We start from the raw sequence: 144,179 nt of genomic DNA on the forward strand, positions 1-144,179 counted from the left end.
TTTTTTTTTTTTTGAGACAGAGTCTTGCTCTGTCACCAGGCTGGAGTGCAGTGGTGTAAACTTGGCTCACTGCAACCTCTGCCTCTTGGGTTCAAATGATTCTCTTGCCTCAGCTTCCAGGTAGCTGAGACTACAGGCATGCACCACCATGCCCAGCTAATTTTTGTATTTTTAGTAGAGACGGGGTTTCACCATGTGGGTCAGGATGGTCTTGATCTCTTGATCTCATGATCTGCCCACCTCAGCCTCCCAAAGTGCTGGAATTATAGGTGTGAGCCACTGCACCTGGCCATACTTGCCTAATTTTAAAGTTGTCTTCTGATTGTCTTTTGGTTTCAGCATTTCTTTTAACTTATGTTTTGTTCCTTCTCTCTGAATTTAAGATTTATTGTTTGTTTCTGATTTCCAGAAGTTTTGTTATACTATTTTCTCTGAATTTATATCACATAGAAATTACAGAACATTTGAATCTTTGAGATGCTAGTTAATTTCTAACATCGATCTTTGAAAATTCTCAACTACTATCTCCTCAGATATTATTTGTGTGAAATCCTTTAACCTCTGCTCTTGAGATTCCAGTTATATGTGTGATAGATAATTTTATAGTATCCAGGTATTTTATTCTCTTTTATTTAATTTTCTTTAAAGAAATCCCCATGTTTTTAGCTTCTGAGGGTTGCTGTAACATATTTCCACAAACTGGGTGGCTTAATAAAACAGAAGATATTCTCTCACAGTCTAAAGTCTAGAAGTCCAAAATCAGGATGTCTGAAGAATGGGTTCTCTCTGAGGGCTTTGTTACACGTATCTCTTTTAGCTTCTGGGGCCAGCTAGCAACTGGCTTGTTGATGCATCCTTCCAATCTTAGTTCTTATCTTCACATGGTATTCTCCTCATGTTTCTATCTTCACGTGACTGCCTTTCCTCTGGGGTTCTCTTCTCTTCATATAAAAATTCACTTGTATTCAATTAAGAGTTCATCCTAGTCCAGAATGACCCCATCTTAACCAACTATATCTGCCAATAATTTTGTGTCCAGACAAGGTGCCATTCTGTGGTACTGGTGGTTAGGGCTACAACACATACCTTTGGGGAATCACAATTTAACCCGTAGCATAGCAATTCATTTTGCATATTTTCTTTTGAGCTATCTTTAAGTTTAGTAACTTCATCATCTGTTCTTTAATTCTTTTATTACTCACCATTCTGGAAGTTAACCTTTAATGCTTTTTAAGCAATTATAATTTTGAAAATTATTTCATTCATTTATATTCCAGATTTATTCTATTTTTTATAAATAATTGCCTATAAGTTTCTGTGTATTAACTTTAATATCTGGATTATATCTATTTCATTTTTTTTCTCTTGGATTTGGCTTATATTGTACTAGGTCTTGAATGCTTGGAAATGTTTAAATGAATCCAGTACACTTTACAAATAATTTTGGAGTCTCTTAGAATAGGTGCTCTAGAAATAAATTCCAAGACAGAGTTCTTATCGAAAAATACATCTTGTGGCCGGGCGCGGTGGCTCAAGCCTGTAATCCCAGCACTTTGGGAGGCCGAGATGGGCGGATCACGAGGTCAGGAGATCGAGACCATCCTGGCTAACACAGTGAAACCCCGTCTCTACTAAAAAATACAAAAACTAGCCGGGCGAGGTGGCGGGCGCCTGTAGTTCCAGCTGCTCGGGAGGCTGAGGCAGGAGAATGGCGTAAACCCAGGAGGCGGAGCTTGCAGTGAGCTGAGATCCGGCCACTGCACTCCAGCCTGGGCAACAGAACGAAACTCTGTCTCAAAAAAAAAAAAAAAAGAAAAAAGAAAAATACATCTTGTATAGATAGCTATGAAGTGGGATAGGAAATGAAATCACAGAGCAAAAATGTGGCTTCACTAATGTCTAATCTTTTCTTGATCCATAGCAGAAGGTCTAAGAAGTATACCTTGTACAAAAGTGTTGAACCCTAACTCCAAAGCAACAGGATTGCCTTTTGTATTCTAAGATAATCATTAGCCTTGGCCATATTTGATCATCTGAGAAGGGGGCATAACTTTCCAGAAAAGGAATCACTGCGTCAAGGAAAATTATTTGGAAAAGTAGGATTTCTGTTAACCATATTAAGTTTAATTACATTGAGTCTAAAGCAGCCTCTATACATGGCAAACTGCAACATGACTTAGTATGTAAGCAAACTGCATCATAAGAGTGTATTCTTAGTCCTTCAATCCAAGGAGACTAGAACTCTTTCATCTGGATCTCCGGTCAATTTTACATATGAGAACTGTGGACCCAGAACCTATGTTTTCTGGGGAAATGGGTGAACCTTACCAAAGGTAAGTTAGAGTTACCAAGGATAATAGAGTTATAGTGGCCACAGTGAGAAAACTCTTTACAGAAAGGCAAATAGGCACAGGTCTTTATAGCTACAACAGCTACAGGCATCAAGGAGACTCCTTCCTATGTATTTTAAGCCCAAACAATGAATCTCAAATTTAAAAATTCTGCTTTCCTATATATCTCCTTTTATTGTTAACAGCCCAATCATTGGAAAAGAAACTATCCACTTTTGCACCAGCAGTTCTGATGGACTCATTCCCTTTGGCCTGGAATATTTCCCCCACTAGAGAGGCCCCACTTAACTGCCAGGACAATAATCAACCAGTCTCTCAGAGAGATAAAATAATATTTCTTTGGTTAGGGTTTTCAATAAAGTCTAAAATGTCTCCATTTCAGAATCTTTCCAATTGAGACTATTTTTCGGAAAACATTTATAAGAATCCTCTCTACTTTCTCTGTTTCATCCTACTTCTCTCATAAGCACCATTCAGTCAGCAGAAACCCATCTTCTCCAACCCCTTTTTGACTATGTGTTCTGCCAATTCTGTTCACCTTTCTTGTAATTATGTTTGCTATACCCTCAAACTCTTTCTTGAGGTGGGGGAGGGGAGACACATTATTCTGTCTTTCAGTCTTGAAAAAAAGAAAACAAAAAGGATAAACCAATCTCTGACAATAAGGCAATTTTAGCAGTGTCCACGCTGGATCTAGGCATAGAAATTGCTCTTCCTAGGGTTCAGTAGTTCCATTCATTCAGTATTCTAGTGAAAAGACACAGCTGAGTTAGGAAATTGTCAATCTAACCGAATTAGTCTCCAAAATATGACTTTCTGTCATAAGAGCTATTTATTTTCAGCTGGTTATTTTGAGACCCTTTTGTAAAAACAATATACATCTATAAAGGAAATCTTCATTTGTGAAGGGTGTCTCCTTCTTTACACCTAAATTACTAGAAACATTTACAATGGAGAAGGCATTTGTTTAAAAATGTGTAACAACTCTTGTCTTTGTTAAAGGCAGTCTTCCTCAGGATCTTGCCTTAAAAATGGGCCTTTATCAATATCCTTCTTTTTTTGGTTTAAGTGAATAATGGCATTTAGGTCTGAAGTCTCAGCTCTGTGCCTATGAGACATAAATTTCCTACCTGGTCTTACCTAAGAACCATCCCTTTGGATATGCAAATTTATGGGAGATGACATCAGAAGAAGAGAGAGCAAAAGAAAAACAACTGTTTAGAAACTGGCAAATAATTTTTTTTCTTCTCTTTTCTCTCTTCCTCTCTCTCAAAAATTAGCCAAAGGTTTTGGCCATTTGAGTAGGTAATCTTTTTTCCTTGGAGAAACAGAGTTTGACCAGATATTCTTTAGTAAATTAGTGAACTTGATAGTGTTGTGTCTGGTCCATGGCTAAAATTTTAGAATGAAAGCTATAAGATCTGTTTCGGCCTTAAGAAATAAAAAAAATTTGTGTATAGGATGTGTTTATGTATATCTGTGTGTGAAATAAATATGTTTGGTCTCTTTCTTATCTTACCACATTGCCAAAATTAAATTGTAAACAGCTGTATTTAATTGGCTTACAGAAAAATAATCACTTATAGAAATTAAGTGTCCCTTCAGAAATAGAAAAACTAACCTAAATGCTTTTCAAGTTAATGCCACTTGGGTAATGTTTGATAAATAAGAATATTGATGGTTTGGTTAAAGTGGACATATCTCCAGAGTTGTCAGCATTAAATATAATACATAATCATGGCCTTTCCTACCTTTGTTTACTGGTAAAATATGTTATTTCTATATCACAAAATTCATCAGCTAAACAAAAAAAGTTAAACATGATTGCTAGTTGTTTACTATCCCATTTTCATAAGCATTCCAAACATGATTGTTAAAAACAAGTGATTTAAGTATATGTAAGATGTAATTTCTACGCAAAAGATTTCCTTCTCAACCCAGAAGGTTTTAACATTCTCGAGTCTGAGAGAAATCTGTACAAATAACAATTTAATTCTCAAGCTCACCCAAACAAACAAACAAAACCAAAACCAAAAACCTAAGCTGATAGCGATACACTTTTTCCTTTTCTACAGTTTCTTAATACTGACAGATTAAGTATATATGAAATTGTTGGTAGACATGTTCTGCACCATACTGACAAATTATACTACAAGAAATGATATGCTTTTAGATATTATGATTCACAAATTTGCCAAAGTACAGACTACTGGTGTGACAGCTCACAATTGCTTGCTTCCTAGTGTTCATTGGAAATTAACATCACTATGAGCTATGTAAGACTTCTGATTAATATACGTAATTAAAATTACTAGAAATAGTAAGACAAAAGCTCCATATGAAACTATAAAAGGAAAGTAACATATATTTTTGGTAAGAAAAATACATAATGTATAAGGATGTTTTGTTAAGAAAAAAGTAATGCTTGTACTAAAGTAGAATAATTAGTTATTTCAAATAAAAAAGAAAATTGTAGGATGAAAAATGGAGTGGATAAGAAAATTGGAGAAGATTTGTGGAGCACAAATCTTATAAAATAAATTTTATGTATGATGAAGCTGGCTAAGATTAGAAGGGAATTATTTAAAGTTTTTCCAAAAATTGAGCATTAATATAAAAGGAACACTGATACACAACTAAAATTTGGTCCACTGTGTTAAAACAACACAATTTTCTTGGACTACTGGTCTATTCTTAACAGCATCCATGCCCACGATTTCAAGGGGGACAATTGTTAAATTTAATTAAATTGTGCCTAAAACCGACTCCATACATAGCAAACTGCAATACAATTTAGTAGATAAACAAAATGCAACCTATCTTAAAGCTATATTCTTATAATAGATAGCTGAGTCTCAGCCAATCAGAGCAACCAAGTTTCAGCCAATCATAGGTTACCAACTTATAACACCATGTCCATAAAAGGCAAATTCCTTATCATACCATACCCAAATAAGGCAATTGCCACACTGTAACCAATCAAGTGGCCTCTGTGTGTCACTTCTTTGTGTTTATAAATACTCTCTGTCTACATTGCTGGGAAGACCTCTATGAATCGCTACTGGTTCAGGGTGTTACCCAACTTACAAATTGTTCTTGGTTCAAATAAACTCATCTAAATTGAATTTGTCAAAGTTTTTCTTTTAATAACTATTGCCAAATAACCCTAACAGCAGTTAGAGATATGGACACTAGCTTGTTCAGGAGGCTTTGATACCAAAATAACATCTCTTACAGAGGCTGAAGTCTACATCATTGTTCTTCAAAAACAGCTCACTTTTTCTTCTGTATGATACCTAACATAGGTTCAATTCAGGATTTAGCTGAGTGGATGCTGAATTGTGGTTTTGACAAAAATCAGCATCCCACAATTTGACTTCTTCCAAGTACCTAGACCTTCAGAGATGTTGGTTGGGTGCAATGTGTATGTGCCCTTCAAGGCCACAGATTCTGGATGCAAATCTTTATCTCTTCAGTTTAATCTAATTTTAGAAAACTCTGCTCTCCTTTTAAAAGTTTTAAGTGAAATCTGACATCTCCCAGCTACATGGCTTTAGAATTGAGCAAATATGTTGAGGAAATAACTATGAATTTGAAGTCTCAAACTTGCTACTTCTCTCTTTAGCCCATGAGATCCACAAAAAGCCTTGAATATTTTGCTTTCCTACAGAGGTTCCTTTCCTATTTGCTCACATAAAACCATATTTTAAGCTTCTTGAAAGTGAACAAAATCAGCAAATACTCTTAGGAAAAAAAATATGTGGCTGCAAATTGTCAGGTAAGTAGTCCATGCTTTTACCTCTCTAAAAACGTACTTCCTCTCTCTCTCTTTTGTTTTCCCCTCTGATGTCTATATCTATTTTTCTAATTTTTCTATTTGCTCATGAAAAGAACATTGGTCTGCAACAAATTAGTCTATCCTGTCCAAAGAAATATGTAAACATGGCGGGGCACAGTGGCTCAGGCCTGTAATCCCAGCACCATGGGACGTCAGGGCAGGTGAATCACCTGAAGTCAGGAGTTGGAGACCAGCCTGGCCAACATGGTGAAACCCCGTCTCTACTGAAAATACAAAGATTGGCCAGGCATAGTGGCAGGCACCTCTAATCCCAGCTACTCAGGTGCCTGAGGCAAGAGAATCAGAATCGTTTGAATCTGGGGGGCAAAGATTGCAGTGAGCCAAGATTGCGCCACTGAACTCCAGCCTGGACGACAGAGTGAGACTTCGCTCAAACAAACAAAACAAAACAAAACAAACAAACAACAAAAAAAACTAAGCATTTTTTAAAATCTCTTAATTGGAAGTTACCATATGGTGATACATTTTGTTTAAATGATTTTATCATAATTTAGGGCAAATCAGTCCAATAACTATAACATACAAATATTACGGAGTTTTAGAAAACAGAGATAAATTATTATCTGGGGGAATAGAAATGTGAAAAACAAAAAGTGGTATGTGTTCTGGGCTTTATGGTTTTGAAAACATATTAGTACAAATAAAAGTAAACATCCTAAGCAAAGAGAACAATGGAACTGAAGTCATAATCTATAAGGTATGGATTTAAAGTTATGGATTGGCAGTAATAAAAGATAAAACTATGAAGTTTGGCTGATACCAGGATTGGAGAAGAATTGGATTGGCACCAAAAAACGTGATCATTTTAAATAGATAAAGGCTTGCTTAGCATTTTGTAATGATTCTTGAAATACTTATTATATATCAAAGTTATTCTGTAGAAAAATTAACCAGCTCTAAGTATTCAAGTAGGTTAGGAAATGTCTACAACATTCTTGAAGATCATTATGAAAATCTAGAAAATTAGAAAGAATAAGAAATATCAAATGGAACCTATACAGAAGTTAGTTAAATTATTTAATAGCTATATAAAGAAAGAATTAAAATTTGGCACTCGAAATTTGCTAATTTGATATAGCAGATTGGCAATGTGCCCTTAAAATGTTTTTTCCATTTACTTATGATAGTAGTGAATTGCCTGAGCATGTGGCCACTCTGCTAAAGACCAATTCCTGGCCTTTCTTGTACACAGCACTGTATGGTCATTTGGCTAAGCTCTAAAGAGTAGACTATGAGAGGAAGTGATTGTCCAGCTTTTTCTGTCCTCTTGCTTAAAAGAAAGTTGTCTGACCTGGAGTTTCACCCTTTCTCTTTTTAGAAAGCCAATGTGATGGTTACCTGTGCTCAACCATGGAAAGGAAGAACTCTGTCTAGCAAGAATGATCATGTGGAATACAGCTTCCCTGCTATCCTGGAGCACCCGCCTCCTGATTTCTAAATGAGAGTGAAATAAAATCATTTCTCATCTAAGTCAGGGACTTCTTATATAGCAGTTTATGCTATACTCTGAAATACACAAATGTAGCTGAAAGGGGAAAAAATATTCCTGTTGACAGAAACAGGTAACGTAGAGAGTGGTGAAGACTGATACATGTTGGAGAAGAGGGTAAAAAAAGGAACCTACATCTCAGATATAAAGACTGATTTTTATGTACCAGTAAGACATTCAAAAGAAAACAGTCACTAGAAAGTTGATGACAATATGAGGATTAGGGAGAAAATTGAAAAACATTGCAGAAAAACAATGAAGAAACCAAATTCCACAAGCAGTTATGTCATGTCTAGCTATACAATTTATTTTTAACTTTAATAATCCATCATATTAAGACTAAATCACTTAGCCTCAGCAGTAGGAAGTAGAAGGGTAGAAGGAAAACTTGTAATCTGTTTTCTTAACTAATTGAAAACACATTCATAATGTATCATTTCCATTTTTCTGTGTGTTGCTTTCTTTCTTTTCTTAAAACCAGAAGTGACTTTTGAAAGATATTTTACCTTGGCCTTTATAATGGTTCTATATATTTCAAAACAGATAAACATTTTATTGTAAATGAGAGGTGAAATATTTTCTCGTTGTTTGTAACTGATATATTTGGCATCTTAGCAATCTTTACCATTACAATATAAAAAGTCAATATAAATGCTATTAACTAATGAATCTAGCATCCATTTAGACATTGTTAATATTTATATTTATTCTACAATATATTTGAAACCTAAATCTGTTCTAAAAGATTATCTTATAAAACATATGTTCATTTTTATGCTATTATAAGAAGCATTTTATGCCAAAATAGGCAAAAAGTACATTTTCAAGGGGTATTATTTTAAAATCACTGAATTTGTTATTGAAAAGCCATCAAGAAATTATAGAGACCAGTGTCCTTTGATAGCATTTAAAAGCAGAATGAATGATCTCAGAATTATCCCATGGGCTAAGAAAGATTATTCCATGGGCTAAGAAAGATACAATTGTTTTACAAATGACCTGTGAAGTAAGAGCTTCATCATTGCCTACTTGAAATAGAACTGCAGTTTGTATCTTGAACAATGCTGAAGACATATACTTCAATATATATTTATAATTAAATATGTGGATTGCTTATATTAATGTAAATGGGTTAGAAAAATAAGAAAAAAATAGTAAATACCTGGAGGCAAAATTATCATTCGATTTATTATATATTCTGCATTGTGAAAAAAATTCACTCCTACTTTTTATCAACCCTAAAAATAATTCACTTATCAGAATGCTATCTTTGATAGTTCATCCAATTAATTATGCTTGGAGAGAATACTAGAAAAGTGATGCAATAAGGACAGCTTTTCCCAAAGCAGTTTCTTTGGGTGAGATCACTGTGAGTGACTTTTGCTTAAGGTATCGGACCCTCAATTCTCTAGGAAACAATTACGGAAATCCCAAGGGGAAAACATGTGACATGATTACAGAGGTCAGCAGTAGACTGGGGGTGGCTCCCATGATTGTTAAGTCTTATTTTAACTTAAAATATTCTAGCATTATTGAAGAATACACCAACCGATTTACTGAAAAATGAATAGAACATTTTTCTAAACTTCCTACATACTTTTATCAACCTTTACCAACACCTTAGTGTTTATGTTATAGAATTATAAAGCCTACAGCTAAAAGGAACCTAGCAGATAACATCATATTAATTTGCTTTTTAAATTATATTGCCTTGGCTTACAACAATGCCAATAATATTTTCCATATATTGCTTAAAAATACAGTTCCACAAGAAATTAATCAGCACATTGTATACAATGAAATATTATAGATGAATAAATTAGCTAGCAGTAATCTATAATAGTATCCTTTAGCAAGACAAGATCTTTGACACACCAATACGAATACAATTTTAAGAACAGATACTTGTCCAAATATAATTTTAGCATTTCCTGCTAAGGAGTGAGGATATGGTGGGAAACTGGGAAAATAGATAATTAATGTTATTTAATATTTTTAGTAAAAATTAGTATAAGCACATCTAAAATCATGACTAAAATTATATAATATAAAATAAAGCTTTAATAATTCAATAAAATTTATGTCTACAAAATACCAAATATAGTGTTACTTGCTAACAATTACTTGCCAAAGAGACAGATGTCTAGAAAGTATCTTTTTCTTTGAGGTGCTCAATTTTTCACAAATTATACAACTAAAAATAGTGATTTAGAAATTACATTTGAAATTGATGTAAATGCTTTTTTCTTCCCAGGCAAGATGGCCTAATAGGAACAGCTCCAGTCTGCAGCTCCTAGTGAGACCAAGGCAGAAGGCGTGTGACTTTTGCATTTCCAATTGAGATACCCGGTTCATCTCATTGGAACTGGTTAGACAGTGAGTGCAGCCCACAGAGGTCAAGCAGAAGCAGGGTGGGGCGTCACCTCACCCGAGAAGCGCAAGGGGTTGGGGAGCTCCCTCCACTAGCCAAGGGAAGCCATGAGGGACCTTGCTTTGAGGGATGGTGCATTCCAGTCCAGATACTATGCTTTTCCCACGGTCTTTGCAACTGCAGACCAGGGGATTCCCTTGGTGCCTATACCACAAGGGCCCTGGGTTTCAAGCACAAAACTGGGTGCCCATTTGGGCTGACACCAAGCTAGCTGCAGGAGGTTTTATTCATACACCAGTGGTGCCTGGAATGCCAGCAAGACAGATCCATTCACTTCCCTGGAAAGGGGGCTGAAGCCAGGAAGCTAAGTGGTCTTGTTCAGCAGATCCCACCCCAATGGAGCCCAGCAAGCTAAGATCCAATGGTTTGAAATTCTCGCCGGCAGCACAGCAGTCTGAAGTTGACCTAGGATGCTTGAGCTTGGTGGGGTGTAGGGTGTTCAACATTACTGATGTTAGAGTAGGAGGTTTTTCCCTCACAGTGTAAACAAAGCCTCTGGGAAGTTCAGACTGGGCAGAGCCCACTGCAGCACCTCAAACTGCTGTAGCCAGACTGCCTCTCGAGATTCCTCCTCTCTGGGAAGGCCATCTCTGAAAGAAAGGCAGCAGCCCCAGTCAGGGGCTTATAGATATAACTCCTATCTCCGTGGGAAAGAGCATCTGAAAGAAGGGGCAGCTGTGGGCACAGCCTCAGCAGACTTAAATATTCTTGCCTGCTGGCTCTGAAGAGAGCAGCAGATCTCCCAGCATAGTGCTAGGGCTCTGCTAAGGGACAGACTGCTTCCTCAGGTGGGTCCCTGACCCCCGTGCCTCCTGATGGGAAAATACCTCCCAATAGGGGTTGACAGACACCTCATGCAAGAGAGCTCTTGCTCTCAGACCACAATGCAATCAAATTAGAACAGTCTCTCAGATCACAATGCAATCAAATTAAAACTCAGGATTAAGAACCTCACTCAAAACTGCACAACTACATGGAAACTGAACAACCTGCTCCTGAATGACCACTGGATAAATAACAAAATTAAGGCAGAAATAAATATGTTCTTTGAAACCAATGAGAACAAGGATATAACATACCAGAATCTCTGGGACACAGCTAAAGCAGTGTTTAGATGGAAATTTACAGCACTAAATGCCCACAAGAGAAAGCAGGAAAGATCTAAAATCAACACGCTAACATCAAAATTATAAGTACTAGAGAAGCAAGAACAAACAAATTCAAAAGCTAGCAAAAGACAAGAAATAACTAAGATCAGAACAGAACTGAAGGAGATAGAGACATGAAAAAGTCTTCAAAAAATCAAATGAATCCAGGAGCTGGTTTTTTGAAACAATTAACAAAATAAATAGATCACTAGCCAGGCTAATAAAGAAGAAAAGAGAGAAGAATCAAATAGGCACAACGAAAAATGATAAAGGGGATATCACCACTGATCCCACAGAAATACAAACTACCGTCAGAGAATACTATAAACACCTCTATGCAAATAAACTAGAAAATCTAGAAGAAATGGATGAATTCCTGGACACATACACCCTCCCAAGACTAAACCAGGAAGAATTCAAATCCCTGAATAGACCAATAACAAGTTCTGAAATTGAGGCAGTAATTAATAGCCTACAAACCAAAAAAAGTCCAAGACTAGACATATTCACAGCCAAATTCTACCAGAGGTACAAAGAGAAGCTGGTACCATTCCTTCTAAAAATATTCCAAAAAGTAGAAAAAAAGACACTCCCCAACTCATTTTATGAGGCCAGCATCATCCTGATACCAAAGCCTGGCAGAGACACAAGAAAAAAGAAAATTTCAGGCCAATATCCCTGATGAACATTGATGTGAAAATACTCAGCAAAATACTGGCAAACTGAATCCAGCAGCACATTAAAAAGCTTATCCACCATGATTGAGTTGGCTTCATCCTTAGGATGCAAGTCTGCTTCAACATACGCAAATCAATAAACATAATCCATCACATAAATACAACCAATGACAAAAATCACATGATTATCTCAATAGATTCAGAAAGGTCTTTGATAAAATTCAATGCTCCTTCATGCTAAAAATATTCAATAAACTAGGTATTGAGGGAATGTATCTCAAAATAATGAGCTATTTATGATAAACTCACAGCCAATATCATACTGAATGGGAAAAAGCTGGAAGCATTCCCTTTGAAAACTGGCACAAGACAAGAATGCCCTCTCTCATTACTCCTATTCAACATAGTATTGGAAGTTCTGGCCAGGGCAATCAAGCAAGAGAAAGAAATAAAAGGTATTCAAATAGGAAGAGAGGAAGTCAAATCATCTCTGTTTGCAGATGACATGATTGTATATTTAGAAAACCCCATTGTGTCAGCCCCAAAACTCCTTAAGCTGATAAGCAACTTTGGCAAAGTCTCAGGATACAAAATCAACGTGAAAAAAAATCATACGCATTCCTATACACCAATAATAGACAAACAGAGAGCCAAATCATGAGCAAACCCTGTTCAAAATTGCTACAAAGAGAATAAAATACTTAGAAATACAACTTACAAGGGATGTGAAGGACCTCTTCAACTAAGAACTACAAACTACTGCTCAAGGAAATAAAAGAGGACACAAACAAATGGAAGAACATTCCATGCTCATGGATAGGAAGAATAAATATCTTGAAAATGGCCATACTGCCCAAAGTAATGTATAGATTCAATGCTATTCCCATCAAGCTAGCATTGACTTTCTTCACAGAATTAGAAAAACTACTTCAAATTTCATATGGATCCAAAAAAGAGCCTGTATAGCCAAGACAATCTTATGCAAAAATATCAAAGTTGGAGGCATCACACTACCTGACTTCAAACTATAATACAAGGCTACAGTAACTAAAACAGCATGGTACTGGTACCAAACCAGAGATACAGACCAATGGAACCAAACAGAGGGCTCAGAAATAACACCACACATCTACAACCATCTGATCTTTGAAAAACCTGACAAAAACAAGCAATAGGCAAAGGATTCCCTGTTTAACAAGTGGTGTTGTGAAAACTGGTTAGCCGTATGCAGAAAACTGAAACTGGATCCCTTCCTTACACCTTATACAAAAATTAACTCAAGATGGATTAAAGATTTAAACATAAAACGTAAAACCATAAAAACCCTAGAAGAAAACCTAGGCAATACCATTCAGGACATAGGCATGGGCAAAAGCTTCATGACTAAAACACCAAAAGCAATGGCAACAAAAGTCAAAATTGACTAATGGGATCTAATTTAACTAAAGAGCTTCTGCACAGCAACAGAAACTATCATCAGAATGAACAGGCAACTTACAGAATGGGAGAAAATTTCTGCAATCTGTCCAACTGCTAAAGGCTGATGTCCAGAATCTACAAGAAAATTAAGTAAATTTACAAGAAAAAAAAAAGCCCCATCAAAAGTGGGCAAAGGATATGAACAGATATTTTTCAGAAGAAGACATTTAGGTGGCCAATAAATACACAAAAAAATAGCTGGTCATCACTGGTCATTAGAGAAATGTAAATCAAAACCACAATGAGATACCATCTCATGCCAGTTAGAATGGTGATCATTAAAAAGTAAGAAAACAACAGATGCTAGAGAGGATGTGGAGAAATAGAAATGCCTTTACACTGTTGGGATTGTAAGTTAGTTCAACCAATGTAGAAGACAGTGTGGTAATTCTTCAAGGATCCAGAACCAGAAATACCATTTGACCCAGCAATCCCATTACTGGATATATACCCAAAGGATTAAAAATCATTCTACTCTAAAGGCACATGCACACATATGTTTATTGCAGCAGTGTTCACAAGAGCAAAGACTTGGAACCAACCCAAATGCCATCAATGTTAGACTTGATAAAGAAAATGTGGCACATATGCACCATGGAATACTATGCAGCCATGAAAAAGAATGAGTTCATGTCCTTTGCAGGGATATGGATGAAGCTGGAAACCATCATTGTCAGCAAACTATCACAAGGACAGGAAACCAAACACTTCATGTTCTCACTTATAAGTGGGAGTTGAACAATGGGAACATACGGGCACTGAGAGGGGAATATCACACACCAGGGCCTGTTGGGGGGTGGGGAAAAAGGGGAGGGATAACATTAGGAGAAATACCTAATGTAGATGACAGGTTGATGAGTGCAGGAAACCACCATGGCACATGTATACATATGTAACAAACCTGCACGTTCTGCACATGTATCTCAGGTCTTAAAGTATAATTTTAAAAGAAAGAAAAGAAAATTTATGTAAATATTTTCTCTTCATAACCCAACTTTTAAAGAGTCTGGTTGTCTGGCAAATTACACAACACTATTTCTGCATGTCCCGTGCATGTGTACGTCTTGGCATCACCAAGGCTTCAGTGGAGTATTGAGCAAGTCATTTGAAAAATGTTATTTTAAACAAATGATACATTCTAAAAAATAGCACTTATTGAAGTACAAGATTAATATTGCTATTTTAACTTAGTTTTACCTCCATACTCAGACTTTTCATAATTTTTTTTTCTTAGTAATTGTTGAATTATGCCCACAGTTCACAGGCCAAATGGACTCCCTATGGCTAAAATGTTAAGCAGAACCAAGAGGTTATGACATAGTGAGGGAGAGGTCACATTTTCTGTGTGTTCGGAAACGTGTTACAAAACCTGGTTTTCTACAACCAATGCAAATAATAGTTCCTGAAAACAATTACAGGTCGAAATTGCCCAACTGACCACCAAGAGACCAGCCGGTATCAACCTATTGACCATGTGGACCTAGACAATTGAGAGACTGGTGATTTGAGCTTAAAGGTCAGCCAGTCAAGACTCTGTTCTTCATTTCTCTGACCTGCCAACCCCTGCCCTTCGGTTTTTGTCTATAATCTCCTACTCCGTGACCTGTCCTCAGAGCACACTACTGTTGCAGGCCAAAGGCTATGTTTCTCCAATCTGGAGATTGCTTTTAGAAATGAAAATTCTCCTTTTGTCTCCAGAGATTTCATTGGTCTTTCGTTAACATTACTTATAGGAATTAACCGACTGGGCAAAATGAATTTTTATAGAATATAACACAATTTATGTAAAAATGCTTTTCTAAGCATTACACTACAAAAAGTAGCACATTAACACTTAAATATTGTAGAATCCTATTGTAAGGAATAATTGGACATGGAGTCAAAAGTAATCTTTAAGGATGAATCTTACTACTTTACCTTATTTAAAAAATGATATAAAAATGTCATTTTATTTCGATTTGTAACATGTACATAGTCATATAGCAAATATTGGTACCCGATTTTTGAAAAAGTAATAATTGATCACTATTATGGGTTTTCATTTTCAAATAGTAGTGTTTTATAGTTTTAGTAATCTGTTTTGAGAATTTAATTGTTGTAACTTTATATTTGATTAAATATAGTGAAATTGCTATCCATAAAGTTGTGAAAACTGGGCAATAATAAACAAAATATTTTTTACATAAGACCTTACCATAAACCTAAAATTTCAAAATTATAAGTAAAAATTCTTATAAATACTATATGTGTGGTGATTAATATTAAGTGTCAAGTCGATTGAATGGAAGGACACAAAGTATTGTTTCTGGTTGTATCTGGGTGTATCTGGGTGTTGCCAGAGGAGGTTAACAGTTGAGTCAGTGGACTGGGAGAGGAAGACCCACCCGAAATTGGCTGCCAGCACAATTTGATGCTAGAAAAAACAGACAGAAGAAGTTGGAAGAAGCTGATTTGTCCAGTCATCTGGTCTTCCTCTCTCTCCCATGATGGATGCTTCCTGCCCTCAAACATCAGACTTCAAGTGCTTCAGCTTTTGGACTCTTGAACTTACACCAGTGGTTTACTTGGGACTATAGGGCCTTTGGCCACAGACTGAAGGCTGCACTATCGGTTTCCCTACTTTTGAGATTTTGGGACTTGGACTGACCCGCTACTAGCTCCCTTGCTCCTCAACTTGCAGATGGCCTATCGTGGGACTTCACCTTGTGATACTGTGAGTCAATTCTCCTTAATAAATTCCCTTTCATATACACATACGTCATATTATCTGTCCCTCTCGAGAACCCTAATACAATATACATATACATGTCTATGTGAAGTTGATGATTATTTGCATTTTATATTTTATTGGGATTTCTTTGTTAAAAATATCTCATAAATAGAACTAGTGATACAAATACATTTATACAGTGTTTTGTTAATGTTATTTCAGTAAACAGCATAATTTATTCAACTAATCCTCTTTTCTATAATTAGATTATTTTTAGTTTTCAAAATTAATAAAAAGGGATATTGCCAAAGCTAAATCATGACTGTTTCTGTTCATTCTTTTTTTTTTTTTTGAGACGGAGTCTTGCTCTGTCGCCCAGGCTGGAGTGCAGTGCTCGGATCTCAGCTCACTGCAAGCTCCGCCTCCCAGGTTCACGCCATTCTCCTGCCTCAGCCTCCCGAGTAGCTGGGACTACAGGCGCCGCCACCTCGCCCGGCTAGTTTTTTTGTATTTTTTAGTAGAGACGGGGTTTCACCGTGTTAGCCAGGATGGTCTCGATCTCCTGACCTTGTGATCCACCTGTCTCGGCCTCCCAAACTGCTGGGATTACAGGCTTGAGCCACCGCGCCCAGCCTGTTTCTGTTAATTCTTAAGTATTTTCTTAGGACGTTAATCTTAAGCAAGGTTGTAGTATATTTGGATAAAGTTACACAATTTGTATGGGTTGTGTGTGTGTGTCAGAGAGAATGAGAGATTATTTGTGTACAAAATTATTAATCTGAAAATATTTTTGTCCTTTAAATTTTTATTGCATTAAAATGGGGCTAGAGTGGATGACTATTAAGTTTGAGAAAATATTTTTTAAGTGAAAACATTTTATGAGAAGGAAGGCAGGATATAGATTGTTTAAAATATATTTCAGGTGTTTGTGTTTGAGCAAGTTTGGGGGATGCTGCTCTACACTACTGCACATTAAAAGGAAAAGTGATATTTTACAACTCAATTATGTCTGCTGAAGAACTTGTAATGGATCGGGTGGTTAAGTAAGTGCTATCCTCACATACAATTTTTATTTAATAGTTAGGATTACTTTACTACTACATAGAATTTAACCACAATGAATTTCCATATATATAAAATGGAATCCTTCTATACTCTCTCTGTAGGTTGAACATTTGTGTAGCTTATTAGACATAACCAAATATTTCATTCAATTTTTCATTGTCAATTTGGGTGACTGTCAATGAAAATCTGTATAATACTTTCAAGTACTATAATGGAAACATTGATATTTCATTTCTTAGGAGTATGGAGCAGTAGAAAATTGAACTTGGTTTGTGTTTCTAGCTCAAGTGAATACAACATACACACTATACACAATCTGTTATAAATATTATGTTAACTCTCAGGCACACACTAACTTATCTACCCACTTCAAAGGATATTTCCTTGACTGGTAAGATTGTTCATAGTAACAATCATGGCTTTCAAAAATTGGTTTCCTATGCATTTAAAGACTATTTATTTACTTATAATTTAAATTTTAGTTTATTTTAGATTCAGGGAGTACATGAACATGTTTGTTACATGGGTATATTGAGCGCTAGTGGGAATTGAGCTTCTATTGTACCAACAACATAAATGGTGAACATTTTACCTAGTAGGTAATTTTTCAAAACTGATCCCCTTCCCACACTCCCTGCTTTTGGAGTCCCCAGTGTTCATTATTTCCATCTTTACGTCCATGTGGTACTCATTGTTTAGCTTCCACTTGTAAATAAGAACGAATGGTATTTCATTTTCTGTTTCTGAGTTAGTTCATATAGGATAATGGCTTTTAGCTTCATCCATGTCACTGCAAACAACAAGATTTTATTCCTTTTTATGGTTGGATAATATTCCATGGTGTGTGTGTGTGTGTATACATGTATATCTCCACATATATATACACACATACACACGCACACACATATATACACACACACACATACATATGACATTCTCTTTACCTAGTCAACCATTGATGAACCAACACTGAGGTTGATTTCATGATTTTTCTATTAAGAAGAGCGCTGTGATGAACATAGAAGCCCAGGTGTCTTTTTTGTATAATAATTTCTTTTCCTGTGGATAGATACCCAGTGGTGGGATTCCTAGGTCAAATGGTAGTTCTATTTTTAGTTCTTTGAGAAATTCCCATACTGTTTTCCATAGTGGTTGAACTAATTTACATTTCCACCAACAGTGTAGAAGTGTTCCCTTTTCTGCACATCAATGCTAACATCTGTTGTTTGTTGAATTCTTAGTAATAGCCATTCCGACTGGTGGAAGATGATATCTCACTGTGGTTTACATTTACATTTATCTGATGATTAATGGTGTAGAGCGTTTTTTCATGTATTTCTTGGCCACTTGTATCTCTTCTTCTGAGAAGTGTTCGTTCATGTCCTTTGTCCAGTTTTTAATGAGGGTATTTGTTCATTTCTTGTTAAGTTGTGTTCCACATAGATTCTAGATATTAGTTCTTTGTCAGAGCCATAATTTGCAAATGTTTTCTCCCATTCCATAGGTTGTCTGTTTACTCTATTGATTATTTCTTTTGTATGCAGAAGCTTTTTAGTTTGACTCCCATTTGTCTTTTTTGTTGTTTCTGTTGCATTTGCGTTTGGAATCTTCATCATGAATTTTTTGCCTAGGCCAATAACCAGAAGAGGTTTTCCTGAGTTATCTTCCAAGATTTTTATAATTTCAAGTGATATATTTAAGCCTCAGTTCATCTTGAGTTCATTTTTGTATATGGTGAGAGATAGAGCTCCAGTTTTTATTCTTCTGCACTTGGCAAGACAATTTTCCTAGCACTACTTATGCAATAGGATGTATGTCCTCCATTATTTATTTTTGCTAATGGTATCAAAGATCAGTTGGCTGTAGACGTGTAGCTTTATTTCTGGGTTCTTTGCTATGTTCCATTGATCTATGTGTCTATTTTTCTACCAATATCATGCTATTTTAGTTACTACAGTAGTTAATTTGTAGAATAATTTGAAGTCAAGAGATGTGATGACTTCGGATTTGCTATTTTTACTTAGTATTGCTTTGGCTACAGGATTGTACAACTCTTTTATGATTCCATGTGAATTTTAGGATTGTTTTCTCTAATTCTGTGAAAAAATGACATTGATAATTAGATAGGTATTGTGTTGAATCTGTAGATTGCTTTGGGCAGTCTGGTCACTTAGTGGTACTGATACTTCCAGTTCATCAGCATGGATTGTTTTTCCATTTGATTGTGTCATCTACGATTTCTTTGATCATTGTTGTGTGTAAATTTTTTACCTCTTCATATAAATGTATTTCTAGATTGTGTGTATGTATGTGTGTGTGTGTGTTTGCACCTATGGTAAATGGAATTGCATTATTGATTTAGCTCTCAACCTCAATGTTATTGCTATATAGAAATGCTAATAATTTATATACACTGATTTTGTATCATAAGACTTTACTGAAGTTGTTTATCAAGTCTAGGAGTCTTTTAGGGGAATATTTAAGGTTTTCTAGTAATATAATACTTTCCAGAGATAATTCGACTTCCTCTTTTCCAGTCTCAATATCTTTTATTTCTTTCCTTCTCTGATTGCTCTGTCTAGTACTTAGAGTGTTGAACAGAAGTGAGAATGGACATCTTTGTCTTGTTCCAATTCTTAGAGGGAGTGCTCTCAACTTTTTCCCTTTCAGTATGATGTTGGCTGTGGGTTTGTCACATATGGCTCTTATTATTTTGAGGTATGTTCTATCAATGCCTAGTTTGTTGAAGGTTTTTATCATGAAGGGCTATTGGACTTTATAAAATACCTATTATACATCTATTGAGATGATTGTATTGTATTTGATTTTAGTTCTCTTTATGTGGTGAATCACATTTATTGATTTGTGCACGTCAGCCATCCTTGGATCCCTGGAATAAAATCCACTTGATTGTGATGAATTCTCAGTTTAAATATGAATCCATAGCTATAGGCTGCAATCAAATAGATTGTTTCTGTTGATTTATTCATATTAAGTACTGTCATAAATTAGATTAAATATTCATTGTCTAACATGCCATTGTGAGATGGCAGAAATCACCAGTTAATTTTTAATGGATGTTTATGATTTATATCATATAAAGTAGGAAGTTCTATGTGTTTAATTATTCTTTAAACAACATCAATATGCATTAACATTTATATCATTTTTGCATCTGAGTTCTGTTCTGAACACTGCCAAAAAAAAAAAAATTTACCCAAGTAATTACCTGTCACATTGGCTGTACTGTCTTTAAATGAATTTAAGACACACTACTCCTTAAGTAATGCAATTGATAATTCTGCATAAGTATTACTACACATAAAGTTTGAATGAATTCTGTGTGTGCATTTATCCTATCTCTATAAATAGAGTACACACAAAATATATTTTTGAAACAAATCAGAAGTGTTCAAGTAGTAAATTGAGATCTGAGACACAAAGAAAATGTTGCAGAAATCCAGGTTACTAGTCTTGCAGCGATAGCAACAAAATTTAAATTGACTATATTTTTCTTTCTTTCATAGACTTTTAAATATCACAATCATAATTCTATGTTGTTATATTTTGGTAAGACTATTTCTTATATTTTAACTTATCTTAAAAAATCTAAATCCCACCTTTGATTATTTCCACAGAACATATCTTCCCTAAACCAAATTTATTTTCTAAATTAATTTTTAGGGATGCTGTATGCATCACAGCAATTTGTAGAATTCCAAATTCTAGAATGTATCTATTGTCATATTACAGAGGAAAATAAATAAAAAAGAAACCTTGCTTCTCCTATGTAAATGGTTTAACCTAATATTTTGTTTCCCTAAATGCCCTTCTGCTGGCTAAATGTTATCTAATACAAGCCAAATACTAAGTATTTTATAATAACTTTAATGTAAAAATATCAAAACACTTTTTATTGAATGGTTCCATAAATCAAGAGAATTTTCAACATTCATAAAAATTTTGCAATGTGAAAACTGATAACATGCCAAATTATTTTGACTCTTCTTAGCTCTTCAGTGGAAATAATATACATTCACAAGTCTAATTTTTATTATATGTACACAAACAAAAATATATATGTGCACATATGTGCACATATATATCCACAATATATGCAAAAAATTTTTTATAATTTTAATTATAAGACAAAATATTTGCTACTAGTCATTATCTTTCATTTTCAATAGCTAGTTTTTCTTTCCTTAAATCCCAAATGCTTGACTATTTCTACAAGTCTATCTAGCACAGCAGCAGTAAAGCTCTTAAATGCAATCTTCCTTCAAATTAATAAAGTGAATAACTGAAAACAGTTCAGAATGCTGAGTTGTACAGAAGTAGGAAACATTTCTTCTAATTCATAGTATTATTTATCTTTGTTAAATACCCAAATTTGAGGCAGATGTAAAAGCTTGAGCCATTCCTTTGGCTAAGCAAAATGGTACTGATTCCATAAAGGTTACTACTGTTCTTCACAATAATTTTTAACAATAGTATCCGTCTTTTGGATGGTAAGATATACAAATTTCTGAAAATTTTCATCTAAAATTATAATTTGTTCCCCTTTTAATACACACTTTCTAACAATTTAAGAAACTGTTGCAAACTCTTTGGCTAAAAATTGAATAAAAGATAACATCATATCATCATTCTTTCTGAAACCATGTAAATTCTCATGTCTTGAGTTCATTTTATTTTATTTTTTTATTTTATTTTATTTTTTTTTTTGAGACGGAGTCTCGCTCTGTCGCCCGGGCTGGAGTGCAGTGGCCGGATCTCAGCTCACTGCAAGCTCCGCCTCCCGGGTTCACGCCATTCTCCTGCCTCAGCCTCCCGAGTAGCTGGGACTACAGGCGCCCGCCACCTCGCCCGGCTAGGTTTCTGTATTTTTTTAGTAGAGACGGGGTTTCACCGTGTTAGCTAGAATGGTCTGGATCTCCTGACCTCGTGATCCGCCCGTCTCGGCCTCCCAAAGTGCTGGGATTACAGGCTTGAGCCACCGCGCCCGGCCCTTGAGTTCATTTTAACTTATATGTGGGCTTCTCAAAGAGAAATTCAGAATAGAGCGAATTAAATTCACCATTTAGCTGGGTGTGGTGGCTCATGACTATAATCACAGCACTTTGGGAAGCCAAGGCGGGCAGATTGCTTGAGCCCAGGAGTTGAAGACCAGCCTGGGCAACATAATAAGAACTCATCTCTACAAATATATAAAATAATTAGCCTCGCATGGTGCCCATGCCTGTAGTCTGAGCTACTCAGGAGACTAAGATGGGAGGCTAAGATGGAAGGATTGCCTGAGCCTGGGAGGTCACAGTTGCAGTGAGCTGTGATCAGGCCATTGCACTCCAGCCTGGGCAACACAATAAATAAATAAATAAATAAATTCTCAATAAATAAGTAAATAAATAAATTCACTCTTTAAAGAATCTAGTATTATAAGTTAAAATGTTGACATATTTTTCTTATTACATGTTTCTTTTTGTTTGGAGGCACATTTGTTTGTTTTCTGTCTTTGTCTGAAGAGTGGGAAAATACATAAGAATATTCCTTTGTTGTAAATGTGTCATTTTATATCATGTTTCAAAATCCTTACAGAATTTACTTAATAAACAAGAAACAGTTTATTACAGAGATAGCAGTTAGTTTTAAAATGGAAGAAAACATCCTTTTCTAAGTAATCTGAAATATTTATGAATAATATCATTCTTAACAATCATGATAGAGTATCAAACACTTATTAAAATTGGTATGACTCCTATTTTATTTTTATTTATTTATTTATTTTGAGACAGGAGTCTTGCTCTGTCGCCCAGCCTGCAGTGCAGTGGTGTGATCTCAGCTCAATGCAATCTCGGCCTCCCAGGTTCAAGCAATTCTCCTGTCTCAGCCTCCCAAGTGACTGTGACTACAGGTGCCTGCCGCCATGCTAGGCTAAGTTTTGTATTTTTAGTGAAGACAGGGTTTCACCATGCCAGTCAGGCTGGTCCTGAGCTCCTTACCTCAAGTGATCTACCCGTCTCAGCCCGCCAAAATGTTGGGAATATAGGCGTGAGCCACCGTGCCTGACTGACTCCTATTTTAAAATAAATTTAATCATTGGCCCTAGGCTCCCTTTGATGAAATTTATCTTGCTTGGACCAGAGGAGGAGCATCTTTTAAAAGATTTAATTTTGATATATAATTCCACAGCTTCGGAAAGATATGTACATGTTGTAACCTATATCATACAATATATAGGATTATTCAATCCCATGTTCTGTTGTACTGAAAAGGCCACATAATTAGTTCTCTTGAGAAATTTATTTATTCCATCGTGTATTGGTTAGATTATTACATACAGTTTATAGCTACTAATACCATTTATAAATTTATAAAGTCATTATTCCAAATCTATTTTCAAAACTTTTAGAAATTTTTTTCACCTTAAAATATTTACTTTTCAAATAATTTCAATTCCAATGACCAATAAGGTATAACTATTAAGATAATAATTATCTACACTAGTTATTTGAAAGATAGATGTTTTGACCATTTAAAGAGTAATAGAAAAGACGTTTAATTATCTGATTGTTTCTTTGTTGCTTAATCTTTAAGTACTGGTTTGTGAAATGATGAATATAAACACATTTTCATGTGTTTCATCTTTTCCTCAAATCAAGACATTAACAGAGCTACAATGCTATAACTTCATCAATGCTATGTATTGACACTGAAGTACATGTCATAGAATAATTACTAACATAATATTATGGCATCATCATAAATATAAATTCCTGAATTCCTTCAATTATTTTAAAATATGATTAAGTGAAATCTTTGTTTATTCGCTTGGTCCCTTGTAGAACTACAGTCATTTGTCACTTAATGATGGGGACACGTTCTGAGAAATGAATCATTAGGAAATTTCCTCATTGTGAAAACATCATACAGTATACTTATACAAATGTAGATGGCATAGCCTCCTACACACCAATGCCTGTAAGGTGTGACTTATTGCTCCTAGGCTACAACCCTGTATAGCACGTTTTTGTACTGAATAGGAAATTTTAACACAATAGGAAGTAGTTTTGTTTCTGAGCACACCTAAAGATACAAATGGTACAGTAGAAATTCACCGTAGGAGATTTAAAATGGCACACTTAACACGTGTAGTTTACTAACCATGAATGAAGCTTGCGGGACTGGAAGTTGCATTGGGTAAGTCAATGAGTGAGCTGTGAATGAATGTGAAGCCTAGGACATTTGTGTACACTACAGTAGATTTTATAAACGCTGTACACTTAGCCTAAACTAGATTTATAAAAAATATTTTTCTTTTTTCAATAATAAATGAATATCAGCTTGCTGTAACTTTTTCACTTACAAACTGTTTTTTTAACTTTTTGACACTTTCGTAATAACATTTAATTTAAAATAAACACATTATGCAGCTGCACAAAAATATTTTCTTTCTATATATTCTTATTCCATAAGCTTTTTTCTAATTAACTTAAAAAAATATTTTTTAAACTTTTCTGGTACAAACTAAGACACAAATACACACATTAGCCTAGCGCTGCATAGGGTCAAGATCATCAATATCACTGTCTTACACATCCACATCTTGTCCCACTGGAAAGTCTTCAAGGCTATTGAGCGCTGTCATCTCCTATGATAACAATGCTTTCTGCTGCAATACTTTCTCAGGGACGTGCTTGAGGCTGTTTGACAAATGACTATTTTCTATAAGTGGAAGTAACTATAAAATAACAATAAAAAGTATAGTATAGTAAATATATGCAACAGTAACAGAATCATTTATTATCATAATGTATTAAGTAATGTACATAATCGTGTGTTACACTTTTATACTTCTGGCAGTGCAGCAGGTTTGTTTACACTAGCATCACCACAAACATGTAAGTAATGTGTTGAACTGCAACATTAGGACAGCTAGGATATCCATAGATAATAGGAATTTTTCAGCTCCATTAGCATCTCTTGGACTACTTTCATATACGTGGTTCATCATTGACTAAAATGTTATTTTGCAGTACATGACCATATGTGAATGGTGGAGACGACGTGGGTTCTAAGAAAAACAGCCTTGTCTGGATAGGGGGGCTCATGCCTGTAATCCCAACACTTTGGGAGACTGAGGTGGGCAAATCATAAGGTCAGGAGTTTGAGACTAGCCTGGCCAACATGGTGAAATCCTGTCTCTACTAAAAATACGAAAATTAGCTGGGCATGGTGGCGGATGCCTATAATCCCAGCTAGTCAGGAGGTCGAGGTAGGAGAATCATTTGAACCCAGGAGGTGGAGGTTTCAGTGAGCTGAGATTGCACCATTGCACTCCAACTTGAGTGACAGGGTAAGACTCTGTCTTAAAAAAAAAAAAAAAAGACAGCCTTAATAGACCAAGACTTCTCATGAGTACAAAATCACTACATTTTATTCTATTGTCTGTGGTATAAAGTGCAACTGAGCACCAGAAAAAAGCCTGTCTTAGAATATCTTTGACAGGAAACAAGTGCTCTTATGTACAAATGCAGAGAGCACAACAGGTCTGAAACTCCCACAGCAGACATAATGTCTACATCCCGTGGTCTTTTCCTCTTTCTAAGTGCAGAATGGCATGTTTGAATCTTGAGTCAGCTCCTCCCAGTGTATCAATTTGGTAAGCATAAAAGCTTTGAGTAAAGAAATCCCATCGAAAAGGTCCTTGTACATATTTGCTAATAAAGAGAAAAACACGTATTAATGATTCATTAACCCACTGCATTATAGTTTTAGAAATACTCCTGTAATAACACTGGAATTTCTTAATTTATATTGTCAAATTAATTGTCTTTTGGTAGATAATTTAAATAGCTCTAAATATATTAAAATTATTCCTTAATATTTTGAAGTTATTAATGTTTTAAAATTATGTAGATGGATATCATGGTCATGTCTCTGCTATAAAAGTTGCTTGCATTTTCAAGCTATTCCAGGAAGACTATAAATAGAAAAAATTCAGGATGATTTAATCAAAATTGAAATAGTCACTGCTTAAAGATGTCTTAGAAACTTCTGTTTAAAAAATATGTATGCATATGCAAATAGTTAAATTTTGTTTAGCATTACATTAATATTTGTCTATATTTCTAGATAAATTACTGCATTAATGTTCAATAATTTGTAGTTTCCCTGATGAAAAACAATTTGTAATTATTCAGAAAAGAGAAAAAGTAGTTTTTTTGTTTTGTTTTATATGAAGTAAACCTACAGAAGAAATTCTGTATGGAATGCAGATTAAAAGGAATGTGATTCATTCTAAAATGCAGATTAAACAATTTCAAAATGGATTCCACTAAAATATTAAGGCAGCTTTTTATTTGGCAGTTGTAGAATTATCAGTATTATTTATTTACTCAGAGATTATAATCTCACACAGAAAGAAATAAGGCAGTATTGTCATGACTAAGCTACTGAAGAAATTCAGAAAAAGCAGAGATAAAGCATGAGAAGATCCTGGAATCCTGAATTGTATTCCTTCAATTCAGGTTCCGTTCATGGGACCTCCACTGTTGATATGGGTATGCAACTCCTTTTCGATGAATTCTCCTGTAGACAAATATAACTCTCGTCAAAGTACACATGCAAAAAATAAAATAAATAATAAAAGCCAGAAATTAAAAAAAAGAAAACAATTACTGGAAAACACAGGAAAGAAAGCAAAATTATATAGTTAATGGAGGGTAGTTAGCATTTCAAAGAAAAGAAAGGTCCTCAGATTAGGTTTTAATGCTTTTAGCTTGAGGACAGGCACTAACTAATTACACAGGTCTAGACTGTGGTATAAAAACCATAGTCTTTGTGTTCTGAAGAACCAGAGAACAATGTTTTGGGAAATAAAGAAGGAATACAAGAGAAGTAAAAGCTAGAAAAATGCCATTCTATTTATGTGTGTGTATAAACTGTACCCAAAACATCTTAATGACTCCCCACTCATGCAAGCACAGGACAGAATCCAAGCATCTCAGCTACATAGAAGAAACTAAACTTAGATCTAAGATGCTATAAAAAAAACAAAGGTTGTGCTATGAATCCTCAATAGTAATAGCTTTCAGAAATAATGAATAAAAACTGTTGATAATCTAAAACCTCTACAACATAACATTTATAATATTCAGAATATAATCCAAAATTACTCTTTATATAAAGATTTATAAAAATATGACAAAATTTCAGAAGAAAATATCATCAACAGAGACCAATTCCCAGATGATACAGATACTGGAATTAGCTGAGAAGAATTTTAAACATTTTATAATTAGGATCATTAGATAATGAAAAAAATGTGTTTATAATAAGGTAAAGATAGTAAGAATCAACAGGGAAATAGAAACTGTAGAAAAGAAGTAAATAGATATCCGGGAACTAAAAAAACACAATATCAGAAACAAAGCTTCTATGTGTTTGCTTGTAAGAGACAGGGTCACCACAGGCTGTGAAATAGCTCATCCATCACAGAAAGGAAGTTGTGTTGTATTGCATTCAATCCTCTTGATATGCAAGTACTTGCTATCATGGGATTCAGCACCTCAGTAATGGCTTTTACCACTTGAGTTTATTCAATTACCCTTTGCAATGAAGGATTTTGTTGTGGTGGATAATAGATAAGAAGATTAGGAAGTGCAAACTATTGTTCATCATTATCATCTCTCTTTCCCTTTGTCTCTATCTCCATGTATATGAATGATATGCATTTCCTTTTTATAATTTTAATCTTAAACTCTAGCAAAGTTCTCACCAGATGGACACAGACAACTTATTTATTCTTATGATTACCAACTAAACTCATATGCATCCCTTCTCTCACTTTTATCTTTGATTTTAGATAGAAAGCACTGCCTGGCTCAATATACCCATTGAAACCTTTAGTCAACAGGTTAAGAATACTCCAGGAACTGAGAGTCTCCATTCATCGTAGGAGCTGATCTCATCTTCATTTGGGCATGCATGTGAAACACATGTCATTTCTCTTAGTATTCTTTGTAGAAAACTATGTCATCTATGCAGCATCCCACCAGCAGTGCCCTATACAATTCTTGAATTTTTCAGACCATAAATTGCTTGTGCATTTGGGAAATATGACACTCAGATATTAGCACTACACCCTTAGTAAATTATTTGACCCAACTAAAGCCTGCTACAAATTACCAAAGTTTTCTGAGGATAGAGTATAATTCTTATGCACATATAAGTTAAGGGAAAACTTAGCTTGGAAAATTTTGTAATTTTTTCCTAAATTGCAAACCCTCAATTTTATTTGATGGTCTGTGTTGATACTAAATGGAAAAGGATTTTGGGTTTTGTGTTGTGTTTTTTTTGTTTGTTTGTTTTAACATCTACGGATTTGCCCCTGGAATTATACTACTTTGGTTATTTGTTTGGTTATTGATTGCATTATTTTAATAGTCAAATTCACTGTGAAACTGATTCACATTTTCAGGAAGTAAAGCAAGGACTCTCAAATGCTCTCTTAGGTCATAAGACATCTTCTCTGTGAAATGGTCTTAATCTAGGCATTTATTTGAAAGATGAGACCAGATTATCTTTTCATTACTCTTGGTCTTCAAATGTTGTGTTAGAAAGACTCTAAGATTATACGAACTTCTGGAGTTCATGCCCTTGTATAACCTTCTCCCCCGGCCAGTGTAAGTGGAATCTGTGGCTTGCTTCTAATCAAGAGAATATGGTTAACGTAATGAAATGGCATACCCGTGATTTTTTTTAATATTATGTAACATTCTATATTGGTAGTAGATTTACTGTACAGACTCTTTCCCTTGCCAGCTTTGGAGAAGCAAACTGTTTGTCATGAGAATGCCTATGGAGAGGGCCAAATGGCAAGGAACTGCAGGTAGTCTTTAAGAGCACACAGTAGCTTTTAGTTACTAAAGGGAGTTTGCAGTCAATAGCTAGCAGGAAGTCAGTGTCCTCTGCCCTACAATTAACAAGAAAGTTAATGCTCCCACAAATCCAAGTGAACTTGGAATAGACCCTTTCCTAGTCAAGGATCCAGGGGTAAATCTGACACTTTGGTTGTAGTCTTTGAGACTCTAAAAAGGGCTAAGCCAAATCAGGTCCAAGCTCCTGACTCACAGACAACGTGAGATAATAAATGTGCTGTCTTAAGGCACTACTACATTTGTGCTAATTTGTAAAACAGCAATAGTAAACTAATACAAATGCTGTGCCTCACACATTTAAATAAGTCAATATCTCTTTTAGTCTCTTCACTTTTCATGCATTTCACTCTCTTTTTCCCCTGTCTACTTCTATAAGCATATTTAAATTGTCTTGAATTTTTTTCAGTTATTTCAGTGAAATCTTTTATTTCTATTACATTTACTCCATAAAGCCATTGATGAGTGATTTTTTTTATGCTTTTCACTTCTCAAATTTATTTCACTAACATGGTGACACAACATGACTTCTTATCTCAATACCACCTCCTCTCACCTGTAGGTGTAGCTAACTTTCTTCTCTGGTGATCAGCCTTCCAAAGTAATCAAATTTTCTGCTTTGGCGGATGAGTAAACTAAACAAATTGTTTCCTTCACAAGCAAGCTTAAAACACATACACACGCACACACACGCACGCACCAGTGTTTCTCATGGAACAAAATCAAAGGTTCAACTATCACCCAAGAGGGCAGGGAAGTAACAACATTTATAGATCTGTTTATTCTCTTTATGTCATCTTTCATAGCAATTCATTATAAAAAGTGACAATGAAAGAAATAAGACTCTTGAATATATATGTATTCATATATATATATATATAAACACAAGATATATATATATATATATATTGTGTTAAAAACTATTTGTTTTTAGAAGGAAAAATTTGAGTGTGAGTTGTCCAGGTTCTTGGTGTGCTGAACAAAGAACTGAACAAAGTAACAAAGGAATGAAATGGTGAAAGTAGGAATTTATTGAAGTGAGAAAACTCTCCACAGGGTGAAAACAGGCTGGCAGTTGGCTTCAGGGTAAGGTTACAAACTTTCTTGGGGTTTAAGTACCTTTTAGAAGTCTCCTATTGGTTACTCCCACGTAGATGGAGGATTTGGCCCAGGACTGTGGCCAAATGGAGGACTGTGGCCCAAGTGAACAGGCCCACAGACAACCAGAGGCCAGAGTGGATTGGCGCCTTATGCAAATGAAGGGATAACTCATGCTTGGCTGAGGCCGATCAGGAACGCTTTCCATTTCCCATTTGTCACCCAGTGTAAGGAGGCATTGTAAGGACAGTAGCTTTTGATCCTTTGTTACTTGGGCATAGAGGGGTGAGGATCCCCTTCTGATTCAGTTTTAGGAAGTCAGCACTAATTGGCCTTAAGTTCCTTGGCTCCAGACCCTATTCTCCAGCCTCACCTGAAATAGCTGACATCTGAAACGCCTGCCAAACTTGTTTTAACCAAACAAAGATTATATTTAAAGGGTATATTTGTAATATTTGGACCTAGAAAATATAGCATGTGAAAAATAAGAACAAATTCATTAATTCAACAAATATATTTGAGTGCCTAGAATGACCTAGAAGATATAAGCAAGACATGGTTATCATCCAAATAGATTGTATAAATTTAACAGGAAAAGCTTGGCACAATGATGACAAAATGTATGTCAAAAGTATTTGCCTGAAAACAGGTATAAAAACAATTTTATGAGATTTTACAAATTAAAAATAAACCTAATTATAGATAAAAGTATACTATAATGAGCAACGAAGCTGTCATCAGAGAAACAGAAAATAAGCTATAAGTAAGTAAATATGAAAAAAAAATTCACAGTTTAAGAACCACTCTACCTGTTTCCACAAACAATATGTAAGATACATGGGGATGGTATTACTTGTACCATAAAATGTTAATTTTGAATATGTGTATGGGGGAAGGAGTGTTTACTTTAAGCAAAATGTATAAAATATCTAACTGCTGCTTTTTTAAAGTAATGAAATTGTTTGAATGACTCCAAAAAACAACTGAAGTAGTTTTTACTAAATTGTCAAACCATAATTTAAAAGCTTGCCTTGATACCATGGAGAGGAATTACTTTCTCTAAGTGAAGTATCCATAGTGAAATATCAGTGTTGTATATTAGTATCCGAGGTCCATTTTAACTGATAATGAGTCTCAGTTATTCAAAAGGTTTTTTTTGTTCATCTTCATATACGTTTATTGATTAAAATTAGTTGTTTACTTGGTTATGTTTCTTGGTTTCCAAGATGGTTTATTATAATCATGATTTATTTTTTTATTTTCATTTTAACTAATGTATGGCAGATAATTTTTAAAATGTTACTTTAAATTACTTTTATGTGAGGAAAAATTTTTATCCCTTTAAGCTTTCTCATATTTAGAACAATTATTTGATCCTATTAAATTATGAAAGCTCCTTTTATTATCAACTATTTTATTACTTTTTTTTCTGAGATGGAATTGTCTTCCACCCCTCCAAACATACATACATATATTGTATATATATCTTTTAAAATTTAATGATTTTGCAGCCATAAAAAAAACGAGTTCATGTCCTTTGCAGGGACATGGATGTAGCTGGAAGCCATCATTTTCAGCAAACTAACACAGGAACAGGAAACCAAACACCGCATGTTTTCACTCATAAATGGGAGTTGAACAGTGAGAACACACGGACACAGGGAGGGGAACATCACACACCGGGACCTGTCAGGGGGTGGGGGCAAGGGGAGAGAGAGCATTAGGACAAATATATAATGCATGTGGGGCTTAAAAACTAGATGACGGGCTAATAGGTGCAGCAAACCACCACGACACGTGTATACCTATGTAACATAGGTATACATTGTGCACATTCATATTGTGCATATTGTGCACATTCATCTCAGAACTTAAAACAAAAACGTGATTTTGGTGATTTGTTACTTCTTGCCTCAAACGTGTGTGTAGCATGTGTGTGTGTGGATAACAAGGAAATTGAGATCTTGAGAGATTCAAACATTCAGATCAAAACCTAAGTATTTTTATTTCTATTACTTTTAATACAAATGAGACACACTATTTTCCTGTTTTCTTTGCTATGGTCATTCTCAGTGTATAGAAATTCTATTTTACATATCTTTAACAGCTTCTGATGTAATTCTATGAATGTTCTCAATTCGGACAATTAGTCTGCCACTTCCGCAACCACACTTAGGAGGAGCTGCTCTGAAGAGACTTCTGCCCTTCCTTGCCCTGAGACAGGGTCACCCCAAGGCTCATCTGACCTCCAGAATGTTTGCCTGGCTGCACAGGAATGACCTCAAATCTGGTGATGTGAGTTATGGAGTCTGGAAATAAACACAGGAAAAGGAGCTGGTCCTCACAGGTATCCTGGCAGAAGTAGGAAGTTCAACTTGACGTTTAGTCAAAAGGTGTGCAATTCAAGAAAGGGGTGCAGTCCCTCCTTTGGAAGTGATTGGAAGAAATAGCTGGAAGGAATTATAATGATGGCAGTGCTGTTATTTAATTAGTGCTTACCCCATGCCAGGTGTGTATAATCAACTAGCCCCAAGTTCTCTTCCTTAATATCTAGTTAAGAGTCTCATGCTTGAAGGATGTTTCTGAGGATTCTGAGAAACGCATGGTAGCTCCTGGTAGCTATAAATAACCTCACTTCCTCAGCTTCTCCTGGCTCCATTGCTTCAGGTACCTCTTGGCTCATCATTCACACTCCTGCTTTTCCCCCAAAAAGCAACATGGCAGAATGCTTGTGAGTGCGGAATTTGGGGCCAGACAGCCTAGGTTGGAATCCCAGCACTAGCTCTAGAACTTGGACTAGTTACTTAACTAACATGTGCCTCAGTTTCTGAATCAGAAAATAATAATACCTGCTTCAGTGGGTCAATATATAAAAAGTGATAATAACAGTGCCTGGCACTTGGTAAGCATTGAATAAGTTTGTTAAACAAATTAATTTTTTAAATTAAAAAAAAACATTGAGGAAAGGACATTAGATATATGTCCATGTTAGCAAATACTTTTTCTAAGTTCACAATCTTTCAAACTCAGGATTTTTGATGGCAAGTCCTGGGATCTTACTGTAACACCATATCCCTAATCTGAAGAAGATCCTCCTAGGAAACTCCGCAGACCAAAAATAAGACACAGGTTTCCTAAAACAGATAAATCCTGTTGGAGAAGTTGATTCAAAGCAAGGGTATATGTTAGAATTAGAGATTTGGTAATACAGGGGCAACCTGGTAGATTTTCAATGTCAAACGTATTTCTTAACTAACTGTGGCAGATTGTCTTTTACGAATATGTTGCTGTCAAATAGGCATATTTGGAAACACTCATGTGATGCAGTTTGGAAGTCTGTCCCCTCCAAATCTCATGTTGAAATGTGCTCTCCAATGTTGGACAGGGACCCTGGTGGGAGGTGTTAAGTCATGGGGGTGGATCATTCATAAATAGCTTAATGCTGTCCTTTTAGTAATGAGTAAGTTCTTGCTCTATTAATTAGCTTGAGATCTGGTTGTTAAAGAGTCTCCTTTGTTAAAGAGAGTCTCCTCTCTCTTACTCTTGCTCTTTCTCCATGTGACACGCAGGATCCCCTTGCCTCCCACCATAAGTCAAAGCATCCTGAGGCCTCAGCAGAAGCTGGGCAGGTGCCAGAGCTATCCTTCTTGTACTGCCTGCAAAACCGTGTGCCAAATACATCTCTTTTCTTTATAAATTACCCAGGTTCATGTGTTCCTTTAGAGCAAAGCAAAATGAATTTAGCATCCTACATGCTTTTATTAAAATTTACTTTTGACTCTTCTCTGAGATCTTGTCAGAGCCTCATGGTAGATTCTCACCATGCAATACAATATAGTGGAAGTAATCACTAGCATGTGACTTCCAGGATGGTTTATTAAAAAGGTGGCACTATTCGTGAAGTCACTCTTTTACTTTGAACATGGATCTTGGAAATCATGGGTAAATAGAAACTCTGACCATATTGATTATGCCATGTTAAAAATAACATGTGCATAGAATATGTAGGAATGGATGAAGAGCTCAAGGAGCCCTAATCAAGTGCTCAACCTATGAATGACTGAGCCTTGAGATGAATGGAGCCCCCAGCCTTTTAGTCGCCAAAGATAATGCCATATGAAGCAAAGTCACACTCCCTACTAATCACAGTCCAGACTTGCAGTACGAGCAAAATTGCTGCTTTAAAAAAAAAAAAAAAAAAAAAAGAAAAAAAAAGCTATATTAAGATGTAACTGATGTGTCATAAAATTTACTCATTTAAACCAATTTTAATGTATTTTCTCTATTCACAGACCTGTGCAATTACTCAAAAATCCATTTTAGAATATTTAGAAACTATGTACTCATTAATCATTATTCCCCATTGCCCACGTCTCTTCCCCCACCCCTAGGCAACCATTAACCTACTTCCTGTTTTTATAGATTTACTTATTGTAGACATTTCTTGTAAATGAAATCATATAGTGGGTGGTCTTTTGTGTCTGCTTTCTTTCACTTAGCATAATGTTTCCAAGATTCATCCACGTTGTAGCATATATCATATTTCATGTCTTTGTATTGCCAAATAATGAAGGATTACATGAGTATGCCACATTCCATGTGTCCATTCATCATCTAATAGAAACTTCAGTTGTTTCACTTTTTGGCTATTATGAGTAATGCTGCTGTGGATATTAATGTACAAGTTTTGTGTGAACATGTATTTTAATTTCTTTTGGGTTCTTGCCTAGGAGTGGAATTGCTGGATCATATGGTAATTTCGTGTTTAACTTTTTGAGGAATTGCCAAACTGTTTTCCACAGCAGCTGCACAATTTTACATTCCTACTGGCAGCTTACACTTTCTCCTGACAGTCAGCTTTCTCCACAGCCTTGCCAACACTTTCTTTTTAAAATTTATCTTTTTAAATGTAGCCAGCCTTATGAATGTAAAGTAAGACCTCATTGTGATTATATTTCCTTAATAGCTAATGATGTTGAGCATCTTTTCAGTGCTTATCATCTAGCTTATATCCTCTTTAGAGAAATGTCTAGTCTGACCTTTTGCCTCTTTGTTAATTGTGTTGTCATATAATAAATGAGTTGTAAGTGCTTTTCTGTAACAGATTCATTGACATATGATTTACATCACATGGAATTCACCTTTTAACGTGTTTTTTGTGTGTTTAGGGAGTTGTGCAACCATCAAAACTAATTAACTTGAGAATACATCATCCCTAAAAGGAACACTATACCCATTAGCAGTCACTCTCCATTGCACCCCTCACTCAAATATGTTGTTTAATTTCCACATATTTGTGTTCCATAGATATCTATAAAGTCTAGTTGTTTTACTGTGTTGTTGAATTTGTCTAATCCCTGTTGATCTACTGCCTGCTTGTTCAATTACTGAAAGTGGAGTATTGAATCTCTAACAATTGTAGACACTATGTAGTTTTATTGTGTTCTTTTTAAATTCTGCCAATCTCAGTCTTTGATTGGAATGTCTAGTTTGTTTGCATTTCTTATAATTATTTACAAGGTAAGATTTAGATCTGCTGTTTTTCTGTTTGTTTTCTATGTCTTATGTCTATTTTTTCTTTTTTTTTCATGACTACTCTTTCCTTCCTTGTTAAATTTTCAGTGTGACATTTAAATCCCCTTGTTGTTTAATATATAAATAAAACATGTGCAAAAAAAGTATTATATAAATATATTCATACATATAAAATGAGAGGGGGATTATGGATTTATATTGAATGTCCTATTTTAATTTACTTGTCATCTCATACATACACACACACACACGCACACACATACACACAAACACACATCCATACTATATAGTTATAGTATTAGTAATTGCCCTGGGGATTACAATTAACATTATAGCATGAAATACTCTAGTATTATAATTTAGATTAATAGTAGTTTAATTTCAGTAGTATAACAATTTAGCTGCTACATTGCTCCATTCCTTTCGGTATTATTTCTGTTCTTATTGTCCTGCAAATGACATATTTATACATTGTAAGCCCATCAACATGGCTTTATAATTACTGCAATTTATGCAATTGACTTTAAATAAAATATAATAAGAAAATAAATAAAAATATAGTATATTCATATTGCATTTCATATTTACCTATCTAGTTTATTTTTCAATAATTGTTTCTCATTTCCTTATGTGGATTTGAGTTACCATGTAGTGCCTTGTTTATAGCCTGAAAGAATTCCTTTAATATATTTTCTAGGCTATGTCCGCAATCTATAGATTCTCTCAGTGTATTTTCTTAAACTTATTTCCTCCTTCATTTTTGAAGGTTAGTTTTGCTTGTTATAGAATGAGTGGTTTCAGTTCTTGGCTTTCAGCACTTTGAATATATCATAATATTGCCTTCCTGTTTCCTAATAAAAAGTCATCTGTTAATTTTATTAAAATCTCTTTTATTCAATTAGTTTTTTCCTGCTGCTTTCAAGATTTTCTCTTTCTCACTCTCTCTCTTTTTTTTATCAGCTTGACTATGATGTTTCTGGTATGATGTCTTTGCATTTATCCTAATTGTAAACATCTCTGGGAAGTGTAATGCCTTTCATCAGATTTGAGAAGTTTTCAGCCATTAGTTTCTCAAATATTATTTTCACTTCTCTTTCTCTCTCATTTTTTCAGAGACTTATATTATGTGTGTTGATAATTCACCTGTGTCTCCCAAGTCTCTGTTTTTATATATTCTTTCATTTTTCTTTATGTTCCTTAGCTGATATATTTTTAGCTCAAATACTCTGTTCAGCTCATCTATTGAATTTTTAAAATTTCAGTTATTTTACTTTTAACTGCAGAAATTCTACTTGTTTCATTTAAAAAATAATTCTGTCTTTGTTGATATTTTCCACTTGATAAGACAGCATTCTCATACTTGCAAAGTCAGATGTTCCCTGGATCCCCAGTTTACCATGCCTAGCCCATCTTACATAGTTCAGACTTGTCAGCCTTCATAACCATGTGAACCAATGAGCTAATTCCTTAAAATAAATCTCTCTCTCCATATATATATACACAGCCATCACAGAGTCATGTATTATTTAACAACAGGGATGTGTTCTGAGAAATGCGTCTTTAAGTGATTTTGTTGTTGTGCAAACAGTATATAGTGCATTTACACAAACCTCAGTGGTGTAACCTACTATAACCCTTGGCTCCTAGATAACAAACCTGTAAAGCATGTTACTGTATTGAATACTGTAGGTTATTATAGCACAATGGCAAGTATTTGTGTATCTAAACATATTTAAACATAGAAAAGGGACAGTAAAATACAATACTATAATATCATTAGACCACTGTCATATACACCAGTCCATCACCTACTAAATGTTATCTGACACATGACTTTACATGTTTGTGTGTGTGTGCAAGTGTGCATGTACATAATTATAAACACATTCTATTGGTTTTCTTTCTCTGTAGGACACTGAATAATAAATGACAACCTTGTATATGTTTGTATGTTCCTGAATGATGAGAACATGTCCAAGCTTTCCAAACCCCACTATAGCCATCTCTTTCCCTGATTAAAAAAAAAAAAAAATTGTGTGGGGAGGGGCCATCTCTTATTTAATATAACTAGCAGCACTGTCTCTGGCAGCTGCAATGTTAAACAACTAATTTCTTTTTTTCTAATTTTTGATAAGTGATTTGGGTATGGGGATTTTTCTAATTGAGAAAGCTCTGCATCAGTTCAAATAATGACTAGCTCTCTGAATGGGGCCTTTCTTGTGGGCTGCCAGAAAGGCACAGTAGCCACAATTCCATTTCTGGGAGTTTGCGGGCAGCTAAAAAACCATTCTGCCCCCCTCTCCCCACCCCCGCCCAATGTCTGCTAGGCTGCTGGTTTTCACAGCTACCATCTTTGTAGAGTTGCTATTTTTCAAGATTACTGTGAAGTTCTGGAGAGGGTCCTAGGAATAAGGCAAGACGAAATGCCACAAAGGTCACTGTTCTTACAGAGATTCAGCTCTTTGTTTACACTGAGCTCTCTGGATTTCATAAAATGTTGATTTAGGCAATTTTGCCAATGCTTTTCTTGCTTTTATGGAAGAGTAGATTTTCTGAGGTTCTTATTCTACCATTTTGGAAATGCTTTCAGATGTTGATTTAAGGCACTGCATTCTTGGGTGTTCTTATTTGTTCAGTTGGTTTTTGTTTTGTTTGGTTTGTTGCAGCAATAGATAACAAATATACATTATAGTAAGAGAAGTATGGTGTTTTCATAACAGTAATCTAAAAATGGAATATACTTTTTGGGATTAGAAAGTAGACAAACTATGATACGTTCTCAAAAAATATTGTGAATAGGACTTCAGGAAAGGCATTGGTGATAGCTTAAAGGAGCATGAAGAGAATGTTATTGAAAAAAGAAGAAAATGAAATGTTTGTTATATACTGGCAGAAAGTTTAGCAACACTGTTGGCTCTAGTACTGTGAAGAAGAAAATCCAAGGTGAGCCTGTAAACTCCTTTTCATTGGACTGCAGAAAGATAACAGTCCTTCAGAGAATCACCTACTTAAAAAGAGGTTCTCTGGAATTTTTAAGAACATAAATCACAGACTCAATCATTAAACAATAGGGCATCTAGAATCTCAGGGATCTTTTTTCTCAACAGTCTTGCGAACATTCTAAGGTAGAATAAGGCTAATCTGTAAGGTATTTGTGGGTATGATTCTTGCTAACGGAATATATTATCAACTGATTCATTTAGAAGCTCATGTATTTTGTAAAGAATTATAAAAACTTGAGCTGAAAGGGATAGAGAGGATATAAAAGAAAAGACTATACAAATTTCTTTAAGCAGAAACCGGGCTAAGGAACCTGCTCATGTGCAAATATAGACTTCATCGTGTGGAACAAGAGGATAATGTGTAGAACAGGGTCAAGTGCCCAGCAAACAGAGCCAAAACAAAAGGAGAATCATCCCAAGCGGTAGGATAGTGTTCTTCTCAAGAAATTGGAAAAATGTTCTAGGCTGGACCCATGACCCTTAAGTGCCTTATTCTTCCAGGTTTTGAGCAATAAGGTCTATCTTGATTATCCTTTGACTGATCCATCATTATATGTAGGCTATGTGAGGATATATAACACTTTTCTTAGTTTACAGTTTTTCACATTGAAAAGAACTCTGCAAAGGGAATTGTACTTGAAGAGGCTCATCTGCAACTGGAGATCCCAAATGATAAAATAACCAGATGAAACTTAGAAACTTTGAATGAGGGAATGAGGATATTTTCAATGTGAGATGGTTTGGAATTATTATGGCCAGAGGAAAAGTCCTTTCAGACCATATTTTCCAAAAATAGCAAAACCACCTATATATTTCATTATGTATAACGTTCAATCAAGAGATGAGATGCAGGTGCTCTCTGTTTGAAATTCTGTGGCCTTTTGTAATAATCCTGACAAAAACGTGGCAGAAATATCACTGAGTGATTTCTAAGTATAAATATTTCATAATATATAATTTATTATAACTAATATAACATTATATAGAGAGAGATTATCCTTTTTATCATATTTATTATAACATAATATGCTATTGTGTCCCGAATTTATTCCATCTTGTGGGTTCTTGGTCTCGCTGACTTCAAGAATGAAGCTGTGGACCCTCCTGGTGAGTGTTACAGCTCTTAAACATGGTGTGTCTGGATTTTGTTCCTTCAGATGTTCAGATGTGTCTGGAGTTTCTTCCTTCTGGTAGGTTCGTGGTCTTGCTGACTTCAGGCATGAAGCTGCAGGCCTTGGCAGTGAGTGTTATAGCCCTTAAACGTGGTTCGTCCAGAGTTGTTTGTTCACCTTGGTGGGTTCGTAGTGTTGCTGACATCAGGAATGAAGTTGCAGACCCTAACGGTGAGTGTTACAGCTCATTAAGTTAGTGCAAACCCAAAGACTGAGCAGCAGCAAGACTTATTGTGAACAGTGAAAGAACAAAGCTTCTACAATGTGGAAGGGCACCGGAGCAGGTTGCTGCTGCTGGCTGGGGTGACCAGCTTTTATTCCCTTATTTGACCCTGCCCACATCCTGCTGATTGGTCCATTTTACAGAGTGCTGATTGGTGCATTTACAATCTTTAGCTATACACAAAGTGCTGATGGGTGTGTTTTACAATCCTAGCTACAGAATGCTGATTGGTACATTTTACAATCCTCTTGTAAGACAGAAAAGTTCTCCAAGTCCCCACTTGATTCAGGAAATCCAGTTGGCTTCATCTCTTATTATCATATGCTACGGTAAATATATTATGATAATCAGGTAGCTTAGACCTGATTCTCTGTCTTGAGACATATGTCTTGAGTGCCCTGAGATGACATATAAGAAATATGAGTACTTAGAAGATACCATGCTGGAGATAGCACTTGGAGACATCATATAGAAATACAGTTGCCCAAGAAGTCACAGTTATATTAGGTACAGATTTTTGAATCTTCCCAGCATCAGTAATGAACTTGAGACAGATAAGTGAAGTAGGCTTCATGTATCTCAGTCTCATCCTTTGAGACCTCCAAATGGCATACTAGACATTGTGAAAAAGGGGTAAGCCATCCTTACTGAGTCATCTCAAAATTTCTAATTCACAAACAAGTGATAAAATGTGCTGTATTAGGTAAGCACATAATGGTGGCAATGTGTTACTCAAAACCCCAATTATTTCAATAAAAACTCTAGCATAAAATATAATAAACTATTTGCTAAATTAAAATCAAATATTAGGGAAATTCAATATTAAATTATCAAGGGACACAGTTACAGTATAGTTTTCTTTCTTTTTTCTATCTTCTCTAGAAGAACCACAGCATGGATTCTATCCCTTAGAACTTGTGTCTTTGGAAACTCATTTTATTTGAAAGATACTGCTTTCTTTTCTACAAAAGAAGCGATATGATTTGGCTGTGTCCACACCCAAATCTCAACTTGAATCGTATCTCCCAGAATTCCCACATTTTGTGGGGGGGAACCAGGAGGAAGTAATTAAATTAAATCATGGGGGCTGATCTTTACTGTACTATTCTCATGATAGTGAATAAGGCTCAGGAGTTCTGCTGGGTTTATCAGGGGTTTCTGCTTTTGCTTGTTCCTCATTTTTCTCTTGCTGCCACCATGTAAGAAGTGCCTTTCACCTCCCACCGTAACTCTGAGGTGTCCTCAGCCATGTGGAACTCTAAGTCCAATTAAACCTCTTTTTATTCCCAGTTTCAGGTATGTCTTTATCAGCATACCCGATAAAGCACATTGGTACCAGTAGAGAGTGGCATTGCTGAAAAGATACCCAAAAATGTGGAAGGAACTTTGGAAATGTGTAACAGGCAGAGGTTGGAACAGTTTGGAGGGCTAAGAAGAAGACAGGAAAATGTGAGAAAGTTTGGAACCTCCTAGAGACTAGTTGAATGGCTTTGATAAAAATGCTGATAGGGATAGGAACAATAAGCCCCAGGCTAAGGTGGTCTCAGATGGAGATGAACAACTTATTGCAAACTGGAGCAAAGGTGGCTCTTGTTATGTTTTAGCAAATAGACAGACAGCATTTTGCCCCTGCCCTAGAGATTTAAGGAACTTTGAACTTGAGAGAGATGATTTAGGGTATCTAGTGGAAGAAATGTCTAAGTAGCAAAGCATTCAAAAGGTAACTTGGGTGCTGTCAAAAGCATTACATTTTAAAAGAGAAATAAAGCATAAACGTTCAGAAAATTTGCAGCCTGATGATGCAATAGAAAAGAAAAACCCATTTTTTTAAGGAGAAATTCAAGCCGGCTACAGAAATTTGCATAAGTAACAAGGAACCTAATGATTAGCCTCAAGATCCTGGGGAAAATGTCTCCAGGCCATGTCAGAGACCTTCAGCAAAACCCGTCCCATAACAGGCCCAGAGGCTCTGGAGAAAAAGTGGTTTTGTGGGCTGGGTCCAGAGTCCCAGTTCAGTGTGCAGCCTAGGGACTTGGTGCCCTGTGTCCCAGCCACTCCAGCCATGGCTGAAAGGGGCCAATGTAGAGCTCAGGCAGTTGCTTCAGAGGGTAGAAGCCCCAAGCCTTGGCAGCTTCCACATGATGTTGAGCCTGTTGGTACACAGAAGTCAAGAACTGAGTTTCAAGAACCTCTGCCTAGATTTCAGAAGATGTGTGGAAATGCCTGGATGCCCAGGCAAAGTTTCCTGCAGGGGCAGGGCACTCATGGAGAACCTCTGCTAGGGCCGTGTGGGAGGGATATGTGGGGTTGGGGCCCCCACACAGAGTCCCTACTGTGACACTGCCTAGCGGAGCTAGGAGAAGAGAGCCACGGTGCTCCAGACCCCAGAATGGTTGATCCACTGTCAGCTTGGAACGTGCACCAGAAAAAGCTGCAAACACTCAATGTCAGCCCGTGAAAGCAGCCAGAAGGGAGGCTGTACCCTGCAAAGCCATAGGGCAGAGTTGTCCAAGACCATGGGAACACACCTTTTGTATCAGCGTGATCTGGATGTGAGACCTGGAGTCAAAGGAAATCGTTTTGGAGCTTTAAAATTTGACTGCTCGCTGGATTTTGGAGTTGCATGGGTCTTGTAATCCCTTTGTTTTGGCCAACTTTTTCCACCTGGAATGGCTGCATTTACCCAATGCCTGTATCCCCACTGTATCTAGGAAGTAACTAACTTGATTTTGATTTCACAGGCTCATAGGTGGAAGGGACTTGCCTTGTCTAAGATGACACTTTGGACTGTGGACTTTTGGGATTAATGCTGAAATGAATTAAGACTTTGGGGGACTGTTGGGGAGGCATGATTGCTTTTGAAAGGTGAAGACATGAGATTTGATGTGGTTGTCTTTGTCCCCACCCAAATCTCAACTTGAATTGCACCTGCCAGTATTCCCACATGTTGTGGAAGGGACCCAGGAAGAGGTAACTGAATCATGGGGGAGCGGTCTTTCCCGTACTATTCTCATGATAGTGAATAAGTCTCACAAGATCTGATGGTTTATCTGGGGTTTCTGCTTTTGCTTCCTCCCCATTTTTCTCTTGCGGTCACCTTGTAAGAAGTGTCTTTTGCCTCCCACCATGATTCTGAGGTTTCCCCAGCCATGTGGAACTGTAAGTCCAATTAAACCTCTTTTTGCTCCCACTTTCAGGTATATCTTTATCAGCAGTGTGAAAATAGATTAATACAGGAATAAAATGGATGAAATATATACAATTTCTAGAATACTTTCTATAGCAAATTCTTGTCCTATGAAACTTTTACAAGTTTTTCAAGATTTAATGTTGCACATACCTTATAATGGATGCTTCCACATGCCTTATAATGGAACAGGACACTGCAGAACTTGAATAAGATTTTGTAAAAATATGTGATTGCCAAAAGGAGGAGTAATTGATTTTTAATTCTGGCAAGTGCAAACTTATGTAGAACCCCTTTGGTAGGTTTATTATAAATGAGATTATAGTTATATAACCAAAGAATCTGTTTTCAGCTATAGAGAACCCAAATACTGTGCCTATGTCCATATCACTAGTGAGAATGGGAAGACAGACTCTTGATTATTCAAAATATTCAGATTAATGTTAAATTACATCCATCACAAAATTAAGACCAGAAAGTAACACTGGGGTTGGCCTGAACAGAACTTTTTGCCACGTGTATAGAAAAACATTCTAGAGCATAATTCATTCCTCAGAAAGAGTCAAGGGGGTTCAATCAGAATGTCTTATTGTTGGAAGAGAAAAAGGATTTTCAATCCAATTTGAGATATTTTACTTAAAAATGTAAGAATTTAGCTGCCATATAATAGTCGCAGTCCTCATTGTTGGGGAAACAAACTTTTAGAAGAAATGCAATTGATCAGACATTGGCAGTGATTCCTTTGTAGGCTCTTTTGAAGAAAATACAAGTATCGACAAAAAGATAAGGACAAAAAGCTGGAGAGAATATAGCCAAGAGAAATACCTTTTTAAATCATAATATTTTGTTTCCTATCCATTGCTTGCCAGGGATATGTTTTGTATATTAGTGTTGATTACACATAGTTATTAGAAACATTTCTCAACCGTTGCCAAATAATTTATCATGTAGCTTAACTGATGATTATTAAATTTATATTGACAAACACGCTCTTGCTCTAGAGTCAAATTTTATGATTTAACAAATATGTATATGTATGTATATATGTAGACAAATAAAATATTTGAAACTGGTGCTTTACTGTCAGTATGAAAGTATTTATTTTTATTTTCTATGAGATACCAGGCATTTCTATCCTTGAAGTGTCTATAATTACTATAAATTGTATAAAAATGTTTGACATACTTGACATAATTATTTTGCTTAAAATACTCCTATCTTTCTAGAACCAATGCATGGATGTTACATTGTATGCTTGGAGATCTAGAGAGTAGAATGATTGAACTACCTATTTCAGATGTCTATAATAGTTTTGCTTATCTGAAACATACTAATCAATCATGTCAATCTTTCTCATTGAGCCTTGAAGAGACTTCACAATACTTCTCAACACAAAACCCTGGGCAATTGCTATCAATCTATCTAAGCTAGAATTGGAAATAAAATATATTTTTCTATCCCTAGGCTAGAGCTAAAAACACAGTAGTATCTATTCTCCTGATATAGCAGTACAGATACAAGAAATGCTAAGAAATGACATCAGAATGCAAATCTTCTAGTCTGTCCATTTCCCAACATGAATGATGCAATGCATAAATTGTTAGACTTCTGGGAGCATATTCCCATTATTTTTGTCATAAGTTCTCCTTTTCTGAGGGACACATGGTAAGACTGTAATTTCCTGCCTCATTTGAAGTTGATCATACACATATGACTTGTTTTTATCAGTGAAATGTAAGCAAACATGATGTATATCTTCAAGCATGTAAGTTATCCCTTGCACGTTGTAAATTTGGAATTATTAGTTGAGATACAGCCTTCACTAGCTTGAGTCTAGAATGATCATAAGAACTCCTACTGACATACCTTGGACAGAGTAGAAGATAAATACACACTTATAATTTTACACCATAGAGATTCAAGACCATTTGTTAAGGGAAATAACATAGCACCAAGTCTATCATAACTAATTCAAAAACTGGTACCTTTAAGTGAGTGACTGCCATTAAAAATAACAATGGTAATAACTGAAATATATTTCCTTGGCTTATGGACTGGGTGGTTAGTAGTTTGTGAGCTATTATCAGAGACTGGAAAGATGCCAGTTTATAATATCCAGTGGAAAAAATGTTTAAATTCTCACACATAGTAACTCTTGAGGTAGAAATTGTGGTGAATAAAGTAACATGTATAGGAGAAGAGGTTAAAAGACAGAATGTTTTAGCATGTTTCTAGTTTGTGTTGGTTCAATTTGGCAAGATATTAGAAAAAGAGTACAAAAGTAGTATGGAACTTCCGGAAGTTAGAGTGAGGGTATCTGTAAATATTTTCCCTCATAAAAGAAAAAAAACACTGCCAAACTATGAAAATAAAATAATTCAGCACTCTTAAATTTAACCAAAGGCGCGCGCGCACACACACACACACACACACACACACGTGCGCGCGCGCGCGCACATACCTGGAAAGCATATTTCAGGAAAAGTACTGAACCTTAATATGAGCAGTAAGGTCTTTGTCATTTTACATAGGGTTATTCCTACCTCCATGCTCCAAATCCATGTTGAGGTAGTCATAAAAAGCTGGCCAGCCCACAGCCAACAAAAGGGACTTACTTCTTTTCAGGTTTGGTGAAGAGCCCCATCCTTAGAAAACAGGCAAAAGTTTGATTAAATTTTCACCTCCTTTGAAAAAATTCATTCCCAGTCTTGGCATTTGATCTTATGCCAAGCTTAACTGCATGGAAAACACCTTATTTCCAGTGGCTATGGTAAATAATAGTGATCAGTAAGAACAGATAAAGGCTAGAATATGACCCTGAGATGGGGACATCTTAAGAAAATCTTTTGAGACATGCAAAGAAATAGGAAGGTATGGCCCGTACACAGTGCGTGTGGTGGTGGTGGGGATACCTGTTAAATGAAAAAGTCACTGAGGGATCCAGATATTGGACTTATTATACAATTACTCTAAATCAGCAATTATAAACATTTTAAACAACTAAAAAAGTATATTTAAAAATTGAGGGACGGTATGGCAATAATATCTCACCAAATAAGGAGTAACAATAAGCCAAGATAATTTTTCATAGAAATTTGGGGTTGAAAAGTACAACACCTAAAATGAAAATTCTCTGGAGATGTTGAAACTATAAGCTTGTAGAAGAAAGAATTATCAAACCAGATTTGTCAATATCTGAAGAATAGAAAGTAGAAATATATGTGTATATATATATATATTTTTTTTGAGATGGAGGTTTGCTTTGTCACCCAGGCTGGAGCGCAATGGCACAATCTCTGTTCACTGCAATCTCTACCTCCCGGGTTGAAGGAAGTCTCCTGCCTCAGCCTCCTGAGTAGCTGGGACTACAGGCGTGCACCACCACACCCAGCTAATTTTTGTATTTTTAGTAGAGATGGAGTTTCCTTATGTTGGCCAGGATGGTCTTGATCTCCTGACCTCATGATCTGCCAGCCTCAGACTCCCAAAGAAAACATTTTTAAGAAGAAACACTTTTAGTTTCCTCTTGCATACTATCAAGCAAATCAAAACAGGTATAAATTACAAAAGCAGAAGACAAAGAAAATAATCAGAAAATATATATATATATGGGCTGGGAGATGGTGGCTTAGGCCTGTAATCACAGCATTTTGGGAGGCTGAGGCAAGAAGACCACTTGAGGCCAGGAGTTCAAGACCAGTCTGTGCTACATAGCAAGACCTTGTTACCAGAATAAACTGTTTTTAAACATAGCTGGGCATCTGTAGCCCTAGCTACTCAGAAGACTGAAGCAATAAGATTGCTTTAGCCCAGTAGTTCTAAGCTGCAAAGAGCCATGATTGTACAGAGGCACCATGTAGCCTGGGTGAAAGAGTAAGACCCTATCTCGAACAAACAAACACACAACAACAACAACAAAAATGTGAATAAATTATAGTCAAAACCTTATGAAATCTGATTTTTAAAAACACATTAAGATCACATCTAAGAAGTTCAGTGAACTCCTAATAGGATAAACTCAGAGATCTACACATTGACACATTGTAGTAAAACTGTTAGTCAAAAACAAAAAGAAAACTTCTAAGCAGCAGAAAAAGATGGTTGCTTACGTAGCAGGCATCTTCAAAAATAGTAAATAGCTGACTTCTCATCAGAAACCATGGAGACCATAAGACTGTAAAATGATATACTAAATGGACCTAAAAGAAAACGGTTGTCAACTAAGAATTCTATACCCAGCAAAACCATCTTTCACAAATGGAGAAATAAACACTCTCTCAGATTAAAAAAAGGCCTAGAGAATGTATCACCAACAGACTTGTACTGAAGGTTAATGAATTGTAGGATACTAGATGATAACTTGAATTCAAATAAGAAAATAAAGATCATAAGCAAATGTAATTATATGATTAAATATGAAAGATAGCATACATATATTTTTGTTTGTTACCTTTATTACCCTCACTGCCATAGAATACAAAATTAAATAAAGTCAAGTAAAAAATTCGAGCAGAAAGTAGCATATTTCTAGAAATACAACATGCTAGTCTTAGGTCCATCCACTGAAAAGTTAAAGAAACAATTAAATCTCAACTATATTAATACCATAATACTGAGCATTCTGAGTAGCCATGGTAAAGTTTGTAAATATCATTTACCATCAAATGGACAAAAATTCCTAGGAGAAATGACTGATGTCACTCCATAACAAGAAGTATATAAGATTACCATTTTTGAGAGGAAAACAAAATTGACAAGTCTTTAGCTAGACTAAGAATTAAAAAAAGAGAAAGTTCAAATAAAATTTTAAATGTGAGAAGAGGTATTACAACTATCATAAGAGACTATTATGAACAATCATATGCTAACAAATTGATAACCTTATAAAAAAGGATGCTTTCCTAGAAACATACAACCTACCAAACTGAATCATAAAGAAAAAAAAACAGAAAATCTTACCAGGCCAAAAACAAGTTAGGAGACTGAATCAGTAACAAAAAACCCTCTAACAAATAAAAGTTCAGTACCTGATGACATTTCTGGTGAAATCTCCCAAACAATTAAATAAGATTTAATTCCAGTCCTTTTCAAAATCCTCCAAAAAGTTGAAGATGAGGCAACCCTTTCAATGTCATTTTGCAAATCTAGCATTACTCTGAAACCAAAGGAAGTCAAGGACACTATAAGAAAATAAAATTAAAGACCAATATCCTTGATGGATACAGTTGCAAAAGTTCTCAACAATATGCTAGCAAACGAAATTCAACAACAAATGAAAATGATCGCACAGTATGATCAAAGGCACTGTATAATTTGGATGCAAGGATATTTTAATATATACAAACCAATAAATGCAATATACCACATAAATAGAATGAAGGATAAAAATTACATAATTATCTCAATAGATGCAGAAAAGTAACGGACATAATTCAGCATCCTTTCAAGATAAAATATCTGAAGAAATTAGGTACAGACGAGATAAACCTTGACATGATGCAATATATATGCATCAAGCCCACAGATAACATCATACTCAGTGGTAAAAAGGTGAAAATTTTTCCACTAAGATTAGAAACAAGGCAAAGATACCCATTCTCACTACTTCTCTTTGACATAGTATTGGATCTCCTAGCTGGAAAAATTACACACAAAAAAATTTAAAAACATCTAAGCCAGAAAATAAGAAAAATTATTTCTGTTTGCAAAGCAGAGGATATAATCTTATAATAGAAGGCTGGGCACAGTGGCTCACACCTGTGATCCCAGCAGTTTGGGGGGCTGAGGCAGGTGGATAATTTGAGGTCAGGAGTTTGAGACCAGCCTGGCCAACATGGTGAAACTCCATCTCTACTAAAAATACAAAAATTAGCCAGGCGTGGTGGTGGGCGTCTGTATTCCCAGTTACTCAGGAGGCTGAGGCACAAGAATCATTTGAACCCAGGAGGTGGCGGTTGCAGTGAGCCGAGATTGTGTCACTGCACTCCAGCCTAGGTGACACAGTGAGACTCTGTCTAAAAATAATAATAGTAATATTATTATTATTAATCTTATCTACAGAAAATTATCTCTACCAAATCTATTAGAACTAGCAAATAAATTCAGTAAAGTTGCAGGACACAAAGCCAACCTTCAAAAATTAGTTTTATTTTTATACATTAATGAACTATTCAAAAAACAACTTCTAAAATTTCATTTACAATAGCATTTAAAAAGTAAAATACTTTGAAATAAATTTAACCAAGGAGGTGAAAGATGTGTATAATGAAAATTATAAGACTGTAATTAAAGAAACTGAAGAAGACACAGATAAGTAGAAAGATATCCTATTTTCATGGCGTGAAAGACAATATTGTTAAAATGGCTTTACTACACAAATTGGTATACTGACTCAATGCAATCTCTATTAAAAATTTAATAGCTTTTATATAGAAGTATTAAAAATTCTAAAATTCATATGGGAAAACAAAAGACTCAAAATAAGCAAAGCAATCCTGAGCTAGAAAAACAAAGCTAAAGGCACCACAATTTCTGATTCTAAATTGTATTACAAAGCTGCAGTAATAAAAATGGAATTATACTGGCATAAAAATAGACGCATAGACCAATATAATAGCATATGGGGCCCAGACATAAATCCATCCATATATGGTCAACTAATTTTTGATAATGATTACAGGAAGACAAAATGGGATTACATTAAACTAAAAATCTTCTGTAGTCCCAAGGGGGAAAAAAAAACATGAAAAGACAACCTATGGAATGGGAGAAAATATTTACAAACCACGAATCTGAAAATGGATTAATGTTCAGAATATTTAGGAAACTCCTACAATTAATTAGCTAAAAACCAAATAACAAGACTTAAGTATGGGCAAAGGACCTAAATATACATTTATCCAAAAAAGACATGCAAAGCCAACACATACAGGCAAACGTGCTCAACATTAGTAATTTTCCGGGGAAATGCATATTAAAACCTCAATGAGATATTACTTCACACCCGATAAGATGGCTTTAATAAAACAATACAAAAGGATAGTATATGTTGACAGAGAGGTGGAAAAATGGGAACCCTGGTATGCTGTTTGTGTAAATGTAAATTAGAAGAACCATTGTGGAAAACATTGTAAGTTTATCTCAAAAAATTAAAAATATGGTTATTATATGATCTAGCAATCCCACTTCTGGTATTTATTCAAAGAAATTTAAATCTGAATTTTGAGAAAGATACCTACCTTCCTAGGTTTATTGCAGTATTATTTACAGTAGATAAGATGAAAACGACCAAAATGTCTATCAATGGATAAACGGAAAAAGAAAATGACGTGATACACATGAATTAAAATATATTCAGCCAGTTAAAAGATGGAAACTCTTCCATTTGAATCAACCTGCATAGTCCTAGAGGACATTATGGATAGTCCCAGGGACATAGAAGTAAAATAAGTCAGACCCAGAAAGGTAGATACCGTATGACTTCACTTCTATGTGAAATCTAAAATAGCTGGGCTCATAGAAGTGGAGTGTAGAATGGTGGTTGCCAGGAGCTAACAACACGGGAAAAAGGGAAGGTAATGGACAAAAGGTACAAAAATTCAGTGACACACACACACAAAAACAATTTCAGTAGATTTATTGTACAGCACAGTGCTGGTATATAGCAACACTGTATTCTATACTTAAAATTCGATACAATGGTAGATATTATGTTTAGTGTTCTTACCACAAAAATATATATAGTGATAATAATAAAGGGTACGGAGGAAACTTTGGTAGATGATGGTATGTTTATGGCTGTGATGGCGGTGATGATTTTACAGGTGTACACTTATTCTCATACTCATTAAGTTGTATACACTAAATATGTGCAGCTTTTTACATGGCAATCATACCTCATCAAAGTGGTTAAAAAATAAACCTGGCACTCATTACAGTAAAATAAATGAACAAATAAATAAACAGCAACAAAATAACCCACACAGATAGAAGATACAGAAAAGGAGAGGGAAGAAAAATGTAACAAATGAAAGCAGTTCATTTGCTGTTGTGGAACATAATAGATAATCAAGTCTTTTTTATTCCACTTTTCATGTTAATGGTCTAAATACACTAAAGGAGGTACAATGTCACAGTAATTATAAAAAGGCACAACTACTGTTTACTAGAAACAAACTTTAAATGTAAAGATTAAGATTTGTCAAAAGGGATAGAGAAATATGTGTCATGCTAACATAAATCAGCAGAAAGCTGGTGTAACTATATTTATTTCATATAAAGCAGACTTCTGATCAAGAAATATGATCTTTGATAAAGAAGGAGAATATATAATAAAAAATTATTCAGAAAAACATTGCAATTCTATAGATTACCTGGTGGAATATATCATAGATTTCCTCATAGAAGGAAAGAATATAATGGTGGTTACCAGAAGATTGAGTGGTTAGGAAGGAGAGAACATGGGAAGATGTGAGTCAAAAGATACACCATCACAGTTAGATATGAGGAAGACAAAAATGAGCACAATAGAAAAATGTGTAGATACAGATACTAGGCAAATGGCCTGGTATCAAGGGGTAGAAGGGAAGAAGATAGAAAGGGGAGGAAGAGGAATGAAGAATGACTACTACTGGTTATGAAGTTTCTTTATTGGATGATGAAAATGTTCCAGAATTGATTGTGGTGAAGTTTGCTCAGCTCTGCTCTGAACATACTAAAACCATTGGATTGTATATTTTAAATAGGTGAATTCTATGATGTGTGAATTATATTTTGATAAAGCTGTTAAAAATCGAACTTAGAAATTATAAAATAAATTTCCCATTCACATATTATAGACAATACCACTTCACTTTGGTTAAACGAGTAAATGGATACCTGAGAATATTAATTCATTTTGATGAAATGTGTAGGAGATTCTTCTGCAAAATTACATTAACTTTGGTGGTATAATTATATTGAAATTTAATTTATAAGAACACATAGTGTATAAATGAATTTAATATGAATTATGCATATTTTAAAAATGTTATTCAAATGACTTACAGAAATGTGAGCATATTCTTAAAATATTATTCAATGACTCAGAAACAATACAGGAAAAATACCTGAAAGGTAGTACCCAAACGGAAACATGGAGGAGGACAGGCAGAATGGTGTCGTGTTTAAAAGCGTGAAATCTGAATCTAGGCACAATTTTCCTTAGTAACCTTAAGAAATTTACCTTCTCTATGCCTCAGTTATATCACTATGAAACAAAGATAATAACAGTTACATAGAAAGATAACTATATTTAAAGAGAATTACATTGTGTGTGTGTGTGCGCGTGCTCATGTGTATGAAATACTTACAAAAGTTGCTGGTACATAATTACTACAGAGGTGTTCAATATTAATACTGTACTTAAAATATCTGCATGCAAATTAAATTTATTAAAAACCAATGAGGATCATGGGTGTTCATTCACTTTACATATTAAAATGTCACTCTCTTGTCCAGTTGCAAAATTCCAAAATGTAGACCATTTTGTATGTGATCCTGAATGTTACCTTCAGCAAAAATCATGATTATTTCACCTCAGTTTCTCCCTATATCCCATAAGGGCAGTTTTCTGTCTGTATTTCCGTGACTCTTGATGATGAAATGCATTTTGCTATTGTGTTCATTCAATGTATTATATTTCTACCAAGGAAAACTAAGGGACAAAATAGTTATAAACATGAGTAATGTATTAATAAGGTCTTATGAGGTATCTAAAAATTACTCCACAATGTTTATAATAAATTTCTGGGATATACTACATCCTACTGTGTGGATTCTATGTTTTCCTTTGATATTTGATAAATACATTAAATGTTTATAAGAATTTATAAGACTATAATGCCTCTACATATCTATTAAATTACATCTTTTCCTTTGTTCAAATATTTCTATTCTGTTGAAATGATTTCTAACACCAGAAATTAACATTTTCAACACCATCGATAGCATAAAAAATTAAGTAGGAAGACGGACTTCAGTGAGATAGCTATGTACCAAAATTGTGATTGATAGGCTAAAACAGAATTTGCTTAGCGCATTTTAGGTCATTTTTCAAACTCTGGGTTTTGACTCTGTGTCAGAACACAATGTGATCAACAATTTTAAAATGAAATAGTAGTTATTATATAATTACAGTATATATGTGTGTGTACACATCTGCACTATGTGGTTGGAAACTCGACTTGAGGTGGAGAGCTGAAGAATGTGTAAGTTTGCTAGGGGTTTATTTTGTTTGAGGCCAAAGTATGGATATTGACATCTTAAACAGATACTATTATGATTGTGCCCTACCTTAAAATCTACTCCATTGGTGATATTTCTAACTACTGTCAATAAATATAGTTCATATCAAATAATTTAATCTTCAACTATTAACATAATGTTAAAAAAATACTGTAGTATTTTGTGCGTCAAATTTTAAATATGAAGGAGAAGTACCTAAGCTTATTTTAAGTACATAATTCTTTACATGATATCTCACTTTGATTTCATTATTTAGGAAAGCATCACTTTGATCACAACGTTCTAGAAACATACATACTATCACATGCAAAGGGTAACTACAATTATTCATATTTGAAGGTTAATTGAAAGTCTAGTGAGAAGTGTACAACACAATCTTTCTTCTATAGATATTTTCTATTCTTCAAAAAGATTGAGATTTCAGAATATCAATTTAAATTTTTGATTATCATTCTCATAAAATACAAGCTCTTTTAAAATGGATACATAACATTTGTACATGTTTATGGGACAAATGGGATACTTTGTTACATGCATAGAATTGTATAATGATCAAGTCAGGATATTTAGGATATCTATTATCTGGAGTATTTATTATTTCTATGTGTTGGAAACATTTCATGTCCTTTCTTCTAGCTATTTTTAAATACACAGCACCTTTTTATTAAGTATAGTGTCCTTACTCTGCTATCAAATATTAGAACTTATTCCTTTTATCTAACTCTATGTTGTTGTTTTGAGACAGGGTCTCACTCCGTTGCCCAGGCTGAAGTGCAGTGGCACGATCTCAGCTCACTGCAATCTCTGTCTCATAGGTTCAAGTGATTCTCTCATCTCAGCCTCCCAAGTAGCTGGGACTACAGGCATCTGTCACCATGCCTAGCTAATTCTTGTATTTTTTAAGAAGAGGCGGGGTTTCACCATGTTGGCCAGGCTGGTCTCGAACTCCTGACCTCAAGTGATCCATCTGCCTCAGCCTCCCAAAGTGCTAGGATAACAGGCGTGAGCCACCACACCTGGCCTCTCTAACTCTGTGTTTGTATTCACTAACCAACCTCTCTTCATCTCTCTGCCACCTATACACCTTTCCCACCCTCTGATATGTATCATTTTACTCTCCAACAACATGAATTCATTTTTTTTAGCTCGCACATGTGAGAACATGTGATATTTGTCTTTTTGTGCCTGGCTTCTTTCACTTAACAGAATTACCTCCAGTTCCATCCACAATGTTGCAAATAAGATGATTTTATTCTCTTTTATGGCAAAATAGTATTCCATTATGTATTTTCTTTTATCCATTTGTCCCTTGATGGACACTTAGGTAGGTAGATTCCTTTTTTTTTTTTTTTTTGCTATTGTGAATAGGTCTGCAATAAACATGGGGGAGCAGGTATCCCCTTGGATACACTGATTTTCTTTCCTTTGAATGAATAACCAGTAGTAGAATTACTGGATCATATGGTAGTTCTAGTTTTAGTGCTTTAAGAAATCTCCATATAATTTTGCATAGTGACTGCCCTAACTTACATTCCTACCAATGGTGTATGAGCGTTCTTATTTCTCCACATCCTTGCCAGCACCTGTTACTTTTTTGTCTTTTTAATAATGGTCATCGTAATTTGGGTAAGATGATAACTCATTGTGGTTTTGATTTTCATCTTCCCTGATGACTAGTGTGTTGAGCATTTTTTCATATACCTACTGGCCATTTGTATATCTTCTTTTGAGAGTGTGTATTCATGTCCTTTGTCCGCATTTTTTCATTAACACAATTATTTATTTGATACACATATAATCAACATGTCACCACGGACTCTGCATTGGGATGGATCCTTTAACCAAGATCAATAGAGCCAGAGCTCTGGACCAGCAATCCCAGTTCCTGTGATAGTGAGCAAAAGATTGCAGACTAACACCAAACACGCAAGCTTAAAGCAAAGTTTACTGAGGCACAGTAATACACTCTCAGAGGGATGGCGAGCTGGTTTCTGTGAAGTGAAATCAGCCTCTCTCTACAGAGCTCAGGGGGCTTTTACATGGTTTGTGGGAGGAACTGAGGCTTGGGCTGTTTGAGTGATGGGTTGATGTTATTTGATTGGCAGTTTATGGTTATATAATTGAAGTTAAACTGCACATGTTCTGTTTTACCCATAATTCATTAAGAAAAACCCGCTCAAGAGGGCAAAGCCACATGTAACTTTTATTATAATGCTGTATAATAAGGTTGGGGTTACCGGGGGTTATGGCCTGGTTGGACTGGCCATGCGCCACTTCAGGAGATTTTTACCTTTGCTCCAGTTTTTCTTTTTCCAGAATGGGCTGGCCACAAGCTTTACCACAAACTCCATCTGTTAGGGTGGAGTTAGGGTGGTTTGGGGCTGAATTTAGGTGGGCCAGGGTCTGTCTTAGTGACAGCCCTTTTGCTCTCTTCTCTCACCTCCTCCCAGCTGTTAATGTCTACCTACCTACCTAACAAAAGCATAAGCTTTAAAAGATGAAATTATCTCAAAGCACTCAGCACCATGTTAATATTCTGTTCTGCTGGAATCAGTTTTGTTTGTATGTTTGTTCAGGAGATAGCTTCACAAGCTGGTGATTGATATTCTGCCATGTATGAAATCATGCATGGTATTCAGAATCCCAGCTTGTAAAATAGCAGTATGATCAACATTAGTGGAAAATTGTTTTCACAATTCTGAGCAGACACTAATACTAAAATCGTGGCTATTATTCATTCTTAAGCATCAGAAATGGTTTCAAGTTCAGATAACAATGATATACATTTTTTTGGACTTTTAAAAAATTTCTTTGACTTACCTGTATTTTATTACTTTTTTTCTTTCCAACTTTCCTTCTCGGGTCAGGGGTATTTGTATAAGATTGTTACATGGGTAAGTTGCACGTCTTTGGGTTTGGCGTACAGATTATTTCATCACCTAGGTTATGAGCATGCTGCTTGATAGGTAGTTTTTGTACCCTCTCCCTCCTTTCACCATTCACCCTTAAGTACACCCCAATGTCTATTGTTCCCTTCTTTGTGTCCATGTGTACTTAGTGTTTAGCTCGCATTTATAAGTGAGAAAATGCAGTATTTTATTTTCTGTTCCTGTGTTAATTTGATTAGGATGATGCCTCCAGCTCCGTCCACATTGCTGCGAAGGACATGATTTTATTCTTTTTTAAGGCTGTGCAGTATTCCATGGTGTATATGTACCACATTTTCTTTATTCAGTCTGCCATTAACGGGCATGTAGGTTGGTTCCATGTCTTTTCTATTGTGAATAGTGCTACAATGAACATATGTGTGCATGGGCCTTTTTGGTACAACAATATTATTCCTTGGATAGATAACCCAGTATTGGGATTGCTAGGTCGAATGGTACTTCTGTTTTAAGTTCATTGAGAAATCTCCAAACTGCTTTCCACAGTGACTGAACTAATTTACAGTCCCACCAGTAGTGTATAAGTGTTCCCTTTTCTCTGCAATCTCACCAGTATCTGTTGTTTTTTGACTTTTTAATAATAGCCATTCTGACTATTGTGAGATGATATCTCACTGTGATTTCGATTTGTATTTCTCTACTGATTGCTGATGCTGAGTATTTTCTCATATGATTTTTGGATGCATGTGTGTCTTTTGAAAAGTGTCCGTTTGTGTCCTTCGCCTACTTTTTAATGGAATTGTCTGTGTGTGTGTGTGTGTGTGTGTGTGTGTGTGTATTTACTGTTGAGTTGTTTGAGTTTCTTGTATATTCTGAATATCAGTCCCTTGTTAGATGAATAGTTTGCAAATATTTTCTCATATTCAACAGAGTTTCTTTTCACTCTGTTGTTTCCTTTGATGTGCAGAATATTCTTAGTTTACTATAGTCCTCTTTTAGTATTTTTGTTTTTGCGGTTTGTGCTTTTGAGGTCTTAGCCATAAAATTTTCCCAGACCAGTGTACCCTATGTTTTATTCTAGTATTTTTATAGTTTTATGTCTTATGTTTAAGTCTTTAATCTACCTAGATTTGATTTTTGTATATGATATGATGGAGGGGTCCAGTTTCATTCTGTTGCATAAAAATATTCTAATTTCTAACCACTATTTATTGAATAGGGTATCCTTTCTCCAATGTATACTCTTGGTGCCTTTGTCAAAAATCAATTGGCTGTAAACATGCAAATTTACTTCTATGTCCTCTATTCTGTTCTATTCTATGAGTCTGTTTTTATGTCAACGCCATGCTGTTTTATTTACTATAGCCTTTTTATATATTTTGAGGTCAGGCATTATGCTACTTCCAATGTCTTTTCTTAATGAGTCCCTGCATTTGAGACAAATGCCATCTCTAACCTTCCACCCCGGACCCAGACACACAAAGACACACAAAGACACACATGCACATTCTCTGGTCTGACCGTATGTGAACTCTTTGGTCAAATCTCATTGAATTCTTTTTATAATATATTCCTATATCCATGAATTTGCCCATATTGTTAACTCTGGAATACTCTCTCCTGCAATTTTCCATGATACCTTCTTAGTATATACATCTTTGAGATTTTGTTTTAATTCCTATTTAAATAGGCTTGAATGTTGAAGATTGATGCTTTATTTCCACTTACTAAATAATGAATAGCAAAACATGTAATTTTCTGTAGGTTATTTTTGTAATACTCCTAGGAAGAATAGTAGTAAAAGCCTTTCAAAATTATATTTACAAATATATTTAAGTGTTTGTTTAATCCTTTAGGGTATGGGATCTTGGGCAAATTTCTTAACTTTTCTGAATATCTTTGTCCTCATTTGTAAGTGCTAAAATATAGAAGCGCCAATTAGCAAGAAATAAAAAAATTACTTGAAATCAATACATATGCATTCATAATTTGCAAACACATTAATTAAAATATTATAGCATTATTTATTTCTTACACCACTCTAAATGTTCACAGAATATAAGGAATGTATGTTCTGGACAAGTCAATAAAAAGTTTAATAATTGAAGTGCTTTAATTGGAATCACAAAATTATTTTAATAATTAACAATTTCAGGCTGGATGTGGTGACCCACATCTGTAATCCCAGCACTTTGGGAGGCCAAGGCAGGATTTCTTGAGACCTAGAGTTTGAGACCAGCCTGAGCAACATGGCAAAAACCCATATCTCAAAAATACAAAAACATTTAGCTGGGCATGGTGGCATGTGCCTAAAGTCCCAGCTACTGTGAAAGCTGAGATGGGAATCTGGGAAGGTGGAGATTTCAGTAAGCTGAGAACATGCCACTGCATTCCAGCCAGGGTGACAGAGTGAGACCCTGTCTCAAAAAAAAAAAAAAAAAAAAAAATTAACAATTTCAGTGAACTGATATTTTTAAAGTAAATCCTATTACACTATTAGTGAAAATTTGATTCCACCAATAAAAATGCCTATATTTGTTTTTATCTTTTGAAGCACATGGTATTTATTTACTTAATTACTTCAAAATGAATTAACATTCCATGTTACTAAATAATCAAAATTTGTTCCAGGTATTATTTATAATAACTTACTCTACACCCTGGAAAATAATCAGCTATCACTACATTGTAACATTACAGTTCATAAGCACTTACTGTTGTCCCATTCACTTAAGAAACCTACAGTTTTTATATATGCATGAAATTAAGTAAACCCCAGGTTGAAATTTTTGGACTACTGATCACTTCTTAAATAACCAGCATACATACAGTGAACCATTCTAAACACCTTAAGTTATACAGTGCATTCATTTTTATTTAGTTCACGCATAGCATTATTGTAGGATGTAAATTCTAATTAGAAAAAACACAAATGATACTTTGCCACTATGGATTATGAAATAATTTTGTTAAATGTGTACTATGTAATGATCATTCACATTTTATGCAAAAGTTCAAAGTAAGATAAGTTAGAGTCAAGAGCATTATTTTTATTTGCTATCAATCTTTTAACTCCTTTAAGCTAAATTGAACAGAAATCTCTCTTTGAAAACATTCTGTATATTTTAAAGAATCCCCTTTGTACAATCTAACAAATATGAAGGACATTTTTTGGAAAATGGCCAAAGTCTTTGTCCTTATTCCTACTGGACATAAACATTAACAAGAGAAATAGTCTATAGTCTATATTAATATTCTAGTGGATACCTGATTGTAGTATCTGCCAAAATTCCTTCCAAATTGAGAACTTGTGAGTCCTCAAGGATGCTAATTTGTTTTTGTTGTATTTGTATAATAGAAGCTATAATTTTGTATTCAATCAAATAGCTAAGAAATATGAAGACTCAAACAAAGCTATATAATTATGATTCATACACACAAAAGTCTTAACAGCAAAAAGGTACTAATAATATATTTTTGAGCACAGTTTCACTCATTAAAACATTGTCTTGAATTCTTGAAACTATGTATTTGTTATGGGTAGTCACAACTCAGTGTTTACTAGTTAATATTGTGTAACAATACCAGAGGTATTATACAGGAGATAAAGTGGCATTTTCCAAGAGTGTGCTAAAAATATAACACATATATCAATCAGTTCTAATGGTCCATATAATCTTGTATTCCACATCTCATAATCACTGAAGTTTTTAAAATGGTTTTATGAGCTCTAAGCTAAACAACCCTCCATTAGTATCACCTGTAGTCATCTCTCTACCTCACAAAAGCGGTACTAATGTGCATTAACAACAGCCCAATGGATGACAAATTCCTTTATTCAATGAGATACTTCTGGTTCAGAGTCTTTCTCTGCCTAACAAGATTGAGTTTTTACAACAAGACCCATTTCTAGCCATCAGCGGTATGTTCATGACAATGGTTTCTTTAAATACTTTCTCAAATTACAACTGTTTAATTTCTCTTGATTCATATCAAATACATATCCATTAATTTTATTAATTGCAATTTAATCACAATAATTATATTTTGGCTAAGTAAAAAGAACAAAGTTGCAGACATCATGCTACCCGACTTCAATATACTACAGGGCCACAGTAACAAAAATAGCATGGTACTGGTACAAAAACAGACATATGGACCAATGGAACAGAATAGAGAACCCAGAAATAAGGCTGCATACCTACAGCGATGTAATCTTCAACAAATCTGACAAAAGCAAGCAAGGGAGAAAGGACTCCCTATTGAATAAATAGTGGTGGGATAAATGGCTAGTCATATACAAAAGAATGGAACTGGACCCCTTCCTTATACCATATACAAAGATTTACTGAAGATAGATTAAAGACTGAAATATAAAACTAAAAACTATAAAAACCCCAGGAGAAAACCCAGACAATAGCTATTTGGCCATAGAAATGTACAAAGATTTCATGATAAAGTCACCAAAAGCAATCGTATCAACAGCAAAAATTGACAAATGAGATCTAATTAAACTAAAGAGCTTGTGCACAGCAGTGGAAACTATACATATAGTGACAAACTACAGAATGGGAGAAAATTTTTGCAAACTATGTGTGTGAAAAAGGTCTAATATTCAGCATCTGTAAGGAACTTAAATTTACTAGAAAAAAACAACCCCAATAAAAAGTGGGCAAAGGACATGAACTAATACTTTTCAAAAGAAGATGTACATGCGACCAGCATTCATATGAAAAAAAGTTCAACATCACTGATCATTAGAGAAATGCAAATCAAAACCATAAAAAATAAAATCTCACACCAGTCAGAATGGCTATTATTAAAAAATCAAAATATGACCTATGCTGGCAAGGTTGTGGAGAAAAAGGAATGCTTATACACTATTGGTGGGAGTATAAATTAGCTCTACCATTGTGGAAGACAGTGTGGCTGACTCCTCAAAGAGCTAAAAACAGAAATACCATCTGACCCAGCAATCCCATTACTGGGTATCCACCCAAAGGAATATAAATTGTTCTGTTATAAAGACACATGCACGCATATATTCATTGCAGCACTGAATAGCAAAAACATGGATTCAACCTAAATGCCCATCAGTGGAAGTCTGGATAAAGAAAATGTGGTACACAATGGAATACTATGTGGCCATAAAAAATAAAAAGATCATGTTTTTTGCAGGAATGTGGATGGAGCTGGAGATCATTGTCCTCAGAAAACTAATGCAGGAATAGAAAATCATATACTGCATGTTTTCACTTATCAGTAGGAGTTAAATGATGAGAACACGTGGACACATAGAGGGGAGAAACACACACTGGGCCTACTTGAGGGTGGAAGTTGCGAGAAGGGAGAGTATCAGGAATCAGAAGTAATGAGTACTAGCCTTAAACTTGAGTGACAAAATAATCTGTATAAAAATCCCCCAGGACACAAGTTTACCTATATGACAAACCTGCCATGTACCCATCAACTTAAAAGTTAAATAAAAATAAATTATAAATGTATATTTTGTTAAAAGTTTCCTACATTAGTCTGTATTTATCCATTAAATGTTGCTTTTTGAAGTCCTTCATGCCATTCTTATTCTTGATGGTTTTATTTCAATAAGATGTATATTTTCTTCTATTATGACCATGATTTAATATAAAATGAATTAGTACTCAATTTCTAAAATAATGCTTTTGATGGGAGTAAATTCAAAGTAAAGGTGTCAAAAAGACAGAATGAATAGCTAGCTAGCTAACTAGTTGATAGATAGATAGGTAGTAAAAGGTAAAGAAAAAGAGATAGAAAGGAAGAAAGAAAGGAAATAAAATTCACCATAAAATTAGTTTAAACCATATTCAGTTACTGGATAATGACATGCTATGGTGATTTTGCTTTTATATCTGCTTTGCCAGTCAGATACGATCAGCATTGTTATAAGCTCTAATTTAAAATAAATGCTACAGAAAGACATCACCTTTAAATAATAATGTAAAATAAAAAAGACAGGACTTATGCATATGGTTAATGTAGTTAAGTCTGATTAGAGCTGTAACCTAAGAAAACTATAACTTAATAATTCAAGAAAAACTACTAATGTCCAACACTAGAAGGATAAAATAAGTAAACCCAGAAACACTTTTATGTTAGAGCGTAGACCAAAATAAACGAAAGCTATTAATTTATCTGACATATAACAGATACTGTTAGTAAGTGAAAATACTTTTTGATATTTTGCTATAAAATATGAGGTAGATGCTCTATTAATATAGAAATTAAACAGTATAAACTTGTCTGTATATCTTCAGAAAAAGATATTTTATTTTAGAAAACCTCAGAAATATTTCTGTTTGTTTTTTCTCCTGATTTATAAGAAAGTAGGAAAAATGGTAAGAGTAAGTAGCATGAGAATTCAACTTTGCTATATTTACTGGCTCCTCCTCACTAAGCTTACACACCTGTATTTGACATTTGATATTACTACCTTTAAAAATGTGCTTTGCTGTATTTTAGAAATATGCTAGCTTTGGAAAATATCCCAACCATACTGTTTATTATTGGTTTGCATAGAAATATGTTTAAAAAATGGTTGTCCCTTAAATATATTCAGATACTTGTCTTATGATCTATCCTCACATACCCTAACATACCCATGGGGAATGTATCCAACATTGTTGATGCTCCACCTTTTATACTCTCAGTCCACATCTCAGTTCACCTGCACTGTCTACTGACATTTCTAGGCATGGATTGCTTCCCATCTCCAGTGACTGCACCTCTGTTTCTCTGCTGAAAGCTTCCTCCAGCAGTTAATGTCCTCAGATCTGCTCTCAAAAAATGAAGGGTAGGAATCTAAGGATAAATACCATGAACTTCAGGTTCCACAATGGGATAATTATGAGGCATGCTCCACATGAGGGACCAGAGCAGGATTCAGCCTAGTGATCTACAACATTAACCTGCTCATTTACATGATACCTCTAGGCTTTCCTTCTTCCTGCTTTCACGTTCCCTCACCCGTGCTTCCTGGAGTCACCTCTCAAATTAACTAAACATACCTAAATCCCTACCACGGGGTTAGCTTCTAGTGGAACCCAAGCTAAGACAGTCAAAATGGAAAAAATTTCTCGTGTAAACACATATCCTACTGTTAATGTGGCTATAACACAATGATTTGTTAGATTCTTTGCTTGTTCAAAGATAGTAATTTGGTAAACCAGTGTATTAGCTGAAGAACTGTGCTAACTTCAGTTTTTCCTTTTGAGACATAATTGGCATAATTTTAAAAATTAGTTTTGTTTTTTTTTTTTTTTTACCATAAAGATTTCAGTAAATCATTTGAAGGATGTAATAAGATTTCATATAAGCTTTCAATCATTATGTTTCTTTGGCTATCTTTCATTATCATTTTTTTGATAACCAGAAAATGGTTATCAAAACCATTGAGAACCAGATAATTTGGATCCATTTAAACATATTTACACAATGGCTATGTGGTGTCTACCACTAAGTCTTGTGAATCACAGAAAAATTATTCTAATACTTACTCCAAAGGAGTTATCAGTATAGGAACAGGCACAAGAGTACAAACATCACATGGTACTTTAAAATTAGAATTATTTACAAATTCCAAAGATATTAAAGGATGATTTCATGTTGAATTTTGAAGAACTGATGTAATTTATCAGGACTATGTGGAGAAGGACAATTAAGGTAACAATGCAAAATATTTAATCCATAAAACTTCTTTAGAGCATTCTTAAATTTCAAAGTATTTCTTTTCTGCTTTTTAAATATGTCATGTTTGTTTACAGGCAATTCTTTCTAATATTGTTATCTTCTAAATTATATTGTTATTTTTGAGTTTTTGGTATCACATTATTTTTTTCTAAGTTTATTCATATTATAACATTTTTGTGGAATTTAAATTTGATTATAGTAAACTTTTATTTTCTGTGTTCTCTCATTTTCCCAACTTACCCTAAGTTGCTATAATTTGAAAATGTATTAAAACTATTTTATATTCTATTCCATCAACAACAGCGTATTAGTCAGTCTTCACATTGCCACAAAGAATACTACCAAGACTGGGTAATTTACAAAGGAAAGAGGTTGACTCACAGTTCCACATGACTGGGGAAGCCTCAGGAAACTTACAATCGTGGTAGAAGGAAAAGTAGGCACGTCTTACATGGCTGCAAGCAAGAGAGAGAATACATGTGTCGGAGGAAATGTCAGACACTTATAAAACCATTGGATTTCATGAAAACTCACTCACTATCACGTGAATAGCATGGGGAAACCACCACTGTCATCCAATCACCTCCTACCAGGTTCTGCCCTTGACCTGTGAAGATTATGGGAATTACAATTCAAGATGACATTTAGGTGGAGACACAGAGCCAAACTATATTAAACACATAAAAGGTTTTTCCCTAGATGGATTGCTAGGGCACCCTATTCCCTGCATTCTCAGATCAGCAGAAAGGTAGTTACAACAAAATATACCTTTACATCAATCAGTCAAATTCAGTTTTCTTGGCCTGGAAGTAAGAATATTGTGAAGAATAAAATTATAGAGTCACTACAATAAAATTAGATTATATTCATGATTTCTACATGGTTAAGTTTCTCTTTCTGTGAAGGGAATAACCAAGGCATTTAGATGTTTTCTTAGAAATCAGAAAAATGTGGGAAACAACATCCAGGTTTTAGATTCATTAAAAAGTGTTGTGTGACCATAACTACAAATAACTCTCCTGAATCTCAGTTTTCTAATTAAAAAAATTTTTTTAAAAATCTGATGACTTTGCAGTTCTTAATATCAAAAGTCTCATCAAGCAGTTATTGTCAATACTCTATACTTGTAGCCTGGTGGTGATAGCCTAAATTCATCTCAAAACTAGCTCAAAGCAAAATTTAGCAGAGAATGAAAATAAAATTTACAATTCTATAAAACCTGAAGGGTTCTAAAGAGAATCACAATATTTCAAGCTGTAGGAAGTATGCCCTTTGACTAAAGAAGATATTAAAGTTAATGAAACAATGTCAGTATTCACGCTATGGTAAAACTCAATGATGCTACAATGACTGAGAAAATGATGGACATGGCACATTATCATAATATTTATTTTGATGTTAAATTTTCAGTTTAAGTTTTTAAATCAGGTCAGAGACAATTTATGCACACCCATGTTTATCTATTTGTCAGTCATTGCCTCTCTATTTTAATGTGTAGCATCCAGCATTTAATCGAGTTTCTAAAAGGGACTAATTATTCATGAAATACGTTTTAGCCAGTTTTCAGGTTTAAACTCATTTATGCCATATGTACTTGAAAGAAAAGATTACACCTGACTGGAAAATAAACCATGCTATTATCTCACTAGAGAATTGTGCAGTAGGAGTCACTCTCTTGAAACAACATGGATTCCTTTAAACACAAGTTCATAAGTAAGACTGGGTTCTGCTTTGCATGGACACTGTGAAAGATACTTTGGTGCTTCTTTCTTTAGAAAATTACCCAACTTTAAATTTTAGTATTAAAACTATTTTATTTAGGAAGATTATATTTTTATTAAAGTGCATGGTACTGATATAATAGGATTTAAAAAATAAATTACTAATTATTAATAGAATTTAACCCATTGTTTTTGATTAGATGATCCAGCTGTATTTACCTTGTAAATGTGTATGACAAGGGGAGAGGATAGGGAGTTCTCCTTGTTCCTTTGCATTGACTATGAAGTAAAGATATAAATCTGAAGGTGATGGAATTTATTAGCTCATTAACTTAGGGATTACATGGAAAATGTTAAATTTCAAGACTCAGTCCTCATTCTCTTCTTTGCTCATTTATCAAAAAGAAGAGAAGGGGGATTTTAGGTCTTCAAAGTTTTAAGTCTTTGTTGTGCTCTATTTGAAAGTTAGTGATTGTTAAGTTAGTAATTCATATCCAATAAACTTTAAAAATATCAAAATGAAAAAAGTAGAGAAAAGGAAAAGTAAAAATTAACTATATGCCCAGCAGTCAGAAATAGCTATTATTATTATGTTGAATGCCTTATCATTAATTTCCATGATTTACCCTGGAAATTTATTTGTTCATTTGCTATAAACATATAATATTGAACATTATTATGAACACATATAACATTCATTTGTTCATTTAATATGAACATATGAGCAGATGGTATTATTCTGTTGGTGATATTTTGTAGTCTGTTATTATTTAACATCAATATATGCCCACCCCTTAGGACATTTTCTTAAGATGATTTTGATGGCTGGAAGATGTTCCATAAAAGGGATATTTAAAATTTTACTTAAGATTTCTACCATATTTTTATATATTTAGAATTTTTTTTTATTCTCTACTTTAAAAATTGACATAAGCTACATCCTTCTGCATTCAACTTTAATATTTATGATAGAAGGTTTATATTTATATGTAATATGACAGGGTCAAATAACATAAATATATTTGATGATTTTGATATGTATTTCCATTTATTTTTAGCACATATTTCGTCTCAGCTTTGACATCCTATTTTATACTTTTAATTTGTAGGAGACATCTATGTAGTAAGTTATGTAGCACCACACCTTCTTCTAAGAACTTCAGCCTTCCTTGCCTCTCAATAAAATGACTATCCAATGGCCAGTCATCTTCTCAAGAATTAACCTGTTTTTTTTACTGTAGCTTTGTAATATATTTTGGAATCAGGAAATGTGTTGCTTCCAGCTTGATCTTCTTTCTCAAGTTTGGGTTGGCCATTTGTGGTCCTTTACACCATGTGAAATATATAATTGTTTTTTCTATATATTTCTGTAAAGGTACCTTTAGGATTTTGACAGATTGCCCCAATCCATAGATCACTTTATAGGAAGTCTTCTGATTCATAAAGACAGGATGTCTCTTCATTTCCTTGTGTCTTCTTTAATTTCTTGTAGCATTATTTTGTAATTTTCAATATACAAGTCTTTCTTCTCCCTACTTAAGTTTATTCCTAAGTATTTTATTCTTTTTGTTGCCATGATAAATGGGGTTGTTTTCTAATTTTGTTCATTGTTTTCCTATTTTTTAAATAGTGTTAGCATATAGAAATGCAACTTTTTTTTTAATGTTGAAATCAAGATCTCAAGGAGATGTTAGCAATCTCATGTTCATTATGGAACTATTCACAATATCCAACATGTAGAAACAATCTTAATGTCCATCAAAAGAAAAACATATAAATAAAATGTGGTATATATGTGCAGTGGAATATTACCAAACCATAAAAAGGTAGAAAATTCTGAAATATGACAACACAGATGAACCTAAGGAACATTATGCTTAATGAAATAAGCCAGTCACACAAAGACAAACACTGCATGATTCCAGGCATATGAGGTCTCTAAAATAGTAAGATTTGTAGAATCAGAATGGAGTGGTGGTTGCCAGGGGCCGGGGGAAAGAGGAGTTACTAATCAACGGGCATAAAGTCTCAGTTAATCACAAAGTATAAGTTCTAGAAATCTGCTATACAACTTTGTACCTATAGTCAACAATACCGTATTATACATTTAAAAATTGTTAACAAGGTAGATTTCAGGTTGTGTTCTTCCCATAATATATTTTTTAAAAAGTAAACTAAACTAGATTGGATCAATAAGCTCTTAGCTACATTATATTCCCCAATGCATCTCTTAAAGTTGGCTCAGAAAGAAAGGGGATAATTGAAATTATTTTTTTAGGCTCTGGAGCCTAAAAAATGATTCTGGAGAACATTAAAAGGCTGATCAAAGGAGTCACTCTACTGCCAGCAAAATAAATCCACATGTGAGTTCCACAGAAATCCACTGTTCAAAAATGTACTGTACTCATTTACATGTCACTTCAAAGGAAAAAGATTACAGAATGCAAGAAGAAAAATAAAAATGTAAAAAAATTAAAATGTTAGTAAACTTACATGAATAATGAAACATTAACAACTAAGTTTTTGGAGGTTGGAACAACATAAAATTAAAATATAAAACAATACTAGAGTTAAATTACTCAGTGTATACTTTCTTGGAGTAGTCTAGTGATATGGATTAAATTTGGGGATTGTTAAGTGAACACATTTAAATTTATTATAAGCATTGAAAATGGTAAGAATGTACTTAGTGCTGGCTTCTGCTTGAAATGCCCTTTCCCCAGATCTTCACATGACTTATTCTAACATACTTTGAAGTATTCCTTGACAATCTAACTTTAAATAATCAATTATTCACAAATACTTTATTTTCATAGAACTTACCAACACCTGAAATTATAACGCATATTCAGTAGTTTCCTTCTGTTTGTCTCCTTTGGGAATATTAGCGCCAGGAGAGGGATTTTGCACTGTATTCTCAGTGCTTACAATACTGCAGGGCAAATAACAAATGTTCAGTACAAGCTGATTGAATCAAAGAATGAATGCATGGATACATCAAAAATCTTTTTCCTCAAGCTGATATTTTGTCATTCATCTCTGATTTCTTAAGTATTTTCTTTTGTTCACATCTGTAATTTATAATATAGAATCAATTCTGCAGTGTTAATTTTGTTGAAGCCTTTTTCCTTGAGTTTGTAATATCAACATCTATTTTCCTTGACTTTTATTGTAAGTTCTGTCAGTTGACTACTGTAAACCTATTTTTTTTGTTTGACCATATCCAGTATCGCAAAATCAATTCTCCCCTTTTTCATTTTATTGAGTACTTGAGATATTTTGGCCTAATATACTTTTCTTCTATTTCCTGGAATAAATGTTGTAAATAATTTTTTTCACAAATATGTTGAACAATGCAATATTTTAAGTTGGATTTTCATAGACCCATGATGTTTTGTAGGCTGATGTTTTGTGCATCTCTTTTTGCTTTCTTAATGTAATATACAGTAATGTTATATATTAAAAATAAATTATAAATGCAGGTACCGAACATTTATTATTTGATTATATTTATTTCTAATGTTGCATAGTTATGCCTGAAATTGTTGTTCAATATGGAGAGAAACACACTACTCTTAAATGTAAGAACAGGCCATATTTCCTGATATTAATACACTAATTTATACTCAGAAAACACTGAAAGCCACTGTAATGTCACTTATTAAGAAAAAATTAATAAAGCTACACAATTTGAGAGGTAGACATGATTATTGACAAAAAAGTTTTATACTGAATTTTGATGATTTTACTTTAAAAAATCACTAAATAATTTTTTCTAAATAGTTTTAGAAAGTTAACTTGATCATTTTAACTTAATGAAAACAATCTATCACAACAGACGTTTTTTTCCGGCTCTTCTGTAACTTTGGAATGCTCGTACTATGTCTGAAAGTTTTGAGTTTCATAAATCTCTACCCCAGGTCAGAATCCAGAATTTTATAAATCATTTTGTCTGCTTTTTCTCAGTCAGGATGCTAGCATATTATGTAGGCTGCACCAGTGTGAGGTATCCATGCCAACACACATGAGGAAAAGGATTGGCATTAAACTCATTTTATCAGTGAAGGTGAAGGCATCTGACTTTCAGGAGATCCTGTGTTTATGAAGTCAATTTCTCAATGCATTGGTGTAATTACTGAACACTAAATTATTTTTCTGTTGATGGGGAAAAAGTGATAACAAAAATTTCCTAAGGCGGTTTCTTTTTTTTTTTTTTTTTTTTTTTTGAGACAGAGTCTCACTCTGCAGCATGCTCTTGACTCAGTGCAACCTCCACCCGCTGGGTTCAAGCGATACTCCTGCCTTAGCCTCTCAAGCAGCTGAAATTACAGGTGCATACCACCATGCTCAGCTAATTTTTGTATTTTTAGTAGAAATGGGGCTTCAACATGTTGACCTGTATGGTCTCGAACTCCTGGCCTGAAGTGATCTCCCTGGCTCGGCCTCCCAAAGTGCTGGGATTACAGGCATGAGCCACCCCGCCCAGCCTCCTAGGGCCATTTCTGCTGAGGATTTTAGACATTGTCTCTAGAACTTTAACCTGGAACTTGGTTCTTTTGTCTTTATAGTTCTCTGAGATACCCATTATTTCTTCAGTAGAAATCTAAAATCTAATGTTCCTCTCCTCTTAAATGCTTCTCTATTTGGAGATATTTTGTTCTCTCAATTATGTTTGATTAGCACCTAATTATATTTATGATTACTTCATAAATACTGGCAGGGATATATAATTCTCTTTGCTTAATTTCTTCTGGTAGTACTTCAGGGTGGCATAAAAATGAATATATAGTAGCTTTATTCCTAAAGAAAAATGAACAGGGGAGATAAATATGAATATAATGATTTGAAAAATATTTTCAGGAGTAGCATTTACAAATGGCTAATCAGAGACAAAACTAAAAGGGAAGTTCTCACAATCATTTTTAGAGTCATATTCTTCTGTTTATTTGTTTTTTTTTTCTTTCCCAGTAAATATGACATATATATAGAGGGGTGTGTGTGTGTGTGTGTGAGTGTGTGTGTATTTTCTTTGTATCCTACTTGTACACTGGGTGTTATTCTGGGTATACTGCAATCATCTCAATGTTTCTTCTGTGAATTAAAACAAATTTGTTCTAGACCCTTCTTCAGAGCCTTCAATTGTTGACACTACTGTAATCTCAGTTGAATAACTCATTTAAGGTACCAGGTATTTCTAGACATTATAAATCTTTGATATAAAACAGTTTATGGGACAAAAAGCTAGGAGATTCTGTCAACGCTAGTTGTGTTCTGTCTCTCGCTCTGAAGATTCCAGAAGTATCAAAGCTAGTTCTGAACAACTGTGAAACATAGTAATTGCTTTGCGAAATAGGATAAAGCCATTTATTTCACATGTGCAACCCATGGAACTTTACTTCCCTTGCAATATTGGGAGATGACAGGGAGACCGTGGAAGACTTGAGAAAAACTCAGGAATAATATCAACAAGACCAGGGTGAACACAAACAAACACGAGCATTTTCAGTAAAATTTAAAAAGCTATAACTAGATCAAAAAGGGATTTAAACTGAATTTTAACATCATAAAATCTAAACCGAATTTAGATTTTATATTTAAAACTGTAGTCTTTTAATTAAACAAACTCACATTAACAAAGAGAAGTATGTCATATTTGTACTTCTCTGTAAAATAAGTATTTTCATCTAAATCGGGTGCAGTGAGATTAAGCCCCATAGGTTAACTCCTTGGAAAGATCTTCTCTGACTTCTAGCAATAACAATTCACTTATGATGACAGGATACTAAGATTAATGACAGCAGCAGAAAGGATGTGATCACCCATTAAACAATTTTTTAAATTTTTTGACTACAACAATCTTTCCCTTTGCTTTTCATACTTTTCTATAATTTTCATCTTGTTTTGTTTCTTTATTTAATAATCACACAGCTACAAGGTTGGTACATAGTAGTAACACCTAATCTTTTAAAAATATTTTCATGTATGATGTTCCATCAACTATCATAATCTACTTAATTATTTTACTTGTAGTCAATATTTAAATTATTATTACCATGAAAATGATGTTGAACTCCAGAGTATCGTCAACATTTTTAGTATCATTGCCTCCTGTTAGATTCTAGAAGTTAAATAAATCATTCTACTAATAAGAAAAATACATTTTTAAAAGCATATATTGTTAGAGTCTCAGAGAGTAAAGATGCACTAACCATGAAGCCAATTTGGTATTCAGTAATAACATAGATGTCTTCCTTATAAAAATGTTATATTAATCAGGTTACTCTTAATACCTCAGATCATATATTGACTATTCCGACCTTTATACAATTATTACCTGTCCCCAAAATGTTCCCCAGTTCAAACATATGGGTTTATTATTGACACCAAAAACAAAACAAAACAAAACAAAAACTCAGGTGATATTTGTAGTATACTCTTTTTTTTTTTTTTTAACCAATCTTTAATTCTCACAAAAGACCAGAGGAGTTTTAGAGTCATATTCATTTTTAGAACATATAATTTATGGTCAATGAGACTAAAATCATTGTACAAAATAACATTCCTGGCAAATGCCAAAGCTGGGATTTTTCTCCAGCTGATTGTGAAGACTTAGCGTTACTTTCTCTCCATTATAACATGGCGACTCTGCATTCCTTAAAGTCCAGATTCTTGATTAACCTTATAGAAGGATCCTCCTTGTACCTCTCTTTTGTCTATATAATAATTTTCGTGCACTGTTACGTGTAGGTTTAACTGTGATTCTGACACCTACACTCAGGGTTCAACATTGAGCTACATAACTTAATAGCTGTGTGACAATTGGCAAGTCATTGTAATCACACAATTGGATACTTTATTTATCTAAAAATTGAGATGATACTACTACATTTACCTCACAGAGCTGTTATGAGAACTAAACCATTAGTATATGCAAAGTGCTTGAAAAAATTCCAGGTATATAAGTGCTTACTGCGATAATTATCTTTTATTATTACTTTCATCTTTTCAGTTACATCAGACATCCTTTCACAGCTTCAAACACTTCTAAGTGACTCTGCTGTCTATAGAACAAACAACATCACTATCTTCATTTTTTTTTAAACAGGGAATACAAGTTGAAAAACTCAGAAATAATTTAAACTTTCTGAAAGCTGCAAAGCTGAAGGCAGTCCCTAGATATTTCCTCCTAGTCTTGAAAATAATATCAGTTTCTCCTCTTTTTAGGACTGAGAGTTGGCCAAATGGATAGCCGGCCTCAGGAAAATTAGGCCTCAACCCCTAAAAACATCAGTAATATCAGGAAAAGTTTAGAGGGTAGAGCATCTGAGACTTTGTTCCCTAAATGTGTCTCCCCCCCCCCCGCCCCTGCTCTTGAAAATATCAACTTTTCCTGAATATTTGATTTTTTAAAAGGTTTTTTTCATTTCAAGGATTTTATATTTGAAATCTGAAATTTAAAACTTGAAATCTACAACCAAATAATAAAACCAAAAGAATTCAAGATAGCAAGTAATTACAGGCACATTTGGAGAAATAAGCTCTAATGTAAACTACCAGAATTCATGCAAATCAATATCCATAAAAACAAGTTGATATTAAATAAAAAGGCCAAGTAGTATATGGGTGGGTGTTCAAATAGTGGAGGTGAGAAGAGAAGGAGGAGAAAAAGAAAGGGATGTGAGAAAACCTCCTTAAATTAAAGATAATTTTAAATTTTTCAAAATACGATTCATTTCTATGTAAGTTTTGTGAGAAGCTCAATTTCATAAATAAATTTTCAGCAGAACTATCTCACAAAATTTAATACTATAGTGTGAAGTTTTTACTATTTTCTTGCTATGAGGCACACCTGCAACTTGAAGATCCGAATCTAGGTCTCAGTCCTTTTGGAACTAACATTTTTTAAACAAAATATATTATGTAACACGTTCTTTACTAATTCAAGCATAACATAATCTACTAATAAAGTACCCACCCATGTTTTCACAGGGGATACATTCCAATACCCCCCAGAGAATATTTAAAACCACAGACAGTACCAAAAAATATGTGTACTGTTTTCTCCTATATCTAGATTCCTACGATAAAGTTTAATTTATAAATTAGGCACAGTAAGAAATGAACAACAATAGCTAATAATAAAATAAAATAAATTATAAAAATATATCATAATAAAATTAAGTGAATGTGGACTCTCTCTCTCTCTGTCTCTCCCTAAAAATACTGTAATATTCTCAGACTGTGGTTGAGTGTGGAAAGCAAAATGTTGGATAAGGTGGGACCACTGTACAGATGTTTAAATGTATATCTTATATATAGGTATATGCATATGCATATAATGCTTTATATATTAAAAAAACAAAGAAGAAAATTAATTTCTGTAAAATTATGTATAACTTGCCATGTAACTGCTGAAGCACATTAAAAGTGAAAGCATGATGACAGGCTCATAATCTGCATGTGAAATCACCTTAAAAGTACAAAATCAAAATGTAGATTTATAGAGGTATAAGATATTGGTAAATCACAAGTACATCTACCACTGTTGATGTGCACTTTTGAAAATGTAAAAAACTCTTGAGAACATCTAAACACAAAAATTGCACACGTTCCTTGGGTTTTACCTAATACTGTTGTTGCTTTCTATTTTTAGTAAATCCTATAAAATTTACAAATGGAATTAGTTCTATTTCCAAATTCCTATGAAATGATGGAGCATGGGTAGACAAATGAGGCTGTCTCATAAATTGTAGAGAATCCAGCATTGATTAAAGGTCAAGAAAATCACAGCAGTTACTGCGGCAAACAATCTTCATTCCTCACCGGAAATAGGAAGGAACTGAATCCAGGGGGGCTGAGCAGCATTTGTCTATGGGCCCCACTTTCACAGGAACTCACAGGATAAGATCCACTGGCTTGGAATTCCAGCCAGCTCCTGACAACAGCGTTCAACCTACCTACGGTGGAACTGAGTTCCCAGGGGGAGGGGCAGGCCACCATCTTTGCTGTTTTCAGCTTGCAGGCTTAGGTAAGTCCAAACTTCCTTGGAGCAGAAGGGATTCCCCCAGCACAGCAGAGCTGCTGTACTAAAACATGACCAGAATGTTTCTTTAAGCGGGACCCTAATCCACTCCTTATCACTGGGTAGGACCTCCCATCCGAGGCCTTGAGCCACCCCCACCCATATTCTCTACTGACAGAGTTTTGATATTTCCCTGGGACAGAATTCCCAGGGAAAGTTGAGGGCTGCCATGTTTGCTTTTTGGGTGACCCAGACATTTCAGACTGTGTGCTTTTGAGAGCCCAAGCTGACTAGGGCAGAAGTGGTACCCAACACGGCACAGCTGCCCTATAAAAAGCGTGGCCAGACTACTTCCTTAAGTGTGTCTCTGCTCTGGTCCTCTGCACTGATTAGAACTTCTAACCAGTTGTTGAAGATCAGAAAGATCAGAATCAATATTGTTAAAATGGCTATACTGCCCAAAGCAATTTATAGTTTCAATGCTATTCCCAATAAACTACCACGGACATTCTTCACAGAACCAGAAAAATTTGTTTTAAAATTCATGTGGAATTTAAAAAGAACCTAAATAGCCAAGGAAATCCTAAGCAAAAAGAACAAAGCTGAAGGCATCTACGATAGGGCCACCAGTAACCAAAACAGCTTGGTACTGGTAGAGAAACAGAAACATAGGCTAATGAAACAGAATAGAGAATCCAGAAGTAAGACTACACACAGAAAACTTTCTGATCTTCAACAAACCTGACAAAAACAAGAAATGGAGAAAAGACTACTATTCAATAAATGGTGCCGGGAAAACTGGCTAGCCATACACAGAAAATTGAAACAGGACCCCTTCCTTATACCATTTACAAAAATTAACTCAAGGTGGATTAAAGAGTCAAGTATAAAAGCCAAAACTATAAAATCCCCAGAAGAAAACCTAGCAATATTATTCAGGACATAGGAAAAGATTTCATGACGAAGATGCCAAAAGTAATTGCAACAAAACCAAAAATTGACAAATGGGATCTAATTACACCAAAGAGCTTCTGCACAGCAAAATAAACTATTAACAGAATAAACAGATAACCTACAGAATGGGAGAACATTTCTGCAAACTATGCACCTGATAAAGGTCTAATATAGAGCATCTATAAAAAACTTACACTAAATTTACAAGAAAGAATGAACAACCCCATTAAAACTGAGCAAAGGACAGGAACAGACACTTCTCAAAAAAGACATACATCTGCCCCACAAGCGTATGAAAAAAATCTCAACATCACTAATCATCAGAGTCATGTAAATCAAAATAATAATGAGCTATCATCTCACACCAGTCAGAATAGCTAAAAGTAAAAAAAATAACAGATGCTGGTAAGATTGTGGACCAAAATTTCACTTACCCTGTTGGTGGGAGTATAAATTTTTTGAACCATAGTGGAAGACAGTGTGGCAATTCCTCAAAGACCTAAAAACAAAACACCATTCAACCCAGCAATCCCATTACTGTGTATATACCCGAAGAAATATGAACTGTTCTATTATAGAGACACATGTGCACATATCTTCACTGTAGAACTATTCACAATACCAAAGATATGGAATCAGCCCAAATGCCCATCAGTGATAGACTGCATAAGGAACATGTGATACGTACACACCGTGGAGGACTATGCATCCATGAAACAGAATGAGACCTGCCCTTTGGGGAGACATAGATGGAGCTGGAGACCATTATCTTTAGCAGACTAATGTAGGAACAGAAAACCAATTATATGTTCTCATTCATAAGTGGGAGCTAAATAATGAAAACACATGGATGCATATAGAGGAACAGCATACACTGGGGCCTATCAGAGGGTGGAGGGTAAGAGGAGGAAGAAAAGCAGAAAAAGTAACTAATGGATACTAGGTTTAAAACATGGGTGATAAAATCATCTGTAAAACCAACCTCCATGACACACATTTACCTATGTAACAAACCTGCACATCCTGCACATATGCCCCTGAACTTAAAACAAAAGTTTTTTTTAAAGTTTATATGGCGAGGAAAAAGACTCAGAATATAGTTAACAAAATATTAAAGGACAAGAACAAAGTTTGAGGACTAACATTATCAGATTTCAAAACATTCTAAACCTACAGTTATTATGAGAGTGTGGTGTTGGCAAAAGAATAGCAAATAGATTGATGAAACAGAATAGATGGCCCAGAAATCAAGCCACAAAAATATAGTCAACTGATGTTTGATGAAAGAGAAAAGATAATGCAATGAAGAAAAGATAGTTTTTTTCTAATAAATAATGTTGAGAAAAAAGTGGAAATCTACATTTAAAAAATGACTCTAGACACAGACCTTACACCCCACACAAATGGATATGTAAATGAACTCAAAATGGATTGTAGATCTAAACATAAAACATGGAATTATAATACTCCTAAAAGATAACATAGGAGAAAGTCTACATGATGTGGGGTTTGGTGATGGCTTTTCAGATACAACATCAAAGTCATGAACAATGAAAAAAATTGATAAGCTGGACTTCATTAAAATTACAAATTTCTGTTCTGTGAAAAACACTGTTAAGTAAATGAAAGGACAAGCCACAGACTGAGAGAAAATATTAATATTTGTTAAAGACATAACAAATAAAGAACTGCTATTCAAAACATACAAAAATCTTTTAAAACTCAAAAACAGGAACGTAAACAACTCTAGGAAAAAAGTTAGCTAAAGACTTTAACAGATATCTCACCAAAGAAGACATTCAGCTGGCAAGTAAAATGTATGAAAAGATGCTCCACATTATATGACATAAGTGAAATGTAAATGCAAACAGCAATGAGACACCATTGCACACATATTAGAATGACCAAATTTCAAACACTCACAACACCAAATGCTACCCAGGATGTGGAGCCATAGAAACTCTCATTCCTTGGCAGTGGCAATGAGAAATAGTACAACTGTTTTGGAAGAAAGATTGGCAGTTACTTAAAAAACAAACACCCTCTTACTATAAGGTTCAGAAATCACACTACTGGGTATTTATCCAAAGATGTTGAAAACTTGTATCCACACAAAACCTGCAAACAGATATTTAGAGCAGCTTTATTCATAAGTTGCAAACTTGGAAGCAACCAAGATGCCCTTCAGTGGGCGAATGAAAAAATCAACAGCAGTACATCTAGAAAATGGAATATTATTCAGTGTAAAAAGAATGAGCTATAGAGCCAGGAAAAGACCTGGAGGAATCCTAAATGCATATTAGTGAGTGAGCAAAGCCAATTTGAATAGACTACATCCTGTGTGATCCCAACTGTATGGCATTTTGGAAAAGGCAAAGCTATGGGGCCAGTAAAAAGTCAGTGGTTGACATGGAATGATCATATTTTGTTAGATGTGTACTTTAGTATTGGGGGGTGTGGCGAATGACTAATAGGCAGAGCACAGAGACGTTTGGAATAGTGAAAATATTCTGTATGAATGTATAATTACAGATACATGTCATAGTACATTGATCCGAATCCGTAAAATGTACAACACCAAGAGTGAACCCTAATGTAAACCATGCACTTTGAGTGAGAATGAGGTGTGAATGTAGGTTCCTAATTGTAACAAATGTACCCATCTGGTGGGAGATGTTGATAATGGGAGAGTCTGTGTGTATATGGGGGCAGTGGGTGTACAGAAATCTCTGTACCTCCTGCTCATTTTTGCTGTGACTACATCCTGCATGATTCCTACATCCTGTGTGATACAACTGCTCTAAAAAGTAAGTTCTATTAAAAACGCATGTTATGAGTACACATTCCTTAATCTAAAGAAACAGAACCCCAGGGTGAGTCCTAGGAGTTTTCATTTATATAAATTTATTCAGACAATTATTATACATGTTAAATTTTAGAAAGTTCACTTTAAATATAATTAAGTAGGGTGAGATCAACATAGAATCCTAGACCCACTAAAAATGTTTATCCCAGGTACTAAAGTGAGTGAACAATTCTTGACAGTGAGACCCAAGAAGACACTTGAAAATAATTGAGAAAAGTGTCTTTTAATGCGTGGAACCCATTTCATGAGATCATCTTGTTTTCCCCTAAAACAGTGCTATCATCTTATTAGTGCATGAAACAGATATGAACAGGTACTAGAGCATTCGGTAATTTTTATAAAGGTCTGAATTAAAACACACCTGGGGGGCTGACAACAAAACATCTCAAGTTTTTTTGTATTAACATTCATGTGCATATAGGCTAATTAGTAAAAGGAATAAATAGCAGAAATGTGATTGTAGAAACTACGTGGCTGGGCACAGTGGTTCATGCCTGTCATCCTGGCAGTGTGGGAGGCGGAGGCAGGAGGATCACTTGAGCCCACGAGTTTGAGACAAGCCTGGGCAACATTGTGAGACCCATCCCTACAAAAATTAAAAACACATGGTGGCATGTGGTGTTGTCCCATCTACTCGGGAGGCTGAGGTGGGAGGACAGATTGAGGGCAGTAGGTCAAGGCTGCAGTGAGCCATGATTACACACTGCACTCCAGCCTGGGCAACAGAGGAACGCCCTGTCTCAAAAAAAAAATCTATGTGAGTGAAATTGACCTTTTTATAAATTTTCTAAGTAATTAGATTGCTGTTTTTGATACACATAAATGACCAATCCACAATTATCCCTTCAGTTTATTCATTTCTTTAGGAAAATCTATTGATGTTACATTATATTCAATAATTGTACAAGACAAAGTACTCACAGAGAATACAACATGTGCAATTATAAGGAAGATTCATAGTTGGGGAATCCAGATAGCTTGGTAAAGATAGACGGGGTGGAGAGCAATGAAAAACAAAGGTGAATGGGAACCAGATCATAATGGATTCTGTATGTCATGCTGGGATCGGAAATGTATCCTGAAAATGCTATAGAGGGACTGAGAAATTTAAATAAAGAGTATAGCATAATTGAATTATTTTAGACATATAGCTATAAGCACTATGGAGGATAAAAAGGAGAGAGGAGTTTCAATATAGGAAAAAAAACCATTTTTTTTTTCATGTAGATAACTTTAGGAAATGAAACTGAATGTTTAGGACTAGCAAGAGAAAAAAATGAGAAAAATTTTTATGGAACCTATACAGGTGAATTAAACTCTGTTCCCTATTGTTTTCAGATATTATAGCTGCTGTTCAATCACAGTGTAAATATGGCTATTCATTGTTTTAAATTGCCATGTATGTAATTAGATTCCATATATCAGCTCTAAGAGGCTATAAATTATGTGTCATGATTTGTGTCACTGCATAAGAAAAAAAATTGCTAGCTTAACTTTTACACAGTGCTAAGTTGCCATTAATTGTAAAATGGATTCCAACTTCACAGATAATAAAATGAGAAAAATGTGCATCTTAGAATTCATAAAATACATTTTTTAATTTTGTAACTTGAATTTAGATCTCCTCAAAAAACATTTTACTTTTATAAATCTCAGTTGAAATGACTAATTAAGAAAATGTATTGTAGGGACCTGGAATCCCAGCATTTGGGGAGGCCAAGACAGGTGGAACAGTTGAGGTCAGGAGTTTGAGACCAGCCTGGTCAACATGGTGAAACCCCATTTCTACTAAAAGTACAAAAAATCAGCTAGACGTGGTGGCCCATGTGTGTATTCCCAGCTAATCAAGGCTGAGGCAGGAGGGACCCAGGAGGCGAAGGTTGCAGTGAGGTGAGATGTTGTCACTGCACTCTAGCCTGGGTGACAGAGAGAGAGAGAGAGAGAGAGAGAGAGCCAGCACCACTGATGGATGGATTTTCTCTCACAGCACCACTGATTGATGGAGAAGGAGGGATGGTCTTATCATTTTTTGCCAGCTCTGTAAATGAAATTTAGATCCTTGGATTCCATTTGCCAGTATTTTATTGAGGATTTTTGCATCGATGTTCATCAGGGATATTGGTCTAAAATTCTCTTTTTTTGTGGTATCTCTGTCAGCCTTTGGTATCAGGATGATATTGGCCTTGTAAAATGAGTTAGTGAGGATTCCCTCTTTTTCTATTGATTGGAATAGTTTCAGAAGGAATGGTACCAACTCCTCCTTGTACCTCTGGTAGAATTCGGCTGTGAATCCGTCTGGTCCTGGACTTCTTTTGGTTGGTAGGCTATTAATTATTGCCTCAATTTCAGAGCCTGCTATTGGTCTATTCAGGGTTTCAACTTCTTCCTGATTTAGTCTTGGGAGAGTGTAAGTGTCCGGGAAATTGTCCATTTCTTCTAGGTTTTCTAGTTTATTTGCGTAGAGGTGTTTATAGTATTCTCTGATGGTAGTTTGTATTTCTGTGGGTTTGGTGGTGATAACCCCTTTATCATTTTTTATTGCAACTATTTGATTCTTCTCTCTTTTCTTCTTTATTAGTCTTGCTAGCAGTCTATCAATTTTGTTGATCTTTTCAAAAAAACCAGTTCCTGGATTCATTGATTTTTTGGAGGGTTTTTTGTGTTTCTATCTCCTTCAGTTCTGCTCTGATCTTAGTTATTTCTTACCTTCTGCTAGCTTTTGAATGTGTTTGCTCTTGCTTCTCTAGTCCTTTTAATTGTGATGTTAGGGTGTCAATTTTAGATCTTTCCAGCTTTCTCTTGTGGGCATTTAGTGCTATAAATTTCCCTCTAAACACTGCTTTAAATGTGTCCCAGAGATTCTGGTATGTTGTATCTTTGTTCTCATTGGTTTCAAAGAACATCTTTGTTTCTGCCTTCATTTCGTTATGTACCCAGTAGTCATTCAGGAGCAGGTTGTTCAGTTTCCATGTAGTTGAGCAGTTTTGATTGAGTTTCTTAGTCCTGAGTTCTAATTTAATTGCACTGTGGTCTGAGAGACAGTTTGTTATAATTTCTGTTCTCTTACATTTGCTGAGGAGTGCTTTACCTCCAACTATGTGGTCAATTTTAGAAGAAGTGCAATGTGGTGCTAAGAAGAATGTATATTCTGTTGATTCGGGGTGGAGAGTTCTGTAGATGTCTATTAGGTCCACTTGGTGCAGAGTTGAGTTCAATTCCTGGATATCCTTGTTAACTTTCTGTCTCATTGATCTGTCTAATGCAGATAGTGGGGAGTTAAAGTCTCCCATTATTATTGTATTGGAGTCTAGTCTCTTTGTAAGTCTCTAAGGACTTGCTTTATGAATCTGGGTGCTCCTGTATTGGGTGCATATATATTTAGGATAGTTAGCTCTTCTTGATGAATTGATCTCTTTACCATTATGTAATGGCATATTTTGTCTCTTTTGATCTTTGATGGTTTAAAGGTTGTTTTATCAGAGACTAGGATTGCAACCCCTGCTTTTTTTTTGTTTTCCATTTGCTTGGTAGATCTTCCTCCATCCCTTTATTTTGAGCCTATGTGTGTCTCTGCATGTGAGATGGGTCTCCTGAATACAGCAAACTGATGGGTCTTGACTCTTTATCCAATTTGCCAGTCTGTGTCTTTTAATTGGAGCATTTAGTCCATTTACATTTAAGGTTAATATTGTTATGTGTGAACTTGATCCTGCCATTATGATATTAACTGGTTATTTTTCTCACTAGTTGATGCAGCTTCTTCCTAGCATCGATGGACTTTACATTTTGACATGTTTTTCCAATGGCTGGTACTGGTTGTTCCTTTCCATGTTTAGTGCTTCCTTCAGTATCTCTTGTAGGGCAGGCCTGGTGGTGACAAAATCTCTAAGCATTTGCTTATCTGTAAAGGATTTTATTTCTCCTTCACTTATGAAACTTAGTATGGCTGGATATGAAATTCTGGGATAAAATTCTTTTCTTTAAGAATGTTGAATATTGGCCCCCACTCTCTTCTGACTTGGAGAGTTTCTGCTGAGAGATCTGCTGTTAGTCTGATGGGCTTCCCTGTGTGGGTAACCTGACCTTTCTCTCTGGCTGCCCTTAACATTTTTTCCTTCATTTCAACTTTGGTGAATCTGACAATTATGTGTCTTGGAGTTGCTCTTCTCGAGGAGTATCTTTGTGGTGTTCTCTGTATTTCCTGAATTTGAATGTTGGCCTGCCTTACTAGGTTGGGGAAGTTCTCCTGGATGATATCCTGCAGAGTGTTTTCCAACTTGGTTCCATTTTCCCCATCACTTTCAGACACACCAATCAGATATAGATTTGGTCTTTTCACATAATCCCATACTTCTTGGAGGCTTTGTTCATTTCATTTCTTTTTACTCTTTTTTCTCCACACTTCTCTTCTCACTTCATTTCATTCATTTGATCTTCAATCACTGATACTCTTTCTTCCAGTTGATCGAGTCAGTTATTGAAGCTTGTGCATTTGTCACGTAGTTCTTGTGTTATGGTTTTCATTTCTATCAGTTCTTTTAAGGTCTTCTCTGCATTAATTATTCTAGTTATCCATTCATCCATTCTTTTTTCAAGGTTTTTAGTTTATTTGCGCTGGTTATGTAGTTCCTCCTTTAGTTCTGAGAAGTTTGATCGACTGAAGCCTTCTTCTCTCAATTCGTCAAAGTCATTCTCCATCCAGCTTTGTTCCATTGCTGGTGATGAGCTGAGTTCCTTTGGAGGGGGAGATATGCTCTGATTTTTTGAATTTCCAGCTTTTCTGCACTGCTTTTTCCCCATCTTTGTGGTTTCATCTGCTTTTGGTCTTTGATGATGGTGACATACTGATGGGGTTTTGGTGTGGGTGTCCTTTCTGTTTGTTAGTTTTCCTTCTAACAGTCAGGACCCTTAGCTGTAGGTCTGTTGGAGTTTGCTTGAGGTCCACTCCAGACCCTGTTTGCCTGGGTATCAGCAGCGGGGGCTGCAGAAGATAGAATATTGCTGAACAGCAAGTGTTGCTGTCTGATTCTTGCTCTGGAAGCTTCGTCTTGGGGTGTACCCCACCGTGTAAGTGTGAGGTGTCAGTCTGCACCTAGTGGGGGATGTCTGTCTCCCAGCTAGGCTACTCAGGAGTCATAGACCCACTTGAGCAGGCAGTCTGTCTGTTCTCAGATCTCAACCTCCTCCGTGCTGGGAGATCCACTGCTCTCTCCAAAGCTATCAGACAGGGGCATTGACCTCTGCCCAACCTCCTCCATACTGGGAGATCCACTGCTCTCTTCAAAGCTATCAGACAGGGGCATTGACCTCTGCTGAGGTTTCTGCTGCTTTTTGTTTAGCTATGCCCTGTCCCCAGAGGAGGAGTCTACAGAGGGAGACCAGCCTCCTTGAGCTGCGGTGGGCTCCACCAGTTCGAGCTTCCCAGTGGCTTTGTTTACCCACTTAAGCCTCAGCAATGGTGGGTGCCCCTCCCCCAGCCTCCCTGCTGGCTTACAGTTAGATCTCTGACTGCTGTGCTAGCAATGACGGAGGCTCCGTGGGCATGGGACCCTCCAGGCCAGGTGTGGCATATAATCTCCTGGTGTGCTATTTGCTAAGACCCTTGGTAAAGCGCAGTATTAGGGTGGGAGTTACCCGATTTTCCAGGTGTTGTGTGTCTCAGTTTCCCTTGGCTAGGAAAAGGGATTCCTTTCCCCCTTGCACTTCGCAGGTGAGGCAATGCCTCACCCTGCTTCAGCTCTCGCTAGTCGGGCTGCACCAGCTGACCAGCACTGATTGTCCAGCACTTCCCAGTGAGATGAACCCAGTACCTCAGCTGAAAATGCAGAAATCACCCGTCTTCTGTGTCGCTTGTGCTGGGAGCTGGAGGCTGGAGCTGTTCCTATTTGGCCATCTTGGGTGCACGCCCTTAGACTCTACTGGTAAAACAATCCCCTAACCTCCTTGCTCTCTAGCCATTGCTAAGTAGAATCACTGGTAAAATAACACGGTTAATTTTTACCTCAATAGAAGTCTTCCAGGTAATGTAATTTCACTATTTTACTAATTTTAAAATTTCAGAGAAGCCCTTTCATTAAAACCCTAAAAGATGTTCAAAAGTCATCAATTATAAAACAATGTCTGCAATGAGACAATCACTATGTCACCATTTATACATTAATATAAAAGCAACTTTCACTGCATTTGTCATTTGGTTGATTTAGCCTTCTGACTCTTACCTAAATTTCCTGGCTGTTTCTCCACTACTCCCTTAGTCCTGGGTACTATTTTAAAATACAGTCTCGTGTTATTGACACATCTTAACTAAGTACATTATACCATCTTTTAAAGATTAATTTATAAAAAATGGTATGAAAAATGATTATTCAAATCTGACATTTTTTATATATATATATTTATATATATATATGGCATTATTTAAAAGTAAAATATTTTATACTCTTGAGATAGATTTTATACCCTTGAGATAGATTTTAGGGTTTCAAAATGACAAAAATGTATTTGCTTTGCCATATACACTGAGACAGCTAATAGCAGTGTGTGTAATTAACATAGTCCTAATTTCTTCACTTCCCAGTTAAAGCATCTTTGTCCCCTTATCTTTTCACTTCTGATTTTGTCTATTTTCACCTTTGAGGTTATACACTAGTTTTTGTGGGGCCAATGTAGTACACAGTTATTTTTATATAGTCATTTCTCAAAAATTGCTTATTGAATAAACAAATTCTGACCTCTAGGGTTTTGCACTAACTGATAAACAATAAAACTCATTTTAATTAAGTAAACATTCATATTCTGAAGTTTTTAAATTTTCAGGATAACTATGTCAATTTAAAGATTTAGAGCATTTCAAACTATTTGTGCAATAAAATAGAAGTAAAAGGAAAATAAAGTGTAGAATCTAAAATAGAAACCTCAAGTTTCAATAACTATTTCCCCTTCTTCTCTTTCAAATATCATGTAGTAGCAATAAGATACTATTAGAATTTTTATAGGAGAAATATACTTGGTGTAAAATGCTAAGAAAAAATTGGCAAGTGATTTTGGATAAACCACACATAGTTGCCATAGAATTCTCAAAATTTCTATTATAGTGATCTTAGAAAACAAGATATTCAGTAGTATAAAGATTCTAGAAGTTCTGGAAATAATATCTACGTTATCAGGTTGGTGAAAAGTAATTGTGGTTTTGCAATTACTTTTGAAGGCAAAAGCCACATTTACTTTTGCACCAACCTAAATAACTCTGAACATACAACTTTTCCAGCTTAATGCAATATGTATTTACAAAATTAAAACTTTCAAATCAATAATTCAACTTCTGCAAATCATCTTGATGTTTGCAATGATGCCTTTTAAGTTTATTTCCTTGGTTAACCAACATGATGTTTCCCCAACCACAATTTCTATCAATTTGCTTAGTATAGTATTTATAGTTAGTTCTTTAAATTCACATGTAATTAAAGGAGTTTTGAGAGTAGAAAACATCAGTGATTCCATTCTTACATACGTGAAAAAAACTAACAGTTTTCATAATTCACTTTCATAATATCCCATTTCAAACAGGACCCCACAGTATATTTCGTGTTTACATTGAACAGCAAAATAGACCACTGATGAAAGAGGATTCATCCAATTACTATGAGCAAAGTAGCTTTAACTTCCTTTAGATATCTACTAGCAAGATATAAAATGACACTTTCTGGACACTTCAGTAGCATAATAGCGCCTTTATTGATTTTCATATCATGTTCTTCAGTCTGAGATGGCTCTCTTGGGAACTCCACTTCCCAGCATGAAAAAAACCTGTCTTTTCTATGTTTGAATTTTCAGGTCTGTCAATGCATCCCTAGCTGGAGACACTGTCATTTTAGTTCTATTTCTTTGTTGTTGATGTGTCTACACCTTGCTATTGTAGTGCCCTAATGGATCCTAGGGTTGTAGGTCAAAGTGTGAAAACAAAAAATGAAATTGCTTAGCCTGTGAATCAATAAAAACGACTCTTAACACTTTTTCTAAGTCTAAAATGTGCAACCAATGAAGTGTGATAAGTGCATTCAACCTTGTACTAAAACTATAAATAGAATGCTTCTAACACCCAGCATTTATATTCTCAAAATGAAGATAAATGGTTACTATGAATGTTCAACATATAATATCTAGATCAAGGAAAGCAACCAGAATCCATTTGCTATGTTGACTATAATATTGTATTATAATCTTAAAGTAACCTCAAAACAACAGTGGATACACTTCTATTATTATACTCCCTAAAGAAAAATCTAATTTCAAATTCTATGGACTAACAAACACATAGATGAGAAATCATGTGGACCAAGATGTAATACTGACCAAGATAACTGCAGAAGAACAGAAGATAAAATTTGGATACTTAATACTCAAATTAATATTGGCCAAGGGTTAAGGAAGTAAACTCAGAATGTTGTGATATTTTTCAACCCTATTGCTTTTAAAATATACATGTGGCTTTTGTTTACATATACTTAGAGTAAAGGAAACATCATGCTTGAAAGCATATTGTGTCTTGTGAAAATCGATGGGCATTGATAATGTAGAGTTTAACATTTACAATGATTTTTTATCAGTGATTTCAGCTTGATGTCTATCCCCCAAAACACAAGCACATCATAAGACAACCAGTTGACCATAATCACTGCAGTGTATTGGGTGTCATCATTATGTTAATTAAATTGTGTACCAATAATACTCCTTTCAACATTTCTAACATTGAAAAGAATATGTTTTTATTAAAATAATGCCAACACCAGTCACATTTACTCATTTTCTCTTTAAGTAACATAGTTTAACATGTCATATGGTAAAACTCAGTCTATCTCTCTGTACACAGGCCTACATACGTATAAACAGTGTTACATAAAATATTGCAAACATTTAATGTATTCTTTTTTTTTTTTTTTTTTTTTTGAGACGGAGTCTCGCTCTGCCGCCCAGGCTGGAGTGCAGTGGCCGGATCTCAGCTCACTGCAAGCTCCGCCTCCCGGGTTTACGCCATTCTCCTGCCTCAGCCTCCCGAGTAGCTGGGACTACAGGCGCCCGCCACCTCGCCCGGCTGGTTTTCTGTATTTTTTAGTAGAGACGGGGTTTCACCGTGTCGGCCAGGATGGTCTCGATCTCCTGACCTCGTGATCCGCCCGTCTCGGCCTCCCAAAGTGCTGGGATTACAGGCTTGAGCCACCGCGCCCGGCCTAATGTATTCTTAAAGATAGAATTCAAAGGTTCCAGGAGAGGTATATAAATATTACTGTTAATGTTTCAGTCAAAACCTGAAGAGGAAACTTTGTCCCTCTAAGTTTTATTTAGGAATAAATTTTCCAAAGCAGTAGGGATAAAATTTTAAGTGTGGAATTTAAAGATTTTTGAAAAGTAGTTACAGAAAACAAACACAATGGCAAACAGGTGTGGAGGTATCAAAATGTTGACTGTGCCAGTGGCCCCAAGCAGTGACTTCAAACCCTGACCAGTAAGGGCAAAGGTCACAGAGCATTGAATTGTTGTTTGTTTCTATGGTTTGCCATGCAGAGAATAATCTTCAGAAAGCTATACAATACGTTTCTCTTTGAAAAATGACACTAGAACAAAAGGAACTAACATCGTTGATGATACCATTAAGATAAAACCAAGAATTCTGAGTAAGAGTTTAATTAAGAAAACCATTTTATTTAGCATATAACATAGAATGTAAAAGTGATTCAAATAGAGTCTGTAACTCCGACATGGGCACTTCATTCTCTTTAGAAAATAATCAGGAAATCATATACATGATTTTTTTCATGGAAATTTTTCAAGAACATTTTAAAACATGAAGTCATTTACAAATTCAGAATTTTTCAAAGGGTGCATTTTCCTCTTTAATTGATATATGTTTTGTTTTTTGTTGTTTATGAGTAATTATTCATTATGAAGAGGAAAACAAGGTTAAGTTGCACATATCACAAACGGGAAAAAAGTTTTAGAGATAAATAATATATTTAAGTTGCTTTTAAAAAGGCCTTCTTGTGAATAGCGCATCAGGTACTACATTTATTACCTGGCGTATGAATCAATTTGCACATTGAACACCCACAACATGCAATTTACCTATATAGCAAAACTGCACGTGTACCCTTGAACCTAAAATAAAAGGTTTTTTTTTAATGCCTCCTTAACATCTCTTGACCTTGTATGTACAGCAAAATATACTGCTAGAAAGAGACAAAATATCTCAGAGGAAAAATCTAAGGCCACAATTAAATACCAGAGTCAGAAAAGAGAGAAAATCAATTCAAATTATATTTTCTTTCTTAATGATAAAAGAGATGAATAATTGACCAGTTGACATAAGTTGAGTATCAATTTGAATATCCAAGTTGGACTGGTTTGAAACCAGCTTTTTGTTTTTATCCTTTATTAAATGTTTCTTCAGGACAAAGCCATTTCTCAGGGTGTTTATTTAAGATTCTTTTTAAGTCAATATATGACGATAATCTTGAGAATCAACTGGAATTAAATACTTATACTAAGCCACTGTATTTCATAAAAATATAAAGCCTTACTTGCTGAATATCTGAAAGTAAGAGAGACAGTTAAGAGAGAGAGGAGAGAAATGGGAGATAACATGAATTCTCATTAAAACAGTAAGCATAAATTTAATTTTTTTGCCACTTTCTTTTTTCCACCAAACTTTTACTCCTCTGGCATAATTCAAATGATTTTTTATAATATTAGTAGATACAAAGTTGTAATATGAAGACTACCGATGTAAAATCTGCAGCCATATGGTCAGAGATATTAAGTAAGATATTCCCATTAAGGATAAATGGAGAATCTAAATTAAAGGAAGTTAAAATAATTAAACTATGGCAAGATATTAAAGTTATATACTTTTCAAAAGAATGAATCACACTGTACTCAAAAGTCAAGCAATATTTACGTATGGACGTTTTTTAAAATGCAAGTTGGCAGATTCAATATTGCCTGGGTAATCCCCACTTTTAGAAACTTTATTCTTTATTTTTTTCTCCATTCAATATTGCCTGACAAATATCTATCATTTGCTTCTGGCCAACGTGAGGTGGACTTGCAGAGGTTTTCAGTCAAAGATGAATGTAAAATTATATATATTTATATAATTAAGACTCTATTTGTAAAGTGAAAATGAACCTTAGAATAATAAAACTGATAAATCAAGTTATTGTCACCGAGATTTTGTTGCATGATTGTAATATGATATAAATTATTTTTAAATATTTCATATTCTGAATCCATTTTAGATACATCAGTCTTAAATTTTGTAGCAACATGATGATTGACAATGTAATTGTAAGGTATATGCATATATATACATATTTTACAGAATGACAGAAATTTAAATCTTCTGCAATTAATACATTATTTTCTAGTTAACTTCAGAAAAGTAAAAAGATATTACAATTTTATTAAAGTATTCATGGGTATTGGACGTTTTCCAATGTCTAGAGGAAAAATAAAATAATAAAAATTTTAAATAAGTGAAAATAAAGTGTTACAGCTTACAAGTTAGAATCTAAAGCTCATTGCAACATGTAGGTGAGGACTGCTGCAGATATACAATTAAAATCAAAATCTCTTCCTAACCTAGAAAACTTCTCCACAAAGATATAAGCAAAAAAAGTTTCTTATGGAGCACATATTAAACCAGAATGTCATGCACATCAAGGCAATTCACTTAAGACATTTCAAAACTAGAAAAACCTTACACGTGTATACAGCTGAGTAGATCTAACCAATTACACACATGTTCTCATGATAAACAATAGCTAGGCCTCAAGTAAGATACTTTGACAGAACCATTTGTCACATAAATTCACCCTAAATTTACTTGGCAATTGGAGGGATTCTCTGGATTGGCCAATTAGCTTTATGAAAGGAAAAATAAACTATTCCTGTCTTCATGTCAGGGAATGGTCTTACAACTCGTACCAATGTGCCCTGAAAAGCCAGGTACTTACCTTCCCACAGAAACTGAAATAAGGACACTGTCTTTCCTGATGATTACCTTTCAAAAAGAGGTCCTTAAGAACAGAACGTCATTCCTGGATCATAAACCTCGTAAGAGGTGTAGTTTAGCTTTTAAAAGGATTTGCATACATTCCAAAAAGACAGAAAAAGAATTTACAGTTAGAAGTTTCTTAAAGTAAATGCTCCACGAAAAAAGAGTAGGAGAAATCTCTTCCCTTATTTTCAAAAGGGATTTTTTTTTTTCTTTTTAGATAGGTATTTACCCTTAAAAGACAATCTACATGAACTTACTGCAAATACAATATTGACTAACTCGAAGTCCCATGACTGCAAACACTTAATAATTTGTTAATTGTTGACTCTGTTGTTTTTATCTATAGTTTTGCTGAACTTATAAAGTACTTTCCTCTAAGCAGCTTAGTCTTTTGTAAGGAAATTAGGTTATAGAAATTACAGATGAAAAGATATTTTCTAAGTATCTTAATTCGGCAAATGTTTAAAACATAAACAAATGATATATTTGCTAATCAAAAGATATTCTTATCAAGATGTAAGAACCAAAAAAAAAAAAAAAAAGCAAAAACAAACTCTACAGACAAAGCAAAACAAACACAAACCCCATTGCTTTTGTGCATTTTATTGTTTCTGTTAATGTATGACTAAAAAAATGAATGAAACAGAATCAACTTGTATGTAGTTCTTTCATCCAAATAAAGAAGTGACATTAAACCCACATTATCACAGAAACACTTTGGAAGAAAGTAAAAGCAAAATTAAACAAGTTAACATATATTTGAATACTGAGTGTCAACATGTGCAAAACTCATTATTTTATGTGTTAATTACATAAATTGAACAACATTTTGATGTTCCTTGTAAAAGTTATACAAAGGGAAAGAATCAATTTGATATGATATTTTAAGATAATAAAATGATCAAATTTAATTGTTTTTGATATGCTAGATGACACAGGAATAAAGCATCATTCTATCTATAGGCACAATTATACTTGTCTATACTAAGGCATATCATGCCCCATAATGATATAATTTCTATGGCAAAACCCCTCTCTAGACATGTTTCCAAGTCATACTTATGGACCAACAACTAATGACTGTTTATCCCATTTCTATGTATATAGGTAGATATGCAGGTAGGTAGATTAGTAGGTAGTACTTTATACACACAAACACACACATAAACTTTATATAAATTTCATACATATTATATATATAATATATTAATATATATAATATATGAATATTCATATATTATATATATTTGTGTGTGTATATATATGTTCTATACCTATATATGTTCTATTTATAATTATCATGATCTGGAGTGGAAAGAGTCTTGTTGCCAGGGCAACCATGAATCTCCATCAACCATGAATAGACAAAGGAGCTTGCAGCTTTGACCAAGATTATTGGTGAGGCATGTTTTGTGTGTGTGCGTTTTTTTGTTTGTTTATTTTTGTATTTTTGAGACAGAGTCTTGCTCTGTCACCAAGGCTGAAGTGCAGTGGCATGATCTCGGCTCACTGCAACCTCCACCTCTCAGGTTCAAGCAGTTCTTCTGACTCAGCTTCCCGAGTAGCTGGGATTACAGGCATGCACCACCATGCCCAGTTAATTTTTGTATTTTTTAGTAGAGATGGGGTTTCACCATGGTGGCCAGGCTGGTCTTGAACTCCTGACCTCAGGTGATCCAACGTCTCAGTCTCCCAGAGGGCTGGGATTACAGGCGTGCGCCACTGTGGGTTTTTTTGTTGTTTTTTGTTTTTTGTTTTTCTGAGTGCTTGGTTATCTATGTACTCAGTAGAACTCAATTTTATTTTTTCTGTATTTTCTATTTTTTTCTCCTCTGTATTGGCTACATTTACCTACTTATCACTTTGATACCTTTCTCTCCTTCTGTACACTGCTAGATTCCCTCTGCGTAATAACACATTTAGTCAACAAGTACCGATGGGTAAGTTATTCTGTAGAATATATCTTATAAAAAGACACAGTGAGGCACTACTTCTGTTTTCAAGAGCTATGTATTGTAGCAGATATTAATTATAAAAAAGAAGTAAAAAATAATGTAGATATAAAGAAGCAGCTAATTGAGTAGTAAATCATAGCTAGATATCTCTTCGGAACTCCCGTTATATTGTTATTCGTCTATTGTTCCAATAAGTTCTTCTTATATTGCTTGATATCTTAAAACATGTATAAACCTGCATTTTCGGTCTTCAAAGAGAACATCACACAAAAGCTATAATCTCTCTATAAGGAATTTCTTTCTTGGATTTTTTTCTTTTTGGAAAATCTGTGCTTATTTTAGAAAATAAAATAAATATATTTTAAGGTTATTAACATTGCTATTTTTTTTACAACCTTTAAATTATGTAACATTGGGCAGCAATCACACAACCATGTTTATTGTCTCTGGAGATAGTATTATTTTCTTGCTATCCTGTTTTAAGTCAGTTTAAATCTCAAATAAACTCAAATGTTTACTTCTGAGTTGTCATTAAAATCTATACCTAAACCGAGCATAGTGACTCATGCCTATAATTGCAGCACTTTGGGAAACCAAGCCAGGAGGATCACTTGAGGTCAGGAATTCGAGGGTATCATGGATAACATAGAAAGAACTTGTGGTTACGAGAGAAAACCAAAGAAAATTAGCCAGATGCAGTGGCATGTACCTGTAGTCCAGCTACCCAGAAGGCTGGGGTGGGAGGATCACTTGAGCCCAGCGGTTCCAGGATGCAGTGAATGATAAGCATGCCACTGCACCCCAGCCTGGGTGGCACAACGAGACCGCATCTCAAAAAGATAATTATTTAGTTAATCAATTAATGAAAATCTATACCTAATATATCATACTTTTCAGAAATGATCTCTTCTGAAGAAATACTGCTTGAATACATATATACATATATATATACATACATACAGAGTTAAACTATATACTCTAATTAAATCACCTAGTAAGTAAACTTATTTCTATCATAGTTAAGATTTGAAAAGTTTATATAAAAATGATATTCATACTAATTCGGTAACATCAATTTATTATTCCCGAGAAAGATTAAACAAGATATCATTATCAATAATCCTGTAAGGTATTATTGAATCTCCTATATATTAAGAAAACATATCAGAAAAATATAGGTTGAGTCATGCCAAAGACCTTTCTAAAAGAGGTGCTAGTATTATAAAATTAGCCATCCACATTAATTTACTACAACTGCCAACAACTAAATTTTTAAAAAGAGATTTCATATGCTCTCCACATTTTTTCTGTTAATTTTTAAATATCTTGATATGTATGCAATTTTATTAATCTCATTGTTAATATAATAGGACTAGCACAGAGGTATTATGTGAATTTAAGCTGACATTTTAATAATGTATGTTATGGTATCTTACTAAATGATTTAGGCACAGATAAAACTTATTATATTTATCAAATATCTACTTTTCTGTGGATTCTATGTTTTTCTAACAATTATTTATTAAATGCTTATTACTGCCTTTAAGATGGACGTTATCATCACTCTATAGGTTAAACAAGAAAAAAAAAAAAAGCTTGTTTTTCTTCCCACTGTTTTTCTTCCCCTTGTTAACCCAGATATAGGAGAGATGACATTCAAACCTAACTTTCTTCTAGGCATGCCAGCACCAGAGAAAGTGGTGACTGATATAAGAAAGTTAAAAACAGTGTGGTATTTTCAGAGTTAATTATTAACTATGCTCAGAAAACATGATATAATATTATTTTAGCTAGAAGGCTTGTAGTGTGCTAAAGAACTCAGAACAGATCTTATAAAAAATCTCCATGATTAGTTCAAAATTATAGAAAGCATGTACAACTTGGAGATGACATGAATTGTTCAGCTGTATAAAATAAAATGAATCTGTATGTTGTTATTCAAATATACATATATACATTGTATATGCATGAACATACATGTACACACAGACACACAAATGGCCAGCAAGTATATGAAAGGTGCTCTACATCGCTAATCATCAGAAATATGCAGATTGAAACCACAGTGAGAAACTTCCTCCCACCTTTTAGAACGGCTGTCCAAACAACAATAACAACAAAGGATAAGTGTGAGCAAGGCTGTAGAGAAAGAAGAACCTTTGCACGCTATCGGTAGAAATGTAAATTGTTACAACCAATACAAAAACACTATGGAGATTCCTCAGAAAATTAAAAAGAGAATTACTTTATGATCCAGCAATCTCCATTCTGGGTATTTATCCAAACAAAAACTGAAATCACGATCTCAAAGATCTCAAAGACGTATCTGCACTCATGTTCATTCTAACATTATTCACAATCATTAAGATACAGAAGCAACACAAGTGTACATCAACATCAGGTGAATAAAAAAACATAATATATATACACAATGGAATACTATACAGTCTTCTAAAAAGAAGAAAACCCTGCCATTTGTGACAATATGATGGAGGTAGAAGATACTATGCTAAGTGAAATAAGCCAGATGCGGAATGACAGATACTGTATGATATCTCTTACATGTGGAATCTAAAACTGTCAAATTCATAGATGTAGAGAGTAGAATGATGGTTACTGAGAGATGGCAGAGGCCAGATATGGAGAGATGCTGGTCAAAGGATACAAAGTTTCAGTTATACAAGATGAATAAGGTCTGGAAATATATAGCATGGTGACTGTAGGTAACAATGTTGTAATGCGTACTTGACATTTTCTAAGAGGGTAGACCCTAAGTTTTGTCAGCATACAAAAACACACAAGTGGTAACCTTGTAAGGTGATAGATTTTGTTAATTAGATTGATTGTAGTGCCTCTTTCAACGTGTTTGTGTCGGGTGTGGCGGGAGGGGGCAGGCGTTGGATACCTTAATGTACACAATAAAAATAAATTTTATAATAGAACTCAGAACATACTGCCAAAAAAAGAACAAGAAAGCAAAATGAATAAACAGCAAGGATCAACAACCAACAAGATGAAATTTACATGTGTTAAATATAAAATGTGCTTTTTAGTTAAAAAACCAGCTGTGTAACATGAGATGAGAGAAAAGTCTAACTTAAGAGCAGTTCATAACAAGATCACCTTATGTTCACTAATGAGCATATCACAACTGCTATGACAGTGATTGCCTGATGTGGACCAAAATTGATGGAAGCAGAAACTCAGCAATTGGGTAGACACTGTGTTCTCCAGTTGCCAGTAACACTCAAAGACATGTCTTAAGTTCGCAGAAGTAAATTTTGAGCAGGGTATTGAGAAATAACAGTTCATACAGGAAAGTGTGGCTACCATGTTTAAAGGTAAGGAAATCTCATAAAATGAGGACTGCTTGAAGGAACTTGTTTTAGCTTGGAGAAAATGAAAAAAAATAAAAAGATCATGAAAGTTTTTCAAATACATGAAAGTCAAGCATGAGTTTAAAAAAGCGCCTGTGATTGTGATAAATGGGTACAAATAAAAGGGAGGTGGATTATGGTTTAATTTATTGAATATAATTCTACCAATTAATTCATTTTCTAGAAAACATTAAGCTGGTGTCTCCCTTTGTAAGTAAAAGTGGAGGATATTTTCTCCTTTGCTTTATAAGGACTCATAAATGTTAGATCTTTTTGACTAGCAAAACATTACACATTTTATAAGTAACAGTTAGTTATTGTTACTAACTCTTGGAAGAAGAGTAAGGGTTTCAGTTATTCTGAATGGGACCATTGTCTTAGAAGACCATGAATTTGATAGGTACTTATTCACTAGGGAGAAAAATTCCATAAAATGTTTGGAAGCAAGTTGATTTAATATATTATATTTCATGTACTTCCCATTTAGCACCCAGCAACATGAAAGGGGTTGAAAAATCTTTTTAAAAAGTTATTTTTCACATTGAATTACATACCTCATATCTTCCATATTCTTGTTTTAGTGAAAAGTTTAAGATTTAAATAGCATGCTAGTCTAGGCGCAAGGAATATATGTTATTTTTCTTACAAATTGAACACAATAGGACTTTATGATCTTATTGTAAATTTCTCCATAGGTGAGTATAATATCTGTGATATTCATGTGTAGGTGTGTGTATTTGTAATCTACACTCTTCAGTCATAAAATTGTCCTGAGTAAGTAGTTTATAATAACAAACTACCAGCCTCAGGATATGTTACAGACAGCCTTTGTTTTCCTACAGTACAATGTCACTGTTATTTGCAAATAGTTTCCCAATGGGAGAGGCTTGTCTTTTGAATTCATTTGACATTGACAAAGGAGTATAGCTTGGGACGAGAAAGTTCTCTTTATTCTACATCTTTCTATATAGTCCTAGGATACAAAGTGATCATACTGGTCAGATAATTGAGTACAATAGGGCAGAGCTCAGAGTGCTGTTAGTTCCAACTCTAACTGCTACTTTATTAAGTTGTATAGGAAAACATACTGTATATGGGAAAGTTCTTTGTGTTCCTTTCGTTTTTGCCTAACATGAGAAACAAGCATATACACACAGACTCACACACAGAGCTGTGGAATTTTTAAAGAAAATTCCTAACATAATGTTCATATATTTTTCCCTTGGAAAGAGTAAAGCAATAGCCACAAAACTGTGGTTAGGTTTATATATGCTTTTTATCAGTGCAATGGTCTAAATGTTAGTGTCCCCCCAAAACAAAAATTCATATGTTAAAATCTTCATTTCCAAGGTGATGGTATTAGAAGTAAGGTGATTAGATTATGCAGAGCGCATATTGTGTCCTTTTTTATGAAACAGACATCGGGGAACTCTCTACTGCCTTCCACCATATGAGGACACAGGAAAAAGAGAGCCCTCCAGGAACCAGAAAATGAACCTTTATAAGACACTGATTCTGCTGCCACTTTGATCTTGGACTTCCCACCCTTAAAATTATAGACACGAGTTTCTGTTGTGTATAGGCTACTCGCTGTATGATATTTTGCTGTAGCAACCCTGAAAGACCAAGACAATTAGTGTGCATTAGAGATAAGTTATATTGGTTATGAGGACCCCAAAGAAATTCCCTTTAGTACTTTTTCCCATAAGAGATGAAAAGTATTTGACTTGTATTTTCCATTAATCTAAATAGGCAATGAAGAAGACAATACAAGAAATATTATTACAACAGAATAACAGGCCTCTATTCTGATGTGACAGCCTTGAGGTAGAAAGAGAAATTAAGAGCACTCCTCCATCTAATTAGAAATAGGTCTGCATGAATAGTATGGCCCTTATAAATTGATTCATAACAGAAGTCACAAAGATGTTGCATTCCTTTTGTTAGATAATACTGTACTATAAGACTCAAGTCAACCCTGGTAATTTTTCCTGTAAATTTAAGCCAAATTATTCAAAACAGCTGTATATTATTGCTAAGTCATTATCCAACTATCTGTCACAGAACTGTTTTAGTCTCATTAAATGTCATTTGTGATTATTCCATGTATATTACCAACAAAGTGCTGGAGTTTACATTTATCCTTGTGGAATATAATTTTATTATTTGATTTTATCCTTCCTTATGTTTGACAATAGTTTGGGTTGCTGTAGTTCGTTTTCTGTTTGCTTGTTGTTTTTTTTTTCTCTTGTATTTATGCTGTCACACAAAATGTTTGCACCTATCCCAGCTGCATCTGTTCTGTGCCATCTGTGTACCTTACTGTCATATAGCCTATGTCACTGTGCAAGTCATTAATATAAATATTGAACAAGATTATCCCCAGGACATATGGTTAGAGGCTTCCATCATAGTAGAAAGCAAATCTAAACCTCTAAACTTCGGTTACAGTAGCTGAACAACATAAGAAGCCATGCAGTAATATTAGCACTTAATCCAAAGCTCTTTATCTCTTTCACATATACACAACCACCATCACCACTTCCAAAAAATAGATAAAACTAGCTGTTGTCGTCAAAGGCTCATATTTTCAAGACTATCTCAACTGCAAAATTCAAGAGACTATTTAAAACTCAATATAAATAATTTGTCTTTGTTGTTATAAATAAAATCTCTGACTCTGAGGCTGGTGGGTAAGGAGAAAATTCACTGCTGCGTGAAGGGTGGAGGAAGAGCAATCACTAAAAAACATATTGGACAAAGAAACTTCTATTATTATCTCAAAATATTATTTACTGTATCTGCATAGCCAGAGAACAGGAAATAAAATAGTTTGATTATAAAAGAGCACTGATTAACTGATCCTGGACTATGCCATGAAGTCATTTGTTTCAACATAAGGCATTCTAGCTTTATCATCACCATGATTAGGAACTATGTATTTTAGGTAAAACAGAGAGATTTGCATTAGCAGAATACTATTCTTTCTTCCACATAGAGAGATGTCTTATATACATAATATATATATGTATGTATTTAAAAGATATATATAAAATCTTGTCATATAAATAATATAATATGTGTATTACATTGTTTATATATTCTCTCCCATTGGTCTGTTTTCTGTTTCTATTGATATTTTTTCTGTTTGAAAAATAGAAAACTCTTACTAGAAATGGTTTCAGATAAAAAGAAGCTTAAGGAATGGGCCCTGAGTTGTATGAAATTAGATCTCTGATGTGATTTTTTTAAAGGCATGGTAATGATGTTTTCAATGGGAAAAGGGCCATTGGTAATCCTCAGAATGTGGCGGCAAAGAAGTTACTCAAATCACTGCCTCTGGTTCCCTGTAATCAAATGTATGCAAAATATAAGGCACTGGATAACCAAGTATTTTGTGCTCTAATATTGTTTGGTAAAATTAACATATAATGGAGTTTTTTGACCTCTAGGTGTGCTAGAGAAGGTAGGCAAAAACAATCAGTTCATTGTTTTAATTGCAAGCTCAACATTTGCATAAGAAACTGGAAAGCTTCTATGACTATTAAAAAAACAACAACAACAACTAACCAAAACCAGAAAATAAAACAATATAATATTTATCTCCTATAGCTTAAGAATTCTGAGAACCAAGTTTTCAATTTATTCATGTTCTTGGATGACTTGCAAAGCAAACCAAATTCTCAATTTCATGGGTCTCTTATTTTAGGAGCTAAAACTTTGGGAAGAAGTAAGACACTAAAACTTGGGGAGAGGATATATAGGTAAAACCAGATGAAACTGGAGGCCTTGAAACCCTAAACTTTTTTGCTGATTCTCCTCTGTTATTAAAAGTATCCCTTCTCTTCTATCTGTGGAATTGAGTTTCCCCTTCTCTGTAGAACCTATAGGAGCCTCCGTTGAAGTAGCTGCCTTGCAAGTGAAATGAGGCAGACAAATTCTTAGGCAGAAAGGGGTGGGTCCCTGATGAAACCCAACCTTCAACCCAAGTACAGTTTAAAGTCTGAAAACTGAGCTGTCAGTTCCACGTAAAGTCCAGGACCTGAGTGAAAAGTTTCTCAACGCCTTTTCAGCCAATCAAATGATGCTTTTTCCAGGCCTGCCCTGGACCCATCAGCATGCACTACCCCATTATGAGCCTGTAAAAGCCCCAGATTCAGTCACGCTTTGTGACTACCCGCCTTTGGATAAGGGCTACTGACGTTGGGTTTCTCTCCACTGAGAGTTGTTCTGTCGCTTAATAAACTCTTCTCCACCTTGATCACTCTTTGGTGGTCCATGTAACTTCATTCTTCCTGGATGCCGGACAAGAATCTGAGAGCTGCCGCATGATGGATGTGAAAGGAGATGTAATGCTGTAGTCCTCCTGCCCTCTGCAAGCGCCAGGCAGCTGTTACACATAGCGGGAAGTGGTGGTGGGGCCGGGCCAGCCCAGGAGTCATGGGCCATAGTGGGGCAACAGGACTGAACAAACTGGGACATGCTGCCACTCGCTGAAGTGTGTGGACGTTGGGAATGAATGAGGTGTAACACAAGCCATAACACTTCCTGGGGGCCCAGATCTCGGGATTTCCTGTGCCAGAGCTGTGACATGCTGTAACACCCTTCTGGGGCTCCGCAGCTTCTTGTGTCTCCAAGTTTTTTGAGTGCCACTGTGTTCCTCTTATTCAGATACCAGTGCCCAAGGTGGAAGCCACGGGCTATGTGCCATGGCCAGACCCTGTACTCATTCACTAACACACCCCTTGCCACTTCATGACCAGCTCACCCATGACAGGTGTGAGATCCAGGCAAGTAGTGTAAGCCGAGTGCAGAAGCCCAGACAGGAGTATTGCTAGACGTGATAATTTTCAGCTGGAGAAGCGGCACTGAAAGGATCCTGTGTCACAAGGAACTGTTTAACCTAATAAAAACCTAACCCTTCAATTCTCTTTGCTTCTAGAACTATAACCAGACTCAAGTCCCATTAAGTCTCATAGGGTGAGTTACAAAATATGATCTATGAGAAGGTGCAGTGTATCTCAAAAGAACTGAGGAACTTCAGCCAAACTATGTTGATAGGAACATGGCCAATACATGTGAGAGTGGAATGTAAGGGAGTGTGAACAGAGTAGAAGGAATACTAAAGTGTATTAGGCTAATTATATTGACATAGACCCATGTAGCAGCAAACCTGGATTAAAATTTTAGCTTGAGGGGCCGAAGATTATTCCAATAGTTGGCTGAGTTCAAGCTGAACCAACAGTTGGTCTATGCCAAAGGCAGTGTAATAACATAGGTTTCCTAGCTGTTTATAGAGAGAGGGACACAACATCTTAGAGATATTAAAACTCTAGAGTCAATTTATTATTTAAGATCTGCTTACCAACTGTTTCCCAAAGAAGTGGCCATCAAACCCTCCATTTCCCAACAGTAAGAAAAATAAGCTGAAGAGGACTGCCAGCACCCATGCTTTCTAACGTCAAACTCTGCTCTCTGAATTCAAAGGGAATGATGCAATCCTGAGTTTTCTTCCTCTACCGGATCTTTACTCTTCAAGTTCTGACTGTCTTAGAAGCTCTCTGAGGCATTTCAACAGATGAAATTTTTTTAAGTGTTATGTATTACACATAGTTGCTCTCATTAGAAGCCTTTTGTGCTACAAAATACTTGATAAAGTCATAAAGAAATATTTTGCCCAATTTTAATTTATAAAATCACAGTATTTTCACTCATACCTGATATTGAAAGAATAAGTCAGTTCAGTATTAGATTTCTCATCTGTGTCTAAAATGTTTATTTTAATCTAGAAATCCATTCTTATCTTATTACATACATCATAAATTTGATAGCTTGATTTTAATTTTCTACCAATTAAGTTCAATGTTATTGCTATCCCTCTAGTTTCTACTATCATTCTAATCAACTGAATAAATGCCAGCTTTGAGAATTACTAACGTTTTCATTTATATATTTGTGGGCCTTTTATATGTATCAACATTAAAGATAATTTTAATTTTGCTTATGTATCAAACACTTTGTTATCTTGCCCTAATTGTTATATCCCTGATTTTTAAGGCAGTAAACCATTTGCTATATTATTTTTCTTCTTTTGTACCATTGACTCATCAGCCCTTCTTCTAACTAATACTTGGAAGCCTATTTCAAGGCTGGACTCCAAAAAAGAGCACTTAAATTACAAGACATTAAGATGTATACAAATGTTAAAAGAAACTCCACTTGGTAGGGCGCGGCGGCTCACATCTGTAATCCTAGAACTTTGGGAGGTCAAGGTGGGCAGACTACAAGGTCAAGAGATTGAGACTATCCCGGCCAACATGGTGAAATCTCGTCTCTACTGAAAATATGAAAACTAGTTGGGCATAGTGTCGTGCGCCTGTAGTCCCAGCTACTTGGGAGGCTTAGGCAGGAGATTCACTTGAACCTGGGAGGCGGAGGTCGCAGTGAGCCAAGATCACGCCATTGCACTCCAGCTTGGTGACAGAGTGAAATTCCATGCCCCGCCACCCGCTCCCCCCCAAAAAAGAAAGAGAAACTGCACTTAATGTGTGTAAACAATTAAAAAAAAATTGTAGATAACTTTAGCTGGATAATCTGAGAGTAGAGGAAATAACCATGATCGTCTCAAAAAGAAAATAATGAAATATAAGACGATAACAAGAAGTACAGTTCACTGTCAAAGTTTAACCATAAAGTATAGACTTGTTGGTCAGTATTCCTGCAAATGAATTTGTTATGATCAAACTTTCACAGCTGTCCTACATTAGTTAACTAAACAATTTCACTACTTAAGCTCATTCTTACTTAATTCTTGATATTTTAATCTTTATTTACACCAAAAATTCCTAGTGCTCATCAGGAGACTGCAAACATCATCTTTGAAAACAATAAAAATGATTATTTTGTTTTCTTTGAATCGTTGACATTTTTATTCTATATGATGGTAGATGCCAAAATGTTCTTTAAATGTAAAGAACTGTGTGTTCTTTATAGGGCACTGTGTGTCAATGTAATGAAAATTGGTGATGCAAATTTTAACAAACTGACACAGCCTTTTCCAAGACTTTCAAGTCCTACCCCTACACCAATTCTTCAATTCTCCTGACTCAGGGGCTTGGTGTCAGTCCTTGATTGTGTTTTGTTGTTTCTGCAAATCAACAATTGGGTTCAATTTTAAGCAGTCAAAACAGACATTTGTCGTTGTGTTTGCATCTGGTTTCCTGTGGCACCCTGCACACTTAATCATGCAAGTAGGGGAATTGCTGGCAAAGCAGGAAAGACCAAGGCAAGCTCCTGTGACCTAGCAAGAATCATGTCACATGTAATTACCATAATTTATAAAGATCACTCCAGGCTCACCGGTGCTGTTGCTGCACACCAGTTGGACTGTGCTGGAATGTTTAAGTAAATATTTGCACGCAACCTGAAGCTGTTGAGCATTTCTGCTTCAGCTACAGCCCCCATCGTATGAAATATTCAATACATGAAATGTCTCCAGTGGTGCAGAGTGGTGGGTTTCTCTCTGATTTGATTAGCAGTGATGATTCTTTCATGAGCTGTGAATGTCCTTCTAGATTAGCATCATCTAGGTTCTTTGGTCTTGTCACGGAAGAAGAGAACTGTGGGGACTGTGGTTTATAAACATGTTAAAAGCATGGCTTTAACAATCTATGAAACGTTTCAGAATAGGATTTTAAATATCATTCACATACTTTTAAATGCAGTTCATCCTAATGGAAAATGTGTTATTATAAATCAGAAAACTACAGGTAAATTAGAAGCATATAGAAACTGAAGACTAGAAATCATAAAAATTATGGTGTTGGTATCATTCTGTTTAATGGACAGGTAATCATATACATGCTATGCAATTCTAAAAATGATCCAATTTTAATGCATTAAAGTCTGTGGTTTGTAGTTATTTGTTCTTGTAATTTATAATTTAAGGATAATTATCCCAAATAGCTCTTTTAAAAAAGAATAAACCCATATAATTTGAAATCACACATATTCCAAATAAAATACCTAGAATCAATATAAAATATATTTTATCATTCATAAGAAATCATTAAATCTTATATATGATAAATGTAGTGAAGTGAAGTGAAGAAAATGCAAGTATATATGTTATTAACGTGCTAACTAGTTTTATGGTCAAATATATGTTTGCTTCTTCATCTCTGTTCCTCCAACATGCAAATAAAGAAAATGTTATTTCTTAAGTTAATAGAAGACTCACATTTAATTTAAAATGCCATAAATCCTCTTATGTTTTGAGCATTTACATTATTGTAAAATTATTTATTTAACAAATTCCTTCCCATTGAATGACTATTGCCTCCTAAGAGTAAATAGGCTAATTGCATTTGTCATCTATATAAGAGAGTATTCTGAAGAATTAAAAGCATTTTTACAATAGTTTTATATTTGTGAATATATAATCATTGCCATTATTTTCTAATTACGAATGATTCTAAAAATTGCTTCTTTTGATCTATCTTCTAGGAAGTTAGATGTCTAAATCAAATTAGGTTTCTATATCATTTAATTAAAATACAACATTCTTTCAAATGTCTTATCATTTATTATCAATCGTTTCCAAATATTAGCTATAAAAGCCTTGCTCTGTACTTAATAATGCTAACTTAGCATGCATTTTATTAACATATCTTTATAGTAGTAACAATCCTTAATCTCTTAACATTATTCTATTTCTATATAGATTCAGAGATTCTCCATAGTGGGCATTTCTAAAACTCTGTCTTAACTAATATTAAGTGGGTAATAATTAGAGTAATACCTGCTTAGGTCTGATTTTGGAAGCAATGTTAACAAGTTTTTGAAACAGAACTTAGTTATTTAAAATAATGATTAAGACACAAAGTTCAGTAACTTTAAAAAGCAGGGAATCATATTTGTGGTGATTTCATTAACTGAACTTTTTTTTTCTCTTTTAAGAAAATGATTTTTATCCATTTAATGTTTTTCCATATAATAAAGTATATTTCAGAAAGTTGTCAAGACTATGTTTCATGCTTGCTTAGGACTGTGAATCCTAAGTTGGAAAAACAATAGAGAATAAAAGCGTAGGTCATGAGCAAAGATGATTTACAGATTATTCAATTTTTCACGTTTTTTTAAGTATTTGAATTTGGTAAGATCATGATCTATGTAAAGTATATTTATTTTTTCTTGCTGTCACAGTAAATCACCAACTTAGCATTTTAAAATAAGATGAATTTCTTATCTTACAATTTTTAAGGTGGATGTTCATGGGTCTTAGCTGGTTTCTGTGCTCCAGTTCTCACTGGCTAAAATTGAGCTATCAGCAACTGCGGCTCTTATCAAGAGGGTTTGGGGGAGACTCCATTTCCAGGCCCATGCACATTCCATACAGGCACAGATCTAATGTCTCCTTTCTGGCAGGGGATCATTCACAGCTTCTCCAGGCCTCCCGCAAGACCAAACTTGTGACACCATTCATCTTCACGGCTAGCAGAATGGGTCAAATACTCCTCACACTTTAAATCTCTCTGCAACCTCCGTCTTGTGAGACCTGATCCTAGTCTGAGAAAGTTCTCTGCTTTTAAAGTCTCATGGAATTAGATTGTGTCACCTAGATAATTTAAAATAAGTTACCTGTTTTAAGATCTATAACCTTAATAGCATTTGTAAAGTCCATTTTGTCATGTGATGTAAAATAAGCATAGTTCCCAGCAATGGGAGAGAGGGGAATTATTTCTACCACAGTAAGAGTGTGTCCAGATTTATATCTGTATGTTTGTAGTGTTGTCTTGGAAACAGTGAACAACAAAGCGTCTTAAGAGCAGGAAAATAAATCACCTCTGATTTGTAGTGTTTGCATATTTCTGTGATGTAAGTAATCCCAAAATGGCAGATGTCAAGCTATCAATGTGGATTCTAAAGGCGCACAAAAGCCCTCTCATGAGATGGTGTGCTGTGTCTCTAGTACACCTCTCTGTGTTTATAAAATTCATAAAGCAAAATTTTGAAGTCTAATAACAAATAGATATTTGACTAATGGTAGTAAAATAATGATGAAGATGACATGTTCTTTACATAAATACTTCAAAATGCAATAAAGTCAAAAGAGAGTGACTATTTCTACACCTTTTTAATCCTAGTACAAATATATATCCTAGCCAAAAATATTTGAAGATAAAACATAAAATATTAATTTCTTATTAAATCTGTAAATTATTTATAGTGATTATAGCATTTTCCTAGTCATTCTTCTAGTTACTAGTAAAATTAATAAATTACAAAATATATTTATACAAAATTTTAAATTTCTAACAAACTATGTGCAATGTATTGAAAGGAGTGGTTCAGTGATTTAAACATGTACATTTTATTGATGGAGAGACAAACTCTTGGCTTCTTTACACAGCTGTTTTTATTTTTTTAATTTTAAAACTCAATATTGACTTACTCTGTGCAAGTGGGATAGCTAGCACAGTTAGTTGTGCTCCGTACACTAAAGGCATTTTTAACTTTGTCTTATAGCAACCATTTTTACTTGTATTTCCAGTGTTCTTGTTTTCTTAATTTCTTCTCCAATGAGCATGTACAACTATTAACAACAAGGTGGAATAGATATATCAGATCACACTTGATTGCAATCATAAGTTTGTATCCTCAAATTATTTTGGTATGAATGATCTAAATAAAAGTTCCAAAGAAGATGTTTCTTTGCCCAATTGATTTGGTTTCTAATAAACGGTTATTTTGTCATTCGAAGTCATGTACAATAGAGATATTGTGAAAGACAAAAATCAATATCAGCACATGTGGCAAATTTGTCATGAACATATGACAAATTAGGCTTCTGAGATCTTTTTTCTCTAAATATTGTAATTACTATGTCTAAGTGTAATCAGTCAGATTCTCCTAGGGTATGATTTCCTACCAGGGAGACAGACTCTGATGATTTGGGATGGCACATTAGCGTGCTGGAGCTAATGCAGCATCCCAGTGTGCTTAACTCACTCCCAGAGTGTAATTCTAGCCCTAGGAGAATTGTTCCATTATATCCTAACATGAATTAAGTGACGTTTTCTAATTATTTCTTTTATCTTAACTATTTCTGTGACTGCTATTGCAGATACATCTTTATGAGTGAAAAAACCTATTCTTCTTTCTCATCATGACTTGAAATTTTGCATTTATTGAAACATTTCTTTTAAGTTTTCATTGTCAGATACACAGTTTGCTAATTGCACACCTTTGGTCCTCTACATCTCTTCACTGACTATCTTCTGGTGCTCTGCTTTTTCCTCCATCTGCTGTGGCTCCAGTATTAGCTGCTACGCACAGGATCATCTGAGAGAATGGCTAGGCAAAGACTGAAGCAGTGGAGTACAACAGCTATTAGGGAAACAAACAGACCAGCAAATCCCATAGCAGTGCCAAGGAATTTTATCAGAAAAATGTCTGTTTTTCAATTTACTCCAGCCTTTCCTACAGCATGCACTTAAATAAAATCTAAAATATAAAATTGCTTTTTAAAGAAAAACTAGTGATTCTTTATATATGTTACTTAGAAAGACAGTTGCAACTAATTTGTGTTTTGGCAGAAAATATTTAAATGCTTTGATACTGTCTAATGGACATAAACACTTTAAATGTGACCCAAACATTTGCATACAGAATATGGTGACTTTGACCTTTGCAGCACATCTATAAAAGAAATGTGAACTTTTATTGCTGAAGTAGAAAAGAGTCACAGGAAAAAAAAAGATTTGATGTTTTAAGGGAAAATATTAGAAATAATAATGACAACATCTAATATTTATAAGCACAGTTCTATGAGGCAGACTCTGTGCTAAATGCTTATCATGTACTATTTAACATCATCATATTGAAAGCAGTAAGAGTATAGCACCACAGTAATAGCATAGTGTGAGTAACAATACTACTCAGGTTATAGCACTGTCAGTCACACTATGCATTAGTCTAAGCAAAGTGGCCACACTGATTTTAGTGGCCAGAAGCAGAAGTGGCATATTGTCTATTATAATAAACAACAATGGATCAATTCTTTGCTACATTCCTTCATGGGGAGTTGTTTATGATTCAAAATGAAGCATTATCTTCAAGTCACACACATATTTTCAAGAATGTTTAAAATGATTCATATTATTTAATCATAAATTTATGTTAGATTTTCTATTTAACTTGTTTCTAGGGTCCTAAATCAATGAAACAGATTTTCATGTAGGTAAAGCAGAAATATTGAAATGCAGATAAATACAACTTGCCACTTTGTAATGATATGAGTATTAGTTGGAATTGGCCAGGATTGGTACTGAGATCATTTATTGCTAGGCTCCTAACAGTTTCTGATAGACTATTATCCCTAACCTGTAACTCGGTTTACCCAGACACTCCTAAATGTTGCTCTTGGAGATACATTTGCCATAAATATGTTTTCAAAGGTTCTAATTAGACTCCAAGTTCTTTTCTGCATTTAATGGCAATGAAGTAGACTAGATGGAGATATGCCCTTACAAAATGCATGCTATTGTCCAAGTAAATCTCTGATTCTGAAAAATAATGGCTCCCCTTACACTTCCTGCTGATTACTCACCTGCTCTAAGTTTGAAGTTCTCTATTATTATCTGACTGAAAACTGCAACCACATGATCATCATGATTCAGTGTCTCAGAGCAGAAAGATAGTTTGAAAGCCACAGAATATGAATTTCTTCTTTATTCACAAATATACAAATGATACTTCAATACTTCAAATGCAGTGCCCGCCTTGCATTTCTCTGGCACAAAGCTTCCAGAGGTTACTGACAGCGTTTTCACTGTTTGGTGAGATAATACACTAAATTGCTACTATTCAAATATATTCCAGTTCTAGCTAGCATCTATTAATATCTCATGAAATCACTATTATTAATTGTAAATTTAAGATTGTTATATGGAGGCCAAGAATACTTTGCAGAATTTGCTAAATAGTGTGACAAATAATACTCATTGGAATCTGGTCTCATTGTAGTGTGGTGATTAGGGTTGCTGGGAGACTATATCAAATATTATTACACTGATATTGTAGCTAAAGTAAGGAATCTAGCACCTAGCTCAGTGCCTACTTTTAGACTACCGGTGAAGGTGACAGATGGTGTTAGCAAAAATTAAAAATCAAAAAAGACAACTGGTTTTGGAATCCTCAGGTATACTACATTATACAATGAGGACATAGCAGCATCTCAAAATCAAGAATATGTAGTTGGTTAAGGTTACCATATTAGGATTTCTGTTTGTGAACAAGAAGAAATGATTGTGATGAGATTTACCCTCCTGCATTAAACAAACAAATTAAATAAACCTGGAATATATACATGAAACATGATATATGGTATTGGAAATCAGTCAACAAAAGCCAGTGATTCCTGAGGAACAAAAAACAAACAAGCTGGGTACTACCATTGCCCCAGATTACTGCCTAAAGAAAGGTACATTGACTGTTGCTGGGAGGGGAAAGCAGGCAGCCCTTAGAGGCCTTCTGGAAATGAAGAGAAGACACCAAAAGTCTAAGGAGGACAAGGCATCTAGAGTTCACAGGATACCAAAGAGGCGGTGATAGATAGGAGATAGATGAAGATAGATTATAGCTATAGATAAGTAGGTAGATAATAGATGGATGATTAATTGATAGATGATAGAATTTTGATCTACAGAGCATCTCTGACAAGTATGAGGCATGATATTAATCAGGGCCTGTGAAGAAACTATCTGAGGCAGTGAAAGATAATATGCAAAAATTATTACAGAAAATTGTATTTGGCACTCACCCAGAGCAAAAAATAGCACCTGTACCCACCCACCATATTAGACCTCATAACTCACGGGGCATTGGTTACATAATAATAATGGTATTGCCTCAGTAGTGAGAAGTAGTTAGATTTAGACCAGGGGTGTCCTGTCTTTTGGCTTCCCTGGGCCATATTGGAAGAATAAGAATTGTCTTGGACCACACATAAAATACACTCACACTAACGATAAATGATGATCTAAAAAAATTTTTTCAGAAAAACTCATAATGTTTTAAGAAAGTTTAAAAATTGTGTTGGGCTGCATATAAAGCTATCCTGAGCCACATGTGGCCCACGGACTGTGGGTTAGACAAGCTTGCTTTAGACTAAACGCTACTATTGTCTCACCTAACAAATCTTAAAAGTAATACCTTCAGTGATTAAACTGTTTCCAGTTAACTGCAACGCAGAACAAGGTTCAAATTGTTTATAAGAAAACAAGTATGTCCAGTACACAATTATGTAAAATTCACAATGTCTGGAATACAGTCCAAAGGTATCATATATTCAAAGATGAAGGAAAATACACCTCATAATGAGAGAGAAAGTCAATCAATTGAAACTGATCCATAGCTGGCACAAATATTGGAAGGTGCTGACAAGAAAAATAACAACACAGTAAGTATGACTGCAATCCATATGTTCAAAAATATGAACAGAACTATAAAAGATAAAAAAGAAACAAAATTAAAAATCAAGTGATGAAAACTGCATGTGAAATAAAAAATATATTGATGGTTTAAGAACAGATTAGACATTGCAGAAGAAAATATAAAGAAACTTGAAGACATAGCAAGAAAATAATCCATAAAAACACAGAGAAAAAAATGTTAAAAAATGAAAAATCACTAATGAGTTTTGAAAAATTATCAAACAGCTCCATATGCCTATAATTAGTAGCCCTGAAGGAGAGAAAGCAAAAGTTTCAGGAAAAAAAATAAAATAATTGAGGGACTGGCCAAGATGGTTGACTAGAAGTAGCTGGTGTGTGCTGCTCTCACAGAGAAGAGAGAGTGGCCAGTAAACAGGAGCTCTTCAACTGGATCATCCAGAAGACACATTGGGATTCATCAAGGAAGCAATGTAACTCACAGAAAGCAAGACTGGACAGTTGCCAATCCAGGATTGGTGCAGAGCCAAGGGAAGTTCCCAATGCCAGAGAAACAGTTGGTTGAGTGAGATCTCTGGGCGCCCAAATTTCTGCCATAGACCTTGGAAATCATGGGCACTGAAGATCCCCCCAGCCTCCTTGCCCTGGGTCTGAACACTGACACGGAGATCTTGTGGAGTCTAGGCAGAGCATTGCTTAGGCCCATGTGAAGCCCCAAGGACCTTGGACTCCTGAGATCCGTGATTCCAGGTGTCATAGCTCTGCCAATAAGGGAGGCAAGGCTCTCCTATAGTCCCCCAAGATAGAAGCCACATCCACAGTGCTGAGGAGTAGATGGACTGCAGGTCTCACCTCCATTACACCTTACCAGGCACAGTCCACGGCCCTGGGACTCCAGCACAGCCACCCAACTACCATCTAAGCACTCAGGACAGTGCCCGCCCTGCATTTCTCTGGCACAAAGCTTCCAGAGGTTACTGATAGTCCCACTATTTTTACCATTGCTGCAGCCCTTTCCTCTACTCCCCTCAGGCTCAGGAGGAAGCAAAGAGCCTAAGAACTGTCACCTGCTTCCAGCACACAGCAGCTGCCTTAAAGAAAAGTAGCCAGACTGTTTTCCACATGGGTTTATGCCCCTGTTACTCCTCCCTGGGCAGGGCCTTCTGACCTGGTCCCCCAGCACAGTGGACCTGCCCTTGCCTGAGCACATCAGTGTATAGCAGCTTTGCATTACTTTGGGGAGAAAATTCTAGAGACAATCTACAGGGTCTTTGCTGTTGCTACTGCAACAGTACCACCTTTGCTGCCTTCCTGCTGGGGGAGGAATAAAGGCCTCGATCACTTTGCTGTCACCTCCAGTGCACCACAAACACTACACAGAGAGAAACCCAGGATCCCTTCCCTGTGAGCCCTCATTCTTACTCTTCTCAAGGCAGGGGCCCCAGTTTGGGCCACAGTGCTGCTCCTCCACGCTAGGCTGAACATTCTCATTGGTGGTGGCTTTGTGTTTCTCTGAGGTGGTGCTTCAAGAGGCAACTGACAACTCCTCTGCCATTGCTGCTGCTGCAGCAGTACAGCCCTTGGTGCCCTTAGACTGGGGAAGGAACAAAAAACTTGTCTACTTTACTCATGCCTCCAGCATGTCACAGCCGCTTTATGGAGAAGAGACCAGTCTCTCTTCCCTGTGAGACCCCAATGTCCTGTTCTTCACTTGGTAGGTCCCCAGCTCAGGCTTGCAGTGATACCACTGCGCCCATGGCTGAACATTTCACTGGATAGCAGTTTTGTGTTTCTCTGAGGCAGCATTGGAGAAGCGACTGACAACTCCTCTGCCACTGCCACTGCAGCAGTACCTGCCCTTACTGCTGCCAGGCTAGGGAAGGAACAAAGAGCCTGAGTACTTTACTTGTACCTCTAGTACACCGCAGCAGCCCCACAGAAAAGAGGCCAGACTGTCTTCCCCATTAGCCCCCTGCGTGCTTTGTTCTTCAGCAGGCAGGGCCCCTGGCCTTGGGCCCACTAAGTAGTTGCTCCATTCCAGGCTGAATGTTGCAATTGGCAGTGTCTCTGTGTTCCTCTGGGGTGAATCCCCAAGAGACAAGTGAAAGGCCTTCTACCATTGTCATTGCCAAAGGCTCTGCACATACTGACCCCAAGATGGGAAAAGAACAAAAAGCATAAGCTCGCTGCAGGGCTGTGATACAAAGTCTGAAAGTGCCAAGTTGAGATCTGTGGCCAGCACTTGAGTGGGCCAAATTCTCATAGCACTGAGAGGAAGCATGGCTGCAAACATGAGGAAATACAGAGGAGCCATGTGCTGAGTAAAAGCCTACCTACCAGTCATTGTGCTTAAGTACCATGCAGCCCATGGATCACAGCCTAAACTTCAAAACCAAAATATTTTACAATATACTCCCTTGTGAAATCAAGGACAAGAATTCATCCACAAATAAAGATCCCCGCATAAAGTCTTAGTCCTCTGAAAAGATACAGAAGTGAAGCCAGCTGGCTATGCTCAAATTACACTACAGTTAAAGAAACATAAGCCCACACAGATGAGAGAGAACTAGTACAATAATTCTGGCAACCCTAAAAGCCAGAGTGTGTCCTTACCTGCAAATGATCACTCCAGCTCCCCAGTAACGGTTCTGAACTGAAATAAAACAGCTGAAATGACAGACACAGAATTCAGAATCTGGATGGCAAGGAAGATCATTGAGATTCAGGAGAAATTTGAAGACTGTTGCAAGAAATCTGAAAAATCCACTAAAATGATTCAAGAGATGAAACATGAAATAGCCATTTTAAGAAAGAACCAAACTGAGCTGATAGAGCTGAAACACTAGCAGAATGTCATAACACAATTGGAAGTATTAACAGCAGAATAGAACAAGCTAAGGAAAGCATCTCAGAGCTCGAGGACCAGTTCTTTGAATTAACTCAATCAAAGAAAAATAAAGAAAAAATATTAAAAAAGAACAACACTTCTGAGAAATACGAGATTATGTGAAGAGACCAAATGTCGTGAGTAATCGGTGTCACTGAAAGAGAGGGAAAAGGAGAAAGCAGCTTGGAAAACAAATTTGAGGATACTGTCTACAAAAATTTCCTGAACCTTGCTAGAGAAATTGACATGCAAATTCAGGAAATTTATAGAATCTCTGTGAGAAACAACACAAGATGATCATCCCCAAAACACATAGTCATTAGATTATCCAAAGTCAAAATGAAAGAAAAAAATATTAAAGGTAGCTGGAGAGAAAGAGCAGGACATCTGTAAGGGGAACCCCATCAAGCTAACAGTGGACCTTTCAGCAGAAACCCTACAAGCCAGGAGAGATTGGGGGCCTATATTTGGTACCACTAAAGAAAAACAAAGTCAACTATGAATTTCATATCCAGCCAAACAAAGTTTCATTAGTGGAAGAGAAATAAAATCCTTTTCAGAGAAGTAACTGCTGAGAAAATTATTTACCATCAGATCTGCCTTTCAAGAGCTCCCTAAGGGAGTGCTAACCATGAAATCAAAAGACCATTACTAGCCACCTCAAAAACACACTCAGATACATAGACATTGACAATATAAAGCAATACACAGTCAAATCTACATAGCAACCCGCTAACAACATGACGACAGAATCAAACTTGCACATACTAACATTAACCTTGAATGTAAACAGGCTAAATGCCTCACTTAAAAGGCACAAAAATATCATGACTTCACCAAACAAAATAAGGCACCAAGGACCCATCCTCAAGAGACAGAGATATGTGACCGTTCAGAAAGAGAATTCAAAATAGCTATTTTGAGGGAACTCATAGAAATTGGGAATAACACAGAGAAGGAATTTATAACTCTATCAGATAAACTTAACAAGAGATTGATATAATTAAAAAGAATCAAGCGGACATTCTGGAGTTAAAGATTGCAACTGACATTCTGAAGAACACACCAGTCTTTTAATAACAGAATCGTTCAAGGAAAAGAAAGAATTAGTGAGCAGATTATCTGAAAATACACAGAGGAGGCAAATCTAAGAGTTATTGGCCTTAAAGTGGAGGTAGAGAAAGAGGTGGTAGCAGAAAGTTTAGTCAAAGGGATAATAACAGAGAACTTCCCAAACCTAGAAAAATATATCAATATCCAACTACGAGAAAGTTTTAGAACACCAGACAAATTTAACTCAAAGAAGACTACCTCATAGCACTGGCTAATAAAACTCTCAAGGATCAAGAATAAATAAAGAATCCCAAAAGCTACAAGAGAAAAGAATACAACTAACATACAATTGAGCTACAATATATCTGGTAGCAGACTTCTTAGTGGAAACCTTACAAGCCAGGAGAAAGTGGTATGACATATTTAAAGTCATGACAGAAAATATTTACAAACTTACATCTGACAAAGGTCTAATATCTAGAATCTATATTCAACTGAAACCAACCAGGAAAAAACAAATAATCCCATTTAAAAATAGGCAAAGAACATTAAGCAACACTTCCCAAAAGACTCCGTGTAGCCAATAAACATATGAAAAAATGCTCAATATCACCAATCATTAGGGAAATGCAAATAAAAACCAGACTGAGATACTATATTGTACCACCAGTTACAATGGCTATTGCTATAAAGTCAAATAGTAACAGATGCTGGTGAGTTGTTACAGGAAAGTGAATGCTTATACACTGTTGATGAGAACATGAATTAGTTCAGACATGTTGCAAATCAGGTTGAAGATTTCTCAAAGGACTTAAAATAGAACTACCATTTAATCCAGCAATCCCATTATTGGGTTTATACCCTAAGGAATATAAATGATTCTACCATAAAGATATATGCACACACATGTTCATGATAGCACTATTTACAATAGCACAGAAATAGAAACAACCTAGATGCCCATCAACAGAGAACTGTAAAAAGAAAATGTAGTACATACACACGATGGAATACTATGCAGTCATAAAAATAACAAGATCATGTCCTTTGCAGCAATATCAATGTAGTTGGAGGCCATTATCTTAAGCAAACTAACACATACACAGAAAACCAAATACCACATGTTCTCACTTGTAGCTAAATACCGAATACACATGGACACAAAGAAGGGAACAATAGACACTGGAGACTGCTTGAGGTGGAAGGGTGGGGAGTGGCGTGTGGGTTGGAAGGCTCGATACGCTCTCTATTTGGTGACAGGATCATTCTTACACCAAGCTTCAGTGACACGAAATTTTCTCATGTAACAACCCTGTAGAGGTAAATCCCTGAACCTAACATTAAAAGTGAAATAAAATAAAATCTTCAGTATATCAAGAGGGCTTAAGAATCCTAAATATTTGAAACATAATAATTTCGATAATCTGTATCTATTATATAAAACATTTGACGAATAAGGGGGAAATAGATAACTTCAAAACTATAGTCAGAAATGTCAACACCCCCTCTCAATAATTGATACAAGTAGACAAACAACTAGTAAGGATATATAAAACGTGAATGACATTATCAACTATCTTGACTTAAATGTCATTTATTGAAAAGTCTAAAATCAGTAACTTCAACCTGCACTTTAAGAAACTGAAAGGAAGGAAAAATTAAAGTGAAATAAATGAAAGGGAAAAACAAAATTCATGATTAGAAGGAAAAAAAAAAGAGTAAATCAATAAAACCAAATACAAGGCTATAAAATAACATTATAAGGAACTAAATATCAATAAATTTAACAATTTACATGAAATGGACAAATTCATTAAAACACAAAACTACCAATGTCACTCAAGAAAAATGATAGCCCGATTATTTCTGTGTCTCTTAAAGAAATTGAGTTTTAACACCTTTCCTTTCACTAGTCAATTTTATGAAACATTTAATAAAAGTATAAAATATATTTTATAAAAATAATTGTAAAATATCAAGAAAGCAGAAATAACACCAAACTCATTATTAAGAGATCTGCTTTAACCTCCTACCACAAGCAAGAAAACAAACAAACACAAAAATTAAATCACTATAGAAAAAGAAAATTGAAGATCACCATTCCTCATGAATATGAACACAAAACCCTCCACACAAATTGACAAATTTAATAAGATAATAAATGAAAAGTATAATATATCATGAATAAGTGAATTCACACCAGGAATTCAGGATGGGTTTAACATCCTAATAGCAAACAATGCCATTAATTACATTAATTCATAAAAGAAAAAATAATCTCAACTGGTACAGAAAATTACATTGGATAACTCTGACATCATGTCATAATATAACTTGGAGCAAACTAGGAATAAAAACTAATTTTCTTAGCCTAATAAAGGATAATACGGGAAACTTCCAGCTAACATCATAATTAATGGTAATAGGATGAAAGGTTTTCTACTAAGATCCAAAAGAAGGCAAATATGTTCATTCTGATCACTCCTCTTCAATATTCCACTTAAGAACTGAACCAATACAATAGAGAAAACGAAAATGAAAAGAAACAAGTAATACAAATTTGACAGGAAAATAAAAACATTTTTACAAATGACAGGATTGACGATTTTAAAAAACCTAAGGAGAAAGAAAGATTAGAATTCACTAGTAAATTTAGCAACATTAGAGGATACAATATCAATACACAAAAATCAAGTACATTTCTAGATATCAGAAATTAACATTAAAATATTGAATAAAAATGTAATACTATTAGTAATAGCATTAAATAATATGTATTGGCTGAGAATAAGTTTTACAAAAGATACACAATGTTGGTAAAATGGAAATAGAAAAGACTGTGAATATTAATATTTGTAAAATTTAATGCTATTCAATATAAAAGGACATGAACTACGTGCAACAACAGGAATGAATATAAAAATATTTATGCCAAGTGCGGTAGCCAGAAACGTAAGAGTATATACTATCGTATTCTTTTTTGTCAATACTATGTGATAAACAAGTTTGGGTTTTAGTTCTATGACAGTATTGAGAACAAAAGACAATATTTAGTGCTATGACAGTATTTAAAATTTTTTGGAGAACTTTTTAGGTTCCTTACCCTTGGACTCAACTTTGCTTAATATTTTCATTTCTGAGAAAACATCAACATTCTTTTAATTGTTAATGCTACCAGAAAGTATCTGTGAAGGCTTTTGTCGTCTTCATCTCCACATTTAGCTGATCATCAATATTTTTTTTTCACTAAATATTTTTTATATTTGTTTCATTATTTTCTTCCTACTTAATGTTTTAACATGTTCTCTTAAATCACCGGACAATGTTAGCTCAAAATATGCAAACTTTCTACCAACAGTCACAGAATTGCTGTTAAACTAATGTTCCAAAATATGAATCTGATTTTGATATTTTCTTTGCTACTTAATACTTTTTAAATACTTGCTAAGGCTGCAAGATAAACCAGAGAATCAATAGTATAATATACAGGCCTGTTATAGCATAGAATCTGCCTTTCTTTTGTCTTAATTCATTCACTCTTCAACAAATATTTATTGAGCAATATTGTAGTCAGAATTTAAGATGACCCTACAATTTCTGTTCCTTGGTGTTATGTTCCTCCTTGAGTGTAGGTAGAATATGTGGCTATTCTAGCCAACGGAATACGGGAAAAGAGAAGTGATTACACAAACGCAATTAAGGTTCCAAATCCATTGAATCTTCGTTAAGTAAAAGTAAGATAATTATTAGTGGGCTTAACTCAATAAGTAAAACACACAAAAGGAGTCATAATTATACTGAGCTTGAAGGAACAAGACATCCTGACTTCTATAACCATGAGAAAATAAATTCTGCCAACGGAAGTGGATAATTTCCCAGGTAACCCTCTCGATAAGAATATATCTCTGTTCTTCCCTTCACTTCTGCTTTGTGAGTCCCTAAGGAGAGAACCCAATCAAGTCATGCCTGGGCTTCTAACCTCTGAAAACTGCGAGATAATAAATGGGTGTCATTTTAAGTCAGTAAATATGTTGTTAATTTTTTATGCAGAAATAGAAAACTAATACAAGCAAGAATTCTGCTCCTTATAACGTATTCTAGAAACTATGGAAACAAGAGTGATAAGAAAAATATATACGTATGTTGAGGTAATCTAAGGAGTGACTACAGTCAGTACAGAGAGAAAAGAGAACCAAACATTAGATCCTAGTCACTCCAACGTTAGAAAGAGGATGAGGTGCGACATTTTGCAACAGAGTTAAAAGGAGTGCAACCCCCGGTCCAGAGTTTTTCTAGGACACAGAATGAAAACGTACCCACTTGTAACTGTTGCACCTCCAGTTCTTGATGTTTCAGAAAAGTTACAGGAAGAAGCTCAGCCTTGAATAAATAAAATAAAAACTAGCTGGATCCAAAGATGCCTGAATTGAAGATGAACTTTGGCAAGCTCTCATTACCATACTAAAAGCCCCACCCAGGGAAGACCTTGGTCACTATTATCTACACCTGTGGCTTATATAGAAGAACGATTGATGACGGCACCTGCGCTGCCTTGATCCCACCTCTAGATACAACGACTCAGTGAGCAAACCTAATAAAAGGCCAGTGTTCACCTTTGTTCAGGAAGGCATTGATGTGGGGATTTATTCCAGCTGTCGTGTTTACTTGTTCCAAGTAATAAATTTTCTTTGTTAAATGCTCCTTGGTTGCAGCCATTGGACTGTCACCCGCCAAGTCAAAAACAACAACAACAACAACAACAACAAAACACTCCTTGCAAAAGTAACAGTAGGAGGAAGTGGAAGATCACCAACAGTGAGTTAAAAGTAGGAGCTAATGGGCCTGGCGCGGTGGCTCCCAAATTATCTGCTCCCAAAGTGCACTGATAAGACAGGCATAGGACACAAGTTATAGACATTTCCATTCACAAGGAGAAAGACAAGGAGGATGGAGGATTTTTTAAAAAGTCGTAAATCGGCCGGGCAGGGTGGCTCACGCCTGTAATCCCAGCACTTTGGGAGGCCGAGGTGGGCAGATCACCTGAGGTCAGGAGATCCAGACCATCCTGGCTAACACCGTGAAACCCCATCTCTACTAAAAATGCAGAAAACTAGCCGGGCGAGGTGGTGGGCGCCTGTAGTCCCAGCTACTCAGGAGGTTGAGGCAGGAGAATGGCGTAAACCCTGGAGGCGGAGCTTGCAGTGAGCTGAGATTACGCCACTCACTCCAGCCTGGGCGACAGAGCGAGACTCCGTCTCAAAAAAATATAAAAAAACAGCTAGTGAGGTAGGAAACAGACAAGCATAGCAGAGTGTTCCAGAAGTGTATGAAGGTATATATTGGGGGACAAAAAGGACAATGGTTTCAAATTCTGCTAAGAGGTCAAGAAAGATGTGTAGTAAATTTGCCAAATGGTTTTACAATGTGGACATCATTAGTGACTGAAAGGAGAGTTTTCAAATGAATTCCTGGTTAAATCTCGATCAAACTGGCTTTAAAAGAGGATACAAAGGGAGTAGATAGGGAATGTAAACAAACAAAAACTTAGTAAGTGCTTTAATAGAAATTAAATGCATCAATCCTATTGAGTTTTACTAGAAGGAATTATTGGAATGATTCTTTTCCTCTCATAAATTTATGTCAAAGTTGGAGCAGAAGAAATTTGTTATCTCATAATTTTATACATACTTGATGTAGTCATCAAAAATGAAAACAAACTAAAGAAAATTTTAGTTAAAGAAAGACTAAAAGAATTTATCATCACTAGATCTGCACTAGGAAAACATATCATCCTTAACCTGAAATGCAATGACAAAAGTTGGAAATTCAAGACTTCAGGAAGTAATGAACAACAAAAAATGAAAAATAGGAGGATAAATATGACTGCTTGTTTTTCTTCTCATATTTTTAAAGAACATATGACTTTAAAACAAAAATTGTAACATTATTCTATGATTTATATGTGTATAGATGTAATTCATAATAATGATAACACAAAATACAAAAATAGAAGAATGGAACTATACTATTGGAAATTTTTCATATTTCATCTGAAGTTAAAAATATATTATGTAGAATAATATTAACACAAACTACAGTGTAACAATTTAAGGAAACATAGTCTAATGTCTAGTGCAACCACTATGATATTGAAATGATAAACAACTAAATCATAAATAAAGGATTATAAAAATAGCAACAGGAATGCTTTTACACTGTTGGTGGGAGTGTAAATTAGTTCAACCGTTGTAGAAGACAGTGTGACGATTCTTCAAGGATCTAGAAACAGAAATACAGAAATACCGTTTGATTCAGCAATCCCATTACTATGATTATATACTCAAAGGATTACAAATCAATCTACTATAAAGATACGTGCACATGTATGTTTATTGCAGCACTGTTCACAATAGCAAAGATTTGGAACCAACCCAAATGTCCATCAATGACAGACTGGATAAAGAAAATGTGGCACATATACACTGTGGAATACTATGCAGCCATATAAAAGGATGTCCTTTGCAGGGACGTGGATGAAGCTGGAAATTATAGTTCTCAGGAAACTAACACAGGAACAGAAAAGTAAACACCGCATGTTCTCACTCATAAGTGGGAGTTGAACAATTAGAATGCATGGACACAGGGAGGGGAACATCACGCAACAGGGCTTGTCAGGGTGGGAGGATAGGGGAGAGATAGCATTAGGAGAAATACCTAATGTAGATGACAGGTTGATGGGTGCAACAAACCACCATGGCACGTGTATACCTATGTAACAAACCCACATATTCTGCACATGTATCCCAGAACTTAAAGTATAATTAAAAAAAAAAATAGTTGTGATTTACACAAATGAATACACAAAACTAGGGAGAAACTATACAACTTTTGAGACAAAAACATGGAAGAAAATCAAGCTGATATAATAAAGGACTATAAATATTAAGGATGAATACAGTTTAACTGTGTTCCTACCCAAATCTCATCTTAAAATGTAGCTCTCATAATGCTCACGTGCCATGGGAGGGATCGTTGGGATGTAATTGAATCATGGGGCTGGGTCTTTCCTGTGCTGTTATCATGATAGTGAATAAGTCTCACAAGATCTGATGGTTTTATAAAGGGACATTTCTCTGCACATGCTCCCTTGCCTGCTGCCAGGTAAGATGTGACTGTTCCTCATGCACCTTCCACCATGATTGTGAGGCCTCCCCAGCCTTGTGGAACTGTGAGTCCATTAAACCTCTTTCCTTTATAAATTACCCAGTCTTGGGTATGTCTTTATCAGTAGCATAAGAACAGACTAATACAGTGATATAGTGTATAATAGTAATTCATAACATTATTATTATTATTATTATTATTATTATTATTATTATTTGAGACAGAATCTCGCTCTGTCTCCCAGGCTGTAGTGCAGTGGTGTGAACTCGGGTCACTGCAACCTCCGCCTCCTGGGTTCAAGCAATTCTCCTGTCTCAGCCTCCTGAGTTGTTGGGACTACAGGTACAAGCCACCATGCCTGGCTAATTTTTTTGTATTTTTAGTAGAGATGGGATTTCATCATATTGGTCAGGCTTGTCTCAGACTCCTGTCCTCAGGTGACCCACCTACCTTGGCCTCCCAAAGTGCTGGCATTACAAGTGTGAGTCACTGCGCCTGGCCAACATTATTTTATTTGTGTTACTGTGAATTTATATACTTATAATGAAATATGTCATATTTATAAGGTGTACTATAAATGTGAATAATGTATAAATATCTCTTACCCACAGATGATAATTTAACAAACCAATTAGATAAGCAATACGCTTGAACAATTAACAAAAGATATTCAAATGTACAAAATAAGCATAAAAATTCTCAGCTGTAGGTATCACAGAAACAAAAAGTAAATCCACATGAGTTGCCATCATATACCTATTAGGCTGGCCAAAATTTAAAAGGCTGATAATGCCAAATGTTTGTCAATATGTGAAGCAACTGGAACTCTCACACATTGTTGATGGAAATGAAAATGGCACAACCATTTTGATAAAAGACTTGACATATTTTAAAAATTTAATTATCCACTGATGTTATAATATCAATATACACTACACTTATATAATAATATGGAAGTAGGAAGCAGGAGTTAACTGTGGACCAGATTAAAGACTGGCTAAAACAGGGAAGAGACACCAAAAACAACCCTCCAAAAGACACACCCACCCGCGCCATGATAGTTTATCATTGCTGTGGCAACATCCAGAAGTTACTGCACATTTCCATGACAATAACTGAAAAGTTATCACCACTTTTGTAGAAATTTCTGAATAACCCACATCTTGATTTGCATGTAATTAAAGGTGAGTATAAATGTGACTGCAACGCTGCCCCCGAGCTGCGTCTCTCAACCCGCTGCCTGTGTGAGAACAGTCACACAGCTGTTACACTGCTTCCTCAAAAAAACTGTTTTATTGTACCACCTTTTCACTCTTGAATTTCTTCCCAGGCAAAGCCAATAACCCTCCTGGGCTAAGCCCCAGTTTTGGTGCTTGCTTCCCTGCATCAGTTTTATAGTGTCCTTTTTGGTAAGTTGTGCTTTTCAAAGAATTTATCATTTTCTTCTAAGGTGTCAAGTCTGTTGGCAAATAGTTATCCATTAAATGTCCTTATTATCTTTTTAATATCCATAGGGTCTATATTGTTTTTCTTTCTTTTCTGATATTGCTATTGTGCGTTTGTAAACTTTCATTACTAATTAGTCTTACTTGATTTTTTAAATTACTTTTTCAAAAAAATACACTTAGGCTTGTTTATTTTCCATTTCATTGATTTATCTTCTCTTTGGCATTACTTTTCTACAACTAATTTTTTGTAATTTGATATTTTCTTTGGGTTCCTAATATGGAAATATATATTATTGATTTCTCTTAAAAATTTAGGCAGGTCATTTTTTCTTCAACTATTATTTTAGCTTCATTGGACACATTTTGATTCGTTGTATTTTTTGTATTCATTATCACTCAGTTCAAAATATTTCCAAATTTCACTTGTGTGTTTTCCTTTGTCACATTTTCACTAAGTGTGTTATATAATTTTCACATACGTTCTTTGCATACTATGACTTTTTCTAAATAATTATTTAGAAAATTATTATAATTATTACTTGCTAGCTTAATTATTTTCTGGACACAGACTATCCTCTCTAATATTTCAATCTTTTCAAAATTACTAATCTGTGTTTTGTGATCCAGCATAATGTTTATCATCATGATATTCTGTATGTAGTTAAAAAGATTATATTAGAGTTGCTTGTTGCAGTATAGATGTCAATTCAGCCAATGTTGTTGGTAGAGATTAACTGGTGTGTGAATTCTTACTAATATTATGGCTACTTTTCTGTCAATTATTGAGGAAGGAATACTAAAATATCCAAATATAATTGTTCATCTATTCCTCTATTTCTACCCATTTCTTCTTCCAGTACTTTTATATACATCATATATATTGCCATCTAACTTATTCATAAAAAAAAATGTACCTGATATGATTTGGCTGTGTCCCCACCCAAATTTCATCTCAAATTGTAATCTTCAAGTATCAAGGGAGGGACATGGTGGAAGGTGATTGGATCATAGGGGCAGTTTCCCCCATACTGTCCTCATGATAGTGAGACAGTTCTCACAGGAGCTGATGGTTTTAAAAGTGTTTGACAGTTCCTGCTTTGCTCTCTCTCTCTCTCTCTCTCTCTCTCTCTCTCTCTCCAGCCACCATGTAAGACAAGCCTTGCTTCTCCCTTCACCTTCCACCACGATGGTAAGGTTCCTGAGGCCCCTCCAGCCATGTGGAACTGTGAGTCAATTAAACCCCTTTCTTTTGTAAATTACCCAGTCTCAGTTAGTATCTTTATAGCAGTGTGAGAATGGACTAATATAGCACCTATTTGAAATATACAGTTTGACGAGATATGACACATGTGTACACTCATATGACCATCACCTCATTCACGTTCATCCGCATTTGTGTTTCTCCCATGGCTGTCAATCATACTCACACCCACTGAACCCATGCCACCACAATCAATGCATGGTTTTCTGTAATTATGTATTTCTTTTCATTTTTTGTAATCTCATAAAAATAGAATCATATAGTATGTATAGTCTTTTGTTTGCTTTTATTTTACGTATATGCCATTCATCATACCATGATTTGTTTATTCATTATCTGCTCTTGGGCATTTGACCTTTTTCAGTTTGGGCTGTTACAGGTTCAACTATTATGGGTATTCACGTACAAGTTGCTCTACAGGCACATCTTTTTGTTTCCCCTTGATAAACATCTAAGGGTATTGATTCACAGAAGGCAAGCCCCCAAATTAGTTCTTAACCTGCAAAGGTTATTGCCTTTGCCAGGAAAGAATTCAAGAGTGAGCTGGCAGTAGAAGAAGACAACTTTATTATGGTGACAGTGTTCCAGTTTTGTGACTGCTCCTACAGAGCAGAAATACTCCATAGACAGTGTGTTGGGAGTAGCAGCTCAGTGTGTTGCAGTCATATTTATACCCACCTATAATTACATGCAAATCAAGATGTGTGTTATTCAGAAATTTCTAGAAAAGGAGTGGTAACTTTCTGTTCATTATCATGGAAAGGAGCAGTAATTCTGGAAGTTACCACAGCAATAGTAAACTGCCATGGCACTGGTGGGTGTGCCTTATGGAAAGCTGTTTTTGGTGTCTCTTCTCTTTTATAGCTAGTCTTTAATTTGGTCTGTAATTAAGTCCTGCCTCTTACCTCATTCCCCACTCAGAGATGAGATACTTCTCCATAAACTTAAGGGAGCTGCAGAAGGGTGGAGGTTCATCTTCTGTAACTGCTTCCTGCTGATTTTATGGGCATAGATCCTTCCTAGCACTGGAGAAGTAAAAATCTCTATATACCTAATCTAAGGGGCCCAAAGACAAGATACTTTTATTCTCAGGGTCAGCTGATGGAATGAGTTAAAAGCCTGTGGCAGCATTGTCTTTACCTGGAATTGTTGTAATTTAGAAGACACAAACTGTACTAAAAGTTTAAACAAGAGAAAACCAAAAACTAATAATAACAAGATAGCTATCAAAGGTTCTAGAAGAGGTAAAAACCAGCTGTGACTTCGGAGGGCACTTTTTAAAGACAACATGTTTTATTTAGAGATGGGATCTTGCTATGTTGCCCAAACTAGTTTCAAACTCCTGGGCTAAAGTGATCCTCCCACCTTGACCTTCCAGAGTACTGGGATTACAAATGTGAGCCACTGCACCCAGCCAAGGGAGGGTACTTTTGATAGTTGACCAGATGTAGTTGGGGTCTGGGCCCTGGTTCTATCTATGTAACCAGGTATCTTGCTCATAGATCATTTGAATGTTAACCTCAACCTGTCGGGTTGTTAATTTGTGTGCAGTAGGTTTTATTAATAATTGCACAGACTGTACCTTGTGCAGCTTGTAAATAACCCAAGGTTAGTCTGTTATTGAGAATTACATTTGCCAAAGAATCTAGAGAGTCTTAAATTCCCTTCAGTGTCTGACCTGTGTTTGGTGACTAAGGATTCTAGGGTTTTAGTCAAGATTTCTGGGGTTGAATCATGGTAGGCAAAGCCACCTCAAGGTGTTGTTAGTCCTATTGATATCCTGATTCCCACCAGAATTAATCCTACTGCTCATTTATTTTTGGTATTCCTAGGTTTCATGGAGTTATAGACCATAACCCCTAGAGGGGGAAGGATGGCCAATGTACATGTACCTCTGTTCCAAGGTTTTGTATATAAGAGAAGGCTCTTCCTTAAAGAGCAGGTGGCTCCCTTGCAAGTCAAGAGTGTTTACAGGGTGTGACTTTTTCCTTCCATGGCCACAAACAATAATGATCTGAGTGGGGTACAATTAGAGATCCTTCGGGTGTGATGTCTATTCTTCACTGCCAAGTTAGGTCCACAGGAATATTCTTCACATGTTTTAATATGACTGGTTGAATAATCTTTGTTCTCCATAAGTGAGTGGTACTGCCACCTTTCCAGATTAGGCAGTTGTTTTTTTCAACTGTATGTTTTGGTGCAGGATAAGGCACAATACATGCTTTTCCTTCTCACAAGTAGAATCCCCTTTACCAAGCTGTGCCCTTGGGAACTTGGCAACTAGAGTTGGATTAAGGCATCACAGGGAAACTTTCATTTTTGTGTCATTAACAAAACGGTGGGTGTAAAAGATAGAATCATTAGTGCGGTGGAGATATAGATACCCCAATTCCCAAGTCCAGGTAGTAGTGGTGGGGCTGGGTTCAGGTGGAATTGGTTGAGTCGCAGAGAATTTTACCTAACAAGTAGGAGTCTGGGTGCTTTGGAATTGCTATGGTCAGTTAGGTGGTCTGGGGAGATGACCATAAGATTTTTCGGATGGGCCAGAAGGTAGAACTTTTTATCCTGGGATGTTGATGACAAATCCAGCAACTACAAAGATGATTCCCTACCACTGTGATTTTATAAATGTTTCCTATAGAGTTTTTCCCACTCACAATAAATCAGGGTAATTGGGAGAGCAAGCAGGATTAACAGTGGCAGCCTGGTGTCCGGTTAGGCTTTGGAGTGGCATCTATACCCAATAAACACAAAAGATGTTTCCCAAGAGGAGGCAGTTGGCCAAAGCAACAGAAAAGAAATATTACAATTAAGACGAAGAGAGTAATTAATGCTACTATTCATATTCAAAGCCTCATGTTACTATGAGTGTTGGCTGTGTTGATTCTTTTCAATAGGTAAGGGAGGTCTTCCAAAGGTTCATGGATGTAGGTCACAGGGTCTTCCTTTTGTGCCTGTGACTCTTAAGAAATAGGTTTATCAACCATTACGGAAAACAGTATGGCGATTCCTCAAGGATCTAGAACTGGATGTACCATATGACCCAGCCATCCCATTACTGGGTATATACCCAAAGGATTATAAATCATGCTGCTATAAAGACTCATGCACACGTATGTTTATTGCAGCACTATTCACAATAGCAAAGACTTGGAATCAACCCAAATGTCCATCAGTGACAGACTGGATTAAGAAAATGTGGCACATATACACCATGGAATACTATGCAGCCATAAAAAAGGATGAGTTTGTGTCCTTTGTAGGGACATGGATGCAGCTGGAAACCATCATTCTTAGCAAACTATCACAAGAACAGAAAACCAAACACCGCATGTTCTCACTCATAGGTGGGAACTGAACAATGAGATCACTTGGACTCGGGAAGGGGAACATCACACACCAGGGCCTATCATGGGGAGGGGGGAGGGGGGAGGGATTGCATTGGGAGTTATACCTGATGTAAATGACGAGTTGATGGGTGCTGATGAGTTGATGGGTGCAGCACAGCAACATGGCACAAGTATACATATGTAGCAAACCTGCACGTTATGCACATGTACCCTAGAACTTAAAGTATAATAATAAAAAAAAAAAGAAATAGGTTTAATCTTGGATAGGTGTACCCAACTGTTAATTCCCTGAAGTTTAACAGCAGTAGGAGTACTGAACAACACCTCATAGAGGCATTTCCATTTTGGTTGTAAGTGATTCTTGGAAGATCCTTTTGTTCCAAGTTTTTAGTAAAATCAATCTCCTGGTTGAATAGATGAGGGTGGAGAACATTAATTCTTTTCCTCGTGGGAGGGGGTGATATTTTGTTTTTATATGCTTGAAAGACCTTTTGAACCTAGCTAAGTTGATAATATGGGTGAGCAGTCTATGTGCCTTTTTATCAAACAGGAGGTCTAAAGTTAAAAAGGGCCTCCTGTAAGTCATTTCAAATGGACTAAGTTTTAGAGTTACTTTGGAGCTATCCTCATATGTAAAAGGGCTGTGAGTAGGAGAGAAACCCAGACCTCTAAGCTCTCAGGTCTCCTGACAGAGTTTTGCTAATATTCTTTCAAAGACATAATTAGCTTTGATTTTTTAAATCTTGTCGGAGAATTGAGGTCTCCGTGAGGAGTGAAGATAACAGGTAATGCCTAGGGCCAGAAAAACCTGCCTGGTCATTTTAGCTGTGAAAGAGAGTCCCCTTATCACTCTGTAGACTTTTTGGTAATCTGAACATAAAGAGACACATATCTAAAGTAATACAATTCAGTCGCAATTTTATAGATGACTGCAATTTACCATTAATTGAACACATATTTATTAATTATTAAATAGAATATATTTTAAATTCCTCGTTTCACAGATCCTATCAAATAAACTATTTTTTCATATTATTATATTATCACAATTGGCAATTGTGTATATGATGTATATATATCCACTACTTGATTGCTAGCTGAATATGTGTGTTTGTGTTCACAGACACACACACACACATAAACACAGAGAGATGTACACACACTAATTTCAAATACGTAAACCCACTATTTCCACTGGGCCTGAGTCAGTAATTGAATAGTATATTCAAGGAAGACCTTATTATTACATGAGATTTGAGGTTATCAGGGAGTTTCAAATTGTATTATTGAAACAACAATGTACTCTTTTGAGATTCAATGTGAACCTGCTGCAGTATGGTGCTGGTTACTGACATGTAATATATGAAACCTTGGAACACTGTTAAATAGAAAACTTGAGTGATTAATAAAAGAGTAACCTGAGTTTTCCAATTTTATAAAACTCTGCTATCGAATCAGATTTAAAATGTTTAAATCCCAGAAATGAGCAGAGATCCCAACATTTAATATCTCCAGGGAATTAGTGAAAGAAAATACTAGAGAGATACTGGGGGAAGCAGAGACAATCTTCTGTTTGAAAAATCTGTATACGTGTACTAGCAGGATGATAATAAGCATTTCCAGGATTGTAGAAGCATTGACTAGAACAGGGGGGTAATGATGTTGTAACTATTGACAGAACTAGCAATAATGACCCACTAAAATGAAGCCAAATGGAATTAACCTAAAAATCCAATCAATGGCTCACTCATTAAGGGAAAAATGAGGAAAATGTCTGCATAATTTCACATTTTATTCTTGGTGGCTTTATATCATGGGAAATGTACAGGGTGTGTATATGTGTGAGAGAAAATTTCAGCAAACAAAATCAGGTATTGTAGTAGAAATTGCAGACAAAAGAAAATTAGTGGATGAGATTGACTTCTGTATTGGAAAATGGCATGTTATAATAAAGATGCAGTAGTACTTAACTTTTAACACGAATTGTTATTTAACTGTTTATTGAAAAATTGGCTTTTAAAAATATTTTGCTTTAATAATAAATGTGATAAATAACAATACTGAACATGAATTTTTGAGCATATCATCAGCAAGAGTTTCTTTATTAAATTTCTTGAAGTGACAACTTAATGGTAGAAAGAAAATAATTGTAAATAAAAACACTATCCACTTAATTATGTAGCAATATATGGTTATGTAGCTATGTAATAATAACTTTGTGACTTCAGTTTCTCAACGGAAAATAAATAACCACTTCAGTACTTTATACTATTTTTAGGTTCCTAAATTATAACATTAACAAAAGAAATATGATATGAGCTTCAATATTTTTCATTGATTAAACAATTTCTGGATGATAGTTGAACTTACAGATGCCAGTTTACTCAAAGATTATATTGAAATTTAGTTAAAAATATTTAATAAGGAAAACAAAGGTATAATATTTATTAGATAGCCCATATTACTGCATCATATAAAGTTTTATAAACAGGTAAATCTCATAGTACATTGACAAACATAAATATAATAAAAATAACACTATTATTTAACCATGTTTATATGCCAAGTCAACAGTAAATGGGCAGCTGGTAGTACATTCAATTAGACAATCTATCATATAAATTTCATTCACTCATTAAATTTATCCTTTAATGCTGAATTACTCTGTTTATGTCCAGCAGAGAAAATATATGTATAGTAAACATTGAGCCTAATGACTAAAGTAAAACGATTGAGTACCTTGGTTTTTACCATTACATACCTGTAATTAAAAAAAAAATTGGATATGTTTTCTCTCATTGTGTTAATCTTTCTTTTTTCAACTTATCTATACTTTCACTAAAACAAAATCACTCTACTAATTCATATTTAATAGAAGACCTTTGCATTAACTCAAAGGAAGTTGGTATCCAATTATCATAGCCTATTTCGTTTTGAAAAATGAGGCAATTATACATTTGTGATCTTTCTCCTTTCTTTAATTCCACTGTTCAGTGAGTTGTATTTGTTTTGCTTATTGTAAAGAACTCCAAGTAAACCTGGTTACATCTGCCTATTCGCTTTAAAAGTTATGGTCCGTCTCACTGGTCTACCATCTGGAGTCACAGCTAGCTGACAATATTATATAACTTTTTAAATTTATATGTTGCTAAATTTAATGTAATTTTGAATTTTGTATATGTTTAACAGTTTTGGAATGCATCTCCTTGTCCTGATAGCAGCAGCTACTGCATTAAGAAATTGTTCTTATAGCAATATGCCCCTGATTCATTATGTTTTCTTTTCAAGCTTATCCCTAGCTTAAGACATCACATATATCTACCCCGCTGAGTGTTTCTTTTAAGTCTATTCCATGTTTCTGTGTGGATTTCTCATTTCTTTTACTACTATAATATTGAGCAAAATTTAGACAGAAAAAGTTTATTACTGTTGTTGAATAAGGTATATTTATTATTACAAAATTATATGATTTTACAAAATACATTTTTTTCCTGTGGCCCATTATGTTTGGAGTATAATTAGATGTTTCCCATAATAACCAGGCCCCTGCTATCAAGCTAGTGGAATAACTTTATTCATCTGCAAATTTTAACGGGGCAAACAAAATAATAGTCACAATAGCAGGAGTTTTGTTATGAAAGGTAATTAACACCAATTATACCACATTGAAAAGCAATCATCTTTATTTTCTCCACTTTGCCTTCCAACTTTGGTCCATGTTCTTAAGTACTTTTCATGTATCTATAAGGGCATTATAGAAATGCTACAGTGATTCTTTAAAATACCTGAAATTACAAGAAAACTCATGATTACCTGATAAGATAAAATAGGAGGAAAAGTATAAATTACAGTCATTGTTTTCTGGTTCCGTGGAATATTGATGATGCATTCTGAATTCTTGTCCCTTGGCTGATTTCACAACAGAGAGATTAATGCTCCCAGATTCTAAATTCTTGACAGATTGGACATCTGTCAAGAATCTGGACGATTCTAAAATCTTTGACAAATGAACAATTTTGAAGTAGTTATTTATGTTTTTTCCCCCGGTCCCATATCATCTTATCCAAGCAAGGCCAATACACTCAGTTTTAATGTACATGCTTGCCACTAAAACGTCTCTCCTTTCATTATATTACTCTTTGTAGCAATTATATTGCCTGTTGGATTGATACTAACTTTTTCCAGTGTTTCCAGATTCTGACTATAGGTTTTGCCTTCTAGTTCGAATTCTACTTCTTCAGATTTTTCAACTTTTTAATTTCTGAATATTGACCAAAAGCATACACTAAAGGGTGTAAATCACTGTCTCTTTCAGTTATTCTTCTCAGTGTTGTGATAGCATTTCCATCAGTTTTTTCAGAGATTAAGGATTCTTTTCATAATCTGAACCACTCAAAATTTGAACTCTGTATTTTACACTTTCTCCACTTGTTGCCAGACTCTTACATTGGTGCTAACAGCTGATATAATTTTCTCCTCAATATTTTATGTTCAAATTCTTGACTTACAGACCCTGTGTATACCAATCCCTGGATAAGTAAAACCTGATCTGTACATTTCATTCTGTAACAGTAACCTAACCTTCTTAATTCTGTATACTCTAATGACTAACCGTATAACTTAATTTATGATATGTGCTCATGCATATAAACCATTGCACATTTTTTTTCACTATACTTCAAACACCCTGATGTCTACTTTCCACTTAAGGAAACGTATGTTCCCATTCCAGGTCACAATTTCTAACCATCATTTGTTGCTGACCGCCTAGGCTAAGTAACAAATCCCTCTTCAATACTGTTAATGTCTATTGCAGCAATTATTAATTTTTAATATCTCTACTTATCAGAGTTCTTCAACTTAATATTATCACTTTATGTTTGTTTTGTTTTGCTTTTGCTTTAGTTTCCAATCTGTACTATGACTTTTCTAGAGTAAGTATTTCATGAATATTTTTCTGGATTATTTAATTAATTATTTAGTGAATAATTAGTATGAGAATAGTTATCAAAGCATAGAACAAAAATACTTAGTGTAGAAATTTTCATAATGGAGATTATGACTAAGAATGAATAAGTGTTAATGGGGTCCATGTTGCAACAGAAGTAAAATGGTTCTGTGTATAGATATCAACAAAATATTTTGCCGATAATCCAATGGAGGTGACTGAATCTCCAAGAATCCTGTTTGACTGTAAAATAATTTAAAAGGAGAGTTGTGTATTTTTACATGTATGTATATGTTTTGTTTTTGTTTTTATTTTGAGACAGAGTCTCACTCTGTCACCCAGGCTGGAGTGCTGTGGTGCAATCTCAGCTCACTGCAGCCTCCGCTTCCTGGGTTCAAGCGATTCTCCTGCCTCAGCCTCCCGAGTAGCTGGTACTACAGATGTGCACCATCACACCTGGTTAATTTTTGTATTTTTAGTAGAGATGGGGTTTCACCATGTTGGCGAGACTGGTCTCGAACTGCTGACTTCAAGTGATCCACCCACCTTGGTCTCCCAAAGTGTTGCGATTACAGGCGTGAGCCACCACACCCATCCTTTACATGTATATGTTGTATGTTACTGTTCTGATGTACTGATCTTTACTCACTACAATATTTTTTACAATTTTCTGTACAATGGCCAGGTTGATTTTCCTCATACTAAGGATGATTGTATGAGGCAATTATTTTACAAACTTAGTGTTATGTTTTGTGGTTCTATCACAATTAAAATAATACTTATATTAAAGTAACATCTTTGATTCATGGTTCATTTCCAATAACCATTGTTTATCAGATCAGTGACATTCAGTAAAAGTAATCTTGAATTTAAACTTGAAGGAAAATTTTAGTAAGGGACTTCTACATATACTCAAATAAATTTCCTAAGAATTAATGTTGAAATGAGGAATTTGACATAAAGTATTTTAGTATTATTTCATTATTATCTTGCATTTTACATTTTTTGAAGTATTTTAGTATTATTTCATTATTATCTTGCATTTTACATTTTTTGAAAGTACCAGCTAATGAGCTGAGAGAAAATCGTATGGATTAAAATTGTTGATATATTTGTGAAATAATTATGATTTCCATAAGGAGAAACTAACAGAATTAACACAAAACTAATAAAACTGATACATTAAGTTATGTGGCTAACTTCAAATATTAGAAGAAACAAAACAAAAAACTCTGATAATCATTATAATAAATTTTATATTTTAAGGTAAAATAAATTATTCAACTAATAACCCAAATATATAATTATAAAATAGTGGAGTTAGAATGAAAGAGATTGAATAGAATATATACATATATGCATACATGTATATATAAAATTAGAAATATTTTCTATTTTTCTCACTCTACACAAACATTATATATATACATATATCTATAATTTTTTAAAACTTGACTGATAAGACAAAATTACTTGAGTAAATGATGAGAAATACTAGGACACTATGTTCTTATTTCGAAAGAATTGATATATATGTATATATGTCAGTTTTCCTGAATCAATTTGCAAATTTCATTTAGTACTACCAACTTCCAATTTTTTTTTTGTTTTTACATTCAAAAATATTATTTTAAAATCATTTTAGACTCAAAAGAATTGGCCAAAATAGTACAGGCAATTTATTTGTACCCTATTTCTACTTTACACCAATGGTATTGTCTTATAAAAGAAATTATGTCATCAAAATAAGGTATTTGACATTTTTTGTAATATTAACTATACTACACACCTTATTCAGATTTTACCAGCTTTACTTGCACTGTTTATTTCTGTACTGTACTATTAGAGAAAGTTGTATCACACATGCAGATTTTTGTAACCACTAACAGAGTCAGATTACAAAGCTTTTTCATCATCACAAATAAGCTCCTTTTTGATTCTTCTGAATCGTCACATCCTTCCCAAACTTTAATCTCTGTCAAACACTAATCTGTTCTCTATTACTATAATTTTGTCACATGGAGAAAGTTATATAAAAGAAACCATACAATATCTAACCTTTCAGTTTGGCTTCTTTTTTTATACTCTAATATAATACTCTGGAGATCCACAAAAATATGTAAATCAGTATTTTGTTCCTTTATATTGCTGAGTCATATTTGCTTATACGCATACATCACAGTTTGTCTATTCATCTTTTGAAGGTAACTTAGATTGCTTCTTCCTTTGCTATTAGAACTGAAACTGCTGTAAACATTTGTATACTGATGTTGTTGTAAATATATGTGTTAATTTCTCTAGAATAAATATGTAGGAGCACAACTATCTTGTAGTAAAATTTCCTTTTATTTTATAAGAAACTGCCAAACTCTTTTCCAGAGTAACTGAATTATTTTACTTATCAGCATATAGGAGATCGAGTCATTCTACATCCTCATCGTATTTTGTACACAATACTATGCTTTAGAGTTACATAATTATGTTGTTTTAATTGCCTACGTTTAACGTTTCTAACCACATAACATAGTATTCTACCATATCATGGCACAGTATTCTACCATCTACCATATCTTGCTTATCTATTCTTAAGTTACAGTCTTCTAACTTATCTCTATCTTCTCATTACTGCAAATTATACATTCCCTGTAAAGCACCTGTGTAATTTTACTGGCATATAACCTAGTTATGGGATTCCAGGCTATGCATAATGTTAATAAATAGTATCTGGTTTCTTTCCAGACTAGCAGGACTGGTGCATTTCACCAGGAATTCATTTCTATTTTCTAACCACTAACAAAAACATTTTATTATCCAATTTTTAGCATGCCAATTGTCATAAATTATATTTCTTCGTTGTTTTAATTAACTATATTTTACTTCTAGAGAACTGGAGCCTCTCTCTATATATGGTTATGCACCACATGACGATGTTCTGGATGATTGGTTGCATAAACAACCGTGATCCCACAAGTTTATCATCGAGCTGGAAAATTCCTATACCCTGGTGACATGGTAGCCACAGTAACATCGTAGTGCAACACATTATTCAGCAAGGCTATCGTCGAAGTGACAAACCACTTTAACCTAGGTGTGGAAAAGGATGACGTTGAGGAGCTGCTAGAGGTGATTCCTGAGGAATTGACTAATGAGGAGTTAATGAAACTAGATTAGGAATGCAGAGCTGAAGAAGAGACAAGAGAAAAGGACACTGCAGGCGAAGAACCCCCAGGAAAATTCACAGTGAAGGATTTAGCAGAGGATATTATGGACCTCAGCAAGCTCATTAAAAAGTGTGAAAACCTGGGCCCCAACACCAGGAGGTTTTCATTAATAGAGAGAAGTGTTCGTGGTGCATTATCAGCTTACAAGCAAACCTGTGATTGAAAAAAAACAAAACAAAACAAGAAAGCCATTATGGACGTATTTCTGAAAAAAGGTGACATCCCCGGAAAAGCCTCAGGCAGGTCCTTCAGGAAGTGTTCCACAAGAAGGCATTGTTATCACAGGAGAAGCCAGCTTCATGAGTGTCATTGCTCCTGACGACTTTCCAGTGAGAAAACATGTGGAGACAGAAGACAGTGATGTTGATGAACCTGACCCTATGCAGGCCTACACTAATGTGTGTGTGTGTGCTTTAATATGCACATTAAAAAAACTTTTTAAGTAAAAACAAAATACTAAAAATCAAAAAAGCTTACAGAATAGGGAAATAAAATAACTTATTTTTGTACAGCTGTAAACCTGTTTATGATTTTAGCTAAGTGTCATTAAAAAGATTCGAAAGTTTAAAATTAAAAAGTTAATAAAGTAAAAAGTTACAATAAGATAAGGTGAATTTATTATCGAAGAAAGAAAAGTAATTTTTGTAAATGTAGTGTAGCCCAAGTATACAGTGTTTATAAAGTCTACAGTGAGGTACAGAAATGTCCTAGGCCTTCACATTCACTCTCCACGCACTCAGTGACTCACCCAGAGCAGTTTCCTGTCCTGCAGGTTGCATTCATGGCCAGTGCTCTACACAGAAGTACCATTTTTTATCTTTTATGTTATATTTTTGCTGTACATTTGTTAAGTCTTTACATGTATTTAGATACACAGGTGCTTACCTTTGTGTTACAATTACCTACAGTATTCAGTATAGTAACAAGCTGTACAGGTTTGCAGCCCAGGAACAACAGGCTATATCACATAGCCTAGGGGTATAGTAGGCTGTATGTACCATTTAGGTTTGTGTAAGTACATTTCATGATGTTCATACAATAAAATCACCTGAAGACTCATTTTCAGAACTTATTCCTTTTGTGAAGCAGTGCATGACTGTGGTTACTTGTACTTCAGATATCCTCTCAGTGAATTGTTTGTTCCTATGCGATAACTATATTTATCCTGGGTTTTCTATCTTTTTCCTACTTTAAAGGTTTTTTTTTTTTTAGTTTTCTAACAATTATTCCCTTATCTGTCTTAAATGTTGCAAGTGGTTTTTTTTTTTTTCAATATGTCATATCTCTACAGTTGCCTTTATTGCATACAAATTCCTTAAGTTATATGTAATCAAATCCAGAATTTTTTCATAAAGCAAAAAGGAACACTTTTGATATTAATCAGTGGGTTTTGTACAAATTAACTATGAAACGTTATTTTTGTCTGCATAATTGGGGCTTATGTGTATAAAAGGAGCATAATTAGTGAATGAGAAGTATTTTGTGGAACTCTAAGTCTTTTCAATACTATAAACGCTGCCTTTGGAAAGATTCAAACATATTGCCATACACATTTTTGAAAAAAGATTGATACCTATGCTCATTACACTTTTTTTCATTCTCAGTCATTTTGCTAGAAGCATGAAACTTGAAATCATATTTTCCTGATCTTATTTTTATGTCTGATTCTAAAGTGAGAAATAGCACTCTTGAAACTTCACATCACATTTTATCTTATATTGTGAAAAGTTGAATTGATATCAACTAGAAAAAAAATTATATTATTTCCTTGCAGCAAATTACCTTTCCCCACAAAGGCTCTGATCCAAGATGACCCACTGCATGATATGCTGTGTTATAAGAGCAATGTCCCTGTAATTCGAAGAATAACATGGAGACTCATTTTTTATCTTAAAAAAGAAGCTTCAAAAGCACTGTTGATACATACCTTAGAGAGAGACAGAAAAGGAATTAAACAGATAGGTAATAAAGAAAGTTGCTTAGTTTTTCTTTTCAAAATATTGTGGGGGGAAAAACAAACAAACAAACAAACAAACCAACCTTCCTTCCCTAAGCAGACAGCAGCCCTAAGTCATGGTAAATTAGGGAAGAAAACAAAAGAGAGGGGCAGCTACTATGTAGTCTTTGGGATTTTGTCAATATGCTATAGAAATTATTAATGTAGGATATAGTTCATAAATATGCTTCTTACATATCTGAAATGTGCTGTTAGTCATTTTATATTTGCAGCACAAACAATTCAAAGCACTAACTGGCAACATCCACTTCAGCCCCAACCTCACTCTGCATTGCACAGGAGAATCACGTTTGCCCAGTGCTTAGGAGAGGTGTAACAGGCAACAAGTGAAAGCAAAGCCTGCAGCCAACAGCCTGAGTTTCATGATAATAACATACTAAAAATAAGAGAATTTAAGGTTGAATTAACTTCTGTCACTTCAGCGTACTTAAAACTACAACATATATTAAACGTATTTGATAAATTGTATAAATTGAGCTATTATATTCCAATAGATTTGAAAGCATTCTCATACTGTCTCATAATAAATATGATCATTGGTATTACATCGATTCGGATCTTGCTCTACGAATGAAGCCTGAGGCAAATAGTGAGTGTTTACCCAACATCCACTTGTGTGCCTTTATGTTTCCTAGCTTCCTTTCACTAAGCTTGAGTCTGTATTACTCATCTATCTAGTTGAAATGATACATGTTTATTCTAGGCCAAAATTTCTCCTTTCTCTCTTTCTCAGATATGAGTAACTTTAGAACTCTCATTTCCCAGAGATAAGAGCTACAAGATTATAGACAGCTGAATGATCTGCTTTAGATTGTGTGTGGGTGAAGAATAAATGCTTGTTAAGTCCTTAAAATTCTGGAGCTGTCTGTTGTGGGAGCTATCACTAGCTACACTGACTAATTCTACAAACATCACAAATATCAAATGCTTAATGATACATTTTTCTGTTATTGTCAACAATCTTCATATTCGGTGATATCTTGTCAACATCAACACAAAATGACCCAATGAATTTATAATCCTTGCAGATTTTTTTCAGTGTGGAACTTACACCTCATTGGAACAGAGTCCACTCAATTCTAACAATACTCAACCAGGTTATCCATAAGGTATTGAGGATGAGAAATAGAGAAACAGGACATAAAAGATAGGGAAGGAAAATACAGCTGAGAACAAAAATTGACCAAAAAAAAAAAAAATTGTGAAAGGCAACAGAACCAGTACTAAGTTATACACTAATAGTAAGAGAGGAGAAAGTTTTACAATGTATAGTGTCCTTAATTATATAGGATTATTTTGGGAGGAAGACAGAATGCTTATTGATGAAATCTGAAGACAATCACAAGTAAAATATTGAGTTCATCATTTATCATTAAAAGTAATGAGAATCTTTCTATCCAAAATTATGCACAGATTTGTTGAAATATTGCAAAGATTTTACTAATATGTTGAGGTTTTCCTCAAACTTTGATGGACAAGTAAGATTGGACCATGTTGATCCTATGGCTCAATACATGACCTCTGGAGGTTCTCATGCCCCAGTTTTGGAAACATGACTACTTGACAAAATGTCAGAGGGAAGTAAATCTAAAGTAGAAATGAATAATGATCATTGCACTTGGCAATTTAATGAATACTCTGTTTGTACCAACTATGTATTATTTAAATAAGATCATTCAAGAGACAAACTCACAGTAGCTAAGATTTATGATAAAATAATTAAATAGCTACTTAGACAAAGTATATATGTAAAAATTAAAATGTCAATACAAGCTTGAAATGTTACACTCAATGATAGATGGGGAGAAAACAGGGGATTGTGAATGGTGACACTGAGAACCAAGGACAACAAATTTGGAGATAACTTTTGCCTGTTCATGGAAAGCCAGATTATTGAAACATCAATTTGGATAGAAAAAAAATCTGCTTTACAAATTATAGTTTTTAACTGAATTCCTTTCTTTAAAACCAAGTAAAATACCTTACATGTAGGTAGCACTGGAAACATATTTGAATGAATAAATAAATTAACTATAATACATAGAAGAGGCATTTAAAAATGAAAGACCTAATTTTATTTTAATAGAACAATCACTTGTATACGTATGCTGACTATTGAGGCAATGTACCTTTCTGATACCTTTAAAGATGAAACAAAATTAACCAGCACATCAAAAAATAAATACCATTTTTGCATTTTAATGTGTTTTGGTGATAATACTTATTTAGAGTAAGGAAGACTCAAAAACTAATGGCACCCTTTTCTTTCAGAAGGTTTTATTTTCTTTTTCTTTTCAAACAGAAGAAAACAAAATGAATGAAAAATGATTTGCCTCCTAGAGTAATGTTTAAAACTGTATGAATACTTCACTCTACTTGGTATGTAGTTGATTTTGAAAACCAACATAGCACAATTAGATGAATTAAAAGAACTTGATTATATCAGTTAAATTAAAATAAACTTTTTTTTTTTTGCAAAATAGTTTTTGTTCTAAACTGCTTCTCTACTCTGTATAAATATGTATAAGATTAAAAACATACAATTAATTTATTTAAGTCTAATTGAGTTTTATTAATTGAGCATGTGGAGGTATAAATCAAATTTTATTTTAATCTGAAGCTTGAAAAAGAATATAATTTTTTGTGATAGGTTATAAAAATAAGAATTCATCTAATTTAGAATAATAATATGGTGATTAATTTACTTTAAACAATAGAGGATAAATAGTACTACAGAAACAGATTATATATTGGGAAGTTATAATAAGCAATAAAAACCTCTTTTTATTTCTGATTGAATAATAACTTCAGGTGGTCTGTGGAATAAAATATGCAAATAATTTGTAAAGTTTTTGACACTAGGTACTATTAGCTATGTATTGCATTATCCATTATTAAAAGAATGATTGGCGGAAAACTGGTAAGAAAAAAATGTCAGTATCCGTTTTATCTGATACTAGTTCTCAGTAGTGAAATGTTCTAGAAAGATACTCCACCACAGCTAAATTTTAAGAATTGTAAAATGTGTACTTGTTATATTATTAGTTGCAAGAATATTAGAAAGAAAAAACGTGTAGTCTAATAAAATAAGTTTAAGCAAGATATCAAAACCTTCACTGAGACTCATAAAACAGTGGTGGTTAAATTTAAGGACAAGACTTGTAGTTAATTAGCCTACTTAGGCATTTTTCCAATTTATTTAATCCAAAAATCAATAAATGAGAAAATAATTTTAAAAACCCACCTTTCTTTGAGGGTTTCTAATTTTTACAGAACAAGTTTTCTCTCAGTGCACTCTGGGAAACAATTTTCCTTAAAACGAACAAAAGAAAATGTTATTTTAATGGTCCAGAGGTCAGAAGTCTGAAAGGGTCTTACTGACTAATATCAAGATTTTTTGGAAGGACTACATTCCCTCTAGAGACTCTAGGGGAAGAAGTTAACTTGACTTTTCCAGCCCCTAGAGACTGCCCGGATTCCTTGGATGGGACCCTATGCTCCATCTTTAAACCTAGCAGCACAACAGCTTCAAAGCCTTCTTCGGTCTGACCCTGACTTCCATCGTCACCTCTTCTGATGCGGATATTCCAGTTCCCCGTTATCAGGATGCTTTTAATTACATTGGATGCACCCGAATAATCCAAAATGATCTCCTCATATTAGACAGTCTTAACTACGTATGCAAATCTATTTTGCCTTATAAGGTAACAAATTCACTGATTCTTGGGGTTGGGAAATAGGCATCTTGAGGGAGGGAGTGTATTTTTCTGCCTACCACAATACACTCATGCTCAAAGATCCACATCAATCCCACATGGAAAATACATTCACTTCATCCCAACATCTCCAAAAATATCAACCCATTAAAGCATCAACTCAAGATTCCAAATCTCATCTCCGCATTTCAAAAGTTCTAAATCTCATCATTAAAAATTATCTAAGTCAAATATGGATGTAACTCTCTGCATGATGAATTCCGAGGCAAAATTCCTCTTTATCTGCGGACATGTGGAGTTAGATAACAAATTATCTGCTCCCAAAGTACACTGATAGTACAGGCATAGGACACAAGTTATAGACATTTCCATTCACAAGGAGAAAGACGAGGAGGATTAAAAGAAAGTCATAAGTCCTCAACAATTCTGAAATTCAGCTGGACGGGTAACATTAGGTTGTAAAGTCCAAGGATAATCTGTGGCCTGTGAATCTGCCCTCTAGTCTTGAAGCTTTTTCCATAGAAAGGTAATCCATGTTTTCAGCTGAGTAGTTTTATCAGCCTATGTTTCAGTCAATTCAGGCTGCTATTACAAATACTATAGAGTGGATGACTTGAACAAACATTGCATAACATCCTCAGGGTTCATTCCTGTTTCACATGTTGCAGGATTTCTTCTCTTTTAAAGTGGAATAATATTCCATTGTATGTAGACACCATATGTTTTTAATCAATTTATCTGCCCATGGACATTTAAATTGTAACCACATATTGGCTATTGTGAACAGTGTCGCAATGAACATAGGAGTACTAATATCTCTTCAAGATCCTGATGTAAATTATTTGGGGTATATATCCAGAAGTGGGATTGCTAGATCATATGACAGGTTACATATCTCAGCTTTAGAACAACCCCTGTACTGTTTCCCATTAGTGGCTACACAATAGTATGTTCCCACCAACAGTGTATAGGGTTCCAATTTCCCCACATCCTCACCAACACTTGTGTTTTCACATGCACCACGTTTTGTTTTGTTTTGTTTTGTTTTGTTTTGTTTTGTTTGAGATGGAGTCTGGCTCTGTCGCCCAGGCTGGAGTGCAGTGGCGCTCACAGCAAGTTCCTGCTCCTGGGTTCATGCCATACTCCTGGCTCAGCCTCCCGAGTAGCTGGGACTACAAGCGCCCACCACCACGCCAGGCTAAGTTTTTTGTATTTTTAGTAGAGACGAGGTTTCACCGTGTTAGCCAGGATGGTCTCGATCTCCTGACCTCGTGATCTGCCTGCCTCAGCCTCCCAAAGTGCTGGGATTACAGGCACGAGCCACCGCTCCTGGCCCACATGCACCATTTTTTTCATTGAGCATGTTTATCACGAAGTGATCCCCAGTAGACTTAATGATTATCACATTATTATTATTATCATTGTATTCATATACTCTTAGCGTTCCTTTTATTGAATTTATGGGCTTATAAAGATGAAGCACAAACCATGGTCCACAGGAAATCTACTGAGGTAATGTGACTAATCCTTGTCCATGTGACATGCCAGTTATCTTGCTGTATGTACCTATACTTTCCACTATAGACTTTAGTCAGGGATACCTACACATTTCCTGTGTACTATTTACAGTGAAAAATAGAGTTAACATTCAAAATTTATTTTCATTTCCATTCTTCTTTATTCTAAAAAGACATATCTGGTTTACTGGGCAATATTTTCAGTCACTTATTTTAATCAGAATAGTTATATTTATATGCACACTTTAGAGGTAGATACCTCCTGATAGATTTTAATAATTTGTTATTTGGATTTCCCAGTTTGTACATCATCCAATTGCTTGCACAGTTTATAGTCTTTCTGCCATAGCTGCATCTAATCCTAGCTGGAGACAGCTTTTCTGTTATGTTGAGAGTTTTGTTGTTGATAAACATTGTCAACTATTGTAGAAAAATCTTAAGGAAACAATATACATAGTGGCAATGATTGGAGATCAATATACACAAACAAATCTTAGGGTAGAAATGCACTTTATGCTTGATAATGTGATAAAATCACAGGAGAAATTTTAATGAATAGAATTGCAGGAATAAAATAAAATTATTGAATATATTTTAATAATTAGATTGTAATTCTGTAGAGGATGCTGATTCAAGCAAAGATCTAAGTTTGTTTATTTTGAAATTTAAATATCTATATAATAAATCAATATCTGAAGAAATACTTTATGAATCATTAGACTAAGTAAATATTGAATGCAAAAGCTAAGCAACGATATATAAGTTTGTGTTTAGATATGAGTATTAATACAAATTTTAAAGTTTGGGTTTGTATATGTTTTTAACTAAAAATGCATATTCAACAAAATTTATTTATTTCTAAAACAGCTAATATGGTTTGTCTATGTGTCCCTATCCAAATCTCATCTTGAATTGTAATCTCCATAATCCCCACATGT

The sequence above is a fragment of the Theropithecus gelada genome, chromosome 2 (genome assembly GCF_003255815.1).
Source record: "Theropithecus gelada isolate Dixy chromosome 2, Tgel_1.0, whole genome shotgun sequence".
NCBI lineage: Eukaryota > Metazoa > Chordata > Mammalia > Primates > Cercopithecidae > Theropithecus > Theropithecus gelada.